The sequence below is a fragment of the Ascaphus truei genome, chromosome 5 (assembly GCF_040206685.1).
Source record: "Ascaphus truei isolate aAscTru1 chromosome 5, aAscTru1.hap1, whole genome shotgun sequence".
Taxonomy (NCBI): domain Eukaryota; kingdom Metazoa; phylum Chordata; class Amphibia; order Anura; family Ascaphidae; genus Ascaphus; species Ascaphus truei.
The window spans coordinates 267,011,719-267,155,897 of NC_134487.1; the positions used below are offsets into that span (position 1 = coordinate 267,011,719).

At 43.9% G+C, this 144,179-nt stretch overlaps 1 protein-coding gene across 2 annotated transcripts; it reads right to left on the reverse strand.

Annotated features, from left to right (window-relative positions):
- Nucleotides 1-50,214: 50,214 nt before the first annotated feature.
- LOC142495908 (START domain-containing protein 10-like) lies at nt 50,215-109,361 on the reverse strand. 2 transcript variants are annotated; one of them, XM_075602015.1, is made up of 6 exons: nt 108,703-109,361; nt 63,353-63,500; nt 57,571-57,674; nt 55,756-55,873; nt 53,006-53,058; nt 50,215-52,703 (listed from the first exon to the last, which is right to left on the reverse strand). In XM_075602015.1, the coding sequence occupies exons 1-6, from the start codon at nt 108,847-108,849 to the stop codon at nt 52,473-52,475; spliced, it is 801 nt and encodes a 266-aa protein (XP_075458130.1). In that variant the 5' UTR covers nt 108,850-109,361; the 3' UTR covers nt 50,215-52,472. The 2 variants fall into 2 exon arrangements, with proteins under 2 accessions (XP_075458130.1, XP_075458131.1); XM_075602016.1 differs by lacking the exon at nt 108,703-109,361 and adding an exon at nt 106,852-107,019.
- Between the last annotated feature and the right edge of the window lie 34,818 nt (nt 109,362-144,179).

A 144,179-nucleotide genomic window follows, 5' to 3' on the forward strand; every position in this document is an offset into this window, starting at 1 on the left:
TACTTTATATGTTTTGTCAATTGGATGTAGCATTGGGCACCCCTAAAGCTTTTGTTGTAAACGTTGTAATATCTCTTTATTTCTTTTTTGTTATCAATGCTTTATGCACTTCCAAGAATGGCAACTCTTAACACTCAGAGGGAGGGATATCTCTTAGTTGTTTAACTGTTCTGAGACCTGGGCCCCCCTCTTTCTCTTTGTTTGAGATACCCTTCTTTATTATCCCAGTAACACTAGTCTTGTTGGGACTCTTAGTGGGTCCTGTACAAGTGACCCCACTACCTTTTGTCAGTGCGGGAACCTCCACTTCCCTGCCACCGGAGAGGACTGTTGATGCAGATCAGAGGTTAGAGCCAATCCGCTGGCACCCCAGAGTTCTCGTTACTGAAGCCCCCTGTGGCATGCTGTTTGCATACTTCAAAGCTTATTGTGGACTCCCTTAATCTTCTTCTGGGATCCTGACTCATAGGGTACTGTCCCTATCTACAACATAATAAACACGGGCCTGGTCTGTGCTATTTCTTTATAAATATTACTTATCCACTATCCCAGAGACTCCTCTACTCTTGTCCTCCTCTAACCTAACCTTCTCGAACTTTCCCCTCCCCTTATATACTCTCTGTGATGTCATGGTACCATGACAACACAGGGTGGGGCGTAGTATACACTAACCATACTAATAACTGTTTAGAGGGGGTGTTACACGTACAAATAATAATATACTAATAAAATGAAAAGCATTATTTCATGTAGGGAAATGGAACCCATTTTGTTCTGTCCCCAAATATTTAAAAACTGGCAGCAGATATGTTTACAGTACCGTATCATACTAAGGAAATATAAAAATCATTGTAAATATTGTAAAATAGAGTTTAATTTTCAGGAGCCTGATCTTTGGACAAGGAACAGTCTGTTCGCACAGATGCTGCTCCTTGGTTAAAACAGGGTAACATCTAGGGGTGGTTGCTGCTATTTGGTGGTTTCTGGTGACGCCTTTTTTATTTTGTTGTTTGGACAGTTCGGCAGTTAGAATGGTCGGTTGTGGAAGCATAAGGTAAGCAGGCGGTTGACAAGCTTGTGGGTGGCAGTTGGTAGCCTATATAAGGATAACAGCGGCAGCTGCGGAGTTATTATTTAAATTTACCTTCATCGCCATCGCCCTCCCTCACCCCTTTGTTTTAATTAGGAATATTTTGTATTTATATTTTAACAATTATTTTTAGTTTTGTTCATATTTATGGGGTACAAAAAGTAAGAAGGGGATGGGTTGGGGGGGTTAGGTGGATTCATAAATAATAAAAAAGGGGAGGGGTATGGGGCTACGGGGGACACACAAGTAGCTTTACATTTATCACAACTGGTACACTATATCAGGGGTGCACAACCTGGGGGGCACAAGATTTTCTGGGGAGGCGCAGCGCTTACAGAGGCCCCAGGATCTTCCCCACAAAATTTAAATAAAATGTCGGGGGAATGCGCGAGACCTATGTAACTCTCTCTTACCTGCTCTCAGCGACAATGTGTCGTCAAATAGCAACTCGTCGCCATGGCAACACGATGTCACGTGACGTCAAATGACGCCGGTAAGAAGGTAAAAGGGTGCGAGGAGAGGGGAAGAGCAGGCAGGGGGGTGCAAAGAAAAAAGTTTGCGCACCCCTGCCTACATTATGACATTATCATTGCATTTAGGAGTATTTTGTTAATATGAAGGTTTTAATATTACGTTGCATTTAAGATTGTTAAAATGTTTAATTGTGTTAAAATCTGTTATATTTTTCATATTTGTAGACATAAAAATATGTTTTTATAGTGTGATGCCCACACCACGTTGCCAGCTCTTTTATCCCAATTTAAGGCCGGAAACACTGTATTTTCTATGCAGGGGTTTATTTACAGGGATTAAATCATATACCAACAGGCCCACGGTCCCTTTAAGAAAACCCAAATGATCAAATAAACTCCTATTTCTTTTAGGGAAAGCCATCTACACCGTAGCTTTCGCCCTCACTAACTGCATGGCTAGCTAAGCTGGTTCCGAAGCCAAAACATGCCCTGGCATATGCAACAATTTACACAGACTTTGCACACGGCAATAACAAAGAGTTTTTCATTATCTGTTTGCAAGTCCTCTGGAGCAGATGTCCCTGCTTCAGCACAGGCTTTGTCGTCCTTTCCTTCTTAGGGGAATTCGGCCCCACATGAGCTCAGAGCAATTCTCCTCTGTAGGTTCCTCTGTAACCAGCTTCCGCAGCTGGGAAGCACTTCTATCTCCCCACTTCTGTGGGGATAACAGTCTCTCGCTGTGCATGGCAGCTTTCAGTCTTTTAAAACACTTCCTCATTCAAAATTCATGAGTAATCAGGTGTTCAGCCTTCTCAATTAGGCAGCAGGTGCTGCTGGCTACTCTAGGGGATTACCTCTCTGAGAGATGGAAAGGTCCCTTAAGCACTGTTCCAGCACCTAGAGGACAGTATCACTATATATATATATGACAAGATAATTAGTGTGTACCCCTAAAACACCTCTAAATTGCATGTGTGGGTGCTATAGCAAGTAATAATACTCCTGAAAGGTGCTGCTTAATGTCTGAGGTCCCACAGAAGATCATCACATGGGAAATACAGAGAAAACAGTGACATAAGCGCAAACAACAAAGTTATTCAAAATAAACTGACTAAATAAATATGGGTAATGAAAATGGAGTATTAAAGAGTCCTGTTTGGTCGAAACTAGAGGTGAAAGTCCACAATAGTAGGAAAGGGTGCTAGGGAAAATTGGATCTGGAAATAAAAGCAAAATATGAAGAAGTACTGTAAAAATAATTTACTATGCAAAACTCCCCTTCTACTCTCGGTCACGCGGCTACGCTCGGTCACGCGGCCGCAAGCACAGCTACACAGAGGCGCGGCCACACGGAGCCCTGACATTATGCTCAGCCCTACAAACATGGACCCCGCTGAGGTGGAGCGCACTATAAATGCCCATACTAATCTCTTCACCAGGTTAGAGACTTATTTGGAACAAGCTGATAGGCGAATGGATACGTTACAGCAAAGCCTTCAGTCGCTTACTGTTCAAGTTCGAGCTCTCAGTCGGCAACCTTCACCCGTGGCTTCCACAGCTTTCGCAACCGCCTTTCCAGCACCTCCGTTTGCTTTGGAACCTCGTATTCCGGCTCCCAAACACTATGCCAGGGATCCCCAAGGATGTAGGGGCTTCCTTAACCAATGCCTCATCCAATTTTGACTCTCGCCCTCTCGTTTTGTCTCTTCTGTCTCCAGGGTCGGCTATATCGTGGCTCTTCTCATCGACGAGGCGCTGGCATGGGCTTCTCCCATCTGGGAACAACAAGGCCCTCTCACACAGGACATCGATCTCTTCGTCGCCGAATTCTGAAGAGTCTTCGATACCCCTGCACGGCAATTAACGGCAGCATCTTTTCTTCATCACATAACCCAGGGAGATCGACCCGTCGCCCGGTATGCTGTGGAGTTCCGCACACTTGCTGCTGAGACGGGATGGAATAACGAAGCACTATCTTCAGCGTTTTGGCAAGGTCTGTCTGAATCCCTAAAGGATGAGCTCGCAGCGCGGGAACGTCCCACTGACCTAGAGGATTTGATCAGTCTGTGTGTTCGAGTGGACCAACGTCTACAGGAGCGGAGAAATTAACGTTTTCGTTACCGTCAACGGGTTTCAAGGCATCTTGCTCCATCGTTCATGGCTCCTACACCCCCTTCCGTGGACGTCCCGGAACCTATGCAGTTGGGAGGTAACAAGCTGTCTGCTGCTGAAAAACAACGTCGGCGCAATGCCGGTCTCTGCATGTACTGTGGCAATTCCGGTCACATATTACCCCAGTGTCCCCACAAGCCGGGAAACGCCAACTCCCAATGAAATCCCGGAGAGTTTCATTGGGAATACTTACACTTTCTCCCATCTTCAAAGACGTACTTCCCACCAGGAAAATGTTGCCAATAACACTGACTGGAGAGGGATTTCACACTCAAGCACGGGCGTTCCTTGATTCCGGTACCGCAGGCAATTTCATCGATGAGACTTTTGCTAGACGGAACAATATTCCATTTATCAGTAAGAAGACCCCAGTAGGTCTGGAGGCTATTGACGGTCGACCTCTACAGCCGGCATTCATCACGCTACAGACGGTGCCTCTTCTACTGCAGTTCGTCGACGTCCATACGGAGATCATTACTCTCGATGTTATCCAGACTCCCTCTGTTGAGCTGATTTTGGGTCTTCTTTGGCTTCAACTCCATAAGCCTCGCATCGACTGGATTAATCGGGAACCTATCCAGTGGAGTGCTCCTTATGCCAAGACATGTGCCAGGATTTTCCAGAAGATTGGTGGGTTGACTACCCTGCCAGAGAAGGTCGATTCCCTACCTTCTGTGTATTGGGAATTCCGTGATGTGTTCGACAAAGCACGTTCCGAGGTTCTACCTCTTCACCGTTCGTTCGACTGTCCTATTGACTTACTACCTCTCTTCCAAGAGGACGATCCTATCCTCTCTCTCTCCCAGACACTAAAGCCATGAACACTTACATTGCAGAGAATTTAGAGAGGGGTTTCATCCGAAAGTCTTCTTCTCCAGTCTGGGCAGGCTTCTTTTTTGTCAAAAAGAAGGACGGTTCTCTTCGTCCATGCATAGACTACCGGGGTTTGAATAACATCACACGCAAGAACCGCTACCCACTGCCCTTGATACCGGAACTCTTCGACCGTCTCCAGGGAGCAACTATCTTTTCTAAATTGGATTTAAGAGGTGCCTACAATTTAGTAAGGATACGTGAGGGGGACGAGTGGAAGACTGCCTTTAACACCCATGACGGCCACTATGAATACCTGGTCATGCCGTTCGGTCTGTGCAATGCACCAGCATTTTTCCAGGATTTCGTCAATGAGATTTTTCGGGACATTCTGAACACATTTCTTATCGTTTACTTAGATGACATCCTAATCTTTTCTAAATCTCCTCAAGAACACGTCAAACACGTTCAACAAGTACTGTTACGCCTCCGGGAGAACCATCACTTTGCGAAATTGGAGAAATGTCAGTTCCATCTCAAGTCGGTGGCTTTTTTGGGATACGTTATCTCTGACTCCGGATTCAATATGGATCCAGAGAAACTTAAGGCTATCTTGGACTGGCCTCGTCCGACCACTCTCAAAGCCGTGCAACGCTTTCTAGGTTTTGCAAATTATTATCGACGCTTCATTCGCAATTTTTCTTCTACGGTATCTCCCATAACTGATCTCACTAAGAAGGGTGCGGGTCCTTCATCATGGTCTGAGACCGCCATACGGGCATTTAATCTGTTGAAAAAGGCTTTTGTGTCTGCCCCTATCCTCACCCACCCAGATCCTAAACTTCCATTTACCTTGGAGGTAGATGCCTCGGACATCGGGGCTGGGGCTGTATTATCCCAAAGGACCTCTCCTTTAGCCAAACTACACCCATGTGCCTTCTTCTCGAAGAAATTTTCGTCCGCAGAACGGAATTACGATGTCGGGAACCGGGAGCTTTTGGCGATCAAGTTGGCATTAGAAGAGTGGAGACATTTCTTAGAGGGTACGGAGACACCTATAACCATACTCACAGACCATAAAAACCTTCTCTACTTAGAAGGGGCACGTCGTTTGAGCTCTCGACAAGCCCGCTGGGCACTATTTTTTTTCACGATTCAATTTTCTTATCTCCTTTATTCCTGGCTCCAAAAATCTCAAGGAGGACGCCCTGTCTCGACAGTTCCTGGCAGAGGACAAGTCTGAAGAACAGCTAGAGACGATTATTCCCTCTAGATGTATCCTGTCTGCCAACTCCTTTGATATTTTGGGTAAAATTCGATTGAACAATTACAAGTTTCGAGGGGGCTCAAGGTTCCTGAGGGAAGACTCTACACGGCACCCCAACACCGCAAAAGGGTTCTCGAGTGGTGCCATTCCCCTAAATCAGCAGGACATCCAGGGATACGGAAAACCAACGACCTTGTGGCCAGAGAGGGCTAACGACATGGCCAGAGAGGGCTAAGGATGTGGAGGAGTTTGTTAAAGCATGTGGCACGTGCGCCCGCAACAAAGTACCTCGGGTCAAACCAGCAGGCCTTCTTCTTCCCTTACCCATTCCAGATCGTCCCTGGAACCATATTTCTATGGACTTCATTGTAGAGCTCCCAGACTCCAAAGGAAAGAATACGATGCTTGTGGTCATTGTTCGTTTTTCCAAACAGACTCACCTTGTTCCCTTGAGGGGCCTTCCAAATTCCTCCAGGCTTGCGGATGTTTTCATCCAGGAGATTTTTCGTCTTCACGGAGTGTCTTCAACCATCGTCTCTGATCGTGGGTCCCAATTTGTGTCAAGATTTTGGCGAGCCTTTTCCCGTAAAATGGGTATTTCACTTCAATTCTCCTTGGGATACCACCCACAGACCAATGGGCAGACGGAGAGGGCCAACCAAAACCTGGAACAATACCTTCGGTGTTTCATAACCGATAAAAACAGGATGATTGGGTGGATCTGCTTCCTTGGGCTGAGTTTGCTCTTAACTCCCTTCGCATTGACTGCACTCAAGAATCTCCCTTCTTTATAAATAGTGGTTTTCATCCTTCCCGCCTACCCTTCTCCCCTCTATCCTCAGGAGTACCAGCGGTTGACAAGCGCATCTCCAAGCTTAAAGACTTATGGACGAGGATTCAGGAGAACTTAAAGGTGGCTACAGGGAGACAGAAACTCCAGGCAGATCGCCTTTGACGCCTGGTTCCGGAATTCGTCCCAGGAGACAGGGTTTGGCTTTCTTCCAGGAATATCCGACTAAAGGTTCCTACCATGAAGCTAGCACCTAAGTTCCTCAGTCCCTTTCCTGTGGTCAGGAGGATTAATCCTGTGGCTTATCGCCTACGCCTTCCACCCTCGATGAAGATTCCGTCAGTCTTTCATATATCGTTGCTTAAACCAGCATTCCAGAGTCCTCGCTTTTCTAAGACCACGTCTCCTCCACTTCCTCTTCTGATCCAAGGTCAACAGGAGTACGAGGTTCAGGCTATCCTGGATTCTAGGATTTCCAGACGTGGACTACAATACCTGGTCCACTGGAGGGGATTTGGACCAGAGGAACGTTCCTGGATTACCCACCGGGATCTCCACGCACCTCGACTCATCCAGGCTTTCCATCGTAAGAATCCCTCCAAGCCATCTTATGGACGCCCGGAGGTCGCCCCTGAAGGGGGGAGTACTGTAAGGGTCTGGGAGTCACGCCACCCTCGGCGTGCTCCTCACTTACCGGCAGCTCCGACGGGTCCTCCTGCGGCACACAGGCAGCCTCTCTCTGGAACGCCGATCACTACTCCACGTGGGCGCGCGCGCACGCCAAAACTCCCCTTCTACTCTCGGTCACGCGGCTACGCTCGGTCATGCGGCTGCAAGCACAGCTACACAGAGGCGCGGCCACACGGAGCCGCACCAACCCCTTGAAGGCACAGCACCTCAAACCATTGCTGCAATCCAATGCAGTCTGACTACTGGGCTTTATGGCTCCTCCCCTGGGACTCATGCTGGACCTATCCCTGCCGTAGCCTGGCCCTTCCACACACCTCTACCTTGCTGCGCTGCTATTGGATCCGCTCTCCTATATATACCTAACAGTGTCACTGACTCATTGGCTGAGCATAGAACCAGTTGTTCTCATCACTCCCTGCCTCCCTAGTCCTGTCTTGTCCTGTTTTGTTTTTGCAGTCCTCCTCGTGTACCGAACCGGCTTCCGCTACGTCTAACCGCACCTCTGGCATCCCGAACTCGGCATACGGCTAAACGTCTCTCCGCACCTCTGGAATCCCAATCCTGGCAAACGGTAAAAGATTACGTCCTTATCTCTACCCCGGACTTTGCATACAGCACCCTCTACCATCCGTACCTCTCCTGCCCTGATCCGGACTCCCAGACTACTCTACTCTCAAGACGTGCCATCATGGCTGTGGGTGGCGTTATATCCTATCCCACCTCAGCACCGTGGTCCCGTCTCGTTTGTGGTGAGCACGCCCTGACAGTCGGGGGGCAAGATGGTGTTTGCGTGCTGGAGTGGAGACCTTATAGCTGAGTCTGTGGTTGTAGATATTCAACCTTCTCTGTGTCAGTATTCGGTCTTCACAGAACTCATCAGGGAATGCAACATTAACCCTATCATTTTGCTTCAAAAAGCTTCCTCAGGGGTGACATATATATATATAATAATTTTTTTCAAGTCGTTGGTTGTCACAACTTTATTTCATAGTTTGTTACGTTTAAGGTGTCTGGGAAGCAGAGTAATATTTGGTATGACTGTCATATATCGTTAGCTGGGAGATATGATCAAAGGCCTGTGGAAGATCGGAGTGGAAGCGCTGAACAGAGCGCAGGGAGAACACCGACACCGCAGCTCTACCTGAACGAGATTTGGGATGACCTTAATGCGTCCCAAGGAGATTCATTCACTTACGTATGTGAGTGTAATGTGTGAGTTTTAATCTTTTTCTATTCAAGTAAATGCGTTTTACATTATGGATTCTCTTGTTCTTTGATTTCTAAGCAATTCTAAGGACCTTCCCCGTACGGAGGACAAAGGTGACGTCATCCATCTGAGAAAGGTTTGAATCTACCTTCATCGAGTCCCTGAGATTTTTCACGCCTAAAAACTTTGTCTTGGATATCCTTTACAGAGTCTTGTGAAGTCTGAATCTATGGAGCTGCGTTCTATCAAAGGGATGTAAAGTATTTCTCTAATATTTAGCCCATTGTAGAAGTGTGAAGGAGTTTTCGCTTAATTGTTCTTTTTGCCATATATCATTGGTTACCTTATGGCCTGAAGACTATGATTGGTTTATGTTACGGTCATTTAAATGGAGCTGATTTCTCCAGCACAAGGAAGATGTCTTTAGAGCATTTTAATAAGAGCTACATAGAGATTACTGAAAATATTTTGACACTAGTACCTGTGCTGTTTGCCTTGTATCTTGGTAGCTGCATTCACACTCAAACTCATCATTGGACTCCTCTCTATTTACAGAAAGCAGTACTGGTACCATTAGCACAGATGGGAGCTTGTTTTATTTAAGAGCAAATCATTACTGATGCTTATGTCTGAGGAAGTCCATCTGCTACATTTTATGTCAATATCTGTTCCACAAGTGCTACAATTATTACAGTTTAGAACGCTACAAATTCAATCTGCTCATTTTTTCAATGTTCGTAATATTATTGAGACCCTTCTTTTTATAGTGTCTAAAATTAAGTGCAATGAGGTTCATTACTGATTCTTCTGGATCCTGCCTCTTCTTGGGCAGGCACCCCTTCTATGAAGAAACCAAAGGGTTTCAGTGCACTTGTCTGACCACACATGATAAATCAAAGATGGGTGCTTTCTGACTAGGGTTGCCAGGTGGCTTCTCCAAAAATACTGGACGCAATGGTGAAAGGTTTGACGCCCTCCACACGCAGGCGCACACGTGCACACCTCTCTGCTCTTTCCTCCTTGTGACGATGGAGGGGATTTGGCCCGGGATTAAAGGGGTTGCACCCCATTTGGCCACCCCTGACCGCACCGGGAGACAAGGGGTTACCTGGGCTGAGGTCCAGAAATGTGATGTAACCCTTGTTATGACATGTAAATGTATGTTCCCCTGTTCCATTGTAATGTCTGTGTTAATCAGTGTCTGCATCACATACACACTAGAATCCATCCGGGAGCACAAGGGTTAATAGTTCTTTAATGATTATAGCCCTTTGTGTAGTTTTCCCGCCTTTTCAGGCACCATTTTGCAGGTCCCCCATTGGCCGCCATTAGGGCTCAATGCATATCAATAGGAATTTGTGCTGTTTTAGTCCTGTTTCCTGTAGTGACCAGCAGGTGGCGTCCGAGAGGGAGAGCGGCGGTTTCCCATTGAAAGTCAATGGGCTCATTGACTTCAATGGAGATGCCTCGAGGTAACCTAGTTGGCTGCCGTCCAGACCGCAAACCGCAAAGCGGATACAATGTCCTTCAAAAGAGCTAAAATCACTGGGTCAAGTTCAACGTCAATTAGCGGGGGAATAAACAGTTCTAGGGCACCTAGGGGTAGAATTCTTTTTGCCCCTAGTTCCTAGGCGTCCCCCCACTCGACCACCACCGGGTCCCCGAATCCTGGACCCCCGATAAAGGTCGAACCAGATAGAGCGGGTCGCGCCATAGGCTTCAACGGCGGCGGCAGAAACAGCTCAGAAAAATGACTAAGTGTAAAATGTTGATATGTGTAAGTCCATATCTCCGGTTCTGGAATGCCCAGAGGGATGGGATTTGGGTGACATGTAGCCAAGATTCCGGCTTTAATGCATGCCCATTTCCAGCCCCCTCAGACCCACCAGACGGAGTATGGACCCCTTGAAGTTCGGGAGTTTTCCCATAGACTTCAATGGCAGAAAACCCCATTGACTTCAATGGCGGCGATTTACCATTGAAAGTCTATGGCGGAGCTGCCCGTTGTTTTCAATGGGGATTTAGTGAAAAGCTGAGATTTCTTTTTCAATGGAGATTTTTGTATTAAAATGATTTAATGTGCATTTGTGTAACTCCGGTTTCTTAGGTCGTAGCAAGTCGCTTTTTGGACCATATGGTGTCCCAGTTCTGGCAATGCGAACTGGGAAGTTTGGACCTGCTAAACCTAACGGAACCGGATATTTTAATACGTTTATGTTTTATGCTTAATAGTGTATCTTAAGGTATGGACAAAGACCAAGAGGAAATTCTTTTGGGCCATAAGGTAGCAGATGGCCCTGGGGACGCCGCTATGTCTAGGATTTAAGTGCTGTTCAAAGTGTTATATCACCCTCACTGTTTATCCGAAGCCCAAACCAGGGCAGGTCTTAAGTGTTCCAGTTAACACCTTTCAACAAAGGTTTTCCTGCCAGAACTCCAAATGGTAGACTGGCTGGCATTCCTGATGTAAATGTGGGCTTCAGAAATGAGACCCCCAGAGTTCTACTGCGCATGTGCCAACTAGCAGGGGGGCATGGGTCAGAATGCTTTCCCACGTTAGTGAGTGGCTGGAGGTAATTGTAAACCAATCCCCTGTGCTTAAGGTTAAGAATAGAAGGAGAAAGGTTTATAAACTGCTGTCCACCCATATATCTTTTGTCTTCGTTTGCTGATATGGTTACCTGATACCACCTGAATGGTTTCCTGATTGCTGAGAGAAACGCTATGCACTGTCTTCCTGCCCGAGGTCTTTTCATGCTTTTGGGTGTCTTTATGACTATGAAGAGTGCTGTATGAACTGCCAGTCCAGCTGTGACTGCTTCATCATTTTCCTTTTACGTAAGTGTCTATATTTTGCTTGTTAGTTGTACATATTTGCTGTGTTCACCTTTATCAAGGAATAAATTATATTTATCATATCTAAGTCTCGTCCCAGTTCAAACCCAGGTATATATATATTTATATATAGTTTTGGTGTCAATTACAGCCTGTCGCAAGCTCTCGTGACACTCCTCTCATTGGCCCCACCCCCAGGCTCCTGACACCTCCCCTGATTGGCTGCTGCTCGTTAGTGCAGCCACTCTGGATGGAGGAACCTGCCCAGCCCCCCTAGCATCATCCTGCTCTCTCCCTGCTCTGATAAATCCCGTGGCCCCTAGCCTGTAGGGTTGCCAGGTGACTTCTCCAAAAATACTGGACACAATGGTGAAAGGTGCAACGCACTCGAGACACACACATACACCCCTCACCTCTCTCCACTCCATGCTGTTTCCTTCTCTCCTTGGCACCAACCCCAGGCTCCTGACACCTCCTCCTGATTGGCTTCCAGTTGGGCTTCCTGTACACACAACATCCTGTCACACCTATTTTTTACCATCTCCCAAAGATCCATAAGACCCTGACGCATCCGCCGGGTAGGCCGATTGTGTCAGGCATTGGATCTTTGGGAGATGGCTTATCACGTTATGTTGAATCATTTTTGCAGCCTCTAGTGCTAAGTCTACCCTCCTTTATCAAGGACTCAAGAGACCTCATTGAGGATTTGAAATCTATACAATGGAACCATAAGTGTATATGGGTAACGATGGATGTGCAATCCCTGTACACCATCATTAGCCATAGACAAGGCATAGAGGCTGCTCAACACTTTTTGAATGAATCTGATCTCTCCCCTGCACTGTGTGTTTTCCTTATCGAATCTATTACCTTTTTACTCACACACAATTATTTTTGTTATGATGCACAATTTTACTTACAGCTTATAGGCACAGCTATGGGCACGTCATTTGCACCTTCGTACGCGAATCTTTTCATGGGACTATGGGAATCACTCTTCATTTATGGTGATCAAAATATGTATAGGAATCACATCATCTTTTATAGACGCTATATAGATGATCTTATTTTTGTTTGGGAGGGTGATGCACATACTCTGGATACTTTTATCCAGTCTTTAAATATTAATGATTATAATTTACACTTCACATATGATCACAGTATTCACCACATTTGTTATTTAGACCTTATGATTTATATTGATATGGAGGGAGAGATTCAGACCGATGTGTACAGGAAGCCAAACTCGAGGAACACTTATTTGATGGCCAGCAACAATCATGCTGCACCACTAAAGAGGGGCATACCCAAGGGACAATTAATGCGCTTAAAAAGATTGTGCTCCACGGAAGAGAATTTTGAAGTACAGTCTAAAAAACTTGTTGCAAGATTTGTGGAGAGAGGATATAAAGAAAAAGAGCTTTTAGACACTCTAAATCTGGTTAAAACCATGAAGAGAGAGGATCTACTCTCCGCAAATGCTGGCAGAAAGAATCAGTGGGGTAAGGAAGGCGGTACACCATTACCACTCTTCATTACTCAGCAGAGTAAACAATCACACATTATTAGATCAATAGTGGAGAAACACTGGGACACGCTCAAACTAGACCAAGATCTTAAATCAATCACTGAGAAAGGACCAAAAATAGTCTTCCGCAAAGCTAAATCCGTGGCAGCGTATCTATCACCGAGTCTGTTTTCATCAAAGGTTTCCGATGGTATACGAAACATACCTAAAGGTTTCTACAAATGCAGCCGGTGTAATATCTGCCAATACTCAAATGCATTGAAAGAGATTAAATGTAACACACCTAAGGGAACCAAAAAAATACAGACATTTATCAACTGTAATACCAGTCACGTGGTGTATATGATCACGTGTAGGTGCAACATGATTTATATCGGACGCACAACAAGAGCTCTAAAGCTCAGAATCCAAGAGCACGTGCGGCTTATAAAGAAAAATGACACGTTGCACCCCGTTCCAAGACACTTTAATATGTGCCCTAAGGGTGGACTTGAGGGGTTCTCCTTTTCAGGCCTGGAACACGTACCAGTGGCAAAGAGGGGAGGGGACAGACTAAAACAGTTGAATAAAAGAGAAATGATGTGGATCTACTGTATGAATAGTCTCCACCCCTCTGGATTAAATGTAGACTGGGAACTAGTCCATTTCCTGTAAATGACAGTTAAGGGTGGAAAGAGTTGAGAGTGAGGAACCGATAAAAACAAAACCAGATATTAATAATTATAATTATAAATATAACCCCAATAGGAATTAGAAGTATGACATGACATACACTATTTCTTATGCATTTAAGAGGGTATTATATAAGCAAAAATGTAACAAAAATATAAAAGTAGAATTATGTAGCGTCAAGTAATGTAATAGGTATTCTTCTATAAACCCTATATGCAATTAAATGTAGCTCCTCACCTCTAAAATAATAAAACAACAAATCTCCACTCTACAGTCTCTGTTAAGAGCATTATTATCTGTAATCAGTTATAATAATGTAGGAGGGTCTGTTGTCCACAATGGTTTTTAATAACTTTTCTTATCAGTCTTTTTCATTTTTTTCATGTATTTGCTTATTTTTCTATAATATGTTTTTCTTTTTTGTCTTGTACTTATGATTATATCTGTTTAAAATATCTTTATTTTGTTTCAATCAACAGTCTTGATGATTTGATTTTATTTTATTTTATTAGTGTCTTTCTCTGTTATGGGGACGTCTTTTATAATGGATTCTTTGCAAGTATCCTATATTGTTTTAAACTTATGTATTCTCCTTGTATCATATTCCTGTAGAAACCAGACTCCAACGTTATATGCCTATGTAGGTACCATCATAGCTGTTTATATATTGCCAAAACAACTTGTAGTTAGAACCAAGTTGAAATTGAGGACTTTTAGTTATGCCTCTTCATTATTATATATTTTTTTAACCCCCTGAGTGCTGTAATTATACATCACTACGTATATGAGGCAATAACACATAAGCTATGGGACTGCAATAATGCAATGACTCAACATGTGAAGCCATACATGGGCAACACCCTCCACCTGCTTCAATTAAACAATTAGGGCTATAAATGAGGAGTCTGGCAGACACAAGGAATACTCTTTGATAAAGTTCCGTTGGGAACGAAACGCGTCAGAGGACGGTGTACATGTAATTTTAATGGCGCTTTAGCCACAATAAAGCCTTTTTCTATGTTTTTGCACATGCCCTAGCCAGAGTGTCTTTTTTGCAGTGCTCGTATCCCCCCCCTCTTTTTTTTTATTTAAAGGTGCAGCTGCTCCTAATACCAACCTGAACTAAATGGTATTGATATATTTCATAGGTTAAATCTTGGTCATCTCTTCTGTTATAGAACTACTAGCGGAACTTTTCTTTCCCAAGCAAAGTATTGACTCCCCCCTTTCTTTTCTATCAGAAGCAATCATGATGCATTAGCAAAGCCGCCGAGAGGGGGGGGGGGGCGCTGAGCCAAGAGGGGCTGGTGTCCCATGCCCGCTGGCTGGGGAGGGCCCGTCCGGCACTGCAAATTTGTCCCAACAACTGGCCAGGCTCTGCTGCCGGTCGCGCCTGGGCCCCAGCTCTCAGTTGCCTGTAAGCTTCTTCCTTTCTGTATCCCAGGCTGCCAAGCTTCCACTGCCGGCGTGCGATGGGGCTCTCTGATGTCTGCGCGCCGGAAGTAAGCTTGACCCAGCTTCTGACGTGCCACGCTCTGACGTCAGATAGCCTCGTCGCTCGCCGGCAGTGGAAGCTCGGCGGCGTGGGACAGAGAAAGGAAGAGGCTTACAGGCAGCTGAGAGCCGCGCCCGGCCGCGACAGGCAGCAGGGCCTGGCCAGAGGTCGGGGCAAATTTGCAGCGCCGGCCAGGCCTCCCAAAGACACCGGGCCCGGCCAGACCCAACGTAAGTCTGTGTTTTTATATGTATTGGGGGTATTTTTATATGTATTGGGGAGGTTGGGGGTATTTTTATAGGTATTGGAGAGGTTGGGGGTATTTCTATAGGTATTGGGGGGCTTGTTGTATTTTTATATGTATAGGGGGGCTTGAGGTATTTTAACATGTATTGGGGAGCTTGGGGGAATGCTCCTATGTATTGGGGTCTTGGGGGAATTTTTATATGTATTGGGGGTATTTTTATATGTATTGGGGGGCTTGTGGGTATTTCTATATGTATTGGAGTGCTTGTGGGTGTTTTTATATGTATTGTGGGGGTTGGGGGTATTGTTATATGTTTTGGAGGGGGCTGGGGGGTATTTATATATGTATTTGGCGGCTTGGGGGTATTTTTATATGGGTTGGGGTATTTTTTATATGTATTGGGGAGGGATGTTGTTTTATATGTATTTTTGTTTAATGCATTAGTGTTTTTTTAGATGTATTGAGGTATTGGGGTATTTTTTTAGATGCATTGGGGTATTTATTTAGATGTATATATATATATATATATATATATATATATATAAAAATATACATCTAAATAAATACCCCAATGAATCTAAAAAAATACCCCAATATATATATATGTAGAGGTATCAGTACCGTGTTAGCCGAGCTTCAATAATCAAAAAATAAATAGATGATACCGTTCTGTGGCTAACGAAATGCTTTTATTTGTGCGAGCTTTCGAGATACACTGATCTCTTCTTCCGTCGAACGAAGCAAGCAAAGGGTATACTTAAAAACAGTGTCTCTTGGAATGTTATCTGTGCTTGTCCTTCCCCCGGTGTAGATGAGATTTATGGCTAGAGGTGTTAAGTGGTTCCTGAAAGTAAGTGATGTAAGAGTGTGTGTGTGTATCTGTGTGAATATAAATGAATGGAGAGCCCACAGTGTATACAGTGCTTTAAAAAAGGGGTGTGTGGAGTGGGAGTTAATATAAATGGTGTGGGTAGGTGTGGAAATGTGAGAGATGGTAGCATAACTAAAAGTGTGTGGGTGGAATAGGGACCACATAGTATCCACACACACTTTTAGCCACAGAACGGTATCATCTATTTATTCTTTGATTTTATATATATATATAATACGTATATATATATTATATATATATATATATATATATATACGGTACTGATACCTCTACATATATATATGTATATATATATATATATATATATATATATATATATATAAAATGATAAGTCCCTCTATAATGCACTTGATGTCTGTAACGAAAGTACCTGTCCTCGCTCCTCCTGTACCCATGTTCCTATCCGCAGTGCCTCCCCGAATCTTTCTCCTCCTCTTGACATTCCAGAACCAATGCAACTAGGAAGTCACCAGCTCCGTGCTCCTGAGAAACAACGCCGGAGGAGTGGAGGTCTCTGTCTCTACTGCAGGTTACCTGGGCATCTCGTACTGCACTGTCCCACAAAGCCAGGAAACGCCAACTCCCAATGAGGTATGAGGGGATCTCATTAGGTACTATTCTTTCTGCCCCTTACAGTAAAGAAACTCTACCAACGGATCATGCTCCCTGTTACTCTTGAGGGTCCTGATTTTCTCGCTCACACTTCCGCCTTCATTGATTCCGGGTTTGGTGGAAATTTCATGGACCAACATTTTGCCATGAGAAATAAAATACCCCTGGTAAAAAAATAGGTGCCTGTCGGGTTGGAAGCCATCGACGGACGTCCTCTTCAGCCGGCCTTCATCGCCTTAGAGACTATCCCTCTTTCTCTTTCTATGCCAGATGATCACAAGGAGAGTATAAGTCTGGATGTGATTCACTCACCTTCGGTACAGGTAATTTTGGGTAATTTTGGCTCCAACAACACAATCCTCAATTAGATTGGACAGACAAGAAACCCATCCTGTGGGGTCCCCTATGTACCGGTTCCTGCATTGCTCCTGTTCAACATATCTGTGGGGTAGATACTCCTAAGCCAGACAAGCCCATTCTTCCTGAGATTTACTCGTAATTCTTAGATGTATTTGATAATGTCCGTTCTGAAGTTCTTCCTCCTCACCGTCCCTTTGAAGATTGGCAATTGTCTTGAATGTTTTCCACTTTTGAATAATCGTCCTCACTGTAGAATGATGGACTATAAATTGTTTGGAAATGGCCTTATAACCCTTCCCAGATTGATGGGCAGCAACAATTGCTTCTCAAAGATCATTGCTGATGTCTTTCCTCCTTGGCATTGTGTTAACACACACCTGAATGCTCCAGACCTGCAAACGGCTAAAACTTCGGCTTTTATAGAGGTGGTCACACTTGCTGATGACCAATTAATCAAGGGCATTTGATTAGCAGCACATGTCTGCTACTTAGCATGTTAATTCCTATGGAAGCAGTAAGGATGTACTTAGTTTTTCACACATAGCTTCTCCATTTTGGCTTTATTTTTGTTAAATAAATCATGATACGGTGTAAAATGTCATGTGTTGTTGTTCATCTGAGGTTGTATTTACCTAATTTTAAGACCTGCTAAGGAACAGATGATTGTTATTATGTCCTGATATGTAAAACCATAGAATTCAAAGAGGGTGTACTTTCTTTTTCACACCACTGTGTATATATATATATACGTATATATAATGACGCTCAGTCCCAGCGTCGGATCTTTTGCCCAGATCAAAGGCAGGAAACACTGTACTTTCTAAGCAGTGGTTTATTTACAGGGTACAAAGCAGGTACAGGGTTAACTCATAACCATTCCGAGGGCAAACTGCAGCCACATGTCAAAGTTCATGGCATCTGTAGCACTTTATATACCATCCAAAATTAGGTCGGTGTTTTGTCTCCAGTCTACTGGGAACAACAAGACCAGAGTCCCTCCTAGGTGCTGTGGGACTTCCTACTCATTTACGCAAGTCAATGAGACCTTGGGGATTCCTATTCAGTTGAACAGTCTAATCAGACCTCCTGGAGCGCAGGAAGCGAGAACCGGAGCACCCATCTGGACTTGAACTCTTGGACATCTCTTAGGCAGTCAAGTAACATTCGACTAAAGCGACCAACTGTTTGGCGTCTTTGGGGTCACTCTGGCTCACCCACTTCTGGATGGTGCGGGGGAGACCCCTCAGGAACCGGTCTATAATGACTCTTTCGACAACTGCAACGATGGAACATACCTCAGGCTGGAGCCACTTCCTTGCAGAGTGTATAAGGTTATAGAGTTGAGAGCGGGGTGTCTTCTCGATATCATAACGCCAGGAATGGAACCATTGGGCCCGATCCGCGAGGGTGACCCCTAACCGTGCCACAATCTCCGCCTTCAGGGTGTCACATTCTTTAGCTTGCTCGAGCTCTAAGTCATAATAGGCTTGTTGTGAGTCACCCACCAGGAAGGGAGCAATTATTCCAGCCCACTCCTCAGCTGGCCACCCTTCGCGTACTGCGGTGCGCTCGATGATTGACAGGTACGCCTCAACGTCATCGTCCATCGTCATTTTCTGAATGAGGTGCGTTTTTACGTGGTGAGCGATCTGTGGGGCCACTCTAGGCTGGGCGGTAATTTTCTCTCCCAACACTCGGAGCTCCTGGTGCAGACAAAGTTGCGCATGGTTTTGCTCTTCTTTTAGCGTCTGATGTAGGGACAGCGCCATCTGCTGTACTAACGCCGCCGTACTTTCAGTTTGTGACCTTGTCATCTGTAGTAAACTCTCATTATAGGATTTTGACATCTTCTCTTTGGTCCTAGCATATATTATTCTACAACCTTGCTACCTCTTTGCCCAGCCACCTGAATCCAGCCTCTGAGTCAAGGTAACCCATGCACAGTAGCCATACATAAAATACCAATGTTATATCCCTACAAACCGGGCAGAGAGGTTACTTAATGCACAGCGCACTGGATTTGTTTATGTGATTCATCTTTTACAAAATGTATTTTGGTGTGAAAGCACCTTTAAAAAAGCAATACCCCTCAGAAGTCTAAGTATATGAGTTTAAACTCATATAATGTTAACATCTTGCCCACTGAGCACGTCCTGTTCTTTTTTTTAAATGTTTTTATAGGTTTAAAAAAAACATGATTTTCTTAATCTCTAGCTTCTCAGGTTAAACATTAGCCTGCACTGGACTCTGGAGAAAGCCTTATTGTAACCTCTGTGACACTTAATATTTCAAATATTTCTTATATCTCCTGAAAGAAGCACCAGATTCGAAGAAAACAAAATGGCAATCAGTGTGGACTGCTGCTTTAAAGGAGCACTCTTGTGGAAGCAAGTCGTCTCTGTCAGGGCTGCTGACAGCTTTCCTGGGGCCTCGGACTAGAGTTTCATCCGTGCCCCCCCCCTGTTGGTGTCCTTGAAAGACTGCCCCCTCTTTATCTGACACCCTCCATCTATTTCTCCCTCTTCTCACTCACACCCTTCTCCCAGTTCCACTCCCCCTCTCATCCTTCCCTTCCCCCATGTATTTCTCCCCCCTGCCCACACTCAATAACCTCCCTCCCCTCCAACACTCACCCTCTCCTCTTTACACTCACTAACCCCTCTCCCCTCCTCACACACTTGCCTCTTCCCCTCACACTCACTAACCTCTTCCCAATACTCCCAATATACAGACACGCACACAATAACCACACTCCCCAATACACACACAATAATCCCCCTCCACAAAAACACACACACACACCCAATAACCCCTTCCACCCTCACCACCTCCTTCCACCCTCACCACCAATCAAAACACAAAATAAACCCCCACCCCCAATACACACACACAATAATCCCCCCAATACACACACATACACAGAGACACACAATAAACCCACCCACACCTCTGAAACACACACATTAACCCCCCCCCCACCCACCCCCAATACACAGGAGCGTTGGACTCCGGTGGCACACCGATTCTGGTGGTGGAAGTTGGGCTCGACTTCCTTGCAGGTCCAACTTCCAGCGCTCACTGGGGTGTGTGCCGAGATGGGGCTTCCAGTGAAGGCCATTATGCAGCTAAGGAGATCTTTGGCTGGAGTCAACTTCCAGCGCTAGCCGGAACCCCCAAAGCCACTGGCAGGGCCGCCGACAGCTTTCCTGGGCCCCAGGATTAGAGTTTCCACGGGGGTCCCCCCTTTTCTCACACATCCCTCTATTTCTCGTCCCCTTCTCCCACTCCCCATCTTATCTTCTCCCTCCCCCCATGTATTTCTCCCCCTCCCCTCCTCACACTCACCTCCCTCCCCTCCTCACATTCACTAGCCTCCCACTCCCAATATACAAACACACACACACAATATCCTCCTCCCTCAATACACACACATAATAACCACCCCTTTCCGCAATACAGACACAGACAATAACCTCCCCTGTCCACCAATCTAGATAGCCACAATAACCCCCCACTCCAAACAAACACACACACACACACACACACACACACACACACACACACACACACACACACACACACACACACACACACACACACACACATTAACCCCCACCCCCCCAAAACACACAATAACCCCTCCACCCTAATACACACACACACAAAATAACCCTCTTCACCCCACATGCACACACAGAATAACCCCCCTCCCCAATACACACACAATAATTCCCCCCACCCCCGAAACACACATAATAACCCCACCCCCAGTACACAAATACGCACTCCCTTGGTGGGGTGGCCTGTGGTGCCACACCGATTCTGCTGACAGCAGTTGGGCTCGACTTCCGTGCTGGCACAACTTCCAGCGCTCACTGGGGTGTGTGCAGGGATGGGGCTTCCAGCGAAACCCGGGCTGCAGCTCGAGAGAGCTGGGGCCCTGCAGTAAGATGTGGATGTTGGGCCCGATTTCTGGCCAGGCCCAACTTCCAGCACTCCCCGGGGCATGTGCAGGGATGGGGCTTCCAGTGAAAGCTGGGCTGCAGCTCGAGAGAGAGCTGGAGCCTTGCAGCCAGACACGGATGTCGGGCCCAACTTCCAGCACCAGCCGTCCGGACCCCCTGCTGCAGCCGCCGGGCCCGGCTCTCCCCCCGTGTCGGCAGCCCGGGTCTACGGAGCTGAAATTAATGCGGTTCATCTCTGCAGATCCCCTGCTTCAATCCTATTAAATAAAGAAAGGAAATGCCACCTGGAGTGTTGCTTTATGTGTTGCAATAAAAGTTGGAATAAAGTGAGAATTCTCAGCCATGCATAAACATAGAAATGTAGAAAATCCCAGAGATTTTGTGCACATACATCTGCCAACTGTATTCTCATTTGCATCAAAACTAAGGAATTATTTTGGGGAGAAAGCACTTTTTTTTGTAGAAGTAACATAAGTAAAAAACGTAATATAGGGATTTTACAGCGCTTTGGAATAGTGCTTAAATGCAGATTGGGATGCTTGAAAATTGGAATTACTGTATTTATTATAGTTCAGATGTAAATAATTTGGTCTTTGCTTATCGTTCTGCTACCTTTCACTCTAAAAAAATATCGCCGTCAACATATATCAGAAAATAATTAGATCATGGTTAAGGCAGCATCTGTGTTAATTTCAGCTCCAGGGACCCATTGTATCAAGAGATACGTACCTCCGTAGCGGTATGACATCATGGCTTCCTATTGGCCTGCGAGACGTGGGTGATTTAAACACCGCCATTATGTTCAACACACAATTTCTCTACATAGATACCGGCAACCCCTACGGGAGGTAAGTATCTCTGGAAACAGGGCTGAAACTAACATAGTACAGCTCTTGAGAAAAAACAATAATTGAAAACTGTATTGCTGCTGTAAGGCTAATTAGGTTTTATATCAATGTAAAAAGTGCATCAACAATCCCAAATTTGCAGCTGCAACAGATGAGGTATAAGGGCTGTTATATAGTGGCCGCGTGCGCTACGCTGTGCGCACAGCACTTTTAATTGGCTGAGGTTCGTCAGCCCTTCTATACAATGGCCACGTGCGCGCATGGCAGTGAGCGGGTATCCGGCCGACAGCGAGGAAGACGGGGAAAATAATCTTTTCGCGCAGCTACCGGCGCTGAAATGTATGTACTGTATGTGTGTATGTATTCATGTGTATGTATGTATATATGTGTGTGTATGTGTGGATGTATGTGTGTGTCTGAACATGTCTGCACAATGTTAATAAATATTTTATTTTTATGAAAGTGTTTTTTTTTTAAATAAATAATAAATTACACATACATACACATGAAGAATGGTGTGATATTAACTAGACACAAGAAAGCCAAACCTGAAACTTATAAAGAGATATAGTATGAGATCTCTTCACATATTTTGAAATACAAACATATCTTGCACGCTATTTTTACATGTATATCTAAAACCAGAGAGACGCCATATTGTCTCTTTATAATTATCTGGTACATATGAAGCTAAAAAGGGAAAATGGTTTTATTAAAAGAAATATATCGTGCCAAAATGTATGACCATTAAGAGATAAAATTCTGGGATGAAGTTCAAGGATATCAGAAGAAAGAGATAATTGGAAAAACAGGATATTGCCAGGTATCAAGAAAGGTTAAACAGGTTAAGAAATAATGAGGATGAGACACAGTAGGAATGTATGACACAATTTGATGAGGAACACCTGGAAAAGTAACACTTTTGGGAAAAACAAGTACTTATTTAGCTTTATCGGAAATCCGATAATAGGGTATAAAGATGTGGACTTGTGGGAGGAGACTTCAGAATTATTAAGAGTTGTCAGAATTATCAGACTCGTGTTAGGATTTACAACGGCTTATAATTGAATAATTCTCCATCCATAACCTGTGCTAAGGATGCCTGTATAATTTGACGCTGTGATGCTGTGCTCTGAACTTGTCTCTGAATAAATCTGGGAGAGAATTCGCTCCGTGTTCTTATTGATTAAGGTTGCTACACCTTAGATACCAGAACCTCTACAAAGAAGGATCTTCAACACACACAAACACACAGTACCTTCTCACAGCTCACAGCTCAGCATACACACGGCCGCACACTCTATAGAACAGCCCTAAAACAGTTTTTTGTTAAACAACTGGGTCTTTTTAAGAGTTCTTGAAAAACAATGTTTTCCATCAACGTTTCTCCAAAACAGTGAACTAAAAGAGGATTTCACAGTGGCCATGGATGCTGGCAAGGAAAGGGGAAGGCAATTTGTACAAATTTGAGAAAGTGGAACTGCTCGTTTAACTTGAAACGGCTTTTTGTTGAATTTAGTGTGCGACCGGTTGAGTGCCTAACTAGGAGATAAGGCTGAATTATCCGATCTGACACAGCAGAGAACAAACAGGCCGATCTAATTCATGAAAGAGAAAGATAAGAATCCAAAACAGTGGCACTAAAACAATGTCCAGTTTCAGATAACGTCCAAGTAAAATGTACGGAACAGCAGCAATGAAAACAGATTAAATCACTTGCAGCAATGAAAACAGATTAAATCACTTGCAGCAATGAAAACAGATTAAATCACTTGCAGCAATGAAAACAGATTAAATCACTTGGTATTTAAAAGTAGAAAAGTTGCTTTATTATTCACCGATCCACACATTGCTCAACCTCTGGAATTTGTTGAATGTACCCACAATTTGTATTTTTTATTTGCTGCACATTGTACGTTAGAGGGTTTTTGTCAGTCTTTTTCTCACCATAACTTATTTTGTGTCTGGTTATACCCAGTCAGCTTGAAATTTAGTGGGGTTCGTGCTTGGGGAGAGTGTGGGCTCTCTTACCTGCTACGGCATTTCCGTATCTCAGTGACATCGCAGCGTCATATGGCTTCATGGCATGTTATTAGCCCCATTAACACATTAAATAACGTTGGTTTATCTCCTTAACCGTTGTTTTCAATAGTACTACAGTTACAAAATGCCGCAGCTGAACGCAATAGGGCCTATGCTCGTATCTCTGAAGTTGTTATTGCCAAACCATGCAGTTTGGCATGTTCAGAAGTCATGGAATGCAGAACCACCTTTGCTGAGCACCGGGTGACAAGTTTCATGTTTCCGTGAGTCTGCCACGCAACAGTATCAGAAGTCATGGAATGCAGAACCACCTTTGCTGAGCACCGGGTGTCAAGTTTCATGTTTCCGTGAGTCTGCCACGCAACAGTATCAGAAGTCATGGAATGACATGCGAGAAAAAACCTTATTCTCTATTGCAAATCACATCTTCTAAACCGCGTCTATAAAAAGTAAAATACTGCAAGATTTAACAACCAAAATGCCTGGATCAGGCACCCAAAAAAACCCCAACACAGATTGTAAGTTGTACGGGGCAGGGACTGTGTCTGCAAAAAAAAGGTCTCTATGAAGCGCTACATAAAACTAGCAGCGCTATACAAGAACAACAAAAAAAAAGTAAGGTAAGGTTCAGGGAGAAGTGCTCCGCTGGACTAGGCCAGATATCCCCTCAGGTCCCAGCAAGACCCCGACCACAAATAGCTTGTGTGCTGTAGGGAAGGCCCCCAGATAGGGACGCTCCCCATAGCACATTAATGTCAGAATTAGCACATCCGTGACGGATGCCACGCGGTGTGTGCGGCCTGTGGTCTGGGACCAGACCACAGGCAACTATAGACATTAAAGGGACATCCTCCAGCTGAAGCTCCCTCCAAAGGCGGACGGACGCCTGTGGACAAGCGCGAGAGAGGATCAAGCAGACTGCGTGAGACCACGTTGCGATTCGGCGGATCCATCAGCCAAGTCGGCCTGGTCTGGCCTGCAAGTGCACCAAAATGAAAAGAAAAACTGCCATGCGCTCCAGAGTATAGGAAAAGAATATATATAAAAAATGTGGGGTCCCACAATTGGAGAAGGGGCTCAAATGGAGGGAGTAAGCAATGAATATCCACAGAGTCCAAACCAAGGAGGTGGGGTGGGGAAGAAAAACAATTAAATTCCTCCAATCCCCACTTAAAACACCCTCTGCTGTCCTCCTTAGGACTAAATGATGGGCAAAGTGCAGCTGGCTTGACAGAAACCGAAATAAACTATGTGGCTAGAGCTGCAGAAGAAAAAACACACCATCTGCTAGTACTCACATATGCCACATAGAACTGTGCTGCGTGCTGGAATGGCTCTCCCTTCATGAAATCTCCCCTTTCAGTAACGGGCTGGGCTGATCTGTCTCACAAACGCACCGCACCGGGCTCTTGCTGCCATCCTCCCCCACGCACAGATGCTCCACAGGGAACTCCCTCTGTCAGCCAGAAAAGCTCTTGCTTGTGAGCTACACCTGCACACTGCATTCACTGCTCCACAGCACTCCACACCAGGGTTCCTGCTGCTGATCTCCCACAGCATCAGGTCATGCGGCACATCTGCACACCTGTGGTATAGGCACCTCCCTCCCCCCTGTAAGGGTGCCTCCAGAGGCCAAAGCCAAATCGAATAGAAAAAACAGTCTCCAGGCTACTCCCAAGCCAAACAGGATCCCAACTGAATGAATAATAAACGCTGGTCTCAAAAAATTGAATGAAGTGAAAAAAGAATTTATTGCAACATAGGTGAACAATAAAAAGACCTCCTACGCGAGAGGCGCATGCGCGATGGTGAGGGGAATAGCTGCCTAATCTAGTAGCTCCTACCCTCGCCAAAGCAAGATTCAAAAAAAGGCAATTCAAACGCACAGTGCATATTTCAAATTCTCTGCTACCGACGTCGGAACCCACAGAGATGGCCCCGCCATCCACAAAAAAGAAGAATACGGGAGATCTCCGGCGATATTTAAGCCGATCCACATCCAGAGACGGGAGAGCAGAAATGGCGCCCAGCTCAGCACCAGGATCGGGGTCGGACCGCGAGGAGGACCGGGAGGAGACGCCAGAACAGCGGCCCGTACGGCGCTGTGATTTTGACCGGCTATATAACGACATGAAGTCGTTATTTAGAGCCGAAATACAGGAACTCCGACAGGAGGTACAGGGCCTGGGAGCAAGAACTGGGGCCCTGGAGGACAAAATGGTGGCGGTCTCCTCAGCGGTCAAAAAATCCGAAAAACGTTCCTCCCACCTGCAAAGCCAAATTACAGAGCTGGCCGAGCGCCAGGAGGACCCAGAGAACCGGGACCGACGGAGTAACATCCGTGTCCGCAGCATACCCGAGGACATAGGGGAAATAGAAGAGTTCCTCACAAGATGGATGGCGACACTGCTCCCTGACACCCCAGTGGCAGAATTAATGCTGGATAGATGCCATAGAGCCTTAAGGAACAAGCCGCTGGCGAATGCACAACCGAGGGATGTGATTGCTCGGTTGCATTACTTCCGCGCCAGGCAGGCAATCTTCACAAAACCACGTGGGGAAGAAGCCTGTAAGTTTGAGGGGGTCTCTATACAACTCTTTCAAGATCTGTCCCCTCTGACCCTGGCCAGACGCCTGAAGCTACAACCTATCACCCGCCTCCTCAGAGACAGAGTGATCCGATATCGGTGGACCTTTCCGTTTGGACTGCTAGTCATCAGGAACGGAAAGGCCACCTCAATGAAAAACCCAGAGGAGGGGGATGAATTCCTGCGCAGGCTGGGGGTAACAACTGGAGAAGCCAGGAGCCCACGGAAAGAGGCAGAACCGGACAATGAGTGGCAACAGGCCGGCACATCCCGGAAGACCCGAGCTACCACTGAGCAGGAGAAGGAGTGAATAAAGTTCTGCCAAAATAAAATGTACACTATTATTCTGTTTGTTTGCCTACAAGTTATGGCACGAAGTTTGGTTTAACAAGGCCGCTAGCACCTAGGAGTACCGAGCAGCAGAAGAGGACTTCACACTGCCACAGCACCACCTACACAATGAGGGACATTCACACGCTGCCCCAAGGTTTCAAGCCAAGCCTGGAAAAAAAAAGAAACCTACCTGCAATCCTAGTGATACTGGCTGCCCCGCAACCCGGAAGAGGCGCGTGACACGCACCCAAGGAAGATGGCGGCATCGTAACTCGTGGCGGGATGAGAGCTGCACGGCCGGAAGAAGAAGAGCCCAGCGCGGGAAGACGTCCGCTCCCATCGACATCCGGCTGCTAAAGACCAAAGACCGGAAGGACGTCACCGGATATGGCCATCTTGGTAGAGGCGACCGGTTGGGGGAAAAAGAGAGCCACGTCATTCGGAAGCGCCAGAACCGCGACAAGAACCGGAAAGACAGCTACCCCGGACAAATCGCAGGGTCATAAGACCCACACATAGCCCGGGCAGGCAGCGACAGCACACCAGGGGAGGTAGGGAGAGGGAGAGTACCCAGCGAAGGTAGGTTAGGTCCCAATAGTACCACACAGAGGGCACCAGATGCGGAAGCAGCCAAAGGGGCGCGTGAACACATAGACACACGCACCAGAAGGAAGAGTCCCAGCAACAGAACGCGTAGAGGGAGGGGAGTACAATACCCACAGGCCCATGTAGGTAACAAGAAATAGAGAGATCCTACAGAGGGCAGGAGCATAGCAATAGGAAGAGTGCCCCACACAGATAAGTTACACTCACAACAAAGCTGCCTGCGGTCCTTGGGATGCTGAACGGTCGCATTGGCTACGAAGGTTTGCCATAAACTATGTTTAAAAACGGTGGGGGGGGGGGTGGTTGCCCCTTGCCGTCGGCATGAGTCTCCTCATGGATACTTGGGGGTTAGACCCCAAGGGACCCATGAAAGACCCCGGTGGGCCGGTGAAAACGGGTCAAGCTCAGCCTGACATAGTCAGAGGTGGGCCCCCCCGAACCGGAACCCCACAAGGGGCAGTTCAGGCGTCCAGGGGGACTCGGTCCCCTGATGTCGCCGAAAGTTACCAAGGTTTATTTGTTGTCCCCCCCATGTCCCCAATGTGTGTACCCCAATGTTTCTCCCCTATACAGATGAGCAATATACAAAGCAGTTCACTGAACCATACGCTGAAGCACAACATGACCCGGATAGAAAGAGGTAACGCAGCATTCGATACTGAAAACATCAATGGGTAAGGATTTCACTATCTTATCGCACAACATAAAAGGTTTTAATAGCCCCCTAAAAAGGAAAATAGCATTTACTGACTACCGACGACAGGACCCCGACATAATACTACTCCAAGAGACCCACTTCTCAAAGACCAGTTCCCCTAAGTTTCTGGATACCAGATATATAACATGGCTCTCTGCATCAGCCAATATAAAAAAGAGAGGGGTAGCAACCTTGTTACACAACCGCCTGGCGTTTAACACAACTCTAACAAAAAAAGACAAGAACGGGCGCTTCTTAATAATAGTAGGCGAGGTGGGTGGACAACCCCTCACAATAGCCAATGTCTACGCTCCCATCGAAGGGGCCGATACCTTCTTTACAAAATTCTTTACAACTCTACATCGAGTGGCGCAGGGCGGGGTAATACTAGGTGGGGATTTCATCCTCACTTTAGATCCAAAAGCCGACAGGTGTACGCCCAGAATACCGAAACACACACAAAGCAGAGCAACCTGGACCCAAGGTCTCAGGACAAACAGACTGGTAGATATCTGGCGGGAACAACACCCGGGAGAGAAGGAGTACACATTCTATTCACATCCACATGACAGATACAGCAGGATAGACTACCTCTTTGTGTCCAATAGAATGGTTTCGCAGATCTCCCATACGGGCATCCATGATATTTCATGGTCAGATCATGCACCCATCGAGCTGCGGTGCACAGATTTCAGACTAGACAGACCAGGAGCGACATGGAAGCTTAACGAATCTCTGCTAAAAATCCCCGAAATTGAAACGGCAATAAGGGATAAAATCAGGGTCTATTTTGAGGAGAATGTCGGTAGCGTGACATCTCAATCCACCCTATGGGAGGCCCATAAGGCGACTCTCCGCGGAGAGCTCATAGGGATAGCAAGTAGGCGGAAAAAAGCAAGGGAAAATAAAATTAAGGTTCTCCAATCAGAGTTAACAGCCCTCTCTGCCCTACACAAAAATGACAAACAAGCGCAGACCTTACAGGCCTGGCGCGACACTAAAACAAAACTAAATTTATTGATGTCCTCCCAAGCGGAGAAGGAGCTGACCTGGTCTAGGCGACGATACTATGAGAAAGCGAACAAGCCAGATACCCCACTTGCCAATAAACTCAAAAATTGTAACCGTAATTTCCATATTCAAGCCATTCGAACCAAGAAAGGTGACCTTACTTCTGATTCCAAACAAATTGTAGAGGCATTTAAAAATTACTATGAGACCCTGTATGATGGGGCGAAGGTCTCCCATTGTGAGAGCACTCATAGGCAGTTGAAGACATTTCTAACTGAGGCAAAACTACCCAGCCTGAGCAGATTGGAAAGGGAGGCATTACAGGAAGACTTCTCAGGTGAGGAAATATCAGAGGTAATAAAAGCACTAAAGCCGTCCAAAGCCCCAGGCCCGGATGGCTTCTCTAACCTGTACTATAAAAAATTCAGAAAAACACTAGTGCCTCACCTGGTCCGATTATTTAACTCATTCTTAGATGGTGCCCCTATCCCTGGCCAAATGCTCCAAGCGTCTATAACAGTGATCCCCAAACCAGGAAAGGACCCAGCGGATTGCAAAAGCTACCGGCCGATATCTCTCATCAATTCAGACACCAAAATCTTCTCCAAATTGCTAGCTAACCGTCTGAATTTAGTCATGCCGAAGCTGGTCCATCCCGATCAAGTAGGGTTCATATGCGGGAGGCAAGCTACAGACAATACCAGACGGATAATAGATTTAATTGATTTGGCACATAGAAAACACATCCCGTCTATGGCATTGAGTTTGGACGCTGAAAAGGCCTTCGACCGCATCGATTGGCCCTATCTCACAGAGACGCTGAGAGTGTTCGGCATAGGGGGGAGAATGTTGGGAGCTATTCTGGCTCTTTACAGGGAACCGATGGCGAAGGTCAGACACCAGGGCTTCCCGTCGGATGATTTTCCCATAAAGAGCGGCACCAGACAGGGATGCCCCCTGTCCCCACTCATTTTTGCATTATGTATAGAACCCCTAGCGGCACACATCCGCAACTCCCCCGATATAACAGGTATACAGATTAATGATCAGTCACACAAAGTGGCCCTGTATGCAGATGACATTATACTAATGTTATCCAAACCCCTTACCTCTCTGCCAAATGTCTTCAGTTTGCTAGACAATTTTAATAAGATTTCGGGATTCAAAATCAATCAGACAAAATCAGAAGCACTAAATATCAACCTGCCAAAGGTCACAGAAAAATTGATTGAACTGAATTTTAATTTCAAATGGCAAGCCTCCTCCATTAAATATTTAGGTATCTATATAACCAAAAACTACGACGCCCTCTACAAAGCCAACTACCCCAGGCTAATTAGGACTCTGAAGGAGGATCTACGGATCTGGTCAGGCCACACAATTTCGTGGATCGGCAGGATCCAGTGCCTTAAGATGAATCTCCTCCCCCGAATTTTGTATCTGTTTCAGACCCTTCCGATACAAGTGATCAGAGACGACATCCTCCGTTGACAGTCCTCTATGGTGAAATTCGTCTGGGGTAATAAAAAACCACGTATAAAAAATAGCATCCTCACAAGGCCAACAGTTAGAGGAGGTTTGGGGGTACCTTGCTTGATATCGTACTTCATAGCGGCACAATTAACCCAAATTATTCAGTGGCACATGCAGCCTAGCCTGCGAAGGTGGGTTGAGTTGGAAAAGGCTTGCTGTGACACCGTAGAGATACAGGATCTAATTTGGCTACCCAAAAAAATAAATCAGACCTTAAGTGAACCGCTGGCCGCAGTGAAGTGCTCGTTGGCTACTTGGGAGAACACCAAACACAAGTGTGCCCTGACAACCCAGCACACACTTATGACCCCGATTACGGGGAACCCTGATTTCGCTCAGGGTATGTTACGCAAGAACCTAGCGGTCTGGAAAGCAAAAGGTATTACTAGGCTACTACACCTGGAGAGACACCAAGCCATCAAAACATTTGAACAAATTCGATCAGAAACAGAGATGCCCAATTCCGAATTTTTTAGATACCTCCAGGTGCGAGCATTTTATATGAAAATTCCCAAACGCCCCAAGCGCACAAATTTTGAGCAGCTGTGTTCCAGAGGCACGGACACATCGGGACTCACTTCTCGGATATACAGAGAGGTGGTCTGCCCTGGACAGGACGTTGACACTAAACTTAACTATAGAATTAAATGGGAAACAGACTTAGGGGAGACGCTAAAAGACAAAGACTGGTCCACAATAGTACTGGCAGCAGCGAAAAGCTCTATATGCACCACCTTGAAGGAGAATGCATATAAAGTCCTAATGAGGTGGTATCTCACCCCAACACGATTAGCAAAGTTCGTCAAAGGTTACCCACCATTGTGCCCAAACAATGTGGGGAACAGGCAGACTTGTTTCACATGCTGTGGAGTTGCCCAAAAGTGGCTCCTCTATGGGAGGAAATCCAGGATTGGCTAACGAGTATTCTCGGACGACCGGTCCCCCTGGACCCTTGGCTGTTCCTGCTGGGCAGGCGCACTCGGGGAATAGGCAGACCGGCGCAAAAACTGATTGCACACTTTGCAACAGCCATGAGGTGCGAACTCGCAGCTTTGTGGAAGCTCCCAGACTTACCCACAATTACAAAAATTCGGAACAGAATCTGATATATCTGCCGGATGGAACAGTTGACGAGTCTGGTCAACGACACCGGCACAAATTTCTTTAAAATTTTGACCAAGTGGCTAGACCACTCGGACATCCCGGGGGTGAATACCACCACCATCATGCCATAATATAACTAGATGCATTCTCCTATGAGGAACCAGTACAGACAGCGCATAAAAGGGGAACAGGTAGGGCAGACGGTAAGTAGAACGTCCACGGGTACAAGCTGCTCCTTTGAGAATAGACAAGAGTAGATTCGGTGAACAAAGAGAAGACAATGAGCTCGCCGCCCCCCCTCCCCCCCTTTTTTTCTGTGTCCGTCTGGTTTGTTAGGTCCGTGAGTGAGTCTACCCGGTATGTCTGTGTCAAAACGGAGGACGGTGGAAAAGAGAAAAATTGGGTTATGGTACAATAAAGAAAGATAGCGGGTTGGTAGACACTGTATGCAATGTACTGTAATCCAATAATAAAACCTTTTTGTGGAAAAAAAAAAAAAAAAAGACCTCCTACGCATTTCAACCAACTAGTGGTCTTTGTCAAAGAGTGGCAAACTGAGGTAGACAAAGCACTATAAATAAGTGCATAAACAATTAAAAATCACAAACAGCTGAAACCGGTTTTATAATCCAGGAGGCAATTACACATAGTAACGCCCCCAAACTTTAAAAAAACATAATCATAAAAGGAAGCATATAGACATTGAGAACCTAAACACATAAATCATTAGATTTGTATAAGTGGACACCATACCAATTGATTCAAATTCTATATATGGTTTGTGATTTTTAATTGTTTATGCACTTATTTATAATGCTTTGTCTATCTCAGTTTGCCACTCCTTGACAAAGACCACTAGTTGGTTGAAACGCGTAGGAGGTATTTTTATTGTTCACCTATGTTGCAATAAATTCTTTTTTCACTTCATTCAATTTTTTGAGACCAGCGTTTATTATTAATTCAGTTGGGATCCTGTTTGGCTTAGGAGTGCCCTGGAGACTGTTTTTTCCATTCTGCAGGTGCACCAACCTGGGTGGGCCTGACCTTGTGGACACCGGGGTGGTTAGTACTTTGGGGGTTCCACCGGGGTGGCGTATGGTGTGGGTATAGCCTTGTGGGGCCGTGCCTGGTATTGTGTTGAACTGTTATACTGTGTTACACTGTGTGTGTATTTACTGGCTATATTGGTTCCTGCGAGGGGTTATCCTGCTGCGCAAAATCCCTACCAGGTGGAGGCGCTGTAAACAGAGGACTGAGACCACCAGGCTACCAGCGGCGGAGGCCTAGCCCTCCTGTAAGCCACACAGGTAATGAGCAGCACACGTAGTTCCTTTAGACACGGGGAAAAGGGGGCTACACTTATAATAGTGTTGCCAGGTGTCCAGTAGTGAACTGGCCTGTCCTGTATTTGCACTCTGTCCAGAAACAAATTAGAGGTAATACTGGACATGTATGTGGAAAAGAAGTTATATCAGTGGCGCTCAACACTGTAATGATCAAAGCAATTCTAATAGATATTATAAAATATATATTATAAAATATACAACCAGAGCCACGGAAATCGCCCGTCCGATTGGATGCTCCACGTGGTAAGGGTAAACATGTAAATATACACATTTCCCACAGCTCACAGCTCACAGCTCACAGCTTCGGAAGGGTACAGCAGTGGTTCTTTGAGGTCCCCACTACTCGGGTGTGAGTGCTGTACCCTTCCGAAGCTGTGAGCTGTGAGCTGTGAGCTGTGGGAAAGCACATGCTGGCATAGGAATATCCAACATTTCAGCATTGCTGTGTTTGGTGCACGTGGTGCGGGCAGACCAGGAAGTATCTCTGTGTGTGGTCCTGGAGCTTCTGCAGTGCTGGGAGAGGACTGAGGCAGACGCAGCTAGCTGTAAAAACCTGTCCCTGCCCATAAGAGACTCCTCGTCTGAGCCCAGGTTTTAACAACAGCAGCAGCAGCAGCTATCCATAAGAGGGGATACTCTTTGAATTATCCATTGCCTGATTACATCCTGTTTTCGGTAAGCAGGTACCCCCACCCGAGTTGGAGAATCTTGCCTGAACCTAATATATGTTTTTATGTACTATTTTATGTGTAATAAGTGTATTTTATGATATTAATGATATGCCATATTAAATGCCATTGTGAGTAGTTACCTGTTGTTCTCAGCGTTTGTTAAGTGTTGTTTGTTTATGTATGTGTATGTTTTACAGTATTATGCTATGATTTGATTTCTTTGTATATTTACATGTTTACCCTTACCACGTGGAGCATCCAATCGGACGGGCGATTTCCGTGGCTCTGGTTGTATATTTTATAATATATATTTTATAATATCTATTAGAATTGCTTTGATCATTACAGTGTTGAGCGCCACTGATATAACTTCTTTTCCACTTCTATAGCCTGACTAGGGGTCAGGGTTATATCACCGGCTGCCAGCTCACTGTGGGATATAGCGCTACCTATTTGTTTTTTCTACTGGACATGTATGTATTACTTCTCTGGACATAGTGACCTGACCGGCTTGGGGGGCCACAGAATTTCCCTGAGCAGGGCTATTGCTAGAGGGCTGGGTAGCTTCCTCCATCCTGATTGTCTGCTGCTGGGTAATACAGCCAACCAGGAAGAGGCGTCAGGAGCCTGGGGGTGGAGCCAAGGACAGAAGGAAAGAGCATGGCGTGGAGAGGGGTGTGTGTGTATGGCTCGAGCCTGTGTATGTGTGTGTGCTTCTCGAGTGCGTCGCACCTTTTACCATTGTGTCCAGTATTTTTGGAGAAGCCACCTTGCAACCCTAGTCAGGAAGGAGGCGTGGGCAGGACACGGAGAAAAACACACACAGAGACACACACACCACACACAGAGAGGGACACACACACACCACTCAGAGAAAGACACACACACACTCTGACTGACCCCCTTACACTCTGACTGACACACGCTGACTGACACACACACACTGACTGACACACACACACACTGACTGACACACACAAGGAATTCAGTTACTATCAATATAGAAGTGCAAATCGCTAAAACGCGTTCTAATTCAAACTTCTTTGCGTTTTGGTACTGAAATTGTATTTTGATTTTTAATTAAAAACATCACCATCACAAATACAATTTCTGTGACAAAACAGTGACAAAAGACAAAGCAGATTCATTTAAAATGCGCGTGATCGGCACACACACAATTTTTTGCTCGTATGGGTGCTCTCCCCATAATGTATCGGAAATTACAAGACAGCAATTAGGAAAAGAACAATCACAAATATTTAAAAAAAAATGTAATATTAAGTAAATATTTTACGCACTGCTTTTGTTAAAGATGATTTAGTGTCTCAGACCTTCCTGCTCTCCCCATAATGTATTGGAATTACAATAAAGTGAAAGTAGACCTGCCAAGTCTCCGATGTTTTAATTTATGGAGAACCATAATTTTTTAGCATCAATGATCTCGATGGAGTCAGTTTTTTGGTCCAGATCCCATAAATCAAACTTAGTTTCATCCCGTAAGTTGACATCTTAGTGAGGACAGTCCATCATGTTATACCATCTGTACCACTGTAAACGTCTTTATTAATTAAAAAGTGTCATGCAATACATTGGTGGTTTCATTTGTCTTTATTTGATATAAAGTTGAGTTATCAGTTTTAATTTAGCTTACAGGATCAGCTAAAGATGCATCCACTCAGCAAAATAAATAGCAGTAGTAATAAAGTGAAAACATTAGCCTTTTAATGTTTTTTTCCCCATCATTCAAAATGTTTAACATCTTTGTAAATCTTTGCAGCAATTAAGAAAAGAACAATCACAAATATAAAAAAAATGTAATATTAAGTAAATATTTTACACACTGCTTTTGTTAAAGATGATTTAGTGTGTCAGACCTGGCTGAGAAAATAATGCGTTAACAATTTAAATACTTCAGGTAGCCTGGCAGAAGCTTCAATGCATGCTGCGAGCATGTGCCAACTTTGCCCCTAAGCCGCTTAGCATATCTAGCCAGGTCTACTTCCCTGTCGTAAATCAGTGGTGAGATTGACAGTCTTACCCCAGAGTAAAACTTGTCCCCCAAATGACGTTTAAAAACTGTTTTTACATATCTAAATGTACTCCTAACTTCAGTTCTGTAGCCACGCCACTGGCCTTCTATGCCCCCCTTGTCAAGAAATGCTCTAAGGCTCGGCCCCCTGTGTAGATAACTGTGCTATATTTCACACCCAATGCTCCAGACATGTCCATAGCTGTCTCTACTAGCCATATACACTAGGCCTCAAAATAGGTGTTAACATACCACAAACCCACTCTTTGTACTTTTCACACACAACTCCAATCAAGCCCTTTCAGCTTCCTATGCAAATGGGGTTCTTAGCCATGCTCAATGATTTCCTCTGACCTTACTTCAAACCTATAAATCTTGGGGGATAGCTAAAACCTATTTTCTTTTCCCCCTTATTCAGAAAACATTGCTACCATAATTCATACAGTTAACACATGATATGATTCTTGCCACCTTATCCCTGGTGGGGACACATACAGACAATTCTAACACATTACAGGCTTGCAGCCCGCAGTTGGCTGCGGAGCTGACACTCTACGCTTTAACACAAAATGTAACCCCTACAACTCTCTCCACCTTATCCCTGGTGAGAGAGTTACGGAACCCCTTACTGGGTCCTGGGATTCGGGCATATCCCGGGACCTGGAATGTAACCCAGTTCCCTGCCCAGTTTTACTGCCCTGGTTTGTGCTGAAGCAGGGGGATTTTGCGGTGAGCTGCAACCTGCGTTCCAGGGAGGATTTTAGCCGGGGGTCTGTGTTCTTCATGTCCTCAGGAATCTGGGGAGATTCCTGAGTGCATGTTTCGGGGTAACACGCAACATGGGCCCCCGTCTACCCAAACACACACTGACAATAGTTTACCGTAAAATCATCCCTGGCTCTCACGCCTGGCACATCCCCGCTGGCTGGCACTCCTGGAACAGTAAAACCACATACATCTTTATTATACCAACAGTTATATACCACAATTGGGTTGAAGAGCTGACACTCACAATTCCCCACGGGCACATTTTAGGACTGCAGTCAGCCGTGGCCCGCAGCACTGACACTCCACAGTCACATTTTATGACTCAGGGCCCCCCCAGCTGGGCATAATGCTTTAATTGGTGGCCTGGGGACCCTTTCATCGCCACAGGCGGAAAATGTAATATGCTGTGTGCACTGTGACATTTGGCCATTACTACGTATGTTGTGTTTTGATACCTGCTGGTAACAGGAGGGCTGAGTCGTCCGCCAATGGTAGTGGGGACACAGGACCTGGCTTCTGGGGTTTATACCCTACGTATTAATTAGCAGTGCAGCACCTCCATCTGCCTTAGGCTCCAGGAACTGAAGATGATCTCCCACGGTAGAACCGATTACCTCTCCCCCTAGTAAGATCACACACCAGGCCGGAGGTATATGCAAACAGAAATGGTTTATTATCTCTTCTGTACAGCACAGTATATGGCAGGGTTCTGCCCAATGCAGTAACTATCAGCTACCCACTGAAGGATGGTCCCTGGACCGTCACTACAGGCCCAGGGCACCCACAGCCATGCTAGCTCTTCCTGCCTTCCTAGCACAGGCAGAGGTATGGTCCACACTCACTCTCCCCGGTAGGGAAGAGGACTGGAGAAGGCCCAATAATCAGCCTTTCTAAGTGTGACCTGCCTTCCTCAAGTGGGGGAAGGCACTACTGAATTTGGGGTGTCCCTGTGCTTATGTACCGCCAGGAGGAGGGCACCAGGCCTGATGTCACCGCCTCCCGCTGTCACTCAAATGTAGCTCCACGTAGGGGGAAAACCCCATATCAATTACTGGCAACCTGATTGTACCAGGGTTTACTGCCAGTACAAGGGCAGAATAGTAGCCATAGATGGCATGGCTACAGGTGATATACAGTGAATGGTGCTCCTCAGTGTACAATAAAAAAAAAGGATAGGTACTGAAGGACAGCAGACACACACAAAATCAGGAATCACCAGCATTTACAAAACTAAAAAAGATTTAATGAGTTACATGATAAAAAAAAAATGAAACAACAAACAAAAACGGACAAAAATCTTTTTTGTCAGTTTTTGTTTGTTGTCTCGTTTTTTTTTATCATGTAACTCATTAAATCTTTTTTAGTTTTGTAAATGCTGGTGAGTTCTGATTTTTTGTGTGTCTTTTGTCCTACCAATCCTTTTTGTTCTTGTTCATGCTTATCTGTGATTGGAGTGACGCACACAGGCAGTACTGGTTCAGTTCTTGCCTCACAATGCTGATCCAGCGTTGCGCCCATCGAGGGGGAGACAGTGCCAACTAGGAGGCAGCTCAGCCCCACACCTAATACCGCATTGGACATAGGGTAAGATCCTACAGTCTGGGTTACGCTGTGAGAGTAATATATTTGCTCTCTCTCAGTACTGTAACTGGCGATTTGGTCTTATAATTCCCTCATTGTCTTTTTGGTTTTCTCCCTCCTTGACTACATGGGCTATTTATTCAGCAACAGAACCCACAAGTATTTATGTTTCGGTGTTCTGTCACAGCTTCATCAGGACTCACTGCATATAGTTCTATACACTACTGTAAGTGACTTAAATAGTACCACACCAATACCCTGCTCCAACGTCTCCTTCTCACCATGTACTCCTGATCATCACTGCAACCTCATCCCCATTACACCTCTCCTTTCCCTACCCTTTTCCTGTGCCCTATGGAACGCACGATCTGTCTGCAACAAACTCTGTTCGGTTCCAAATTTCTCGACCTTCTAATCATTACAGGAATGTGGCAGGAATCCTTTAGGGGCGATAACCCATATCACTTACAGAAGTCACGTGCTGGCAGGTGTGCAGTTCGTGAAATACATTATGTAACATGTCTTCCTTTAATTGTTACAAAACAGTAGCAATATACAGTAGTAACACTATTAGAGCAGGAATTACTTGAGGCCTGCAGATGTACCCGCTAAAGGAATTGGGGGCTCCTTTCAGCAGGTCGGCAGCTGGCAGAGAGAAGGGCAATATAGGTTTGCGGATCGGGTCCTACACATTTAGGTCACCTGCAGGTGGCCCCTTAACTCACGAGCCCAAGACAGCAGTACCGGATGTACCCCCCCTGTTGGCAGACATGCATTCAGTTGCTTTAATTGGTCATTTAATGGCAGAAATCTATAAGACTACATGGTGACAAGTCACAGATAAGTAATTGCCATCACCTTGCATGTCTACACATCCAGGAGGTTATCCTCCAACGTGATGGTTCTGATAATACGACTCTAGTAATTACTGAGGTAAGAGTTGTGAAGTCTTGTTTTCTGATTACAATAATTATGTTTTTCCAAGACAAAAGGCTATTCAGATCCACAAATTAGACTCATCTTTGGGGTGCACTGTGTGTGTGGGTCTCACATTTTCTCCTCATTAGTGATGGGAAATGGGTCAAAGTCAGGCCTGCAAACCTTTTTATTAACTTTTTGTTTGTTCGAACCTTTTGTTCTTTCCTCAGGGATTCCTGTGATGAAGCATAGGCGAAACGCATAGGGTTGATGCCTTTTTGCAGAGGAGAGAACTGATAGTCAGGAGCAGGTACCCAGAGTGATGACACACAACTCGGAAGTGCGGGCAAACACATGGATGTGAGGACTGAGAGGGAGAGACACTGAAGTGGCGTCCCTAAATTCCATGGACTCCTGTATACTGCCTCTTGTATATAAGGCTAATTTATATGCTGATGATCACCAGAGGAGAACGTGAGTGTCTCTTCTGTTTTTCTTAAGATATTTAATAGAATAGTATTACCCTATTTTCTGCTCTATCCTCTTTTTCCTTTATGCGCTGATGGGGATCGTGGATTGAGGAGCCAGAAGAAAAGATCATTAGTGGAACACAATTTGAGAAAGACTACTAACAAGAAAAAGTCTTGTGAGTGTATATCTCACCTTTTATTTATTTAGCATGATGGGGCTCCCCAAGAACTGCTCCCCTCTGCACAGGATGACCACAAAAGAAATCCCATAGATATGCACTCAACTAAATTATAATATAGAGTAGTTAGAATTGTTATGCAAACCATATGGGTCACCAGGAGGTTAAAAACACAAAACAAAAAATTATTTATTTAATACTATGCAAATATAAACTTATCTATTTGAATACACCTAAATTATTTATAATTATTATCTATTTATATATAAAATCATCTAAAACGTTATCCACAAAGAGCAGCTGCGGAGCAGGTCAAACAGAACACAAAAGGGTATTTTTCAAATTACTTATCTGTGATCAACATAAGTATAAGTATCGCGGCCTCATTAGTAATCATGGGCCCACAGATATACAGTTGAAGTATTGTAGGTCTATATGTGTTCACCACAAATGATCAGGTGCCCGTATGTGTGGACTTCAATAAGCCTGTATATAACCAGTTCCACTCATACAGTTGACAATGGGCTTAAAGGAGCCCTAGACCTATTGCATAGCTTCACTGTCTATATGCAAACTATAATCCCATAGTATAACACTCCTCAGAGATGGGTTATAGTACTCCTCAAATGTGCATATATATTCGCAGTGCGCTAAATATCACCCGTTCTGTTGGTATAGCATATAAGCTACAGGATTGATCCCTCCTGCTCCGTCTCGCGCTCAGGAAAAGAAACCGGCTGACGTCATCTGTTGCTATACCAACAGAACGGGTGATATTTAGCGCACTGCGGATATATATGCACATTTGAGGAGTACTATAACCCATCTCTGAGGAGTGTTATACTATGGGATTATAGTTTGCATATAGACAGTGAAGCTATGCAATAGGTCTAGGGCTCCTTTAAGCCCATTGTCAACTGTATGAGTGGAACTGGTTATATACAGGCTTATTGAAGTCCACACATACGGGCACCTGATCATTTGTGGTGAACACATATAGACCTACAATACTTCAACTGTATATCTGTGGGCCCATGATTACTAATGAGGCCGCGATACTTATACTTATGTTGATCACAGATAAGTAATTTGAAAAATACCCTTTTGTGTTCTGTTTGACCTGCTCCGCAGCTGCTCTTTGTGGATAACGTTTTAGATGATTTTATATATAAATAGATAATAATTATAAATAATTTAGGTGTATTCAAATAGATAAGTTTATATTTGCATAGTATTAAATAAATAATTTTTTGTTTTGTGTTTTTAACCTCCTGGTGACCCATATGGTTTGCATAACAATTCTAACTACTCTATATTATAATTTAGTTGAGTGCATATCTATGGGATTTCTTTAGTGGTCATCTTGGACCATTCCTATATACAATATGTTTCTATATCCCATGCACCACTTTTTATCTATATGATCTGATTATTAAGGTTGAGCAGTGATCTCCACCCCCTATACCCCTCTGCACAGGACCAGCGTGCTAAGGGTTAACATGTGCTTCTACTTTGTGGAACGTCAACCCCACCACGGGAATGTTAATGAGCCAAGAGGACACAAAGATCTTTTTGTTCACAGCTGCAGCAGATTCAATCTCAACCACCCCAGTGTACATCTGTGTTGCCCCAAAGGTGATATGTTCGGTGATGTTAAAGCTGCTCTATTTCAATCTGAAACTCATAAGCCCTTTATCCCCTGTACCCAATTTTCCAACTCTATCTGTGCATGAAATGTCTGTGAATTCACTGTATAACCCTGTTCTTCTAATGTAACCATGTATTTTTTTATAACTCTGTGCCCAGGACATACTTGAAAACGAGAGGTAACTCTCAATGTATTATTTCCTGGTAAAACATTTTATAAATAAATAAATACATTATTTTTCCTTTGTCGCATATCAACATACTACATCAGGAGTGGACAACTCCAGTCCTCAAGGGTCACCAACAGGTCATGTTTTCAGAATATCCCTGCTTCAGCACAGGTGGCTCAGTCAGTGATCAAATATAATGACTGAGGCAGGGATATCCTTAAATCCTGACCTGTTGGTGGCCCTTGAGAACTGGAGTTTACCACCCCAGTACTACACTATATTTTTTCCCCTTCTCATCTCCCCCTCCCCCCCCAATGATTTTATTCAATTTTTAAATATTACCTGTAGGTATTTTTAGTGCCCTTTTCATAACCCTTAGCTTCTAACCATTAATACTTGGGAGGAGCAAACAAGATTCATAGTTCTCATTTCTTCAAACTTAGTATAAAGTTTGTAAAATTTGAATACAGGTCTGTTTTGTTATTTTTTAGTTATCAACTAACAAAGTTAAGCTCATTCTCTTCTACTAACAACTTTATTTCATATAGGGCTTCTCTCCCAATGGGATTCAAAGTGCGTCGGAATCACAATAAAGTTCACAGTGACCCATGCTATACACAGAACCTTACAGGCAGAGCCCCTGCACTGATGAGCATTCAATCTATGTGTGGTGCCTGTGGCACTAAGAGATGAAGTGATGTGCCCAGTCACAAGTTGATGGATTTGAACCAGGGTGCCCTACTTCAAAGTCAGCGTTATTGTTTTCAGTATCAGCGCCTTTACTCACTCAGCCACTCTTTTAGCCCTGAAGCCTTTGGTCTTGAATTGCATCTTTATACAGCTTTAGTTGTAAAATGAAGTCTAGGGTTTAATTGATTTCTCCATGCGTGGTCTGTTGTCTCCACTCGGCCTACAGTATATCCTTTCTGGAGAAGTGGCTTCCAAGACAGAGACATCAAAAGTCAAACAGCTCCAAGCTGCAAGGTCATTTAAGGTTCAATCCCTTTGATGTCCATGTTATTTTAGTGAATACTGCGAATTTCTGATCAGAGTGGAAAAAAATCATCATATCTCTGCTTATTCCAAAATAAAACAAAAAAAACAGAAATCCCTGTAGTGAATGCAACCCTACAGGGCGCAGTCATCTTTGCCTATCATTGTCTTTTCTCTCTTTGTCCCTTTCCATGCAGATGAAAAAAGGGAAATTGCAGGAAGTTTACACTGTACAGAACTGGCAATTATGACCTTTTCCATAACATATACTAAATTCCCGTAGCTCATTAAATATCCCCTGGTTTACAGATCTGGATTCAACTGAGGGGCTTAGTGAAATATATCAGTCATTACATATCATTTATGTCGTTTGCTGTACATCAGATCTAACCCATTTCCTCCTTTTTCCTCTTTTCCCTTTACCAGCAACAAAAAAAAAAGAGCACTTGAAACAACATAATTCGGGCTTATAACAGTTGATTATACATTATTTATTTTCTAACTAAACGCTTTCATTTGCTGATTTTTCTTTGTTTTGAATTCAAACGGAATTGTCTTCCCTTAAAAGTCTAATCGAAAAACCAATCTGTATATTTAAATCTGGTAATTATAAATTGTTTGGTATTAATAAAGTAAATACTCATCTTCAATCAACTACTTTAATTAAGATTTTTTTAGGGATATGCGGAGGTCTTCATTATTGATAGCTCTCCATGATCTGTAGCCGCCCTTTGTCATGCTATCACATTATGCTCTGTGTTGCTAGCAGTGCCTCACGGTTCTACAATGCACCTTCGGATATGCTTATCACCTATGTGTTGTACCTCGATCCTCTACCACCACACCTTCAGGGGGATGTACATGGGAACAATGCTTGGTCGCAACCTCTGGGCTTTCTCGCTTGCTGACCCGCTGTGTATTGTAGCTACTTTTTCACGCCTCCTCTCAGCTATCCATTACCCAGATTTGTTGAAGTGCATCTTCAAATAAAAGATCTTTAAAAATGTATCTTTTATTAAGAGCAAATTAAAAATGCCTACACCGTTCAAGCACATTAAACTCTTAATTAGATAATATAAATGCTTATAAGGTGCATCAGTAACCCAAAAAGGAACCCCTTCAATCATCTGATAACAATAATGTACAAATGGGGTATCCTGCACTTCTTTTCAAGAAGAGATGAAACATGGAAGTATCGATACATTTTATTTACTTTAAATGACATTCAAAATGCATACAGCTGCATATAGCGTATAGACACGAAAATAATGGACCAGATACGTAAGAGAAAAAAAATGAATTCGGACCATTACATCGAAAGGAATACTAAAAGTTCCAATAGAGTTGTCCAGAGAATTGTCTACAGACATACTGTGTATGGGGGAACATTAGTGTGTAAACAAGTGGGGGTAGGAAAAAAGTGGGGTTAGAAAAAGGGCCATAGCATCTACAATAGGAGGTAATAATTATAAACCAAAGTCAGTGAATAGGGTGTTAACATTTCGGGGTATGACACCCTACTGTATCTTCTGGCCTGTTCCAACGCTACAAAACAAAATGTGGTACTTCCCTTAGAATGTTTAGATCCTCGAAGATTCCAAAGTAATGTTGTTGTGTCCTGATCATCTTAAAATGCGTCCTGTTCAGTCAATAATCGGACATGGATTACAGACTGAACAGGACACATTTTATGATGATGGGCGGGGGAACTGGTGAGAAGGTGTGGCCAAGGGTTCTTTGCTCGAGAAGACAGACATCGAATCCGTCTTTCGTTTGCTGCCTGTCCATCCGGACTGTTTTTATTTACTGGCGGGAGTTTGGGAGGAGTTTTTTGTTCACCTTTGCCTGCCAATGGTTTGTTAAATGTGTTTTTATTTCAAACTAGTCAGTTGTTTTTTTAGGGGTGGGGGGGAGGGCGGGGGTATTTAGCTGTAGGTTAGCTTTTGCTTCAGCTGGGATTAAGAAGCCGCATAATTTAATTAGGGTGACTAAAGCCTTATGGGAGGATTTGGTGGTGTGACATGTTTTTCTTGAGAGATTCAATGGGAGGACCTTATGGCTGGAGCTGGAGGTGTCATTCAGCGATTGGGAACTTTTTATGGATGCATCTGGATTTTGAGGTTTTGGGGACATTTTTCACAGTTGTTGGTGTGCGAAGAGCTGGCTGCAAATTTGGGTGGAGGAAGGTTTTGTCTGTAATTTGATATTTTGGGATTTCCTTTGGTGTTGTTCTGGGTTTGGTGGAGTCCAGGAAAATTTTAGGGGGTAAAATTGCCCAGCTTTTAGCAGAGGGAAGTGTTTAGATTACACATGGTAAGGATAGATCAGTGATCCAGTTTAAATAAGGGGAAAGGGAAGAGGCGTTGCTGGGCTGTGATAATGCAGCTGGTCTGGTGAAGTCCTTCCAGGTTGGATGGTCGTGTATTATACATTTGCTGCTAGGCTGGTGCGGAGGTGTGTTCTTGGGCATCACAGGTGGATCATCACGTGTGAGTGTAATCTGATGCTACCATTTGGACAGGTTATTTTAATAAGCGCTGTGGCCATTTTACCCTTAATTTTGGAATCTGTGTCTTATTGGTAGTTGGAGAGTGGTCTCAGTACCGAGGGGTTAACTCAAGACCTCCTGCCATCATGTTACATTTGAATGGAACTTAATTTGCCAATTTATCCCTGCTGTAAAGTGATATCACCAAGTAGAGTCTGCCCCCAGCTTTAATCTTTAATGTATTACTCCATGCACTTTCACCCTCTGAATTTCTCACTCATTGGAAGTCAGTTTCACATTTTCTTACACTCCATCTGCCTGATTATGAGTGGCACTATGTGATGATTGCCATTAATACACACTGATTTGACCTAGGACCCACAGTCTTCATCATTTGGATCCAGTGCCTTTGAAAGTATTTTAGTCTGGTTACACTCATGCTTGTGCCATGACTTACAGCCGATTGTACTTCTTCTATACAATGTCCCATATGTATGTTGTACTCTTTGTTCAGCACCATCCTAGCTAGTATTGCACAGCTGTTCAGTTATCTTATGCTGAACAGCACTTCCTTTTTCCTCTCCAGTTCAGAGTCTCAGGAAGATGGACGTCAGGACTCAATCACAGACAGGAAATCAATGCGTTACGCGGTGGATTCAGAAATGCACTCAAAGCTTTCTGAAATCTGAACATATAAATTTCATGTCATCTATGTATCAGACACCAATGAATATGCTGCATTGCATGACTGAGTATCACGATACATTTCTAGCCTTTATACGGATGCAGGCGTTATTCCTGTTAATGCGTTTATCTCTTAACTAACATATTCATTGTTTTTTGTATTGGGACAGAATGCAGGCATTACCATTTATTTTGATGGTGTCAACTTCATGTGTGCTTTAAATAATGTGTTAGCATTAAAACGCATTGTGTCAACAGGAGTAACAACCTTCTATTGAAGGCAAACCCAGAGACTTGGTGAAATGAAATTTTTTACATTTATTTATATATTTATTTCTCGCAGCACCAGCACCCTCTGCAAGATCCAGTCAGCATGGCTCTGCGACTTCAAATAGTGCGCATTGCCATGACGTGACATCACGGCGCCCTGCGGTGCCCTGACAATGGGGTGCCAGATGGTATCACGTGACGCTGTGACATCACATAACGTCCCGTTGTCATGGCAAGATGACACCGCATGTTGCCACGTAGCATCCAGTTGTCATTGCAACGCTTAGCCATGCTGAATGGATTTGCAGAGGTAGACATGGGAGATGCCGATGCTGCCGCCCGGGGATTTTTCAGGTAAACCCGGAGTGGTGGCAACCCTGGTAACACCACCTGCTACAGCTGTACACATCTGGTCCTCAAAAAGGTTCCTAAAATCCCTGCTACTTAAAATGCATATTATTTTTATGGTTTGTACAATGATTCGTACCTTTAAATTGTGTGCAATAACACAATAGAGATTTTCCTTGCAAAATACTTGTATTACTTTCAAATTGTTTTTCCTTTTTTTTTTTTATACATACCTGAAATGAGGACTGGAACTGGAGCCTAAGCAGAATTTTAGAATGAAGACTATAGAAGTTCTATAAATATCCATATGACTTATTTAACATTACCTTGTAGTGGGAGGTCACGATCCCTTCCCATCCATTCCACCATCCAAAAATTGTCCACCAGCACTTCTGTTGCGCCAATTAGGAACATCGTCATCACAAGACGATTAGGACACCAATGTTCCATGAACATGGTGTCTTTATTAACTGGTAGCAATTTACAATTAAGAAATGTCACCAGTGAACCACAGGAAAGAGATGGAATTTGGATTGATAGCCCTTTCCAAACCTTCCTGTGAAAAACACTTCTATCCTTACTTGTAACCTCATTTCTATTGAGTGAGGTACTGAATGCAATTTCTACAGGCACCTAATAGCATGCATGTGTACACACACCATTTTCTAATATAGGTGCTTCTTATAAATCAGGCAGGTTTTATATTTGCACAGTTAAGATGGTCTGTAATAGAAAAATTAACTCTGTTCCGTTTTAACTAAACTATATTGAAAAACTCAATGCTACTGATCCTACAGAAGGTCAGTCCAACAAGTGATTCATGGGCTGGATGAAGACATGTGTTTGCATTTAATCCAGGCTCTGACACTGCTGATGAGAAAGAAGGTAGGAAAGGAAATTAGGGCAAGTGATGTACACAAATATATGTCAAAACTAACTGGGACCAAGAAGACTCAAGAGTGACAAGAGGGGTAGAAAATAGGCCCAGACTTCTCTTACTCATCTCAGTTGCAAAGCTTTAGCATAGTTTACCTCCAATTTAAATGAATGGGAATTAAAAAGGTGTTTAAAAGCTTAGCACACTTTAGTGAATAGGGGTCTTTGTTTCCCAGAGCAGTACCTATAGCAGGTTTAAAAGATATTTCCTTCAATTTCTGGAATTAAAATGACTGCCATAGCCGGCGATCCAAAGAATAGCATTGTATGGTCTTGGGCCTGGCTGCTGCCGGGGGCCCAGCCGAGATCAGGCCCAACATCAGGTCCAATGTTGGCTGCTGGGCTCCAGCTCTCCCACACTGCAGCCTGGCCTTCACCAAACCCCACTCCTCTGTAATAGGAAAAGTATTACACTACTGTACGTGGGTCCGCACCATTAATCCCTAAAAATCCATGGTACTCCCATTAGGGGGGGGGGGGGGGAGAGAGGGCTACATTTCTAATATGGACCCCTATAAAACTTATACATACTGTATTACACAGCTTTTCTGCACAGCCTGGGTTAAAGAAGTGCATAGCCAGTAAACCTGCTCACAGGCAGCTATTCCAACCTTTTGGGACCCAGTGTGAGGCTGGTTCTACTGGCTTTGCAATGTGAAGTTGGGATAGGATTCAACAACACATTAAAAGAAGTTATGGTGGGTAAAAAAAAAAAAAAAAGGTGTGACAAACACCCACCATACAGTGAAACTTCGATTAAAAAAAATAAGTAAAAAATCTTGGTAAAATGGTTAGTGTCACTAGAAACTTTTAGTTTGAATGTTCCATCTAACTTTATTTTAACTTTTGAGGTACTACTAAGATAGTAGCAAATTTAATAGGATGAATGTAATGGATTAAAAAAATTGAATAAAAAGTATTTGAAAATAAATATTTAACCAAAACATTTGTATGGTAATTGTTTTTTTTTTTTTTAAATCACAAACACCCGCTTTACAAAGTTCCATAATTAGTCAAACAGGTAAAGATAAGCAACAAATCTGCTTTAATTCAGTGCTGCCGATCAGAAGCGATTTATATTCATTTTCCCCCATATAGACTGTTACTTTAAGGGCAATTGATTTTAAAGAAGCCAAACTACACTAAATTGTCATTGTTTTTACCCTGCCATGCTGAATTGCTCATTTGAAAAAAAAATCTGCTGTTAAATGTAATTTTTTGCAAGTCTGTTTCAAAGCGAGGAGTCCAAATAATCTCACTTCCAACTAACCCACATTTTTAAGTGGAACTGGGAATTTCAAGAGGCTGGGTGTAAGGATCCGCGCTGCAGGGATAACCGCGTCCAGCACCTCCTTACCTTTTTCACAGGCCATTCAGGCTCCCCTTCGGCGTTCCCCGCTGATGTTCCCGCGTCTTCCCTACGGGCATGCGCGGACCCAAGCCGCCAGTAGTTGGCGCCTGACTCCGCCGATGCGGCGCGCTCCTTGCGTGTCTCCGCCCCTGCCCCATCAGCTCCGCCTCCCAGGTTCCTCTTCCTTACCTGACCCTTCCCCTGTCTGTCCCTCTGCTCCTCCCCTTCTTCTGTCTACTCCCAAACTCTCCGGTACACCTCTCCCATTCTCCGCCTCCTCGGACGCGGCGCACATACCTTACACGCCTCTTACCCATCAGCTTTGCCTCTCAGGTCCTCCTGCCCCTTCCCTTGTCCGTCCCTCCGCTCCTCCCCTTACTCTGACCACTCCCCAAAGCCTCTAGTAATTCTCCTCTATCTGGGTCTTACCTAGGTCACTCCTCTGTTGCCTGGCCTCTCTTGTCTTTTCAGTGCTTGCTCCTGTCCCTGGAAATTCTGCTGACCTCCCTGGATTTGACCTTTTGCTTTGGACTCTACTACGCTGCTCTCTGGAACCCTTTGGACTTTCTACGCTGCAGACTTCAACAACCCTTGGACACGGCACACGGACAATCTACTACGCTGCTCTCTCCACTCCACGACCCAGGCTTACGGACAATCGATTACGCTGCCCTCTTCAACCCATGACCCTTGGCATACGAACTTTACCCTTCTACGCCGGAGCTGTCAAGTACGGTATCATTTACATTCTAGTTACCCGGACCACCTACGCTACTTCCATACTCCGGCCGTGCCCCCGTTTACTGTTAGGTGTGTGGTTTTACTCCTTTCCACCTCAGTCCCGGGGTCTCGTCTGTTTGTGAGCAGGCCGAGCGTTACAATGGGCTACTTTAAAATTAGCTTTACAGTACATGTATGTGTCTAGTTTTCATTTGAGTAATTTTCCATGCAATTACTGTACTGCTACTTTCCTGTATTAATGCTATTTAAGATGTGCACACATTTTGTTTGGGGAAGTAGCTGAGAGCAGCAGAAGGATGAGCTTCCTCTGGCAGGTTTAAATATACTTGTCTATTTTTAAAATCGGCTTTTAAAAATAAACGCAGGCAAAAATAAGTTGGTGGTCTCCGTAGCACTACCTGTGAGATGCAGCTGGATCTGTATATAGATACCTAGTTACTGTAGTGAAAGGAAATCACCACTACAGATTGTGAAGTTATTACACCATGGTTGTAAATTAAAAATAAAAATGAATAAGTGATAAATGATGCCCAGTGATGCGTAATTTAGTATGCGTCAATTGGTTCAATGGCGCCACGTCAAATGACGCAGCAGCTTGACATGGAGCATAGAGGTAATGGTTGCAATACTGTTGCCTACATCTGAAGAACTTTGCACTGTTGACACACAAAACTTAACATTGTTCAGTTGCAAAGGATTCTGGGCACAATGAAGCCAACCAGAACTTGGAAACAAAAACACAAGACAGGCGGATTGGTTTCACACATTTTATTGCTCACGAAAAGAAAATGAACACACCAAAATGATGAAAAACAGACTAATCTGGAATTATACAAACAGCAAATTAAACCCCATATCCCAATCTAAAGATGCAAGTCTCTGGTATACAGAATGTCAAGTGGATAGACCATTTTCAAACATTATTGCTGTATTTTCAAGCTCAGTGCAGCAACCTTCACATTTCCTTCCGCATATAAACCTGCATTTCGTAAGGATTTAAAATATCTTGTACACTTTCCGCACCCGAAAGTCCTGTGAGAAAGCATAACAAAAACAGCCCCAACACACGGATCCTTGCCATTTCTGCCATAATGATTTTGTCAGTTTCTCTTTTACACAGCCTACAAAAGGTATCTTTGCTCACAGAAAGTGAGATTGGTAGAAGAGGGGAATCCGTAATATTTTAACCGAGTAAGTAAAACTAAAGACCAGTTGAAATGTATGTAGTCACACAGTTTATTGCTTTGTTACAGCATGTTAAAGCAATAATTCCCTTTTAAAAAGAGAAAGGGGGGTGGGAGATCCCCTGGGACTGAACCTTAATCCCCTTCTCCCAAGATACTTACCAGTGGCGTTACCAGTACTACATCCTGGTTTTGTAAGGATGGGGGGTTAAATTAGGATGACTAGATTTGTCTCTGCAAAAACTGGGACAAATGTCACCACCTGCGCAAAGAGCGCTTGCCAGTCACTCATGCGTCATTGGATCTTCCCAGTCATGCATGAGCGACCGGCAAACGCATGGTCGGCAAGTGCCAACCGAGCATGCACACGAGCATCCGCCAAGTGCCGATTCGCATGCTTGGCCAATGGGATAGATATATATATATATATATATATATATATATATATATATATATACACACAGCATACCAAAAAGTCGGGGCAGAACCCTAAAAACCAGGAACATCTGATCACCTTGGGTTAAATGGCCGCCCAAGAGAGGATGTTGCTGCTCATCGGCCTGCAGTTAGGTGGCCATTTTGTTTCCCCTGGAGGGAGATTTAAACCCACTAACTTCACTAGTATCTCAGGAACCAAGTTGGCTCCAGGGGGTCCTCAAGTTCTCAGCCTGTAAAAAAAAATAAAATGGGATGGGGGTTGCTGCTTTAAGTTTCTGGGGGTAGTCTAAATTCTGTTACTGGCATTTCTAGCAGCAATAAAGTTCCTGTGTAAGTAGTACCATGACTATTCACACTTGTGAGAAAAATACACCTATAATGCTGCAGATGTTCAGTCCGAGACTAGCAACTACTACTGAACAGACAATAGATCTTTAAAGCAACCAGTTATTAAAGATCGTGTCTATGCGCTCTTCCCTGCAACATGCTGAATTATCTATGGTACTGCCGAAACAAGATAACCAACTTGCCAGACTTTTCTATGCCCGAGTGTATAACAAAGGGGTTTGTTAAGGGAGCCCTTGCTGTATTGATGGTACAAACAGTCATGTTAGGTTGTACAGGAAACCTTACTACGGTGCATGATACACAAAGCAGACTGACATGTGGAAACCAAACCCTTCAATAGAAGTTCATGTCCAATAAATATTCTGCAAAAATAGATTGAGTACTGTATGTAAAAGTTTGTGTTTTCTCTGCATGTCTACCAAAGAACCACAACGTTCAATTTTAACCGTCTACATGTTACAAAAAGGCTGATACAAAGAAAAATTGGGGTTAAAAAATAAATAAATATGTAAGTGTCACAATCTCCCTAGGACCCCAAATAGAAAGTTAAAGCAGAAGATCCACCTGCTTGTGAATAATAACCCAAGTTAGTACTATGTTTCTAGGCACTTATCTCAATCTTTACAAGAATCTGGTCAACCATGCTTTCTAGGGTATACAGATAAGTGGGCTAAAAAGTTGTATTCTGTGTGTCTAACATATTACATAACAGGAGACATCCAGTTGGTGATGGCTCCTACCATTTCAGCCCATTTATTTACAAACACCAATGACTCCAATGAGTACTATAAGACAACACTGGAGAATTAATTCATTCTCACGTTTGACTACCTCCCGGTTCGTAAATCCTACTTTGTCAGGCAGGTGGCACGTCTGCTTAAATGAGCATTATTAAGGTTTGGATAGTACTGAGAAAGTGGAAGGTCGGGGAGGACACAGGTGGCAGAGCAAATGGGAAGATCTGGACTAAAATGGGTAGCATAACAGAGTGAAGAAGGTGTGGAAGGTGCATTAATCGAGCATCAGAGTCTACAGCATCCATTAAGACTCCTTAGAAAAACCATCTTCTTCATCACTGATGTGTGTTTTCTCTTCCGACACTCCACTCTCATCAATATTTTCCAGCTCATCAGCTCGCTGAATCGTCAAGTCTGCCAAGTTCACATTAGGTAGTGTATTTTGCTCTGGGTATACCCAGGGCTTGAAATCTGGGTTATGCTTCCGTTTCCATTCAGGATACTTCAGTCCAGCCTTATATATTTTCTTCATGGCCTGTAAACATTCAATAGAAATCACATGAAAAGCAGTGATATCTGTGGAGGCATGTTAAAAGTCCTTGCTATTTGTTACTCTAAAATGAAAACGGCAAATAGGAAATCCTACAGCAAATGCTGAACTAGGGCACATCATTCCAATCATGCAAGCTAGAGAATACAAATGGTCTTTATCGAAATACAATGCAGTGGGTTTGTTAAGGAGAAAATACATGCACATCTCTGGGGTTACGGTCATGTTACTTAGACTAGATAATGGATTTGCAAACAACTATCCATCAGAAATGGCATCTTGCATACCTTGGGGGCCACCAATTGTGAAACTTTGTTCACCACCCACTTTGGTAACGAACCTAAAGCAAATTTTAAAAAAAATGTTAGGTAATCTGCAACATTGGCTCAGTGGAAATAAAGTACTGTACAGGAAGAAAAACACATTGCTGTAAACCATATTTTTTTTTATGTTGTCTAAAACCTTTATCAACCCTATACATTAGCCAGTCATTGTAGCACAAATCCATGTTAATTGATCGTTTATCAGTTCCTACCATAAATCCATCAACCTGAAATATACATTATTAGCTCATATATCCCATTATATTATAATATCATAGCACATAGGAGTCATAATATTACTAGCAATAAAGTGGAGTGAAATAAAAATGAGAAAGGTTCATTCCTTACAAGCACACACATTACTGTACATACAGTATGAGCGCTACCCTACATAGGGGAATGTTTATCCACTACCATAGGAGGAGCAGTAAGGGTGTTCACATTGTATGTATGCAAGTAGCAAATCCTTAAACAATAAAAACCCTTTGAGGAAAGTCCTTTCCAACTGGATGCTTGTTCAATTTGGACATTTTATTCAAGTACATGATATGGCTATTCTAGCAGTTCAATTTCCTCCTCTGCATTACGCACATCAACTTTGATAGAGTAACACACTTCTACAATTTGTCACAGCCCTGATTAGACCTCGGGACTGTAGAGATGGACATAGGAGAGAAACTGGTATGAAGACTAAGAAAATCTGTATTGCTTCCATAATTCAAACCCCTAGTGCCTATTAAATATTTTGTGAATTAGTCTTCTCTATGGCACTGAAAACTTCCCTGACAAGGAGAAGAATAATTCACAGCATATTGAATAGGCCCAGTACGATGGAATAGAGGCATATGGATGGTACAGATTTCAGTTTCAACATGACAAACTGTTCATAATTATCCTGCTATATTTATTGACGTACTTGCCGACTCTGTGAAGGAGGCTGTATAAATCCTCAACGTAACCCACCCCCACAAAAAACAAAAAACAAAAAAAAAACCCAACACATTTTTACCTGGAAAGACTTTCTCAAGGGAAAATTAAAAAAATAGTCAAAATAACTGAAAATGTGCACAAGTACACTTGTTAAAATGTTTTTTTTTTTACTGCCTGCACACTATTGCTCTGCTGAAACATTAAACATGAGAATTGTTAATCCAGGAATACACAAATCACTTGGTAAAACAACAGTACCACCCAATGGTTAAATCCCATCATTGCCACCATTCAATTTGACAGTGACAGATAGGAAATTCTACATACAGACACGTTGCCAGAAGGCGTGGTCCACAAAAACTTCAGCGGCATCTTTCCCCTTGAAGCCAGAAATAAGATAATGTAATTTCTGTCACAGTCCTGTACCTTCAGATCCCATTCTTTAGACCTTGACAGATGTGAATGCATTTTGACAGGCCAAATATCAGTAACGATTATGCTAAGAAAACAATGATTAACAGCCAGGGCTCATCAACTAGCTTTCCAAAAGGGTCTGGATCAGAAGGCCACAAGCTTACTATAATATTTAAACATTTTTGTACGCATTTAGAACATGTTTACCATATACATTTATAACTAAAATTGCAAGTGAGTTTCAGTATTAAAAACTATACTTGTAATTTCAGATCAGTTGCTTAAAAATTCAAGGGAGAGAAAGTCCAAGGTCCACATCAATATCCTTCATGGGCCAGATTTGGACAGCAAGTTGAGGAGCCCTGACGTACAGGTTAAGGCCTCGGTCCCAGTGTCTACTGCTGCGCTTGCTATGGTGTACGCTGCAGGAATAAATTCCGCCCCTCAATGGGGCTGTTCCCAGTAGCTGCCTCTGCGATCGCTACACACGCGCAATGTGCTACCAGATTTTCTGCCGACAAGAATTTTGAGTTTTTTTGTAGCAACGAAGCGCTGGCCACATCACAGCGGTGGTTCAGCCAATGAGGGCGAACCAGCCACGTGACATCATGGTCGCACCCCCGCCTCTCCCCCTGCAGCTGACCCACAGATCGCAGCTTTCACTTGTGCACGTGCAGCCAAGACACCAGGCGTGCGTGTAGTAGTCAGGACTGGGGCCATAGCCTTAAAACCTTAAAGCTTTAACTGTAACCCTTTGATGGTGACAGCTGCAGCTATACCATAAATCAGACTGACTTAATTGTATAGGGTAGATTAATCAAGCTTTGATGTGGGGTATCACACCACGATCCATTATGAAGTGCCCTTCACTTAAAAGGTAGTCAACGTTGGATCGGGTGGGAAACCCTGCAACGGAGCTTGATGAATCACGGTGTACTTTAAACTTAATTGCTGCCCCCCTTGAGGCTTTTCATCATATTCCATGTTTTTATACAAAACTGGAAGGTGCTTTTGCAAGCAATTAATCCCTTCTCAATTACATAAAGAATATAACTAAAATGACATAAAAAAAAAAAATCATAGGTTTACAGGAATATATGTTGGAGGACCAAACGCTCATTAAGATTGTAATTTCATGTCCTTACTCAAACTTTTTGTATCAAAAAGTAGTCATACAGAAAACAAAAAACAAACAAAAAAAAAAAACACACTGATCTGCAACAATTGTTTGTTACCCCTTTTAGTCTTACTGTACATTTGTGCTCTCTGGCTAGTTAGATCCCTGCATAGCACTGGCATGATGGAACACCTACTGTATCAAATCATTACAGAAAAGTATATACACACAAAAAAATACCCTGATATCTTACCTTTGGGATCCACTTGGGTTAGGTAGTAAAGTACACAGCTACTGGATCCATTGGCTTTAATCAGATATCCTGTCTGCAAGGAAACTGCCCTCACACAGTCTTTGCGAGCAGGGTGCTTCTACAAAAAGTATAGGACATCATCATGTTGCAGGGCAGTTGCAACACTCCTTAACAAAACCACTTACTGTAACTTTCCCATGGTCATTTGTTAGGCAAGTACCCAATCTTCAAATGTAATACTTAGAGCACAGTTATGACATCCATTGGGCAATACACTGGTGGTCCTTTGTGAAGTCCAGTGGACACCCTTATATTGTTGATTGGATACAATCTCCCATAGAAACATTGTTCTCATGGAGTCATCAATGGAATTGGAAGATTCAAATGCAAGTCATGACTATGCAATCTCTACAGAAGTGATCCTATAGTCTAATGGTTTCAAACCTTTTTGGGGTTAAGGAACCCTATATTTATATTCTGAAATTCTGAGGAACCCCAAACCTTCTCCAACAGCGCGTCAGAGATCTGATACATTGTAAGCAACCCCTCTAATAGCGAGTCCAAGATCAGATGCATTATTCAACTTTCTGCATTTGATACAATTCTCAAAATGACCTGAAAATTGCGAGGAACCCAAGGCTTCCTAGGATCCCCTGTTGGGAGAAAACAAACTTGCTATAGTCGGTGCTGCATACCCTCTGACTTTGCAAAGGGATAAAAAAAGGTTAATGCATTCGCACTCCATGGAGAGAGAGTTTGCAATGTTGTCAACTTAACTCCATGCCATCACGGGATTCTAGTAGAGCTCACTAAAATGCACTAGTATTGTCTACAAGAATGCTATGCGCATCTGTGACTACAGTTTGAGATTTTTACCCACTCCACATTTTCAGAGACACTTATTTCCTCCTATGGCAAGTCATTTCCCCCCACCCCACCCTCAGAGGTGAACATTTGATTGACAAAATATATTTAAAGACACAGTTTTACACTTCTTACATTTATATTTGAAGTCACTAATACATCTTTTTAATACATTCTATTTTTCTTTTTGGTTGATGTCCCAGCTCCAGTCCTCAACTACTCCAAACAGGACTGGTTTTAAGGATATCCCGGCTTCAGCACAAGTGACAATCAAAATTACTGAGCCACTGATTGAGCCACCTGTGCCGAGACTGGGATATCATTAAAACCTGACCTGTTGGGGGGTACTTAAGCAGTGGATGTAGGAAACCACTGAGTATACCCAATTGCAGTGTTTGTTTTCGGTTTAGTGAACTGAAAATGTGTTACTGCCACATGACATACAAAAATGACACTAAATGCACATGCATATACAGCTGTAGCGAGAGTTACCGTCGCCGGAGCCGCGGCTAAAAACGCTTAAGGCTGCGGCTCCGGAGACCATGTTGCACTGCTGCGATAAGCCTGTGGTGCACATACAATGACGTAATAATGGCTGCATTAGTGACTAGAACCCTTACAGCACTTTAAGTACCAATTATAAACTCTTGCTCACATGATCTTCACATATATTCTCATTCATTTGAACCTATTGGTTTCTTACTCATTCACATTTCAAAGTTCTAGCAGCCATAAAGGTCCTGTAGAATTTTAGATTTTAGTAGGTTGTGATAACTTAAACAAGCCAACATGAAAATGCTTTATAGATTAAAGAATAGCGTGCAGTTTTCAGAGCCTATAAAGGCTTTGAAAGCGCTAAACTGCTTTCTTAATTTCCAAACATTCTTTGATATAGTAGTGTCAGATTGTTAAATAATGCGCGCACACATAAAAAGGATGCACAAGTCTTACCGGGTGCTTTACCGAATAGTTGATTATCATATAATCATTGCCCAGGGGGAGCCAAGACCGCAAGGTCACAAAATCTCTGTTCTTAAGTGGACTGGGGCACTTCCCTGAAATGGAGGGAGAGAGAGAATGTTCAAGAACATGGCCAAAGCTAGATAGATATAAAAAAAAAACACACACAATATGTAGACTCACATGGCACTGTAAGAACACTGGATACAAAACAATGCTTGATGGTGGTTAATGGTACCGCAGAGTTATTTTTTAACCTCTAATCTAGCATCTGGATTTAGGAATAAAAAGGAGGAGAGATATTGATTCACTTGAGGAAAAAGTGTCACTCTTCCACCACTTGGTTCTGATGGAGGAACATTTTTTTTCAATAGTAGGTCACCAGGACTTTAGCCCCTCTTCTAAAGGTGGAACCAACCCACTGCACACCGTCCTATAATAAGGACGCTCTACAAATGGTTACTCATTCCAAGGCCTTTCCCATAACCATCTCCTTTGAGATAAAGCTTCATTCCACAGTACTGATAGATAGGCTATTTTAAAGAAGTTTCAAAGAGCCAAAATTTTGAAGACATTGTTTGTAAAACAAAATTGTCCGTTCTGTCAGCCTTTTCGACTTTTAGACAAATGTTCAAAGACTAAAAAGAACAATGTAGTGCATAATTTTTCTGAGCAACCAGCTAAACATTTTCTTTTAAAAGCAGAATTACATTACTTAATTTTATTTAAACACGACTAAAATTGATACTGCACTGCATATTTATCTATATACATGCAGGTCACCAAGCACCACCATTGTACAAAAACTAATTAAAAAAAAAAAACATCCCAATATACAGCGCAACCCCATTATAGCGTGATCCACTACAACACGGATCTGCTTATAACGCGGTCTGAGCGCGGCTCCCGATTTAGAAATATTTTTTTAAATTTTTTTTTATTAAATGCTTTATTGCTAACAGACATACATGGAGACAGACACACACAAGCACCCCTCTCCCCCGATGGCTGACCCGTGGTGTTGGATCTCCAGCACCCTGCTCCGGGTAAGTCCTGCGTGGGGGTGCCGCAGCGGCCATTTCCCCCCTGCAATCCCTTTTATAACACGGTCGCATTATGTGGACTCCAAGCACCACATTATTGCGGGGTTCAGCTGTAGATAGTGTAGTGCCAGCTCTTAATCTTTACTTTGGTTTATTCAACAAAAGACTCAGCAGACTGGCACTTAATGTAAGTGCATTAAGAACAGCAAAACTGGGCAACCGCTGTAATAAAGTTGCTCCAATAATAATTTTGGCTGTAAATATTTAAATTGGAGACGTTAAGTCAGTTCAGGACAAATTTGTGAGACTTTAACTGCCAAGTCTCAAATAAAATTATGCTTACATAACAGTTGCCTGTGTAGGTCGTACATTATGACAAGCCTGGCTTAAAAAAAACAAAAAAAAAAACACAAGTAGGCACAAATTGCATAGCCAGTATAACCCACATCACACTGATGAGACCCAAAAGGTCAAAACTGCTGTCTGTGAGTAGGTTTACTGGCAATGCACTTTTTTAACCCAGGCTTTTCTGGAAAAGCGGTGTAATGCTGCAGGCATAAGCTTATAGGTGTCCATGTTAAAATGGATTTTTGAAGCAAAAAGGTGACTGTGCTGATTTGCATGCCTTTTCCCAGAATCCCTAGCTGCAGTGGAAGTATTTTATGTTAAGAGATCATGGCGAAAGGTGGGGCTGCAGACCAGTCTGTAACGTAAATGTGCTCACAAATTATATTTGTATTTGCTCTATGCTACAGTATATGGTCTAGGGTTGTCACCTTTTTACCCATCATAACTTATTTAATGTGTGGGGGGAAAAACAACAACATTTAGTGCAGAAGCAACTGGCAGTGAAAAGTCACACCATTGGGGTTGCAGCCTATTGGTTAACAAATAGATTCAGTATTAACCTCAACGTTGTGCTACATTTTTTTAACAAGGACAGTTACGGCCTGCTTGTTCCATTTGCACCACCAGTTCCTCTTTCCACAGGTTGTGCAATGGCCTGCTACCACAGAATCCAGAATACTTATTTGTTTACGATGTATGGGTATATCTATGGCATCTCACATAAGCGCATTTATTTATCCTCTTTACCCTGCATATGCTGTTTTTTACTCATAGTATCTATAAACATTTTCAGGACAACACACACACACGTGTAATTAAATTTACGTCAATAAATATAAAGAGGAGGTAGATAAGATTAGACTCACAAACATGCAATTAAAAATAAATAAATCGCTTTATAGAAAATCAGGGTCTGTAATGTTACCAGCCGGTAATTCCTGGAGAATGAAAGGGTGTGTCACTGAAGACGTTATATTCGCTTCTGCTGTATTGGAACTTTAGGTGAACTCCATGTGCCTGCGTTCCATCAGTGGAACTGCACCATATACAGCATGCACACTGCCTAGTTCTCTGCAGTTGGTACTGTAGAGGGAGAAAGGGGGTGGCCTGGGATTAAAGGGGTTACACCCCATTTGGCCATCCCCTGACCTCACCCGGGAGTCAAAGGGTTAACTGGGCTAAGATCCAGAACGGTGATTTAACCCCTGTAATGGCATGTACATGTGTATTCCCCTGTGTTATTGTAACATCTGGTCTGCAGCACACACACACTGGGATCCATCCGGGAGCACAAGGGTTAATAGTTGTATAGTGATTATAGCCCTTTGTGTAATTTTCCCGCCTTTTCAGGCACCATTTTTCAGGTTCCCATAGGCCGCCATTAGGGCTCAATGCTTTCTAATGGTGAATCTTGCTGTGGAGTCCTGTTCCTGAGAAGACCAGCAGATGGCGTCTGAGAGGGAGAGCGGCGGTTTCCCATTGAAAGTCAATGGGCTCATTGACTTCAATGGAGAAACCCTCGAGAGAGCTTTCCAGGAACGAGTTGGCTGCCGTCCAAACCGCTTAACCGCAAAACGGATACAATTTCAATAGAAGAGCTTTGATCACTTACAAGTCAAGTTCAATAACAAGTGGCGTGTGAATAAACAGTTCTAGGGCCCCTAGGAATAAAATTCTTTCTGTCCCTAGTTCCTAGACCTCCCCCCACTCGGCCACAACCGGGTCCCCGTATTCTGGGCCTCCGATAATGGTCGAACCGAGAAGAGCGGGCCGCGCCATAGGTTCCAATGGCGGCGGCAGAAACAGCTCAGGAAAACGGCTAAGTGTCAAATGCAGAAATTTGGTATTCCATAGCTCCGGTTCCGGAGGGTCCAGAGAGTCAGGGTTTGGGGTATCTATAGCCACTGCTCCGGCATCGCTGCAGAACCATCCTTGACCCTCTGGGACCAACCCGACGGAATATGGACCCCCTTGAAAGTTCGGGATTTTTCCCATAGACTCCAATGGCGGCCAAACCCCTTTGACCGGCAACGGCGGAAAACTCCCATTGACTTCAACGGCGGCATCGCCCCGTTGAAAGTCTATGGCGGGGATTCCCATAGCCGCCAACGGCGGCGGTTTGCCATTGAAAGTCTATGGCAGCGAAGCCCGTTGTTTTCAATGGGGATTTAGTGAAAAACCGTGATTTAATTTACAGCGGAGATTTGTGTATTAAAATGTAAAACGGTTTTAAGTGTATTTGTGTATCTCCGGTTTCCCAGGTCGTAGCAGGTCACAAATTGGACCATAGGGTGTACCAGTTCCGGCATTGAGAACTGGGAAGTTTGGACCTGCTGGACCCAAAGGAACCGGATATTTTAATATGTTCATGTTTTATCCAACATACTGTATTCCAAGATATGGGTAAAACTCAGAGGAAATTCCTCTGCATACCAGGGTAGCATATGGCCAGAAAGGCGACCCAATGTCTAGGACTTGAGTATGTTTCAAAGGAGTTTGTCACCTCCACTGTTTGCATGAGGGTGGAGACTACTCAAACCAGAGCAGTCTTCAAGTGTTCCATTTCACACCTTACAGCAAAGGATTTCCTGCCAGGTACTCCATTTGGTAGACTAGCTGGCATTCCTGATATAGAGGAGGGGTTATAGAAATGGGACCCCAGAGCTCTACTGCGCATATACCAACTAGCCAGGGGCATGGGTCAAAAGGTGTTCCCACGTTCACCACTGGCTAGAGTTAATTGCAAACCAATCCACGGTACTCAATGTTAAGGATAGGGCACAAAAGGTTTATAAACTGATGTCCACCCTGTATCCTTGGTCTTCAATTTATCATCTGAATGGTACCTGATTGCGAGAGAATTGCTATACTTCATACTTCTCATTCCCCAACCCCAAAGTAAGTGTACTTCTTGTTTGTTACTGTATTATTCGTGTGTTCACCTATCCAAAGGAATAAATATACTTTATTATATCTAAGACTCGTCCCAGTTCAGACCCAGTGATAAATATATATCATCTGTTATATATATTTATGTTTGACTATACAGCCTGCCATAATCTCACCGTGACAGGCACCAGCTCCTCAAATGACATCACTCACATGTAAACAACTTGAGCCAAGTTCTGGTAACTACAACCGTACGTGTTCTGTTGCAACTTCAGCGACTCGCCCTTTCATACTCCAAGAATCACCGGCTGGTAACAGTACTAACCCGGATTCTTTAGAAGGTGATTTTTAACCATGTTTGTGAATGCAATCTTATCTACCGCTTTTTAGATTTGTTGAAGTGCATTACACTGTGGAGTGCGTGCTTGTGTTTTTTGTAGATTACCATGGGTATTTGGTTTATCTAATAAGAAGCTGCCATTCCGCCATTTTGACTACTCTAAAATATTAGACTTGTCTATGGACAAATCAGTTGCAATATATCTTGCAAGTTTGATAGAGAATCATATCCTTTTATGTTTTTGATATTCAATGAACTATATTATTGAGAACATCCATATACAGTATATATTTTCTATACACTTGTGCATGTAAATTAATTTGTTTACAATTACATGCGATAAATCGCATGTAAATACAAACTAATAATGTTAGTAGCTAATATAATGCGTGTTAACCTAAGGCCCCACTCCCAGAGTCAGCGCACCCGCACTGCAGACAGGCGGTGCGCTGACATACACAGACCACGATATGCGGTCTGTAGGGAGCGGGAGCCGGAGCGGGAGGTGGGCGGGAGTGGGAGGCTTGACAGGGAGGGGGGGCGTGGCTTGAGCGGAGGGACCCGCTACTCTTCCCCCCCCCCCCCTCCCTCCACGGACTCGGGCTGGAGCTGCTGAGGGTAACTTTAAACACACACACGCAGGCACTCATACACACACACACACACACACACACACACACACACACAGGCAGGCACTCACGCACTCATACACACACACAGACAGAGGCAGGCACTCACGCACTCGGGCACACACATACACACACATACACACACAGACAGGCACGCACGCACCCAGACACACAGACAGGCACTCACCTGCTTTCACTCCACACTCCTCCCCGCTCCCCGAAGCCTCTCCTCCTCCCGAAGCCTCCCCTCCCCATTGGCTCACAGCCACACCACGTGACGCGTCAACGCTAGGAAACACCATTCTCTTGTGTCTCCTAGCGGCTGACGCGCCACAGCGTGTAGTCAGCTGTGCCGCCAGGGGGGACCGGAACCGGCTCGCGAGGATTCCCCTGCTGGTGGGGAACTCGCGACATGGCCGCCCGCGCCAACGAGTGCAGCGGGACCGAGGCCTTACACACTATATTGGCTACCAATATTAGTTGTCACACACCCCACCCTCCCCCCCAGTGATAAAGATCCTTACAGGAGTAGTATCCCACATCTGCATTGACGGTCAGTCTTCCTATGTCATAGGTCTCAATCATGTTAGAATCCCATTTCCTGCGATAGCTTGTATCATGAAGAACATCATAGAGTGTTTCAGCAGACACATCTTTGCAGATAATACGCATCTGAAAAAGACCGTGAGAGGACAATGGAGGTTAGGTTGGCAAGGAAAAATCAATACTAGTTTAGATCTTTATATTTGGAGGTCTCGACCAATAAAGGGTTCAATCCATTATGTTTTTTTTACCAGTCCAGTATTTTTCTATGCAATCAATTTGTTGTACATATAATCTTGCTTAGAGCAACAGCTCAAATCATCAAGTTCACTATGGGCACAAAACAAACCTGAAAATCCATCCTTCACATGACCACAACTAACCGATTTAACATGAGTTGGGAAGATAAACATGGAAACCATGGCATTTATACATTTTACATACAGTATGCACACAACTTAATTTCTCATGTTTGGTTATATTAACTCTAGTTTAGAAGGATGATTAAATTAAATATTAGGGCCAAAACTATTTCACCCTAAGGGTTTAAACAGGCACAGGTCTTTCCAGTTGCTTTCTACAGGGAATATCAATGTATCTACAGTATATGATGTTGGCATTTAATGTATTTCTCTTAGCAATTCTAACTGCTTGCACCCATTTAGCAAACTCTTTGTATACATTCAAAATGTCAGTTCCTTAGTAAGCAAAAATCACTATCTACTGAATTATTTTTGCCTTAAATGTAAATATAGTAAATGTTAACACTTTACTAATATGCATGTAGCTGCTAGGCGGATTTGAAATGTTACTAAAACATAAGAGGATTCCAAAACAAACACACACCGCTGACAGTGTACGCAGCGACCTGCATAGAAATGTTCCAATGCAATGAGCCCCTGCCCCATTTTGTGTACACAACAACATTCTAGTTCCTGAGGCACAGAGGTAAAGTGACTTGCCCAAGGTCATAAGGAGCTGCCAGAGAGATTTAAAACAGGATCCTCTGATTCAAAGTGGTCCCTTGTTTTTCAAAGTCAGTACCTTCATGCACCGAGCTAAGCCTTCAGCCCAGACTGAGTGACAAAAGGTTGATTGTAATAGGGCAAGGGGGGTGAAATGGCTAAATATGTTAAAAAAACAGCCATTGCAGTGAATTAGTTGAGAGTCATGCAGTAAAAGAAAGACATTTTCCAACATGTAAATATGCTTTGCATAATAAAAAGTCTTCAGGATACATAATGTGCCACATATTTGACAAACACGACTGAAGATCTTACAGTGTGGCAAAAAAGGCAGAGATATTGAAAAACAACTGACATTTTAAGCAACAACTGTACTGATCTACTCTAGATACACACACACACACACACACACACACACACACACACACACACACACACACACACACACACACACACACACACACACACACACACACACACTTCCCAGAGTCCCTTGCTGCAGTGGAAGCACTGTGTGCTGGGGGATAATGGTGAAAGGCAGGGTTGCAGACCTGTCTAAGATATGCAAATGAGCATACAGTCATATTTCGATTTACTATATGCTTTACTGTGGAGGGGTTTTGTCACTTTTGTTTACCCACCATAACTTAACAGAGTGTGTAATACACACACACACACACACACACACACACACACACACACACACACACACACACACACACACACACACATTCAAGAGAGATTCCGATCTGATGATATTTACTCAAGAACTTATATGTATCCAAATGTCAAACAACATATAAAGCAGTTTAAAGCTGCAGTTCAGGCAATATCCTGCATGTGTGTTTTTTTTAATAAATCAGTTCTGTAGTAAGAAAAAATACTTGTAGCATTTTCTGTTTTTAAAAAAACAACTTTGAAAGACCAATTTTCTTGTATTCTATTTTAACAACCATTTACTAAGGCACTGCCCCTTCATGTCCTGTCACAAGCCCTGGCACACCCCTTTGTCAGCCCTGCCCTCCCTCTTGCACATGTCAGTGCAGGAGTGATCATGAATATTCATGAGCTTTCACTGAGTGACAGAAGCACAGGAAAAACATATCCCATATCTAAAAGGTGTTGCCAAATTTCGCCTATCAAATCATGGAGAACGAATTGACTGGCAGCTATACAGTTCTTTAGGTAATTAGAGATTGCCCATATGAAACTATTGAATTAAAAAAAAATAATTAAAAAAAAATAATTAAAAAAAAAAAAAAAAGACTGAACTGCAGCTTTAAGAATAGGGTGAATAATGCCACTCATTGTAATACTGTTATGAGCGACAGTGTAATAATTTAACAGGAACTTAACTGATAAATTGTCATGCAAATTTCTGTTAAACGATGGCCTGGTGTTTAAAAAGTAACCTCTGGAGATGCCATAATCAAGTAATGATCCAAATCATATCTTATTCGGTCAAAAAAAAAAGTCCAGAGTATACTGCAGCGCACAAGACTTTAAATAAGGGCTCGTACCCATAGAGTTCCCTGAACACCAATATCCATTAAGCACCATTCCACTGTATTGTCATTACCATATGAGTCTAGGTTTCCCATAATCTTTAAAAAAAAAAAAAAAAAACACCACGTGCTAGTACACAACATAAGTTGTGGTTTATAAATTTGACCAATTAAGCAGTAGAAGGGCGAGTGACTGTCTAAATGAGACTGACCATTGGTTAAATTTCTTTTGGGGAAAATGTGCATTCCATGTGAGTAGCCAGGCTAGTTTCCTTGGCTACTGTCAGTAAGTCCTGGTAAGAGCAGGCCTGCCAGGAGTTATCATGGGTTTTCCCCACTCGCAGTCGATTCTTGAGTGACAGGGGAGGCGGTAGGACTAGGCCAGTGTCCAATTACCTGATACCCACTTCCCTGGTACTTAAGGAGCTGCACTGCTAAATTTAGTCAGTGCCTCTACCTCATTGAGACAGGCTGCCCATAACAATTGTGCAGGGCTCTGCCAATCTGTATTCCCTACCCTAGGGGAGTGGATGGGAGACTATACCCCTTACTCCACCAGAGAGTAAGGGAAGAGCAAGGACTGCTTCAGGGCCCCTTGGCCTGGAGTGGGGGTCCAGGGTACACCCTGAGGTGAAGTCCCACGAAGTGAAGTATGCTGTTCCATCTGCCAGTGTACTAAATAAAATTATCCTGTTCAAAGATATCTTCCTGCCTGAGACTACAATCAGGGGGAGGGGAAATAAGTTCTTCTGCAGGGATTGTCCCCACATCCCTGGGGCCTGCAAGAGATGGAGGTGCCATCACCGTGAGAAAGAATCAGTTACTACCCCACAAGCCAGTCCTGTTCTCCTCCACACCACCGCAGGATGCTCAGATCTACTGTAAGCCAGCAGGTATGCAGCACACCACACCGTGTAATGGCAAAATCTCCCAAGGGGGGGGGGGGGGGGAGGGAGAGAAATACCATTACATATGTAAAGGGTGTCCCGAAGTGGTATTACCTACAGAATTAAGTTTGTGGAGGTTTATGAAGACCCAGTCTGGAAATTCTCAAGATCACAATTAGTTGAAGAACACTACCGTATCACAATAAAAAGGAGGACTTGCAGGTCTTTGGTACAAACCAAGGTACAGTAATGTGCAGATTTACACTCCGCAGTTTCAGCCGGGTTTCCATGGTTCCATTCAAGAAATCCTTCGCGGCTTCTGCTGACATGAAGATCATAAAGCCATTTTACAAGAACACGTTTAGCTACTTACTTGGGATCCAGATACATGCATTTTCTCTCTTGTTTGTGTACGGCTAAACATAGAATTGAACACCCTCCTCATTGAAAGATCCGTGGAGATGCATGGAAAGATTAAAAGGCGTTTCCCTTGATATTATATTGCTTCACGTTTCCCGTTAACTTCCAGCACAACATTCTTTTAGAACTCCGGTATTTTCATGAATTACTGCGCAGGTCTCTTGCATTCGCCAGGAGAGTCCACTTCTGGATCAACTCGATGGATTCATTTGATTCCTTACACTGACTACTAAAGGGGTTCAACTACTCAATTTGGGAATTCCCTTCTCCCTGTAGCAGAGGATGGGAGCGACTAATCCCATTATCTAACAAGTTCCTTTTCTAGTTTCAGGTCAGTAAGTCAAGTTCTGTTCTAGGGCTTTGTTTTAGTAATTAAAATAGTTTATAGATGTTTTAAGATTTAGAAAGTAAATAAGGGGGCCAGAGCATAATGAAGGGGTCATCATCTCAACTGAAGAGGTGTGATCCTAGACCAATCCTGTTCTGGTATAGCCCCCTAAGCAAACTATCCCCTGAAGTTCAGTAGAATTGTGCAAAAGTAGTCGTCTTGGCACTCAAGTTCTGGATCTTATAATTGTATTATATAATGATACTATTCATTTCTAGAGACACAGAGAAGCAAAGGATATGATTCCATAAAATGTACACAATTGTGAGGATTCACCATTCTGGCGGTTCTGTCCCCTTAACCCTCACATGTCCGTCAGGATCCAGTGGCACTCAAGGAGGGCATCTCAGCAGTGGTACTCATGCACGGCGCGCGGGCTCCATCTGTCTATGCGGTTCCCGTGTCCAGGGTGCACTCTCCTACCTGCAGCATTGACGCGCGCGCTCCCCGGCGGTCTGCGGCCTCCGTCTCTCGGTCTCGCCCCGATGTCAGAGCTACGCGGCTCAGCAGTTCCACGCGCTCCTCCTGTCTCCGCAGGTTCCACCTCCGGTCTCCGCCCCCGTACTGACGCAGGTGCCGTGGCGCGCGACCGGGTCGCCAGCATGATGCGCGGGTTACGCGCAGCGCGCTCCGGGCCCCACCTCTACCTCAATCGGCGGTGTAATAGGACGCACTTGCACGATCCAGCAGCCTATCAGAGCGGGCGCTTCTGCTTCCTGGATGTCTCCCATTGGTGGTAGGTCCTTTAAATACCTTGTCTGAACTCTCCTTCATTGCCAAGCATAACTTATGTTTGTGACGCTGTACCTCACTGCATCCTGCCCGTCTGCCTCTTACCTTGCTGCCTGACCCTGCTTGTACCTTGGACTTTGTGATACTCTCCTGCACGGACCCTGGCTTTGGCTTTACGACGACACTGCTCTCTCCAATCCTGACTCCGGCTACGTACCCCAACGATCCGCTACTCTCCACTCCTCGACCCGGCAAGTAACGCGATTACGCTGTCCTCTATAAGGCCTTGGCCATGTTTGGCGCTTGCTGGCGGAAGCGTGCTGACACGCGCTCCCGCTCAGCACTGAGCCCCTACAGCCGCAATTAGAGCGGCTTTAGTAGGGGCTCACCTGCGCTTGCGGAAGCGCAGGTCTTAGGGGAATTTAAAATTCCCCCGCTTGCCGGCGAGACAGGCCGGTCACGTGAGCGGTTCGCCCAATGAGGGCGAACCAGCTCCGTGACGTCACTGGCCCACACCCGGCCAGTGACGCGCCCACCCCTGGCCCGCCCCCTGACGCGCCTGCCCCCGGCCCGCCCCCTGACAGTCTGTCCCCTTTCTGCCCCGATCCCTGTCCCCCTTCTGCCCCGATCCATGTCTCCTGTGTGTGTGTCTGTGTCTGTGTCTGTGTGTGCGTGTGCGCATGTGTGTGTGTGTGTGCCTTTGTGCGTGTGTGTGTGTGTATATGCATGTGTGTGTGTGTATGTGTATGTGTATGTGCATGTGTATATGCATGTGTATTATATAATACACACACACACACACACACACACACACACACACACGTTCCCCAGTAACACACAAACACATAGACCACTTCAAAGTGACACAAACACACTGACAGCTACCAAGTGATACACACAAACACAGTGATACCCGCATCCCAAGCGCTTGCTGTCTCTTCTGTCAGGACAGCAAAAAGCTCCTGGTAGAGCGAGCGGCAGCAAGCGAGAGCGAGCAGCAGCACCTAAGCACTTACTATGTCCCAGGCCTAACCCTGACCCGGCTTGCAAGACTATCCTACACTCTAGACGCGCAATCCCAGTTGTGGTCGGCGTTCCTTATCAATACCTGCCTCAGCCTTGCGGTCGCGCCTCGTTTGTGGTGAGCTACGCGTTACAACAATATGAACCAGTGACCAATCTCAGAAGTTGTCTTAAATAGGGACAATTGTTTCCTTAAGGTAGTGGGAATAGTCCACCTCTCATAGCCTCATTGGGACAATCCTCACACAGCATATAAAGTACTCACTATTTTTCTCCGTAATCTGTGTATAGCGTGCAGCTGTTTGTTGAGTCCAGAGATGTCCAAAAAGCAGTGATACAGCGCAACAGCCAGAGAGCAGGGTACAAATAATAAAAAATCCATTTATTAATGTAACAGAGTAAAAAAAAAAAAAAAACCAGGGCAGAGCTCTCCTACGCGTTTTGTGCGTGATCACACTTTATCAAGGTAATAGATTATGCAGAATGGAGGATGAGGAGGTGCGGTCAATATCCCAGCATTCAGAGCTGCTGCATGACTACAGAAAAGGACCATGCAATGTCCATTTATATTGCATGATAAACACCTGGAAAGCAATTTTTTTTTAAAAAGGGCATTGTAGTTTGTAAATTTCACAACCCCAGAAATTCCCATGACAAGTGTATGAAAGTTACCAAGTCCTGTTTCTCTCCCCCCACCCCTCCCGCCCACATCTACTGTATGTCACCATGCAGGGCCGGCTGGGTATTCCGCAGGGCTCAATGCTATGGGATAGGAAGGAAGGAATCTGGCGCTACAGCCTGTCACAAACTCCAGGGCACTTCCGGGTTAGAACAAAAACTTTATTGGACCTAACGAACACACAGCTACAACACAGTCTCCCCAAGACGAAGCGCTGTTTCGAGCGTGAAACGCATTGAGGGGGAGACTGTGTTGTAGCTGTGTGTTCGTGAGGTCCAATAAAGTTTTTGTTCTAACCCGGAAGTGCCCTGGAGTTTGTGACAGGCTGGAGCACCGGATTCCTTCCTTCCTTTGCCATTTCTTCACAAGGCTGCACGCCCAGATATCGGAGATCAGAGGAGAGCAGGACCAGGTTTATGAGCCTACATAGGTAAGGTTTTTTCCTTCCCGGCTTTGACTTTATTCTGGTCCGTGTATACTCTCCAGCTCCACTCTATGTGACACTCACTGACACCCTAGGGTGCCTCTACTAAACTGCCTGAGCGCAGGACAGATTTTTTCACCTCAATGCTATGGGGCCTCTTCCCTGGTCTGGTATAACAGAACCATGGCAACACATCACCATTTGACGTCACGGCGCCATGATGGGACCCTGGAGGAGATGTTGCCGGACCAGGTAAGATTCATAGAGGCCCTGCGCTGTCCATCGACAATCATTTTAATTTTTGTGGGGAAGAGCGCGGGGCCTCTGTAAGCTCGGGGCTTGGTTCCAAAGCACCGACAGCCCGGCCATCAAGCATGCCATGTATATGTACCTTTACAAATCTCACACCATAAGAACACATAAGAACACATAAGAACACACCCCGGTGAGAGGTGACCCTGCATTAGCTGGATAGTGCATATAATGCGGGTAGATGGAAGATGTTCATAATATCACAGGCTATGTTATTAGTATGGGTGAATGCTAGTACAATGGTATGTCTGAATGCTAATAAAATCATGAGTGGTAGTCAATGCCATATTGCTTGTGTGGTTTCCATAGTTACACAGTAGATGAGGTTGAAAAAAGACTTCCGTCCATCAAGTTCAACCTATGCTAAATTTAGACAACAGATACGTTATCCTATATCTATACTTATTGATCCAGAGGAAGGCAAACAAAAAACCCCATTAAGGGGAAAAATTAATTCCTTCCTGACTCCAAGAATTGGCAATCTGATTAATCCCTGGATCAACATCCTTCCCATTTATACTTATTTGGTATATCCCGGTATACCTTTCCCATCTAAAAAGATGTCCAACCTTTTTTTGAACAAATCTATTGTATCTGCCATCACAGTTTCCATGGGTAATGAATTCCACAATTTAACTGTCCTTACTGTAAATAACCCTTTCCTTTGTTACTGGTGAAATTTCCTTTCCTCCAACCTTAAGAGATGGCCCGAGTCCTTTGTACTGCCCGTGGGATGAATAGTTCTTTTGAAAGCTCCTTGTATTGTCCCTGAATATATTTGTATATAGTTATCATATCCCCTCTTAGACGCCTCTTTTCTAATGTAAATAAATCTAATTTAACTAGCCTCTCCTCATAAGTTAGAATGTCCATCCCCTTTATTAATTTGGTGGCTCTTCTCTGCACTCTCTAGTTCCATAATGTATTTTCTTAGGATTGGTGCCCAAAATTGTACTCCATATTCAAGGTGTGGTCTTACTAATGCTTTGTAAAGGGGCATAATTATGTTTACTTCCCTTCCATCCATTGCCCGTTTGATGCAAGATAAGATCTTGTTTGCCTTTGCAGCTACTGCATGACATTGGGCACAATTGCTAAGCCTGCTGTCTACAAGCACTCCTAAATCCTTCTCTATCAAGGATTCCCCCAATATATCTCCATTTAATTTGTAAGTCGCCTTTTTATTCTTGTATCCCAAATGCATAACCTTACATTTATCTGTATTAAACCTCATCTGCCATTTACCTGCCCACGTTTCCAGTCTCTCCAAGTCCTTCTGAAGAGAAATTACATCCTGCTCTGATTCTATTACCTTACACAATTTAGTATCAGCAAAGATGGAGACTTTGCTCTCGATCCCAACCTCAAGGTCATTAATAAACAAGTTAAAAAGCAGGGGTCCCAGTACCGATCCCTGAGGTAATCCACTCACGACTTTAGCCCAACCTGAAAAAGTTCCATTTATGACAACCCTCTGTTGCCTGTCCTTTAACCAGTTTTCAATCCAGGTGCATATATTATTACTGAGTCCAACTTTCTTTATTTTGTACACCAACCTCTTGTGTGAAACCGTATCAAAAGCCTTTGCAAAATCTAAGTAGACCACATCAACTGCATTACCCTGGTCTAAATTCCTACTTGCCTCCTTAAAGAAACAAATAAGGTTAGTTTGGCAAGATCTATCCTTCATAAATCCATGCTGACTATTACTAATAATTTTGTTTTCCATTAGGTATTCCTCAATATTATCCCGTATTAAACCTTCAAGTAGTTTCCCTACTATTGAATTCAGGCTTACAGGTCTGTAATTTCCCGGTTGTGATCTAGCTCCCTTTTTAAATATAGGCACCACATCTGCTTTACGCCAATCTTGTGGTACTGAGCCTGTGAAAATGGAGTCCTTGAATATTAAATATAATGGTTTTGCTATAACTGAGCTTAACGCCTTGAGAACTCTTGGATGTATGCCATCGGGGCCAGGTACCTTATTTACTTAAATTTTTTCAAGTCGCTTATGAACTTCTTCCTCAGTTCACCAATTATTCATTAATATGGAGGTTGTGGCTTCCTCCTGCGGCACTACTATTGAACTTGATTCTTCCCTGGTAAACACAGAGGCAAAGAATTTGTTTAATACCTCAGCTTTTTCCGTATCTCCAATAATCTGCCTACCCATCTCACACTGAAAGGCTCCTATATTTCTTTTCTCATTTATTTGTTATTATGGTACTTAAAGAACTTTTTAGGGTTGACCTTACTTTCTATTGCAATCCTTTTTTCATTATCCTTTTTGCTAATTTGATTGCCCTTTTGCAATTTTTGTTACATTCCTTATAATTCTGATACGATGTCTCTGTCCCTTCTGACTTAAAGAATCTAAACGCCTTCCTCTTCTTGTCCATTTCCTCCCCTACCTGTTTATTTGGCCAAATTGGTTTTGACTTATTTCTTTTATACTTATTACCCACTTATTACTTCCAAATTTCTTGTATTATTAATGTTTCAACTCAGCAGTTTGTCAGTAGAATGGTCAAAGCCCTATTATACAGTCTATCTTCTGTTGCTATTACCCTGAAGTACTGAACCTTTAACAACTTAGGAGCGGCTGGTTAACTAATTGCATACTGTGTGGGCAGTGGGCATTATTCACTAAACTGCCAAATCGGGGCACTATCACATGGAAACGCCTATTAACTTGAACCTACAAATGTGCAAGTATAGTCAGTTACTTTAGGTTTGCTTTATATTTGCCAAATGTATAGGTAACTGATGTGCTAAATATTTGAATGTACAGTATATTAAAATCCTATTTGATAAATATATACATTGCAGATAGCAGGACTAGCATGCCCCATGCCGGTCACAATTACTGTTGTCCAAATAAGGCAGAAACTGTAAAAGACACAGAAGTAAACCTACCTGTCTGGCATGCCTCCAACTAAGCGTAGCCATATTACATTACTACAGATCTTTTCTAAGGCCATTACATTCTGTGCACAGCAATAAGCAACATTTCCATGTCGTGTTGTAAAATGAAAAAAACAGCCCATTATAAAAAAGAAAAAAAAAAAGAAAGAAAAATCAGACCAGTGACCCATTGGGTCATAAGCAGGTCAGATTTCCATTCCAATCATCTCTCCATGTGCCTTCAGCACAACAAGAATTGTCCGATCCTGTTCAGCAGTAATTGGAGACCAGTCCCTCATCTAGTAACTCATACTCATGCATGGTATCAGTTCAGAGATCAGGTGCATTATTCATGTAACCCACTCCCACCTCTGTCTGTATCCCTCTGTGCAGGAAGTGACAGCTTGCGCAATGAGTGGAATGTCACCGGTTCTTCTTTAGGACCACTTGAATATTTGATAAGCTATGGGCTCTGATGATATGTAATTAGAGACGTGCCCTTTATTTTGCCTGCGTCTCCTTTGTTTTGATTATTTTGCACTTTTATTAATGCAGCAGTTTAATCTCAGTGGGTGACCAGCTATGGAAACAGCTTGAATATCAGATGCCTGTAGAGTTCTTTGAGCATATATTACAGTCTTCCTGAGACCACTGCTTGCCCCATGGAAGGAAAGCCTTCATGTTTCTCTGTGTATGCAGGGTAGGTCACTACAGGGAGGGAAATAAAGCGCAGTAAAGGGGCTAAATCCCCTTCTGAAAGCATTCCTGTATACGTGAAGAAAGGAGTAGAGTAGGCAAGCAGAACTTAAGTTTGTTGAGAGCGTACACAGAAGTTTACAAGTAAAATTAATCTTGGTCAATAGAATTTACAAATCAATGGCCTAGCATTGTGATGCTACTGGATTCCAGCTTTTAATGTGTTGCACTATTGCACTGTAAAATCAGATATTGCCAGTTCAAACAGCCAAGAGTGCATCATCATCATGTTTCACACTGATCTCCCAAACCTACCCCTCTCCAACATAATGTAGTATATAAAATTGCAAGTCTCAAGATTCTGGATATGAAACAACTCTTGATATTTTTCAAATTAACTTTTAAAGTGAGTCGTTATCGATCCCTGAAGGCATTCACTTTAATCCAGTTAGAAGTTGCATTCCTATACCCTTTTCCAGAGACTTTCCCTCGCACCACCCTAAAAAAAAAAAAGTAACTGTTTAAAAAAAAAAAAAAAAAAAAGAACAAAAGAATACATATATTCGATATTTTTTTAATTTTAAACCAAGTTTTTATATCCTCAATTATCATAATCTGCTCAAGCTTGTTTAATTTATCAAAAACACCAGTGTTTCAACTGTAGATATTAAGATTTTGGGCCCGGACATGAAACTAAAATGCACTCTAATGACGACATACAGCAGCAGCATTTCAGAATGTTTATTGCATTGATACAGTAGCTGCATTATCCAGTTTAAAGAGCCAAGCTATGAAATATAGCAAAAACAGGAATGGGCCAAAAATGTATGCAGTGGGAACATAGAGGCAAACCATCTTTATACACCAGTAACAGGTGTTCTTTAGATACTACACACCACACTAGTAACAGGTCTGTGCTTTAGATCAGGGGCGCGCAAACTCTTGCAGTGCGCCCCCCCGTCTTACCTCCTCCGTTGGCCACCCCCATCCTTACCCCGTGCGGCGTCAAATTACCCCGCAGTTACCAGTGCAACTGTGACGTCACATGACCCCCGCAGCGTGCCATGGTCACGCGTCCTGAAGACAGCTGAATCCCGGTAAGCAGAGGTCGCGCGAGATACCCCAGCATTTAATTTAAATGCCTTGCGGAAGCGCACAGGACCTCTGCAACCGTCCAAACCCCCCCGCCCCCCAAAAAAATCTTGCGTCCCCGCCCTACCAGTTTGCACACCGTTGCTTTAGATACTAGAAGCCAGGGGTGCTCAAACTTTTGGCACTGCGCCCCCCTGTCAGCACTGCCTCAGTGTTCTCGCCCACCCCCCCCTATAGCGTCAAATGACGCCATGGGGGTCACGTGATCTGCTGCATCATTTGACATCGCATTGCTATTGTGACATGGCGGCAAATGACGCCGCGTCATCATACCAACGCGTCGTCTGAGTCAAGGTAAGAGCTACTTACAGCGGCCTCGCGCGGTCCCCGGCATTTAAATGTAGGTAAACCAATATTCACTTGGCGCTCCCGTGACAGTGTAAACCCAGATGCAAACGTATTAATTGCTGTGGCCAGTTAAGTAAAATCAGATAACAGTAAATGCGATAAAGAAATTTATACATATGGACACACACACACTAAGTTATGGTGGGTGAAAAAGGCAACAAAAAACCTCTACCGTTAGCATATAGCCAATAAAGAATATCACTTGTGCGATTCACATTTCATGTATATGGTAAACCTACCCAGCCTAGAAATATTGCAAAGCAAGTATAAACCAACCTCGCACTGATGAGACCCATTAAGGTTGAAACATGTCTGCGAGTGGTTTGACTTGCTTTGCTAGTCCCTTGCTGTGCTTAAAAGCTGTGTGAACAGCGATGCATTTACTTATATGGGCTAAAATGTGAATGGATATTCCAGGCAAAAGGGTACAGATTGTGTGCTCATTTGGATGTCATTTCCCAGAATCCCTTGCTGCGGTGGAAGCACTGTATGCTAGGTGATAATGGTTGAAAGGCAGGGTTGCAGATCCCATGTGTATGTGCTCATAAATGATATTCTTTATTGGAGAGATATAGATATTAAATAAAATAAAAAAAAACACCAGTGAAATGCTGCTCAACCTTCACTGGACCTTCCTTCGTGGTCCTCAATAGTGGATTTAGGGCGAAGTTTCAGGGAGCGCAGATAACCAATAAGTACATAAAATGAGATAAAAGAAAAGCACACAATGGTGCAATGCGGTCTGTTCCTTTCAGCTTGTATAATGAACTACATATCAGTATACACTCACATATTACTGTGAGGGCATTTATATGGTACACAGCTAAGGGTGAATCCGCCAATGGAGGTGGAGGTCCCGCGGGTGTGCAGGCTTCTGCACCAGAGCTGGTGAGGTGTAAGCCCCTTGCTTTGCCTCCTTGGCTGGCACTTCCGCGTTCCACAGCTGACGTGGTCAGCGTCCACACGTGATGACATTGACCATCGGGAATCCCTTGCTGGAACAATCGCAATCAAGACTACGCGTTTCGCAGAGTTGCTTCGTCAGGGGTCCTTGATTACGTGGCGGTGGTTAGATTCCTTAAATACTGTCTGGCAGCCAATCAGGACTAAACTCAGTATATAGCATGTCCCTCAAGATAATGGCTCCTAGCAAGACCTCTTGATAAAATATCATCGAGTATATACTAAACTTGTGGACAATAAAAATACTTTATTACATCAAAAATATGGGAGGCAGAAGAAAGATGCACCCGCTCTACCTAATGTGACCAAGGCGGTCATAGAAACAGGCCGGTGCAATAGGGCAAGAAGATAAATATCAAACACAGAGAAGAACACTGTATGGAGCAAAGACACTAACATACAAATAAGGCCCGATATATAATGCACTCAAGGTCTGTGGGAGAGAGTACTCTACTGAGTGAGTAATTGCAGTACAAAGGAGAAAGTCTGGACCAAGTAGTAAGGTAAATTGATGTTTATTAAAATACTATATTGAGAATAAACTATTTAAAATATAATGGTACCCGTCTAATGTTGTGAGTATAGGAACTGAAAGTATTCCGTGCTGATGCCCCATAGGGGGTCTGTGTTTAGCAAAATACCAAATATGTGACACCTGCACAATGATAACCGTGCAGGTGAGAAGTCCAAGTAAGACTAAAAAAATCAGCACATGAAAGACCAGAAGCACAAGTACCCAATGCCAAGTGTAACGTGGCTAAAAGGGCTGCTTCTGATACGTAATTAAATCACTGGATGGCCTGTAAATTGTAGCACTCACAAAAAGCACTGGTGTGTGATAAAATAAATGACACCTAAGATGTAATGCCTCTCAAATATATAGTATAATGTAAAAGTAATGTCAATTGAGGGCAACAAAGTAGTGTGGTGAATAACAGTGTGAGGTAAATGTGAGCCCACACAATGATTAAAGGACACACAAGTGCACACTTGCAGTGTTTGCTACAATGGTAGGTGGACAAACACATAGATGGAGTAGCTAAATTCGCTAAGTAGGCAGTAGAGAACCCCGCATAAATTAACCCTGAGCGTCAGTATCTACACACAGGGACGGGAGGTGAAAATATGAGGTCCCTACACACCAATATATGCTGACCCTGCGGGGATATAACAGTGCAGAAGGATCGTGTACTCCCCTAGACTGACCCTCAATAACATACCCCTACAGCACACGGGGGGGAGAGGGGTGGGGAGAGGAAAGAAAAGAAGGAGAGAGGACCCTCAAACAACTTATCTGAGCTTGCCCTGTGGGAACACGATCCTGTATGGCAAGCGTGGCAAGTGCGCAGCTTAGGAGGCTCCGTCGGTGTTCCGATCCGGTCTGCTAGAAACTGCTGGCATCCGTAGTGAAAGTCGCGGTACGTGACGTCATGACGCCCTCTGACGTACGTTTCGCTTTTGCTTCATCCAGAGAGGGATAGATCTTCACTCCCCCCAGTGGCCAGTATTTATAGGGCTCTGCTGGGATACCACAGACATGCTAAGGAGGTTGGAGGATCTCTCAATTGATCACGACACATTATTGTTAGGTCTGGACGTGGAGGCCCTCTATACCTGTATTCCACATGATAGAGGGCTCTCTGCCACTGCATACTTTTTACGGGGACGGGGTATCGATTTGTTTGTTCACAATGATTTTGTGATAAAACTGCTGGACTATGTCCTGACACATAATTACTTCCTGTTCGACGGCCGTCAATACCACCAGATCCAAGGTACAGTGATGGGCACAACATGTGCACCTTCATATGCTAATCTGTACCTTGACTGGTGGGAGGACTATACTCAATGGATTGACCTCTGGTGCCGCTATATAGATGATATATTCATTCTGTGGCGCGGCACCAGAGAGTCGCTCACCCAGTTCATCAGTATCCTTAATAATAATGGACTTAATTTACGGTTCACAATTGATATCCAGACTGATAGATTAAACTTTTTAGACATCACCATCATTAAAGGTAACAATAGCAACATTAACATCACATTACATCATAAAGAAACTGCCACTAACAGCCTCCTTCTGGCAGACACACATCATCCTCCCCACTTGGTTAGGAACATTCCTGTGGGACAATTTCTACGCATTCGGCAAAATTGTTCGTCTAATCTTGATTTTGAGGAGCAGGTTAAAGCAATGATGAGTCGTTTTCTCCAAAGGGGATATACTAAAGGCTGTATCAGAAAAGCCTATCTTAGAGCCAAGCGATACACACGTGCAGCTCTTTTACATGGGCCAATATGATTTTCAAAAGTCATTGGCATTTACTCCTTGAAGACTCTGATCTTAAGCCAGTGTTGAAATCCTATCCAACGCTGGTCAGTCGCAGGGCTCAGAATATAAAGGATCGGCTGGTACACAGCCATCTGGGTAGTGTAGCCAACAAAACCTGGTTGCCACAATGCCCTATGGGTACTTATAAGTGTGGTACATGCAAGGTATGCGAGTTTATAATCCCCACAAAAACATTCTCTAACTGGGATAACTCCCGCCATTATACCATCAGACATTTTCTGAATTGTAAGACATTCGGAGTCGTATATTTGGCCACGTGTGGATGCGGTAAAAAATACATGGGTAAAACCAGACGCGAATTCAGGCGACGCATCCTTGAACACATTGGTTCTATACGTAACCATCTGGAGACCCCTCTTGCACGTCATGTCAATGAGGCACATAATGGTAACACCAGCAATCTCCGCTTCTGTGGTATTGATCATGTGATCATTGGGCCCAGAAGAGGAGACTGGGATCGCATTTTACTCCAAAAGGAGAGCTGTTGGATTTATGATCTTCATACTTTAACTCCAAACGGCCGGAATGAAGGCTTCTTATTTACCCCCTTTTTGTGAGACTCCTCACAACTGGCAGTATGTTGGCAGGCATTAGCATTTTAATGTATTAGTGTTGGTTAATGTCATCTTGTACTTGGCTAAGAGGCAATATACATCAATTAGTAACCATTCTATTTTAATTACACCATTGGGTAATGGGGGCTCAGCTCCCCACTTCTTACTACCACATTGGCAGCTCTATTGACTTCACACACTCTGATAACTTTCCATTTTTTCCTAATGGGGCTTTAACTCCTCCTTTGTTCCTCCTAGCAGAGCCCTATAAATACTGGCCACTGGGGGGAGTGAAGATCTATCCCTCTCTGGATGAACCAAACGCGAAACGTACGTCAGAGGGCGTCACGACGGAGCCTCCTAAGCTGCGCACTCGCCACACAGGATTGTGTTCCCACAGGGCAAGCTCAGATAAGTTGTTTGAGGGTCCTCTCTCCTTTTCTTTCCTCTCCCCAACTCTCTCACCCCCGTGTGCTGTAAGGGTATGTTATTGAGGGTCAGTCTGGGGGAGTACACGATCCTGCTGCACTGTTATCTCCCCGCATGGTCAGCATATATTGGTGTGTAGGGACCTCATATTTTCACCTCCCGTCCCTGTGTGTAGTTACTGACGCTCAGGGTTAGTTTATGCGTGGTTCTCTACTGCCTACTTAGCGAATTTAGCTACTCCATCTATGTGTTTGTCCACCTACCATTGTGGCAAACACTGCAAGTGTGCACTAGTGTGTCTTTAATCAGTGTGTAGGCTCACATTTACCTCACACTGTTATTCACCACACTACATTGTTGCCCTCAATTGACATTACTTTTACATTATACTATATATTTCTGAGAGGCAATACATCTTAGGTGTCATTTATTTTATCACACACCAGTGCTTTTTGTGAGTGCTACGATTTACAGGCCACCCAGTGACGTCATTACCTACCAGAAGCAGCCCTTTTAGCCACGTTACACTTGGCATTGGGTACTTGTGCTTCTGGTCTTTCATGTGCTGATGTTTTTAGTCTTACTTGGACTTCTCACTTGCATGGTTATCCTTGTGCAGGTGTCACATATTTGGTATTTTGCTAAACACAGACCCCCTACAGGGCATCAGCACGGAATATTTTCAGTTCCTTTACTCACAACATTAGACTGGTACCATTATATTTTAAATAGTTTATTCTCAATAAAGTATTTTAATAAACATCAATTTACCTTACTACTTGGTCCAGACTTTCTCCTTTGTACTGCAATTACTCACTCAGTAGGGTACTCTCTCCCACAGACCTTGAGTGCATTACATATAGGGCCTTATCTGTACAGTATGTTAGTGTCTTTGCTCCATACAGTGTTCTTCTCTGTGTTTGATTTACATCAAAAATATATTTGAAAAGTACATAAAAAAATCTGCAGAATATAAACTAGTTAGTAAGATATCAATACCAAACAATAATGCATAACTAAAAGACCTATGTAATACCAGTATACAGTACAGCAATATCTTCATGTCCTGCAGTATAGCTCTATGAGAACAAAGAAGTTGTCCCAGAAGTTGTCCAGTTAATATTTAGTACACAAAAGCAGATACACGGATAAAGAATAATGGAAATATCGGTCACAAAGAGACATGAGAGAACATCAAACAAGATGGTAAGAACATGCAGGAAAAGGAGGACATCCTAAAACCACTTTACATGTTCAGTGGAGGTGATAGAGAATAAAAAAAAGTGTAATAAATAAAAAAATTAATTAAAAAAACATTTAGAGGAAGGTTGTGATATCTATGTCGATATTAAGACCATCCGGAGTCAGGGTCTTTAGTTTGAAGATCCAATAGCTTTCTCTTTGGATGAGTCTGCGTCCTCTGTCCCCTCCAGTGTTGTGCCATCCATTCACTGGCTCTATATTTAAGTCCAGCTGGATTGGCTTTGTGTATTTCAGAAAAAAGTGTTTAGGCACACTGTCTGCATCTTTTTTTTAACATTGCCAATATGCTCTAGGATACGAACCCGTATCGGCCTGCATGTTTTACCAAGATATTGCCGGCCGCAAGGGCACTCCAGAGCATAAATGACATAACTAGTTTCACATTTGGCAAACCGCTTAATTCTGAAACATTCTCCTGTACAGCTCGATTTGAAGTCTATTTTCTCCTCTGAGGCAAATGAGCACATAATGCATTTATAGAATCTAACCGGTTTAATAAGCCACCCATCTTTGATTTTGTTTTCTTTGTGGATACTTGGTGCTATTATGCCCTTTAGGTTTTGTGTTTTCTTGAAAATCACTCTGGGTCTATCCTCCATCTCACTTCCCAACACCGGGTCTCCCCTCAGAATGTGCCAATATTTGTTTATAACACCCTTAATCTCAAATCGCCTGTTGCACCTTGTTTTGAAGGCCGTTTGGGTCTCCCTATCCGTTCTTAGGAAAAGAAGAGAGTGTCCCTTTCTATGCTCTGTCTTCTTAATGGCCTGTTCGATATCTCTAGGGTTGTAGTTCCGGTCTAGGAATCTTGGTTTCAGGATTTACGCTTTATTTATTTTTTTGTTAAATAAACCTAATTTTTCATACAGTTTCTCTTTATCCGCTTCAACTGACCAAAAGGGATATTGCTGATCTATCTTGTGTGATGGCAACTTTAAGGACATAGTTATTGGCATCAACTGTTTTAAAAAAATATTCTCGTGTTAATCTTGTTTTCCTCAATGTAGATGACCAAATCCAGGAATTAACCTCATCATGGCTCCACTTACGGGTAAAATTTAGATTCAGTGAATTGCTTTTAAGATATGTTAAAAAATAAATCCAAGGTGCTGAAGTCTCCCCTCCAAATAAAAAAAAGATATCATCTATGTACCTTTTCTAAAGGACCAGGTTCGCCCCAAACGGGTTATGGGTCCAGATATGGTCGCATTCTCAAACACCCATAAATAAATTCACACAGCTTGGTGCGAACCTGGCCCCATTGCTGTGCCAAATGTTTGTAAAAAATATTAACCGTTGAACCAAAAATAGTTATGATCTAGAGTAAAAGAGATACTGTCCACTAAAAATGTTGCTTGCCTCTCCACCATATCAGGGTCACCACTTCGAGTTTTCCCGATAGATTCACAGATCTGGGTATGGCTGATTGATGTATAGATGGAAGGGACATAAGATGTAACCAAAAACATACCCCTCCTCCTATTTGGTTTCATACAAAATATCCAGGATACGCATGGTGTCCCTTAGATATGATTTGATTTCAGTCACATATTTGCGAAGGAACAGGTCGGTATAGTCGGAGAGATTCTCCGTTAAGGAGCCAATTCCGGAAATAATCAGCCTTCCCAGTGGTTTTTATGTATCTTTGGAAGAAAATAAAAAAACACAGGTAAAACAGGTTTACACCTCCAAAGATACCCGAACGCCTCCTCTGTGAGATATCCGTTCTTTTAAGTGAACATGGCGTTCCTCCATAAATGCATTGGTCGGGTCTTTCCCCAATTTCTCATAGGTGTTAAGCTCATTCAATATCCTTTTTGCTTCTTTACCATAATAGCAAGTATCCATGACCAGAACCCCACCGCCTTTGTCGGCTTGTGATCTCTCCACCTTCTCCCAGTTGTTTAAGAGCCATCCTGTCAGCCTCATTAAGATTGTTGTTAAATTATTTATTTCTCTCCTTAGTGCTGTCCTCAAACCCCTTTAATATAAGATTATAAAATGTCTGTAAATGATTCCTTTTGCTGAAGCTGGGATAAAGAGAGGTTATTTCTTTAAGTTAATGTCAATTTTCTCAGATATCTATTAGCATCAATGAAAGTTCAAAGCTGCTAGGCCCAATAGTAGGGGCAAAATTCAATCCCTTGTTGCAAGTCTCCCATTCCGTAGAATGGGAGTCCTTCACTTAAAAAAAAAAAAAAAATTGTGTTGTATGTTCTCTCCATACCTTCATTTTCCTTTCTTGGACTATGAATATACCGAGTTGATCTACTCCACGGTCTACAGTACCTTTGTGATTCTTTTCTCTTCCTCTCGATCTTTTTCTCTTTATGAGAGCGACTCGGCGTAGCCCTTCTACTTATTTCTCTTGTTCTATCCCTTCTCCATACATCCCTTCTCGGTGATGGTTCCCTATACTCCCTTGGTGTAAATGTATGATCTCTAAATGATAGTCTCCTATGGATTTTTCTTTCATACCTCACCTTGTATTTTTATTTTGTTACCCTGTTTTCTTGTGAAACCTAGTTTGCTGGGTGTAGTGAGGCTTACTCTCCTGATGTCTCAATGTATCCTTCTGTTTTTCTCTAGCTTGCTCATATACTACATCTACCTCTGTTATTCTAATCTCTTTCTTGTTGTCACTTTTACTCAGATTCCAATTTCTATATTGGCCCTTGGCATAGTCCTGCTCATCCCTTTCAAACTTTTTCTTCTTGACCTCTAATATCTGTCTCTAATTTATCCAAATTCTCCTGTAATAATTTATCAATCTTTTTGAAGTCGGATGTATGTTCCAAGGGTTCTATGACATCTTTAATGATGTAAACCTCTTCATCTATAATACCCAAGCTTTTCCTATGGTGAGCCGTGATAAGGCGCATTAGCTCAAAAGAGCAATTGTCAAGGATTCTATCCCAGGCTGTACTGAATTGCTCATTATTAAAGTCAAATGTAAGTTTTTAAACAGTCTGAGCCCTCTTGGGATTCTCCCCACAGCTAGGTATTTCTCTAGGATCATCATATCCCACTATTTTTTGTTTTTGACCAGCAATTTTTCCAGTTTGTCAAATTCACCTAGAAGGATATCCTCCTTCTCTAACATAGGTTCTTCAGTTTTAGACCGCAGAATATTTATATCCCTACTTGTCTTAAGCCTTTTAGTGAAAACACTGTGGGATTCATTTTCTTGTGCTGCCTCCACCCTCAACTCTGACACACACAAAAACCAGCCAAACAAATATAAAAAATTAAACCAACAAAAAAATGTACAAAATAATCCAAAGTGGGGGATACCGAGCAGACCACCCCGCCTGACGCCCACTGGGATGCAAACTCTGAAACCGTCCCAGTGGATTCGGCGTACGTGTACTCTGCCCGGATACGGGAGCGCACCAGTGCCCGGAACATAGCCACGATGTTTATTGGGACCTCTCTCTCTCCAGACACCGCTTCCAAGTCTTATAAATGGCTTGTTTAGTCAATGCCAGGTTGATGAGGAGATCCCTAGGCTTATTGTCCCGGGACACTGGGCACCCGAAAAAAAAAAAAAAAAAAGTGAGGGGAAAAGTGCAGCCAGAACTGCAGGAGAAGGCCCCTCAAGGTTGACAAGAGGGGCTGCAGTCTGGCGCAGCTAAAATAAATATGGTACAATGGACTCCTGCTTGCCACAGAAGGGGCAGGTGACGGGGGAGTCCGTGAAGTGGGCCGAGAAGGAGAAGGGAAAAAAAAAAAAAAAAGGCAAATTATTCAGAGTTTTAGGCAAAATTTGATTTGCGGATATTCGAATGCGAAGAGGTTGATGAAAATAAAAAGGTCTAATGGAATTATTTTTTTTGAGCCTACATGCTAAAAAAGTTAAAAGAGGTTTTCATGGTGGGAAGCGTACCAAAAATCTGCAAGACTACCAAATTCAAGGAAAGCGCAACTGTGAGTAATGTATGGGAAAGCTGTATAAATGTTATCTCCAGCATAAAAAGTTTTGCACATCTCTGCTACCTACTGTGAAGGCACAGAACCGTTTTTCTTCCTGCTCGCTCTTATTTCGAATACCCTTGTGTGCATCGCAAGCAGCTTTAAAATTCCTTTATTACGGTATAGTGTCACCTCTGCTAAGATTTTTTTCATGGATCCACTACTCTTGTTTTCAGTGTACAGGCATACCCGCATTAACGTACGCAATGGGACCGGAGCATGTATGTAAAGCGAAAATGTACTTAAAGTGAAGCACTACCTTTTCCCACTTATCGATGCATGTACTGTACTGCAATCGTTATATACATGCATAACTGATGTAAATAACACATTTGTAACAGGCTCTATAGTCTCCCTGCTTGCGCACAGCTTTGGTACAGGAAGGTAGCCGGTATTGCTGTTCAGGACGTGATGACAGGCGCATGCGTGAGCTGCCGTTTGACTATTGGGCGATATGTACTTACTCGCGAGTGTACTTAAAGTGAGTGTACTTAAAGCAGGGTATGCCTGTATATGTACTCACTTCATCTTAGTTTACACTGTATTGAAAACTTCCACACTTATTTACCCACTTTGCCAACTCCAAGTCTCAGCTCACCAAGTCCACAAACAAACAGTTCTAAGGAGTCTTACTTTTGTAACAATGCATCAAAATCACCTAGTTCATGTTACCGCCATCGGTTCATTTGGTCCTAGAAGGGAATGTATCTTTCAAAGAGGTGCACGATAATGCCACCATGTGTTTTGTGCAGCTTCTCTCATTCCCACTTCATTCCTTAAAAAAAAACTAAAAAAAGGTGGGCATGGTCACTGGTGTTTTGCTTCAAAAACTTGGTACAGAAGTTGTACATGAACCCAGTTAACAAAAAGAAAAATATATGTCCCACACATTAAAAAAAAAAACCACACACACAACCTTGTGTACTGAAGTTTTAACTTGTGGGTTTGCAAACCCCAAAAATGTGCCCATCATTTTTTTTTAATTGTAGCCATGGCTGGGGAAAGCAGTCCTACAGAATAAAACATGGTAACCCAAGAATGAGCCTCTTGGGCTTAAAAAAATAAATAAAAAAAATTGTAGTTCCAAAAGGAAACAGACATTCGCGAAGTTCGGATTGCAAACCAGCCCATATTTACTTTAAACTATTGCAATGAATGAGAAAACCATTGTCAAAAATGTTCCGTCTCCAAGTGAGAAAGCACTTTGTTGTTCCAGCACGGAGGGAACCAAATCTTGTCATCTCATTATCTTTCATGCATAATTGAGAAGAACCTGAAACGGGCCCTTTGAAGGCACAGGCTGTGTCTAACACAATGAGTCTCAGCATCTTTATATGGCAACAGGGTCCACTTTTGAGACTGCATTCTTCCCTGAATCATTAACCCTTCCAATTTGCAGTGAGTTACAGACCCTTCTGGCAGTGAATGATTTAATATAAATTAGTCAGGGCCCATTATAAATAAAAGATGAAGAAAAAAAAATCCCCAATTTTTTAAAAAAAAAATCACAAAATTTAGTTAAATCCAGTGACTGAGTTTTATAGTACCAAAAAAAAAAAAAAAAGTCTACAAATTCGGAAAATCTTTCCACGTGTCAGATATAAAAATAAATATAGTGGGTGCTGCTAAGCCACTAGAGCTTTTAAGCTTCATGCCACCACTATACCCTCACGTGTGCCTTTAGGTACCATGGAGTGTACTTGAACTGCTCAAATATTATTTCATATACTCAACGCAAATTTTTAAAATTGTGGTCCCTGCGGCTCTAAAAACGTACTGAAAGGCCTTAACTGGGACACATAGGTGAGCAATATATTGGAGATAAAGTAAAAGCTCACAAAATGTAATCTGTGATACTTTAAATGAAAATAAACTTGAATAGCTTCTACAGGCCGAGTTTCTTTAAAAAACATTTTTAAATAACCATTTCATTTAGTGCTCTTTCCCCAATGGACTCAAAGCGCTTTACAATTACGTATAATGTGCAACACAGGAATTTTTACATACACATTCCTGCACAGATGAACTTACACTGTTTTTTGGTACCCGAGGCACAGAGATAAAAGGGATTTGCCAAAGGTAACAAGGAGCCGGCACCGGGAATTGAACCAATCTCCCTTGCTTCAAAACTCTGTCATTGTTTTCAAAGTCAGGGTCTCACTGAGCCACTCCTTCAGGCTGGAATAAAGGAGTTACTAAATCCCCTCTTCTATATTTCTTTATTTAAAGTTGAATTATTTATAGTAGATTAGATATACATTGTTTTTTTGCAGGTAAAAAGGTGCCAGAACCCCAAGAAAAGACAAACATCACTGAGTATTGCTACATATACACTGTAGAAGAGCATTTTTTTTTCTTCTGTATGTAATACTGTTTCCTCATGAACACAGAAGTTACTAATGCTATATTTTACCTGTGTGGCCTAGGGTACATATATATATTTACAATATCTCGTGGTGCAACGCCTCCACCTGGGAGGGATCCCGACGGAGCGGGAGGAGCCCCTCACAGACAATAATACTCACTGGTATAAACAGAACGGTCTTTACTGAACACATGCACATATATATCCTTATACGCTATATGGATCATAAACAATACTCTCTCGTAGAAACTATAATCCTTTCCCCACCACCGTGTACCCCCACACCATGTCCAAAATACGGTTCAGGGCCCTTGGCCACTCAACTACGCAAGTGTCCCCAAGTAATACCCCCACCCTTTAGGCGTGATCCTTGCGTTCAACAGACGACCGAGAAGCCCAATGCTACATCCAACATGACAGAAATACACAGTAAATTACTTATATATTCTTTTGAAAAAGGGTCATTTAGTTTAACCCTTCGGCCAAAGCGTTGTAAGCTTGCAAGCCACGAGCTTGTGATCCTTGCGTTGCTGTACAGTGTTGGTGCACTTGTAGAACGATATCTGCCCAGGGCTCCTGTACCCGGGTTCCGCAGACTACCAAACAGATAATGGGGCAGAGTCCCTACCTAGGGCCTGTCCCTGTAGCACAACAAGCTGGTATATGGCTCAGGACATAACTGGGACTAGGGGGCTGCTGGCCTAATGCAGTGGGTCACAGACCCCTGCACTCACCACCTACCCCGAGCTCTTCCTGGTTCTGACTGCTTGCGTGGGCTCAGCGCGCAAAATGTATCAATCCCACAGAGCAGGGAGATACTGTACCCTATAGGCTCCCTTGCATCATGTGGTGCGCTCCTGAGGCTCATGGGACATGTAGTCCCTTCCAAGAGCATTCCCTGGTTGGCTAGTGCCGCGCGCGCTGTCACTGCTCATGCGCGATCACCATAATGGCCGCCGCAGGGACAACATGGTGGCGCCATGTACAGTTGGGCTGCTGCGGAGCCTCCGGAGCGCTCCCTGCTCGGCCCCCACCCTCCAGAAATGACGCCGGGTCCGCCGCTTGGCTCCGGCGACACCAGCGATCACCCCCGCAGCGGAGGTAGGGGGGGGGGGGCAGAGGAACACCACTACATGTAAAATAAATAATAATAATAGAAGGGCCTTCTATAGAGATGAGTGCACCAGTTCAGTTATATTAAACATTATCACAACCTCAACTCCAGAACTGTAGCACCAAGAACTAGCCATACACTACATCAAATAAATCATTATATATAAATATATATACCTTTACCCTGGCTGTGCTCAAAGCTGTGACCATGCAGCAAGCTTAAGCCTATAGTGAACCATGTTAAAAATGGCTTTTGAAGCAAAAAGTGGCACTGTGTGCTCATTTGCATGTCATTTCCCAGAATCCCTTGCTGCAGTGGAAGTGCTGTGTGATAATGGGGAAAGGCGGGGTTGCAGACCTGCAGATGAGCATACAGGTGTGTGTGTAAAAAAAAAAAAAAAAAAATTAATTTAAAACTGTAATATATATATATATATATATATATATATATATATATATATATATATATATATATATATATATATATATATATATATATATATATATATATATATATATATATATATATATATATATATATATATATATATATATATATATATTACAGTTTTAAATTAATTTTTTTTTTTTTTTGTAAATCTTCAAGCATGTACACGGCCAGTGCACATCAGGATCAAAATGTAAGAACCATAAAATAAAGAAAGAAAAAAAGCCTATGCTAATAAATGTTTGAACAAAGTTATTTCAATAAGTGTATACAGTATAGGCATTTGTCCAAAATCAAAACCTTTTTAATCACAGTCCTGCCACCAGTGGTCAGGATATAGATAGACACACACACACATTTATTTTTGTTTTTTTGTAATTACAAATTCTAGTTTTGGAGAACCAAACCATTACAGATTTGGGGCTACATTTCTATGTTCAGGCTATTGGGTGTAAAAGTTGACTTATTTATGTTATGCAGAAAATGTTGGAACTGAGAAAGGGTATTAAGTCAGACTCAGATTTATTAAACAAGGTCTAGCGCTAGGGTCATAGTGTTGTTGCCTAGCAACTCCTGAAGTGGAATAGTTCTGCAAACTAGTTGGGTTTTCAGGTGCCTTTACTTCTCTGTATGGAGGTTTTACGCGTGATATCACCATACCAACTTGGCCCAGGTGATATATCACAGCTAACTAGCATTGCCTTACCTAAGGAGGGGGAGCAGGAACAGCATTGGACTGGGGGTACAGACCAACACATAAAAATTGGTGACAGTCCATCAATGGGATATACATTGAATGAACTCCATTATTGAGGAGTTACTCATGAGTTGTGTATTCAACTACATTTAAAAAAATAGATGAAGTGCATGCTTGCTAATACATGAAACTCAACAGATAATACGGGGGCGCTTGAATAGCTAGAACAGAGCAGTATGATATCATGGGCATTACTGAAACATGGTTGAATGATATTCCTGACTGGGCTGTTGATAGAGGGTCATTCCCTTTTTTGGAGGGATTGAGTAAATACAGTAGAAGAGGTGGTGGAGTATGTTTTAAACAAGTCTAAACCAATGTGTCTAAATTAACAGGTGGGGGTGAAAAGGAAGGCAGGCATTATGATTCTTAAAATAGAGAAAAGAGTGCGGGGAACGCAAAATAATAATGCAATTAAAATTACATAAAAGAATATCGATGTGCTGTAATGGTCAATTGGCAAGTCTCGAATGGGATAAGGATAAGACACTAATGAAATGCACTCACACGCAGGGCCGCCAACAGCGAGGGAGAAAGGGCACTGGCGTCCCGGGCCCCCTCCGCGGCCGGGCGCCAGTTAATTAAATACATTTAAAAAAAAGTTTAAAAAAATGGCGGCGATTCTCCGCAGTCCCGGCGCATATGCGCAGGGCCCACTCCCCCCACGCTCCCCACTCTCCCCCCCCCCCCACACACGCTCCCAACGTGGGATGGAGGGGGAAGGACCAGCTCCTCGTGCGGCCCGCATCTCCCCCACATCCGCTCCCAACGTGGGACGGAGGGGGAAGGACCAGCTCCTCGTGCGGCCCGCATCTCCCCCACCTGCTCCCAACGTGGGATGGAGGGGGAAGGACCAGCTCCTCGTGCGGCCCGCATCTCCCCCACCCGCTCCCAACGTGGGACGGAGGGGGAAGGACCAGATCCTCGTGCGACCCGCATCTCCCCACCCGCTCCCAATGTGGGACGGAGGGGGAAGGACCAGCTCCTCGTCCGACCCGCATCTCCCCCACCCGCTCCCAACGTGGGACGGAGGGGAAAGGACCAGCTCCTCCTGCGGCCCGCATCCACCCACCCCCCCGCTCCCAACGTGGGATGGAGGGGGAAGTACCAGCGCCTCCTGCGGCCTGCTTTCCCACCCCCGCTTCCCCCCGCGGCCAGCTTCCCGCGCTCCCCCCGAGCCCACCTCCCGTGCCCCCACCCGTGCCCTCAAGCCCACCTCCCGTCACAGGCAGCTGCCACAGGGATATCGGGGGCAGGAGAGGAAAGCGTCCGGCAGCAAGCTGCACCCACCCGGTCAAGGTAAGTCACCCCACCCAGTCACTGTCACTCACCCAGTCACTGTCTGTCTCCTACTCACCCAGTCACTGTCACCCACCGTCTAGTGTCACTGTCTCCCACCGTCAATCACCCACCCAACCACATTCAACATTAACCCACCCATTGTCATTCTACTGTCATTCACCCACCCAAGCAGGCAGTCACATGTCTTTTGTTGAAAATATAAAAATAAACAGGTTGCTTTGTAATGTTTTTTTCTGTATCACAATAAGAAAACAGTTAAGTAAAAGTTGCGCGCTAAAAGATAGATATTTTTTCGTGGTAGGTGCGCTATGGGTTCATGGGGGGGGGGGGGAGGGGGCTGCTCCTTTCATTTGTCCCGGGCCCCATGATTTCTTTTGGCGGCCCTGCTCACATGCGAGTCAGTGTCCAAATAAATCTCTGATGTACGGATTTCCTTCTCCTCTCGGATTTCCTTCTCCTCTCGTGGTTTGTGGTGTTCTCCTCACTCTAATGCTGTTCAGCTGGGACACCCCATGGGGAGGCTTTACACAACCACTCTATTACACCAGATAGGATGACAAATACAGCCACAGCAATATGGTCAAAGTGGGGTTTATTACAATAAAAAAGAGTAAGGGCAAAAGTGCACTCACATGTGAAATAAGCGCTGTCTGGCATCCGCAGACTCTCTATCCACTGCAACTCAGTGGGCTCCTGCTTTCGCGTCCGCAAGCAGGACAGGATCACAGCAACACAGACTGACTACGGCGGCCGTCGGGAAACAAAAAAGGGCCATACCCCAAAGGGTTGCGTTCCTTTCTCCACCTAGTCCTTCCCTGCCCCCCCTTCATACTCTTCCCCTTACTAAAAAAAACAAACAAACACCAACACCAACAACATACGCTGTGGCCGTCAGCTCCGCAAGACCAGCACACATGCTTGAAACATCATGACGCCGCAACACTTAAATTTGCCCTTATGTGGGGAATATGTTGGCCCATTTATAAGTGCAGCCGACTGCTCTCCACTGGCAGCCAGTCCTTTAATTCAGGGGGGGGGGGGGAGGAGGAGGAGTGGGGAATGGATGCTGCAACATCTTTGGACAATCACAAGCCCATGTCCTTCAAATCTCCTTGCACATGCTTTCTAACTGCCATGAGGTCCACAAAACACTAGTCGTACTTCCACCATTTGTCCCAACCGTACGCCTTAGTGGTGTCATGGTACTTAAATGCAAAACGCCTCTGGGGAGCCTGCTCACCTTGCCAAGATGATGAACGCCTCCAATCAGTTCCCAAAAGTCTTGGGGGAACCGGCTTCTTTCCCTTCTCCCCCTTACTATCCCCTTCCTTAACCGCCATCTCCAACAAACCCTTAGACAAAGCAAAGTTCATATGTCCACATAATCCTCTGCCCAAATCATGTCTTTAGTGGCCTCCAGTAAATAACAGAGGGCTCGTCCGACAAATTACCCTCCTTGGAGTGTCCGTCTTCCCCCTCCCCCCCCCCCAACATGAAACTACTGAACCCTCACGCTCAGGACCACAGCTAACCCACCCTCCCACTCCAGCTTCATGAACATAGTAGACTAGGCACAAGCTGAGCCACTGCTGGTTCCACTGCTCTCCTGGCCCGAAAAATTACCGTGTGGCAGCCTGTACTTCCCATGGCAAAAACTTGCCTGAAACCTATGCTGTGGTGCAACTCTTCCCCCCACCGAGTGATGAGGGAGGGAATCTGGCCATGGGCCTGTATAGCCAGATCCAGCATCTGACTCCTTAGTCTAACCTTAATCTGCTGGGGACTCCTCTTGGGCCCCTGTCTTTCTGGGGCCTTCTTGGGCCCATGCCCTTCACACCTGTAAGGGCAAGGCCTGCTTCTCTCTGCCTCCTGGGGCCTCTCCCATGGGAACTAGTGGAGCGTTGCTCTGCCCCCCTCCCTCTTTGCCGACGCCCAACTCCAGAAGCACACAATATCTCTGGGACTAAGCCAGTCGTGGGTGGTACCACTGACTGGTCCAAAGCTCCTCCCGACTTGCACTATTGCTTCTGGGGCTGCTCCAGTGGAGCTACTTAGCCCCAATCTCCCTTCCTCTGCTACAGAGGAGATAACAGGAACTGGGAGCGAGCCCATGAGGTCAAGGAGCCATCCTTCCCGATGTTGGGCCGCCACTTCACAAGTCTTGTGAGCTCCTTCGCCCGCCGCCCCCCCCCCCAATACATTTGTCCTCTGATTAGCAGAGCTTGCCCCCTCATGTGCCAAAACACACCCTATAGTGGACCTCATTCACTGAGCATCAATAGTAGCTTTGAAAATAGTAACCCCATTTACCCAAGGCCGTGCCTATAGTGCCGTTGTTGGCGACACGGTGGGTGATGTCACCCATCGCCGTCGCCACCAGCGAAAGTTATGTTTCGCTGGGTGGCCGGGTTGCGGGACTCCGGCAATTTGATTTGTTCAAGGGCCGTTACGTGATGCGACGGCCCTTGAAAAATCAAATTTTGCTAGCTTCAGATTTTCGCGACGACTGCGTCGCTCCGTCGCATGCACTATAAGCGCACGTGGCGGCGGCAATGTATTTGTTTTCGGGCGACGTCTCGTCGCCGGCACTATGAGCGCACCCTTAGTTGCATGGTCAAAGTTTAATGAACGAGACTTGAATTCTACAAATGAGTACACTTTACAGGATGATCAAAAGTTGGTATATATTCATGTTCACACACATTGTTACTGTAAGAATTTAGATGTTCACAAGTCCAGGGTAACAAAATATTTATAACCAAATATTTGATGCAAACCAATGGGCCCTTGTTAAAGTTAAAAATGGCCCATTGAATAGACAAACATAAAAAATAAAAAAATTATATGAATAAATAAATCCCCACTCATTGAATTTGTATTGACTTGAAAGATGTACTGCTTAAAAGGTTTCAGAGATCAGAACATACGATGAAGCTTATGTGAGACATGTAAATGCACTAGAGTATTTTCTGCCTTTACTGTACCGAATGGGGTATTGCCACTTAACTGCTCAAACATTTTGAGATGAAATAGTGTGATTTACAAACGAACAAGAGTGTTGCCTTTGATTTGGAAGTACATTAGTCCTGAGTCCATTACACATTGTTCTAATGTTATCAACTTGGAAACTGACTAATCATAGTGATCACTAAGAGAAAAAAAATAAGAAAATAGATGCAAACAAAAAAATAATGAATGGGTTAAAAGGCAAACAAAGCCCGTGACAATCACAAGGGTGAAAAAAAAAATGAAAATGGCAATGGGCCAGACATATTGCACGTTGATACTACTTGATTGAATTCCAATGAATATCAAAAAGGCCGTAACAAAGTAAGATAGGGGGATGAAATCAGAAAAAAATTGTTGGAGCAATGTGGAATAGAGAGGCTTGGAAATGAAGTACATTGAATCAGTAGCGCAACCAGGCAGGGATGCAAGGGTGCATTTTCACCCCCCATAATCGATATCGTGCTTACATAGGCTCTGTACATTTCCCCACAGCAATTAACTGATTGCTAGGGGTTGGGAGAGAGCAGGGCCTCTGTAACAGAGCAGCCCTCCCCATCAAGGTCAGGGGACATTGCCATGGTAACACGTCACTATGTGAAAGTGACATGACGACAAGTCGATGGGGAGGGCAGTTAGACACTGCACACCCCAGAGATTCTGATTGGAATGTAATCTGTCTCCACAGTGTATTGCCATGTGCATGAGCTGGTGCATGGTGTTTATGGAGCGACCTATGAGAGGAGACAAGTAGTAAGTGGGGGATGGGATTATTAGGGCAGTTATGGAGAGTATGTGGCAAGCAAAGGTGCCTTGCCCTGTAAGATTTCTTAGCAAGCAGCAACGTTATCTGTTCTAGTTTTATACAGATTAAGTGGCGTGGGGGGGGGGGGCATGGCTTAGTTGGGTGAATTTATTTTAAAAAAAGAAGACTATCCAGTGATAACCTCGGCTTTAAAATATAACGTTCAGATATTTGTAATCGTAACCCCACACACACACACTTAAGATGCGCCAAGGACAGATATTCATTTGTCACTCAAATTTTAGGAGCAAGACAGTCGTAATTAGTCTTGTTACGTCCGTCATAATAGCTTTAATCTGTTGATATTACTCAAGTGTGCGAAATATTGGGGAAATTAAGGTTATGAGTGTTCATATATTGAGGCAAAACATTTTAAATCTCAAGAGGTATTTTTTTCCCCTTTCGTAAAACAGTCGACATAGCAGCCGATTCACGACAGGGGTGGGCTTATGCTGCATCAATGGGAAAAGAATGGTATACAGGGTTTGCCTGGAGTTGTGTGTGTTTTGGACCAAACACCTAAATCCTCATATTTCAACGCCTGTAACTTCTCTGGGGAAAACCCAATGGCAAATGGTAAAGTATAGGGATTTCTGTTCTAGGTTTTATCTTGTTATTTTAAGAAACGGTTTTGCATTTACTGTAATTGCATGTTCTTTTAATGATCTTTTTCTGTAATCTGAAGCACTGCATATATCTGTATCTATCTCTAAAGCAATGCTTTGGGGCTCTGAATGAACTGTTCACACTCGAGTGAGTATTTACATTTTTCGGACACATTTTGCTACAACAGATGTTTGTTGGTTAAGTGCATAGTTTTTTCTATAATAAACAGGGACCCAAGACCCTGGCAGATATACAGTATTAATTGACATTTTGCATAATTCTTGGATGGTGAAAGCGTATAGATGATTACAATTGAGTAAGGAGTTAATATTAGAGTAGCCGTGTGTATAAACGCTGATTGCAAATGTAGCCCTTGTTCCCCCGTTACTATAGGGGCTACTGGTATGCAGTTACCTTTTGGCTCACAGAAGGCCTGACCCTCTGCCACTGGGAGCCTGGGGTGATAATGTGTTCGCTTCAGTGCAGCGCCTCCACCTGAAAGGGATCCCAACTTAGCAGGATAATATTTTTTTAAACAGAAGCCACGCTCACACCACATTATAAGCCGATCTGCGTTGTAGTGGATCACGCTGTAATGGGGTTGAGCTGTATATATGTATATGTCACGAAATACAGTACACCAATGGAGTGTCCCCAAAGTACATTGGATGCCAGGAACCAATACCCTGATGTCCTTCTCCCACTTTCAGGCCCACTCAAAGTGTATGGAGTAGCGCTACCCCGTGAATTGTTGGTGCACTTGATTGAGGTACCTGCCGAGTACTCCAGTACTCGGTGCGGCCGACTTAGTGATGGGGATAAACTGATGCCACCGTCGCGAGGGCATCCACCCCTGCATCGGGTGGTCTCCGGTAGGAGGGTCCCACCTTTAGTTGTCTCTGTGCATAGGTGGTCTGGTCCCAGACCACAGGCCGCGAATCACCGTGCGGCGTCTTCACTGATGCCTATCACCAGTGGTCGACAAATCGCCAAAAAATCTACTTGCCGAACAAAAAAATATACTCGCCACCTAGTACCACACGTGTGCTGCTTGGGCCAATAGGAGCTCGCCACGATGTTAAATCCACTCGCCCGGGGCGTGCAAATGTATAGGTTTGTCGAACACTGCCTATCACTATCCGGCTACTGGAGAAATGTCCCTATCTGGGACCTTTCCCTAAAGCAGCCACAAGCTACACGTGAGTGGGTCTATTATGGGATCTAAGGGGGAGGGTGTTTCCAATGGCCTAGTCTGAGTGCCACTGAAATGCAGACCCTACCTTCCCCTTCTATGTCCTGGTTCCAACTGGCGTGTTCTTGGAAGCGCGCTAAAATGTATCTTTCTAGTTGCCGAGGTCCTGGCAGCCCTGTGGTCTTCACCCCAGGGGCTGCTAGGGCTTTTAGTTCTCCTGCGGGGCTTTGGGTGTAATAGCTCCTGCTACACTAGCTCCTGTGCATGCGCAAGCTGGAGCAAGATGGACGCCGCGACTCTGAATGTCCTCTGCGCATGTGCGAGTGCTTCTGCGCGGCCAATTCAACATGGTGGCCCCCGCTGTCGGGTGCGCCGTGAACCTCCCAGCGACCCGGTCGCCAAGCGCAACCTCCCTGCCTGGCCGCACTCTCCCGACCTGCAGCAGAGGTAAGGGGAAAGCCATGGGGAGCCCAGAGGGGGACCCGACTACACATATCTTACGTCTCGTGCACACTTGTGTGCTGTTCGTGACAGGTGGTATATAAGGAAGGATTGAGGGGAGATATTTTTAATTTGAGGGACATTTGCAAAAGGTGTCCCATATGCAGGTCACGTGTTCACAGGTGTGTGTCATACGTGACAAGGTCTATTTATAAATGCAGAGAAAAATGTAAACGTTTTAAACAAATTACCATTCCTGTCCTTGCTGTACACTCAACGGTCATTATTTAGTTTGGGATAGCTAAAAAACAAAAAACAAACAAACAAAAACTATCGAAAGAATTACATACAGTACCTACAAAACTATGCTTTTTCTGTTATCACCCAAGTGTGCACCATATCTTAGCCAACAACCTCTTCTAAAACCCATTATAAATAAAATGATGCAAACCATCGTGGTATAATATCTTATATACTGTAATTCCCCTTCCGAAAATATACAAGAAAATTAGAGGTTTTCTAATATTGACTCATTTACGGTCCAAACTGTGGTTTGCTTTGTTTGACAAGTATTATGCATTGTAACGAACTACCAAGCATCTCTGTTACTAAAACAGGTTGTGCCAATCCTGGTTTAAAGTCTTTTTCCCACTATAACATTTCACAATGCCGTAAATTATATTAAAAAAAGAAATTTAAAAAAAAATTGTCCCTATGGGCTGGAGTCATTTAGTAGTATTAATTATATACCACCTTACTAACAACACAATTAGATCAAGACACAGCGGGACAAAAAATTAAATACAAAGAGATTGTAGCTCACTGGTATGGAGCCACCTGATCAAATTCTAAACTCAGCATAATCCTGGATTTTATTAATAATCTTACTACCCTTTTAAGAAATTACATAGCTAAGGGTTTTCTGCACAAGCCACCAGTTAATCACATTCTTGTTAATTACAAAACAGCTCATTTTCTAAATCAGAAAATCTACAAGACTTGCATTCAGTAATCCTTTGGCAGGCAGCATTACAACACAGGTCTGTATATGACATATGTCTCATGGACATTTGGGCTTTTAAATGTATCCCCATTTTGAAACGGCTTGTTAGTGTGAGAAGTAATCAGCCTTTGGGGGTTAACTGTCTAGGCTCATACTGTTTAATGTCCCCTCCCCTCACATGGTACTGAGTGACAGTGGCACTTTCTGCCTGGTGATAGTGACATCACCAGTACAGTATATAGACTGGGGAGAATGTTCTGGAACTCAGGTTCCAGGAGTAACGTGAGAGAGAGAGAGAAAAATAATAATAATAATAATAATAATAATAATGATAGATAGGTTAAGAAAGATCTGTCCCTGTTTATTATGTTGTAGTTTGAACAAGAGACTACCCACAGATATGGCCAGGTGAGCACAGTTCACAGCAGAGGAGGCAAATGCCCTGCAGGAGGTCCCTGAGAGCGCCCAGGGTGTGCCAGTACAAGTTCTACAGGTAGGTCCATAGCGGCCTCAGTACCCGTCTGCCTAGAAGTGGCAGTTACAGTACACTGCAGAGATGGGAAATGGATCTCTAAACAGCATTAATTCGGCCAGGGCCCGATAAAGGGTCTCATGAAAGTGTAACAGACATCATGCAGAACGGGGACAGGTCAAGTAATCCAGATCAAGTCAAGTGTCAGTATCTCCCTAGGGGTGTTAAGCAAGGGCACCCAGGGAAGAGCTTTAAAACAGTAGAATTGATAGGAGGAAATAGACTGTATATAAATATACGTGTAATGCCTCTTTAGGATCACTACATTTACTTAGGGGGTTAAGGGCCCTAGAGGGTTAACTGTATGGGCAGTTACAGTGTAAGGCCAAGATTATAGTCCTTACTTGCGCGCGACGGACCGCATAGCCTCACGCACACCTGCAGCCCCAGCGATGTGTGAACTTGGCATCATGAGATTGGGGTGGCGTGGCGGACACGTCACAAAGCTGGTTCACCCTCATTAGCTTAACCTCTCACGTGATGCGGCCGCGCTTGAAAAGGACATTTTTGGTCTTTTCAAAAGCAGTCGCGCTCCATTGTGCGCACACTGGTGTGCGGCCACATAGGGATTAAGCCATGTGTTTGTTGCGCGCACCAGCACCATTGCAGAGAGTATAATTTCAGCCCAACAGTCCTCTCCCATCACATGATGTACAGTGACTAGGCACAAACCTAGCCACACCCACCTTCTAGAAGGTATCTTATCTGTCACTGGGTATAGGATACCAAGTAAAATCCAAAGCACTCCCCCAGTAGGCATGGTGACTAATGATGTCACTACGATATAGATATAGAGTGGGTGTAGAACATTCTAGGTTCAGATCCCAGGAGGAGACAGATGTTTCAATGTGAAACTAGGCACGTTGGCATTTACGGTCACCTTTGTTATTTTCCAGTAAGGGAAAGTGTTACTTCTAATAAGTAACCACCGAGTGGGTCGGGGGTCCTGCAGAGCTCTCCACAGGGTGATGGGTTGGGGATACTCAAGCAGGAAGGCACCCTGACAATGGGTCCTGTGGGATGGATAAAAGACAAGCAATGTGCCTCTTTGGGGATGCTGCATGGATACTCAAAAGGATGAAGTATGTTCGACTGTTCAATGTAAATAAAGAAAAAACACTGAGAAAAGTTCCTGGCACCCAACTTTCATCAGCATTTGCTTACAATACTGTCCTGCATGGGTGTCAGTACATTGAGAAAAAGGTAAAAAAAGAGAGACACTGAGCACCACCTGTACCGAATTAACACTTTTTATATGCGACCCAGCTTTTATTGGCTGGGGAAAAAGATGGTACATATGTGACTGGTAGAGAAGGAGAAAAACTGGAAGAGCACTACTGTAGGTATCAAAAAAGTAGAAAGGAGGGTGCGTATCCCATAAAAAGATTATTTATTGGTCATGGAAAAACAGGGCAATGGAGAGCCCTACCAACGTTTCACGCTTCACAGAGCGCTTTCTCAAGGTAAATTACATTATTTTATATTATTATATTATTGTAATATTAATTACATATATTATATTTGTAATTAATATTACAATAATATAATAATATAAAATAATGTAATATACCTTGAGAAAGCGCTCTGTGAAGCATGAAACGTTAGTAGGGCTCTCCATTGCCCTGTTTTTCCATGACCAATAAATAATCTTTTTATGGGATGCGCACCCTCCTTTCTACTTTTTTGATACCTACAGTAGTGCTCTTCCAGTTTTTCTCCTTCTCTACTAGCCTACCCCTTGGACGGAAGCACACCTGGGGACCCCTCACCTTTGAATTGCATGGACTGTGCAGCACTCAGAGTGAGTCAATCGCTTGCTACATGTTTTCCTGTTCAGGACTTTATTTAGACAATTGGTACGTTATAGGGTGTTATTATGCTCAATCTTCCTGGTGTTATTGTTAACAACAACGTCACTTATTAGCGAGCTTACCATCCGGGACTGCAACCCAGTACCTGTCTTCTATGAAGTTTATGTTTAGGGGTCCCCCCTACAAGTATCTGGTTATTCATTCATTCATCCTACTGTTGGGGTCTTTAGCATTACGCAGTCACATGGTCTACATATGTGGCTGCAATGCACAGCTGTGTCAGTAAAGGGTAATAAAGGCTCCTTGTTTGTACTAAGAAAGTTCCTGGCGTCCGTCATTATTACACCCGCATGCACACCCAGCCTGCGCGGTTCCAGCACCCTGATAAGTTAACAGTATGAGCACTGCCATGTAAATATTAGCGTATCTAGTGCCAGGCAAAGAGGGTAACACAAACATGGATACATGTCTCAGGATCATCCATGCTTACCAGTATGCAAATGGTGGGCTCAGACACTTATTTAAATTTTTTTTATTTAACGAGACCACTTCTAGTCCTATTTAACGGCGTTTTATGATGTTCTATTCAGGAGATCTATACACATTGCAATATTAATTGGGAGGTTAAAATGGTGCACTTCCCAGAGAAGTCTAAAGGTTATCATTGTAACCTCAGAAGCTAGAGATTAAGACTATGATGTATTGTTTTGTAAAGCAGGACATGCTTAGGGGGCAGGGTAAAGTACCAACATTATAGAAGTTAAACTCAAACAAGCATTTCTGGGGGACAGAAGCGATGGAATGAGAAGGGGAGTTGCCTCATTATGAAGAGAACCTTAAAAAGGTGTGTGTAAAAAGGTGTGTGTAAAAAGGTGTGTGTAAAAAGGTGTGTGTCATGTATTTAGCCGAATGTCCCAAGTTTCAACTAGGTGGGAAAAGGAGACAACCGAGCCTAATTTACTGGACATAAAAACTCTGTATAGAACCTGCTATACAGGTAAAGCTGGAAGTTAGGAGATACTATCCAGTTCGAAGACCCTTGGACGGTGTGGTTTTACAATGAAAACTACTGTAGCAGTCAAGTGGTGAACTGTTAAAACATGCAGTTAATGTGGACCGCACCACTTCCCATCAGTCTTATCACACTGAATCATGTTGTTCTGTTTGTGATAGAGGACCATTCCACATTTTTAGATGCATTACTCAGCAGGCAAGTTATTTTATGAAAAACTCATCAATTTAATTGGTTCACTTACAAAGAACCAATCCTCCATTAATTGCATTTCTTACTTATCGCGGTGTCCTGTGAAAAATAGGTGTTTGATTTCCAATAGGAGCAGTGCAGTTATCTTACCAAAGTATTAACTTCTTATACTCTTGGGCAACAAGCACCTCATTACGTTGTACTAACAATGGAAGAAAAAAAAATTGGAAGGGAGTCGACAGTAGATACAAGGTCTCAGAAAGAGTTATGAAAAAGATTAGGTAAAAACAACATCCAAAAGTAATCATCATTGAGAAGGTAATTAAAAAATAAATAATGCACCCTTTAATGCATGTACATCAGTGATTGTTTTGCAGAGGTTAAATTTATTAAGGTTGAGAGGAGGTGAAAATGGTTTCTTTAAGGGAAAATAATTGGCCTTTATTTTGCCTCGCATGCATTTGTTACTTAAATAGATGGAACTATGCAAAACAATACGGTGGGGACAATGGGTTTCTAATTTATAATAATGCCAGTAACATTAAAAAACAAAAAAATAAATTACATCGACACCTTTCAATAAAATGTATATGCTCTTAACCACCTCCCTCCCCCCCAGGCCCATGTAAGATGCCAGAGACCCATTTTTATTTTTCTGGAAAAATTAACTGTAATTTCCTTCTTAGGAAATAATGGGTTTGCTGCCTAATGATCCATTGTGTTCATTATGGACTCAAAATGAGAAATGAAAAAAAATAGGATGCTGAATATTATTTAGATTAGAACTGTGCTTTCTTGTGTCCTCATATTAAAAGGTTTTTGGGATCATCTGTGCTGGAGATAGAAACGTTTGAAATATCAAGTCTCAAGGAGGTTAAAATGAAGCTCTTCCCAGAGTCCATTGCAGTTTAAATGTTACCATGGTAACGCTAGTGGTTAGGAAAATCATAGATAAAAAAAACAAATAAAAAACATAGGACATGCACAGGGGGCAAGACCCGAACATGAGAAGAGTGAAACTCCTAGGTTTCTGTATAGGGAAAAACCATGGGAGATCACTGGTTTAACTGCAGTTTTAACATAAATGTTTTTTTGAACACACAGCTTATTTACTGCTGCTGCCTGACAATATGTTCCTTGCCCTTGAACAGGGATAGGAATGCATTTAGCAAACCTGCAACAATTGAGAATAAGTCAGATAAGCAGTCCGTAGGTACGGATTTGTATAATAACCAATCCTCCTGGCGTCAGCACTGAACTCGCAACCACCCCAGTGTACAACTGCGTTGCCCCAAAGGCGGACAGCCTTTGGCACAGCCAAAGGGTGTGAGCCGTTTGCTGATGAAATAGAGCAGCTTTAACAATCTGAAACTCATCATCCCTTTATCCCCTGTACCCAATTTTCCAACTCTATCTGTCCATGAAATGTCTGAATTCATTTTATAACCCTGTTCTTTTAATGTAACCATGTATTTTTTATAACTCTTTTCCAGGACATACTTGAAAACGAGAGGTAACTCTCAATGTATTACTTCCTGGTAAAACATTTTTATAAATAAAAATAAAAAACTAGGAGTGTAATATCAACAATGTACTGCTACAATGCCTACACCATTCAGTACATACAGTAGTTGAATTTAGTAACACTAGTTCCTGCCCTGATGAACTAAGAACCTAATTTGTAATACTGATGGGACAGTGAACTGTGTAAGTTCAATGCTTTGCTACTTAACAGTCTTCATTACTATATAATGCCCAATTCCTTTGCTGTCCAAGAGTATAAAGAACAATAACCTGCTAGATGAGCATACATGTCTTATAATATTTTGGAGTATTTACCAGTTCTGTTCGTAATGTACAATAGACAAATATATAAAGACTTCTCCCATGGGATAGTTAAACAACGCACCTCAAGCTATTCGTATACTCCCATAATTTACATCAGTCAAAACCACATAGACACTAAAATCAATACAGAAGTCACAAGCAGCTTCCCAGAGATAATGTGTGATGTTTTAATAGAAACAAGACACTTCTCCACTAAAACATTGCAGTGTTGAATATTAGGCAGGCATGCTCAATTGGAACCTTGCACTCTTTCCTATATACAGTGTATAGAGAGAGGGGTAATTGGATCATAAGCTCTCCGGGGTAAGACTATTTGTGCTCTTAGGCTGCGTCCATAGATGGACCAGCCGTGCTGAGGCATGCGGACGCTCCGCGCTGAGCCCCTGCATCCTCAATGAGGATGCCTTGAGAGGGGGCTCACGCGAGCGTCCGCAGGCGTGCTCAGGCTTTGGAGGTTTCAGCCGAGCACCAAGCTGTTTTTCAGCGCGCTGTCGGCTGAAAACCTCCAATCACTGCACAGCAGCATCAACGTCACGGCGCCGTGATGTCGGCGCTGTGACATTGACGTCAGTGCGTCGCGGGCGATTGGCCCAGCGACGTCACTGCCCCGCCTCCAACCACCTCCCCCCGGCTCCCTTCGCGCACGCTGGCTCGCCTGCAAGTCCGTGCAATCGCGCTGACTGAAGCAGGCGAGCCTCAGCATTAGCGCGCCTCCGCTCTCCCCACCCCTCTATGGCCCGGGCCTTATTCTTCATGCACATAGGTTTGAAGAGGCCCAAGAGGTTTCCAAGCGCTGTGCACTTTAATGTCATCTATGAACTGCACTAAAATGGTACGCGTCCTGCAACACATCTGCATGCACACCCATTGTAAAGCTCATTAAATCAAATGACTATTTTGTAAAGTATTGTCGAGATTTAGCTATAGATAGAAATAAAGTAATTTGGGACAGGAAAACAGAACCAATACGAAGTTGACAAAGTGATAATTTCATTTACCCTTAAGTCAGTTTTCAAACAAAAATTCCTAATATCACTGTCACAAGTGTATGTCACAATAGCAGTCAAGGTAGCTAGACATTTACTACTTGTTGGCATTAAACTGAAACGATTATCAAAATAAGAGAAAATCATAAGCAGGGTCCAAAATGAGCACGGAAGCTCCCTGTATACACTCTATTGCAATCTGTGGCACACTGCAGTGAGACATACAGTGTATGTGTGTGTGTAGGGAAATCAGGGGCTATCGCTCCATTTCACCCGCAGCAGTGCGCTACATGTTGCAATAACGTTGGCTACATCTGTAAATACATATTTTTATTTATGTTGGTATGTTTACGTCTTTATGGGTTGTGCTGCCCTTTGACTTTTTATCCCGTGGCTTTGCAATTTCAATTTTTGGGGGATCTTGGTTGTGGTTTCTGGTTTTAAATGGAAAAAAAAAAAAGTAAATAGGAGATAAAAATAATTAAATCTTTCAATCTTTGGTTCTGAATGTCTTAGGGCTGTTCCTGTTACATCTATTCTTTTTTTGTCTCCATTTTGCCTTGTATAACTTTCATATGTACCATGACTACTCTGTCTTGTACCAATTGCAATAATCATGTGTGTCAAATGTATATCTTGTCTGAAAATCGCTACAAATAATAATAAATAATAATCTAAAAATGGTATGCAACAGTAACCAAATTGCTATAGAGCCTATTAATGAAAACATTGCTATAAGACAGGGGTAGCCAACTCCAGTACTCCAGAGCTACTAACAAGTCAGGTTTTCAGGATATCCCCACGTCAGCACAGGTGGTTCAATGTCTCGAAGACTGAACCATCTGTGCTGAAGCAGGGATATCCTGACATGTTAGTAGCGCTGGAGGATTGGAGTTGGCTATTATTTGGCTGTAGGTTAACTAAACAAAGTGTTTTGGGGCTATTGTTTCGGACATCCATTGCAAAACATCTGGCCAAGTGTGAAACACTACTGGCCACTGAATAACCTCATAGATTAGCGACCAGTTAGTTGCCTTGTCCTTTTTCTCATTCTGCGCTCTGTATTTCCAGTTTGGGAGGCATCCGACTTGTCAAACTCTGTGCAAAACATGGAGGCAAGGAGTCGCCAAAAAAAGGCGGTTCCCAAAACGTGATATTACACTGCCCAAACCAGTTGATACTATCCTACTAAATTCAGAACATTTGGACGCCATGACAATTGGCAGTCATGGCCATGCACTGAATTGGAGGCAAGACTGAAAAAAGGTTTTACTGTGAGGAACCCGTAATTCCAGTAAACACTTACACGTATAACAGTCATAAATTAGAAAGAACAAGGCATGCATGTCTCAAAGTGTGAATGGGACACATTTTATTAGCAGTCTGCCATGAACAATTACATTGGATTTGTACCAAATGTAGAAATGATTGATCCATTGGAATAATTAAAAATAGACTACAACGTTGCAATTTGAGTACAGAAAAAATATTTATACTCTAGGCCAGTGGTTTCCAACCTTTTTTGGGTGATTAGTGCCGCAACCTTCCCCAATAGCGTGACGGAGATCAGATGCCTCGTACATTCTTCTGTATTTGGTACAATTTTCAAATGAACTGAAAATTGCATGGCTACCCTTTAGGTATGCCCTAGGAACCCTGATTGGGTGGTGCAGGTGGGGAGGTGTAGGTTGGGAAGATAAACAGTACTCTGAACTCCCGAATTTGTCTTCAACTGTTTGTCATTGGTGTTGGTCAAGACAGTCATGCTATGAAAATTTAGTCCAGGTCTGTATTTTGTATAAGAACACAGGACAAGTATGTTCAGGACGCATTTAGCATTAACAAAAAAACACGACATGGCATAAGGTGGGCAATACTGTGCCTTTTGCACATGCGCAAGAGGCTATGCATTGCCATCACCCTGCTGAACAGGTCTAAAATCAAGATTCACTAAGCCACATTGCATTTCATCACACCTCGGATCTGCCATTAAATGTTAGTCTACGCTTAATCATGGAGCGATACACAGCAGCATGGTTGTGTGTATCCTGGACTATAAGCCATATTCAATAGGAAGTCTGCTTACCTGGCAGCTCTGCTTTATTACCCTTGCCCTCTTTTATTCTTTTCTACCAGATCATTAGGACTGGTTAGGGTTGGCATGTTATGATTAGGCTGAACAATTCCCTTATTTATCTGGCTGCCAACTAAATAAGGTTGAGTAAGTCTGCTCCTTAAGTAGGGTGACCAGATGTGCCGGTTTTTAGGGCTCTGTCCCGATTTTTAATCCGTTGGCCTTGCATGTGCGACCGCTGCTTGTGCTACATTTGTCCCGGTTTTTGTTGACAAATGTAGTCACCCTATCGTTAAGAGTCGATTCTGTACGTGTCGAAGCAGTCGAGCAGGCCGTTTTTGTCCGAAATTCCCCATGGATGGGGAATTTCAGCTGAAAAACAGCCTGGTTGGCAACGTCAGCACATACAGAATCATCCCCATAGCTCGGTAAATAGCCTCTACCTACTCAATATGCTGTAAAGCTGCTTCCCTGTACTTAAGAGATCAGCTCAGACTAAACTCTTCTACAACACAAGGAAGCAGCGTCATACTACACTATATAAAGGGCTTGAGAACAGAAAGTTTGTAAAATCTGCAAGAGATGCGAATGCAGTGCTAGAACTGTACTTTACACATTGACATGTTAACCACTTATCCTTCTGAGTGATATTTCACAGGCTTACATTATTTGTTTAGCATTCAAAAAGGTTTTTGATGCAGTTCCATTATTTGGTTTAAACCCCCAGATCTCAATGGACCTTGGTATCCTCAAAATACATTTTCCAAAACAGGGGTGTGGAGTGGGGGTTGCCTTCCTCTACATACACTACAAATATAGGATAAGTATCTGTCATCTAAACAATACACTGCACACTAAACAGAGCTGCAACTTCTCTAGGGAACAATCAATTGGCAGGATAGACCTAAAACAAGCACTGACCCACCATGTCTATTGGTAGCGTGGAACAAGATAGTCACGTCGGATGGCAGTGGTTAGGGAAAATAAAGTAGTGAAGTAGTAAAAATAAATAGAACAATTGGAGTCAGAAAGTGTGTGTGTGTGTGTTACCCCGAATTTGAGCCAGAGGCTGCATAGTACTGTTCTGCACCAATGTCCCCTTCAATGCAGGCTTGTCGAGGTTTTGAAGTTTCCTATTGTAATACTGCCCCAGATTTAATCAAAGAAAGAGGTCTAGTTGAAAGCAATGTAATTCTGCACCATTTTTTTGCAGCCAGAAAACAGACATACACAAATCGACAAATGCTTGTCTAAGGAAAAAGCCTCTTTTCAAGTGTCTCCATTACACATTTAACTCTTTCCACAGTCCAGGTCACATGATCAACATGTAAAAAAAATAACAGTAAAAAGGCAGCATCATTTTTAAAAAAATCAAAAAAAATCAATGTAACCCCTTCTGCTGCCATGGGAGGACTTCAAAGCAAACATGCAGGCCTTTGGGCAGCAAAAGGGTTAAGAACAGCTTACCATGTTAAAAGTATATTTCTTGCAAGAAAACAAGAAGCATTGTCTCAAAGAATCAATAAACTGAAAGCTCTGAAACGGTGCTGACATTTTATTAGTACCCATTAAAAAAAATTCCCATTTCAAATGAAGGCCTAAAGCCCATCCTTTGTATAGCACAATTACACCTTTCTGTGCTTATGGACACAATGGTGCAGTGTTTCCTATAATACAGCAATGATGGATGTGTTCTAGGCAAATGCATCAATAGTGAGCCCCTACCATAAAACATTTACACCCAATTGACTCTCAAACATGTCTAGAATTCACTTTAAGGTATGTGATAACGTATTTACGGGGGCACGTTTGCTATGGAACTATGGATTACCTTAAACGTAAGAGTAAGTGGGAGGGTCTCACCTTGAGCTTCTTCACAGCCTTGCTGCTGTCCTGCTCCCGGCTCCACACGGTCACCCCTCCCTTGTTATACTGGCTCTGCCAGCCTTCTGCACTCTCACACTGCTCCATGAACGAGTTAAAATCTCCATCATCTGGAATATGTACCATCTCTTCACTGCTCCAAATTCCAGGCAGAACAGTTGCAGTCTAATAGGAGCAGGTGGGTTAACTCTGACTGCTTTCTCTTAATTCACTGCACCTAAAAGCTACCTTATTGTTTTTTTTGTTTTTTTTTAATTTACTGGAGAATCAATCCAAAAATGTTAGTAGGTTCTGCGTACAGCAATAAAAAGGCAGTTTATCCTTTTGAGCAAAAGAAAAGCCTATTTTGTTTCTATTTCCATTTCTTCTTATCTAGACTGTTTTCTTTTAAAAGACGCACAGTATTTAGCTCATCATTTCTCAGCTCCACCTTGTAAGTAAATTACAAGATTGGCAATATTGCTCTCTCTCTCTCTCTGTGCTGTTCCTTGTTTCTGTATTCTCAGCACTGTACTACAGGGCTCAAGTCTTGTCTTCCAGCCTCTGCTGAATTGTCTCTTGCTTCCTATGACTGAGCACTTCAGACCTATATTATTCAGAAGGTAACATCACACAGGTGTCTTGGATTTCTCACCCAGCCCATTTCTTCCACTCCCTCCTCTTTCTTCCCTAGCACCCTCCCCTCTCTTTCTCTCACATAATCTCCATCTGTTTGACTTTGCAGCAGTTACCGATTCAGCTGATCACTGGCCAAGCTCATCAGCAAGTCCATTAAATATGCCCGTAAATATCTATTGTAGGAGTAAGTGTGGATCTCAAGCTTGTTACTGTGGGAGATGCACATACTGTACTGCAGCATACACAGTATTCAAACTGGCCTGTTACAGCACTAACGCTGCAGAGGACAGGCTAGGAATTATTTTTCAAACTTCTTGTGCAATTTATCAATAAATGAAATACTATACAGGACTGAATTAACCTGTCCTAGCCTCTTAAAGCTATGTAGCCACCCAAGGACAAAATCATCCACAGAATGGTTATTGCATCATATACATGGTCTTATCACTGCAGAGCACAAGTACACACACAGCACTGTCATTCATTAAAGAGTAATTGAAACTATTGATGCAGAGAGCAGAAAAATACAGCATTGTCAATGGAGGTCATGTAAACCTCTCTATGTAGAAAGCACACAAACACTGCCTCTTTACTACAGGGCATGTCTTCTATACTATTTCTGTAAAGCACGGAATCAGCATCATAGTATGGTCAATAAATAAAAACCATACAGACATACTATACACCTACCCTGTTACTTCTCAATATGTATAAACAGCTTTATTAATGCACATAGCCTTGTTACTTGACGATATGCATTAATAGCCTTGCTAATGCACTTATACATAGTCCTGGTAACGCTGTATACAGACTATTCACATAGAAATATGCAAAGATAAGTTACTACTGCAGTATCTCACAAGTCACAATACCTTTGTTACTGCAATACAAAGGCAGAGCATTGCTACTGTATTACACATGCACAGGGTACCTGTATTAAACTAAAAAGATATGGCCAAAGTTACTGCAATAAAAACACTGTTCCTGCAATACACACAAAACATGCACTGTTAGTGTAATACACACATAGCAAGCACTGTTTCTGCAATACACACAAAACATGCACTGTTACTGTAACACACACAGCAAGCATCGTTCCTGCAATATACTCACACACATAATCATTACTGTTACTGCAATACACACATAACAAGCACTGTTACTGCAATACACATATGCAGCCAGCATCGCTACTGCAAAACATACACAAAACACTATTGTTGCAACACATACACACACACACACACACACACATACACATACACATACACACCTATTAGTGCTAGATCTAAGCACACAGTATTGTTACTGCAGGACACATACTGTACATCTGAAAGGTACATTGACTCACATTACATAACCCCCACACATGAGTCAAACACATAGAAAGCTCTGTAACTGCATTACTCTGTCACAAAGCCTTGTCATTGCCATTACAGGGGACATGCAGACAGACACCTTCTGTATCACTGCAATACAAACACACACTGTCGTATGAACGTAGCACATGCAGGCATACAATTAATGTCACTGCACAAAACATACTGTATACAATCATGTTCAGGAGGTAAACAAAGTTCTGTAAATGTAGGATGCATGCACCCACACACCTGCTTGCTGAATTACTTAATATACCTTAAAACAAGCCATCTCCACTCAAAACCATAATAACCAGTTAAAGTATTTGGATGAAAACGGCCATAGCATTTATTAATATAAACATAGTCCTTGACATCCATTAACCATCTAACATATTATCAACATATGCCAGCCAGTGGGCATGTCTCAAACCTTATCAAGCAAAAGGTTAGCGCAACCCAACCCTCAAAGCTAAAGGCGTTGCGCTACCTTTCCAAGGCCACATGTGGCCAACAAAAAGCCATCAGCTTTTAACAGCATCCAACTGGCAAGCATATCCCGCCGCTAGTGAGTCCATGATAAATCTGGAATGGACTCAACACCCACACAGAACTAACACACTCAATTCCATTTTGCAAACCCATGTTGAATAAGTCCAACCCAATATCATTCAGATGAACCCATAGCTCCTCAAAACATCTCTATTCTCTTCCTCTAAGTCCCTGTGTCTGACTATCACCCCACCTACTTGTGTACAAAACGTGATATTGCAGCGTTGACATCCTGTCTACATTTTCCCAAAGTTAACCAATCCCTTGCGCTTTACCAAAAACTCTTGGAACAATCTCTGACCAAAACAACACAATTCTGGAAAACACTGCCAAATATCTTTCTAGATCATGTCTTATTTTATTCATTAGTTCTACTGTTTTAAATTCACCCAATGTAAAACAAATGTATATATTCACCGCGCTTCTCCGTGTAAGGAGCATGCTGCTGGTGAAAAGATTGGCCATACATATGTGAAAAAACAGAAAGTTAATCCGTGCACTTCTCCCATTGGGCTAACAATAAATGGGGCAATAAATATACATAGTGAAACCTAAGTCTGTAAGACAAAGGAATCTTTTGGTGACATCCTTTTATCAAATAATGACAAGCTAACAAACGTCAAGGTAAGTCTCAGTAGCAGGTCCCTATGCTAAATGCATACAAATGTTCTGTAAAATATATCTTGAAGGGGTTAATAAACTAAGCATAAGCTGATGTAGCCAGGTTGTCCCCCTCTGCCCCGCACCCCCCCCATCCTCGTTACCTCCGCTGCTGGGGGTCACCCGACAGACCCGCCGGCACTTCTGGAGGGTGGGGGCCGAGCAGGGAGCGCTCCGGTGCTCCGGAGGATCCCGGCAGCTCCCGAGCAGGGCACCGCCATTTTGCGCGAGTTCGCGCATGCGCAGTACAGGCGGAGTTGCGGCGGCCAGCAGAAACCTTGCGCATGCGCAGTGATATAGCGTGCGAACCCTAACATACCAGGGAAGGCTCTTGGAAGGGACAACAAGTCCCATGAGCCTCGGGAGCATCCCATGTGACGCCAGTGAGCCAATAGGGCTGGAGGATTGCCCTGCAGGAGCTATGGATAAATTTCGCGGGTTTTTTTTGCAGACAGGCAGTCAGGACCAAGCAGAGCTAGGGAAGGAGGTGAGTGCAGGGGTCTGTGACCCACTGCATTAGGCCAGCAGCCCCCTAGGCCCCAGTTAGGTCCTGAGCCCCTCACAGCTTGTGGTGCTACAGGGACAGGCCCTAGTTTAGGGACCCTGCCACATTAGTATCAGTGATAGTTAGGGACCCAGCGGACGCCGCGCTCCCCGAGAAGAGGCTTGGGCTCAAGCCTACGCCCAAAGAGACAGAGACTATCTCCAGGGTGGGGTCGCCCATGGCGGGCCCTCGTGTAAGGAAGGACCGGATCGCAGACGGGATCACCAAGCGGCGGATCCTTTTCGAAGTTGATTGCTGGCCCGAGTGCATGAGCACTCGGCAGGTACCTTCATAAGTGCACCAATGTATCACAATATATATATTTTCACACATAGTGGCAGCGCTGACCACGGGACAAAGGGGTTAGACTGTGGACATGGTGTGGGGATACACGGTGGTGGGTGCAAGGTACACTCCTAGTGGAGTGAATGACATTCGGTATATGGTGTGGAGTTACCCCCTAGGGGGAGTAGTATTATCAAGATCATAGTGGTTATTGCTGATATTGATGTAAGTGTTACAGTTATTCTGCATATACAGTAAAATGGTTATATACATCTCCATGTATGTGCTTATTGTGTATGTGGGTCCTGTGTAGGCAACCTTCTACATTTCTAGAACCCTACACAGGTGGAGGCGCTGCAAACCAGAACGTTCCAGAGATTCACCCCAGGCTCTCACTAGCGGAGGCTCAGGCCTCCTGTGAGCCTGACAGGTATAATGCACCACACCTGGTAACATTAGGTTCCCCGCACATACACTCTATATGCGATTGGGTGGGGGAATACCCGTTACATTTGGAGGTGCTGCTGAGAGCAGACCTGGGGTGCCCTATTCCATATCAAATTGTCCGAATAAAACGCCATCATGTCTGTGCCGTCAAAGCAAGAAGTCAATGATTGGGCCTTAGCGCTCCGCATGTCCCCAAGACGCATGGTTGCAGTGGCGGGAGTATAAAATGACACGGACTTATTCGCAGTGCGCACACAAGTCTCGCAATAAGATATTGTCCTGGACTGACAACCACCCGGGTGGTAGACTATAAACTTGATGCTGACGGCCGGGGGACCACCTAACTCCTGGCCACCGTACGTGACATATGCTCCGAGACTGTTCCCCATGTATTAAACCTACCAGAGCCCTCCGCAGAGGACTGTCTCATGATATATCCTGACACACAGGCTCCCGAAGAACCATCCACCAGTACTGGGCCAAACACGACCCACCGGGTGTCCCGTACTCCTCACAGGGTACGTCCCCCTAAGGTCTCCTTCACCCCGAGCGGTTTAGGAGGAGTCAGCAGCTGGGCGGGGAGCCCACCCACCTCGTCTACTCCTGATAGACGTCAGGCAGTCCCACACCCATGCCTAGTGTCGGAACTGGAGCTAGTAGTCAGCCCCTTAGTGGAGGTCTTTCCGTGAATATGACAGCCTCCCAACTAGTAGAAGCTATAACCATCTCGTTTTAAAATACAGAACTACCGGAAGCTAAAAGCCTTTTCTGGAATTCTACCGACGCCTTCAGGAGAAGAAGGGATCGAAACATGGTGGGAACATACTCTCTAAGTAATAGCGGTGTGGTCGTGCTCCGAAGCCAGCAAAAGACAGAGATTGGTTGAGTGTCTCAGATCCCTAGCCTCCCAACTGGTGCGGACGCATCGTGAAATGGAAGGAGAAGTTACGGCGCAGTAACTGGTGGAAATGCTCACTCGGTCCTATACGGGAGAAGACGACGAGGATGAGCTGATGGCCCAGTTCAAGGCTCTTCGCCAAAAAGAAGGAGAGGATTTGTCTGCAAACTACAGCTGTCATTGGGGAACCTCCTGTCCAAAAACATCATTTCAGTCGCCGAAGTGGACCGGTACCAACTCAAACAGCTACTAAAGGGGTCGTTGCCTAGCCACCTCATAGCTATAGTGATGCGGGCCGCCCCGATCGCTGCTGTACCACCTAGCTACATGGAATTTTTGCATCATATCAGAAGACATGAGGTGCAGCTACATTTTCATGACTCCAAAAAGACCAAGGAACTCATCAAGAGTGACACCCCTGTCCCCTCAACCCCAAAGGGTAAGAAATCTTCCAACCGGGAGGAGGAGGTGACCCACAAGTCGCCTGCTGGGAAGGGCCGTACCTCCGAGAAACCATCTTCCACGTACGAGGGTCGCCCTGAACGCCGCAAAGTCGTTTGTTATAACTGCGGTAAGAAGGGCCACTTCTCCAGTGACTGTCCGGAGAGGGAGGATCCCCCAGAGGAAAAACCTCCCGATAGAGGAAATTGAGCTCGGTCAATGGTCTGCCGCGTACAAATTGCAGAGTCTGACACAGAAACCCATCCTGGATCCGAAGAGGCTCCTCCTGACTCCGGCCCCAGTGATGAAGCCTTACCAGGGGATGCTTACAGTCAAGTAGGCCCCTCGGCCATCATGCCTGTTGTACTGGAAGGCATATATGCCTCTGCCCTACTGGACACCGGATCCCAAGTGACCATTATATACCGCAAGTTCTATGACCAGCACCTTAAACACTGCCCCCTGCGGTCGCCGAACATATGAAGGTGAGGGGGTTAAGTAAGGAAGACTACCCCATCGATGGGATTGTAAGGGTTCAACTGGAAATACTCCAACTGAACACCAGCAAGAAACACCCCATGCATGTAGCCGCAATGGTATGCCCGGAGCCCCAAGACCAGTGCAAGTATCCGATAATCTTGGGAACAAATACTGATATAGTACAAGCTGTAATCAGAGCATACCTGAAAGAGACCAACGAGTTGCCACTGTCCAATTCGCTCCTAGATCCCGTCCTACGAGAGTAGTGCAACCAGGTATATGCCTTAGAGTGTCACAGGGATCTCTACAATCGTCAACGCGGACTGACGACCATATTACCAGGGGGAGTGCAATGTATGGCCATCTGGTGCTGTTATCGCGAGCGAGATGAGAACGATCAGCTTTTCTCTCTGGAGAGTACCCCTGAGGAAGAGGTTCAGAGAGGGTATAGGGTACTACCCGAAGTGAGAGAGTGGACGACTAAAATCCCTCTACGAACCTACGTATATGTGCAGAACATCTCCCCATTCCCAATGGACCACGATGCAGGACAAAGTCTGGGTTGCATATATCCGGTTAGCCCTGTGGAAACAATGCCCCAGTTGAACGCTGCTGCAGTGGGTGAGCGGTTAGTCGATCTGGACTTCAACTTCGGCGAGTCGACGTTGCCAACTGAGTGGAAAGAGCGGCTGACAACCAAGTTCAATAAACGACGGACTGTGTTCTCCACGAGTGAGATGGATGTGGGGTGCAGTCGCAGCGCTCAACATGCCATTAGCATGTGACGCCACTCCGTTCCGTGAACGCTCTCGTCACATCGCCCCTAGGGATGTGGACGATGTTAGGAACGTCTTGCAAGAAATGAAGACCGCTGGGATTTCGACGGAGTCTCTGAGTCCTTACGCGTCTCCCATAGTGGTGGTAAGGAAGAAGAACGGATTCGTACGACTGTGTGTCGACTATCGAACCCTGAACAATCGTATGATACCGGACCAGTACAACCTTCCTCGCATTGAAGAGATTCTGAATGCTCTGAACGGAAGCCAATGGTTCAGTGTGCTCGATTTACGATCTGGGTACTATCAGGTACCCGTGAATGCAGAGGACCAGGAGAAAACAGCCTTCGTCTGCCCCCTGGGTTTCTACCAATTTACGCGTATTCCCCAAGGTATATGTGGGGCCCCTGCTACCTTCCACCGACTGATAGAGAAGACTATCGGAGACGTGAACCCTCGGGAGTGTCTAGTCTACCTGGACGACATCATTGTCTTCGGAAGGACCCTGGAAGAGCATGAAGAGAGGCTGCTTAAAGTGATAGACCGTCTTGGGAAAGAAGGATTGAAATTGTCCCTCGACAAGTGTCGGTTCTGTCACACCTCGGTGACTTACGTGGGACACATCGTGTCTGCTCAAGGAATCGCCACCAACCCAGCCAAAGTAGAAGCGTCATGAACTGGCCTCGTCCCGAGAATGTCATGCTGCTGCGATCCTTCCTGGGTTTCTGCGGGTATTACCGTCGCTTCGTGGAAGGGTACTCCAGTCGAGCTATACCCCTGAACAATCTTTTGAAGATATACCTCGAAGATACAGGAAGGAATGCCACGTCGGCCCGTCAACCGTTTGGAGATAAATGGACACCTGAGTGTGAACAGGCCTTCCTGAAGTTGAAGAAAATCCTGACCGAAGCGCTGGTGCTTGCGTATGCTGATCCAGAACAACCATACATTCTGCATGTGGATGCCAGTCTCAATGGACTGGGTGCTGTCCTGCACCAGAAGCACCCCGAGGGCCTTCGGCCTGTAGCCTACATCAGCCGCAGTCTGACACCCAGTGAACAGAAATTCCCTATCCACAAGCTGAATTCCTGGCTCTCAAATGGGCGATCATGGAAAAGCTCCACGATTACCTCTACGTAACGTAGAGGTGTTACGTTTGAGGTAAGGACAGATAACAATCCCCTCACGTACATCAATACCTCGGCCAAATTGGATGCAGCAGGGCACCGATGGCTGGCAGCTCTAAACAATTACCAATTCTCCCTGAAGTATAAGCCGGGACCTTTGAATGTCGGGGCTGACGCCCTATCCCGACGACCAGGGCTAAGTGCTACTCCAGATGATGAGGAATGGGAAGAACTCCCAGTACCAGGGGTGCGAGCTATGTGTAGTACTGCCATCATCAACGATCAAGTGGCCTTCTCAGAATTTCGAGTTGCGGATTCCTTGGGATGCCAGTCGCAGGCTGTCCCAGCCGCCTACTGCGATCCAAAGGGGATGAACATAACTCATGACAAAGTGCTACGGTGGAAAGATCTGGTAGACTACCAACTACGAGATCCTGTAATTAGTATCATTAGGCAAGCCGTTGAAAAGAAGAATCCAGCCCTCCTGAAGCATGCTCCCAACGACTTGGTTGCCTTGCTCATGCGGGATGTGGACAAATTTGAAATTGATAACTGTTTACTCTATCGGGTGGTGCAATATCACAACCACCCGGACAGGCGACAACTTGTCCTCCCTAGGAACTTGCTATACATGGTGTTAAAGTCCCTACATGATGAGCATGTACATCTCGGTGTAGAGAAGACATTTGGGTTGGTCCGAGACCGCTTTTTCTGGCCCAAGATGCGAGAGGCCGTAGAACACCATTGTCGCCGTTGCTCTCGGTGTATACAACGCAAAACCCTACCTACCAGAGCAGCGCCCATGGGCCATCTGAAGAGTTCTGGTCCAATGGACCTGGTGTGTATGGACTTTCTGTGCATTGAGCCTGATAGCCGAGGAATATGCAATGTGCTGGTCATCACGGACCATTACACCCGGTATGCCCAGGCCTTCCCCACGAAAGACCAGAAAGCCATCACAGTGGCAAAAATACTATGGGAGAAGTACTTCGTTCACTACGGTCTTCCAAACTGCCTTCATTCAGACCAAGGTCGAGATTTTGAGAGCACTCTGATCCGAGAATTGCTCAAAATGCTGAACATTGCTAAATCACGAACGACCCCGTACCATCCTGAAAGAGATGCTCTGCCAGAACGATTTAATCGGACCTTGCTGAACATGCTCGGAATTCTAAAAGGTGCGCAGAAGACTGAATGGAGTCAACACGTGGAGGCCCTGGTTCACGCGTACAATTGTACCCGACACGAGTCAACTGGATTCTCCCCATACATCCTCATGTTCGGACGAGAGGCGAAACTGCCAGTAGATGTACGCCTTAAAGTCTCGACGGATGGGATACACAATGCTACCCATTTCAAATACGTGCAAAGACTTAAAGACAGCTTGCAACAGGCCTATCAACAGGCTGAGAAGTCTACAGCTAAGCTGAATGCTGACAATAAAAGGCGGTACGATCATAAGGTCAAATATCGGGAGCTTTGTCCTGGAGACGCTGTGTTGCTTCGAAATCTGTGAGTCCCAGGAAAACACAAATTGGCCGACCGATGGAGAGACGGTGTATATGAAATAGAATATCAGATGCCTGGCCTCCCGGTCTATCGCATCAAAGACACTGAAGGCCGGGTAAAGGTATGGCACCGTAACCATCTTCTCCCCATTCCACAAGTGGGAGATGAGGAAGCTGAAATATTGGCCACACCACTGAACGGTGAAGAAATGGGTCAAGAGACTGTACATGATCATACCAACCCTGAAACTCTGGAAGATCCTATGGAAGGACCCTCTCAAAGGGATCCTCCCAGTGCAGGGGCATCTCCCGGAGGAGCTACGGGTAAAGGGCCCAGTAGGCCAATGCCTACTAAGGTGGCTCCAGCGGGCCAGCCTTTGGATCCACAAAGTCCGTGCTTTGTGCCGAACAGAGACTGTTCAGAGACATTTCTCCCCTCAAGGGAAGAGGCTGAGCCTCAGGACTGTACTTATTACTCCTCCGAGGGAGTTGCTGAAGAACAGCTCCGAAGGAGCCAAAGAGTCAGGCACCCTCCCAATCGGGTAACCTATGATTAAGTTGGGGCCTCCCACTATGAGGCTCAGCAGTGGTCTCGTAGCAAAATACAGTCGGTAATTGTGATGCTCACAGAACTATGCAATATCGTTTAAAGTCGATTGATGTGTTAAGATTGTATTTTATGGTTGCATTTTCATTATATAACTTCTGTACATAGTTATATTCAGTTGTGTCCCAAGCGAGGACGTTGGGGTTTTTACCAGGGAAAGGATGAAGCCAGGTTGTCCACCTCTGCCCCGCGACTCCCCCCCCCTCGTTACCTCCGCTGCCGGGGGTCACCCGACAGACCCGCCGGCACTTCTGGAGGGTGGGGGCCGAGCAGGGAGCGCTCCGGTGCACCTGAGGTTCCCGGCGGCTCCCGAGCAGGGCGCCGCCATTTTGCGCGAGTTCGCGCATGCGCAGTACAGGCAGAGTTGCGGCGGCCAGCAGAGACATTGCGCATGCGCAGTGATATAGCGCGCGAACCCTAGCCTACCAGGGACAACAAGTCCCATGAGCCTCGGGAGCACTCCACGTGACGCCAGGGAGCCAATAGGGCTGGAGGATTGCCATGCAGGAGCTATGGATATATTTTGCAGGGTTTTTTTGCAGACAGGCAGTCAGGACCAAGCAGAGCTAGGGGAAGGAGGTGAGTGCAGGGGTCTGTGACCCACTGCATTAGGCCAGCAGCCCCCTAGGCCCCAGTTAGGTCCTGAGCCCCTCACAGCTTGTGGTGCTACAGGGACAGGCCCTAGGTTAGGGACCCTGCCACATTAGTATCAGTGATAGTTAGGGACCCAGCACACGCTGCGCTCCCCGAGAAGAGGCTTGGGCTCAAGCTTATGCCCAAAGAGACAGAGACTATCTCCAGGGTGGGATCGCCTCTGGCGGACCCTCGTGTAAGGAAGGACCGGATCGCAGACGGGATCACCAAGTGGCGGATCCTTTTCGAAGTTGATTGCTGGCCCGAGTGCAGGAGCGCTCGGCAGGTACCTTCATAAGTGCACCAACGTATCACAATATATATATTTTCACACATAGTGGCAGCGCTGACCACGGGACAAAGGGGTTAGACTGTGGACACGGTGTGGGGATACACAGTGGTGGGTGCAAGGTACACTCCTAGTGGAGTGAATGACATTCGGTATATGGTGTGGAGTTACCCCCTAGGGGGAGTAGTATTATCAAGATCATAGTGGTTATTGCTGATATTGATGTCAAGTGTTACAGTTATTCTGCATATACAGTAAAATGGTTATATACATCTCCATGTATGTGCATATTGTGTATGTGGGTCCTGTGTAGGCAACCTTCTACATTTCTAGAACCCTACACTGGTGGAGGCGCTGCAAACCAGAACATTCCAGAGATTCACCCCAGGCTCTCACTAGCGGAGGCTCAGGCCTCCTGTGAGCCTGACAGGTATAATGCACCACACCTGGTAACATTAGGTTCCCCGCACATACACTCTATATGCGATTGGGTGGGGGAATACCCGTTACACTTATGTAACTTAGTGCAGTTAAAAACTGGTATATATTAGTGAAGATACTTACATGTATGCAAGTTAAGTGAAAAGTGAATTTACAGGGACCTTACTGGGAGATTATATACCTTGAAAATGAGGGACTAACCTCCCACAAGCTGCTCAATAAGCAGTTACATGTGGATTGGCGAATACAGTACTCACACCCAAATAGTGGTGCCCAATGGAAGCGTGCTGCTAGGGATTTAATTCGGCCCAACAGAAAATTAAAAAAAATATATATATTCACCACGCTTCTCCGTGTAAGGAGCATGCTGCTGATGAAAAGATTGGCCATACATATGTGAAAAAACAGAAATTGAATCCTTGTGCTTCTCCCATTGGGCTAACAATAAACAGGGAATTAAATATACATAGTGAAACCTAAGCCTGTAAGAAAAAGGAGACTTTTAGTTACATCCTTTGATCAAATAATGACAAGCCTGCTAACCAACGTCAAGGCTTATGCTTAGTTTATTAAGCGCAGGGATTCACTTTCCTGTTTTTAAATTCACCCAAATCATTTCCCCCAGCATATATCACTAAAATCATGGGGCTCTTGACTAGACGTCTAATACCCATAACCTTGGGTAATAATTGAAACCAACATAAACCCCTAATGCTTCTCTATGTGAGGATCGGTCTTAGGTCCCGCCTCGTGACGTGCCCCGTGACGCCACTGGTGACGTGCCTCACGCTGACAGGATTGTGCGTAGGTGTTGTTCTACTGTTGTCAGGCAAAGGACTCAACCAGGAGTTAACTCTGACAGCAGGATAACCATCTCATCTACTTCACCTGTGGTGCTTACTCCTCCCCCTGATGATTGAGTGGGCGGATGGCAATCAGCATTCAAAGCCATACAACTCAGCGTGGATTGGTTCTGCTTTCAAGAGGCAATCATCACATCCAGCCTTGTGCCTTTCCCCTGATTGGCTTACAGTCCATTATATGCTCACCAATCCTTGCTCTTAATCGGCTGAGCATAGTAGTCCTAACCTGCGACGAAGTACTAACCACAAGTACCCAGCTTGCTGTGTCCTCCTTTGCCTTGTGCAATTCTGCTAACCTTGTCGGTTCTGTCCTGTTTGTGGCGAGCACCCGTTACAGTATGTTCAGCCTCACAAACATGGACCCCGCTGAGGTGGGTTGAGTTTTGAACATGCACGCTAACATGTTCGATAAATTAGAAAAATATCTGGACCAAAATAACGAACGTATGGAGCAACTCCAAGTGACGGTTCAATCCATCACAGATCATGCACAGCGTACCTCATTTAATTCAGTTTCCCCAGCAGCAGCTGTCCCAGAACCTAATCCAATAACCACAGCTTCAGAACCGCGACTTCCGGCACCAAATCGCTACGGTGGTGATCCTCCTTTTTCATATTAACGAACACACAATCCCAGCAAGCTCTAAGCCCAGAACACACCACATCATATACATATTTAGGTCAAAAGGAGTGCTACTGAGTGTGGACAAAAATACCCAATGCTACACTGGCGACACACTTTATTCGAGCTCGGCTAGTCCCACGAATTCGGGTATACCCGGGTGTATTGAGGTTTGTGACTGTTTTCTGCCCGAGTGCATTGAGGTATTTTCTAGGCAGGGATTGAAGCATTTTATTCCCACTGGCTGCAATACTGCACAGTATATATATATATACTGCATTACAATTCATGAATTTATGCCATCTGGTAGACACGCGAAGCATTGCAGCCTATTAAATCCTAATCATTATCATTTAACAGATCAGCCGCCCGTCAGCCAGGCATGAACCCAGGCTGGGAAGGCAAACACAACGGGGCTTGTCAGAGGTGAGGAGCGGCGCATTCCAGGTATCTGCCAGGTACAAACTGGGCATTTTCTCGAATAAAGTGTGTCGGTGCAGTACATCCAATGTGACAAAATACATAGTTAAGTTAGGACCTGCATACTGGTCATGCCGTGACGTGGCTGTAGGCTTATAACGCTTTGGCCAATTGTAAATTGTGAGTGCATTTTTTACTTAGATAAAACTATTTCTTAACCTTGGTTGATCTGCGCTATGCAAGTTTGTTCTCTCTTTTACCTGGGTATACCTTCCTGAGTAAGAAAAAACCAGGGGAGCGTTGATACCTTTAAATAGAAAAAAAGACAAACATAGTGCAAACTAGCAATATGTAAATGGAGCTCCCATGCGGGCACCACAGAATAAGGCAAATGTCAGACCAAGGTGTCACAGAAGGAACTGTATGGAGGAGATAATCTTAAGAAAGAGATGCACACGTGCAAAGTTCAAGTAAAATCACACAGTTTATCCAAAATGATAAAAGTGGAGGCTTACAAAATCCCAGTGGGAAAACAGCATTGACGTTGGTGATCGCAAGATCACATCACCGCGTCTCTGCAACAGCAAACCACCACGATACACCGCAGCCTGGAGCCGTCGCGTCACTTCCGGTCTTGGGGCCCCATGTGGCCGTTGACAAGGATTCCTTTATTAATCCGACGATCCCACTGAAACCAGACTCCACAAGGGATTTGGGAGTTCCCAGCCCTCCACCGCTGCATCTGGCACCAATTTCCGAAATTCTTCATGCTGAAATCGCGACGGGGAATCTGCTACAGAGTTTTGTTCCAGGCAACAAAGTACTAAATGTCTAAGCAAACTAATTACCGGCAGTGAATTGTCAGAAATTGTGTTAACTGCCTCTACAACTCTCAAATTGTCAGACAAGAAAGTGACCCTTTTATCCGGAAAGCAGATGCCCCAAATTTCAATTGCAACAACAATTGGAAATAGCTCAGGCAACATTAAATTCCAGGTCAAACCAAGATCTTCCCATACTGCTGGCCATTTTCCCACACACCATTCACCTTCAAGATATGCCCCAAAACCCATTGATCCTGTCGCATCTGTAAATAACTCCAAATCATTATTCCCTACTTCTTCATGTTGACATCATGACCTCCCGTTGTACCCCGCTAAGAAAGTTTTGCACACCCCTAAACCCTGTTTCACTTGATTATTCAGCTGAATAAAATCAGTTAAATACTGATGATGAGGTCCTGCATCTCAATGAAGAGATGGGCCATGATGGATGGTATAGACGATCTAGAAAACATGGAGCGAAGGCAGAATTTATGAATCCATCATGTCCCTGAGTCGGTCTCAGCAGAAGACCTCCAACCATACCTTAAGAGACTGTTCACGTCAATTGACCCCCAGTTACAAGATGGGGATCTCCTGATGGACAGAGCTCACAGAGCCCTAGAACCGAGATTCGAAGACTCAAAAAGAAGTAGGGATGTAGTCCTAAGACTCCACCAATATGTAACCAAGGAAAGGATTATAAAAGGCTGCAGAAATAACGACTCAATTGAATATAAAAATAATTCCATACAGATTTTCCAAGATCTGTCCAGGATGACAATTGAGAGGAGGAGAGGGCTTCGTCCAGTGACGGCGGTGCTTCAAGAAAAGGGTATTCATTACTGTGGGCCTTTCCGTTCCGCTTAGTGGTAAACCATTCAGGCACATGAAGAATAGGATAAATCCAGGCACACGGTCTTGTCTTTCGAAAAATGTATTCAGCAATAAAGCAACCAACATTTCAACTGCGTGGCAGTAGAAATGTTGGTTGCTTATTGCTGAATAAAGTTTTCAAAGAGAAGACCGTGTGCCTGGATTTATCCAATTCTTCATGTGAAATCTATGGGACTTTTCAAGACAATCCCTGGTATCCGTGATATCGGCAGTTGATATTCCTTTTCCTTTTTTGATGAGATGTGTGCCACATACCTTCTATACGTAACCATGGAGGCAGACAGGTCTCCCTCCGTTATTCCGAGGAATCAGCATCTTTTCTGTCGGCGCTGGGTCTGACTCCCTGGGCGGGCTCAGGGTAGCACAGAAGACATCGAGAAGATAACACGGATGACGATCGATTGGCTGAGGGTGCGGTTGCACGGAGATAAAAGATTCAAGACTGACGGTGGCTTTGAGGGTCTTTTGACAAGTCCACGGCCATCTCCTTGACCGGCGCGACACGGCAACCCAGGGAAAGATATCCCAGATGTGTAGCCACATTTGTTTTCTCTCTTCTTTCCACTTTCCTCCCTGTCTCCCTCTATACTTTTTCCAATCGATTTACAGGGTCTGTTTAATATACGGGTTGGAATCTGCTGCCTGCTTCTTGGGTGCCGGTTTGCTACAGCTGATCGGCGGACAAAACCAGTGAACACACGGAATGCCCCGGTGATGGGTGAGGGGGCCTTGGCCCAAAGACTTAGAAGGGCTGATTTATTCTTGTTTATAGATACAAAGGACACTAAGCCTCATCGAGAAACCAAGAGCAAAATTACTGCTTGAAAATGTTAATGTTAAAAGACATTGAACACTTAAAGATAAAATGTGAATCCAGGTTTTTATATTTTTAGCCGGGAAGCCTATCCCTATAAGTACATGTTAACACTAAAAGTTTTATATGTTTATTTGTTCCACGGGTTTTACGAATTTATGTCTTTTTTTAGGTTCTTTTACATTTTAATCAAGCTGTGGTGAGAGCACAATCAGGGGAGTGAGAGCAGATAGAGGCGGGTTGAGCAGATCGGTGGGAGCTCTGCATGCCCGACGTCAGGTCGCCCCCCAGTAGGGCCATATGCCCGCCAGGCCAGACCACTTAGGGTCTGGCTGTAAATTTGGGATGAGTGGCTGGTTTCACTCATCTTATTTTATAGTTTAATTTTTGTTGTTTTTGTTTTTCCCCAAGTTCCCAGAAGGGGAAAGTCCCTTCCATTTATTTTTTATCCCCATTTGTTCCCTACAACCATTAAAGTTTTCTGCTCACAACTTTGACATGAGAGAGAGAGAGAGACACGACATTGGAAATGACTAGTCAAGCACCATTGAAGTTAGTATCCCTGAATGTTAAAGGTCTTAATAGTAATGGTAAATATAGACTGGCACTAAAAGAATTTAGAAATTTGAAAGCAGATATTTTTTTTTGCAAGATACACATTTTGATACTCAGGAACCCCCAAACACCTTTAGCGGGACATACCCCATAGCATTTTATTCTTCTTTTACTAGCAAAAAAAGAGGGGTTGCGATACGGATTAAATGGGACATCCCGTTCCAGGCATTGGAGGTTAAGAGAGATCAATGGGAGGTCCCTAGTGGTCCATGGGCTTCTTTCAGGCCAACATATCACATTAGTGAATATCTATGGACCCAACGAGGGACAAATAGTTTTTTTAAGGTAAACACTGGAATCCATGGCAGATAGTTGAGAGCAACTGTTGATATTGGGAGGTGATTTTAATATGGTACCAGACCTGGATGTGGATAAGTCCACCCACCCAGAGCAATCACAGTCTGCTATACAGGGGTGCGCAAACTTCTTGCGCTGCGACCCCCCCTGCCTGTGCTTGATCGTGCCCTCCCTTAACTTCAACGAAGCGTCAAATAACGTTGCGGAGTCATATGACGTCACGTGACCCGTGACCAGTGGCGTCATTTGACGTTGCGACTCCATGGTAACAGGCGTCATTTGATGCCACGTTGCCATGGAGATGCATGGACAAGAAGCTGGTGAGTACATTTACAGAGGCCTCTGTAACCCCCACGCCCCCCGCGGACAGAGGGATTACTCCTTTTATTCACCCCCACACGATAGGTACTCCAGAATTGACAATATATTTGTATCCCCGGGTATTTTAGAGGTATTGGTCCATTCAGATATACGCCTATCACGTGGTCAGACCACACCCCGTTGGCGATCCTGTTTGATCCTCCATTCGCTAGGACAAAATATTCCATTTGAGGATGAACAACTCATTATTTAACTACCCAGAGATTAGCTCACAAATTGGAGACTCACTCAAAAATTATTTTCATATCAACAATGGCTCTGTAGAATCAACATCAATACTATGGGAGGCACATAAGGCCATGATTAGAGGACAGCTCATCTCAATACAGTAGCATCAAACAGAAAGTGAATAAAAATAGAAAGACATAATCACATAAAAAGTACCCATGGAGGACATATGATAAAATTCTGACCCAGGCAAGGGAGGAACTTAAGAGGGTGCAACTAGAGGATGTAGAGAAAGCTCTTAAACGGACCAAGCAGACGTACTATGATAAGGGAGATAAGGCGTACCGTTTATTGGCTAATAAACTTAGAGGGATAAGGTCGAAAGCATTAGTCCCTGCTACTAGATTAAAAGGGGAGAAGTAACCTATAACCCCTCAAAGACAGCAGAGGAATTTGCTAAATTTTATACGGATCTCTATGATCTCGACAACTCAACTCTGAAAGCTAAAATCCCGGACCTGGCCCAGATTGAGACCTATGTTAGAGATTGTAACCTCCCAAAACTATCAGAGGAAGACAACAAAGTTCTAAATGCAAAAATAACCTGGTTAGAGTTAGTAAAGGCGGTTAGCTCACTGGAGCCATCAAAGTCTCCAGGCCCAGATGGTTTCTCAAATTTGTACTACAAAAATGTTATAGGAATCCTAGGACTATGTTTATTAGACTTATTTAATGATTTTCTCAGTGGAAAACAAATCCCCCCACAGATGACGAAAGCCAATATAGTGGTGATCCCTAAAAAGGATAAGGGCCCTTTATGTTGTGGTAGCTACAGACCAATCTCATTGCTTAATAAGGATTTGAAAATTTATAGCAAAATCTTGACCAACAGGTTGAACCCAATACTCCCTAGATTAATCCATTATCCAGGTGGGTTTTGTGAGCGAACGCCAGGCGTCAGATAACACAAGGAAAAATATTAATATGATAGATCAGATACAGAAATCTAACACAAAAGCAATGTTGTTGAGCCTGGATGCGGAGAAGGCGTTTGATAGGATAAGATGGGATTTTTTAGACAAGACACTGGAGGCATTTGGATTCTCAGGGTTATTTTTACAGGGGGTCCGGGCCCTCTACCAGACACCATTTTGAAGATCCGGGGGTTGAAAAAAATCTGATAACAATTAAGAACAGGACTAGACAGTGGTGCCCCCTCTCTCCTCTTCTTTTTGCCTTGACAATTGAACCTCTTGCGGCAACAATCAGAGCTTCCCCAAATATACAAGGATTAATATAAAAATGAGTGTTACAAACTATCCCTTTTTACGGATGATATCATCCTCACTATAGCTAACCCATTGATATCTCTCCCGAATCTACAGTCCACTCTCCGGAGGATTGGGGAATTGTCTGGATATAAAGTTGATGTGGGAAAATCGGAAGTGCTAAATTTAATGCTAATGGAAAGGGAGGTCGATTTCCTTAAACGGGTAAAGTCGAAATGGTAGATGGTCACTGCTCCCTTGAACTGCGCCAAGCTTTAGAGTATAAAATCAGCTTTATTGAAACAAAATGCTGAACATCACAGACAGGAACACTCTGACGCATTTCATCCCGACATGGGACTTTATCAAAAAGTAGTTTTTACCCTTTGATAAAGTCCCATGTCGGGATGAAACGCGTCAGAGTGTTCCTGTCTGTGATGTTCAGCATTTTGTTTCAATAAAGCTGATTTTATACTCTAAAGCTTGGCGCAGTTCAAGGGAGCAGTGACCATCTACAATTTCGACTGCAGGGAACATGGTTGGGGTCACAAGCAGAGGTCAGAGGCAGGTGGCAGGTAGCATAGTCGAGGTCACATGCAGAGGTCGGCAACAAGGAGACAGGAACAGGACAAAAGCAACCCAGCAGTAAACACAGGAACCAAGCAAGAGTTGCAGGAACCAGTATAAACAGGCACTAACAGACAGGAAGGGGAAGTTTATATAGGCAGGCTGAGAGGTAAAGCACAGATGCTGAGGTGTCAGGTTTCAGGGTCTGGAATGTTCCTTGAGAGAGTTAACATAGCAGCAGCAGTCCCGGTGGAAAAGCATGGGTACTGCAGGCTAGAACAGGACATTACTCCCTCCTCCCAAGAGCGTTCTCCGGACGATACTTCTTAGGTTTGTCTGGATATCTCAGAGGAAGGCTATGACTAGTCATGGAGCATGGATGAAGTCTTTGGGTTCCCAGGACCTCTCCTATGGGCCATAGTCCCCCCTGTGGATCAGGTACTGTAGATTCCCTCGGTGCAACCTGGAGTTCAAAATTCTCTCCATAATGAATTCCTCTTCATTATCCACCAGGACAACATCAGGGGGAGGAAGGCTCCGTCCAGGAAATGGATTCTCCCGGAACAGTTTCAGCAGGAAAATGTGAAAAACCGGGTGTATTGTAATGGCCTCTGGGAGTTCTAATCTAAAGAACACTGGATTTATCAATGCAGAAATATGGAATGGCCCAATGTATCTTTGTCCCAATTTAATGGTTGGAACTTTCAATTGTAAATTTCTCGTTGAAAGCCAGACCTTAGCCCCAACATGAAACTCTGGGGAGGGTCAGTTGTGTTGGTCCGCTCCCTTTTTGTACCGTACTTGAGCCTCACAAAGTGTCTCTTTGAGGGTCACCAGGGCGTCTCGCAGAATTTCAAATTTCTCCGTAACTGCCGATATTGGACCCGAAGATCGAAAACGAGGAATAAAGGTAGGATCAAGTCCAAACTTTGAGAAGAATGGACTCTTTTGTGTCGATGAATGATGTGAGTTGTTGTACGAAAATTCAGCTAGAGATGACAAACAAAACACTGTAAGTATTGTTCCAAAGTCTGGTTTGTCCGTTCGGTCTGGCCATTCGATTGTGGATGATAGCCAGACGATAAATTTAACCGGATTCCTAGAGAAGAACAGAAAGTTCCTGAAAATCTTGAAGTGAATTGCACCCCTCTATCAGATATGATCTCATCTGGAGCCCTGTGAAGCCGGAATACCTCTTTCAAGATCAACTTGGCTGTCTGGTCTGCAGAAGGGAGATTCTGTGCAGCAATGAAGTGAGCCAGAGTATCATTTTTTCTAATTTATCAATAACATTTTATATCATTCTGCACTATTGATCTTTTACTTTATTCACAAATGTCACCATACACCAAGACGTACAGGGGTACAGAACGATACATCATTGCCACTGATTTGGGATATGCATAAAAGAAAAGGGAATATGTGAGTACACCCCTGCTGTATTCAAAAGACAGTCTCTACATTGCCACAAACATACTGCACTATTGTGTGTTCTTTTGTATGTAGCGCAGTTTCCACCACCCTATGGGAGATATGGCGGCTACTGAGTGTGTGGAGCGTTACCTGCGGCTCACAGGAGGCCTGAACCTCCGCTACTGGGAGCCTGGGGTGTACCTAATCTGTCTGGTGACAGCGCCTCCATCAGCACGGGATTCTACTATGTCCCAGGCCTTAGGGAAAGGCGAGCAAGGCGGTTGCCTTTGGCCATGCATCTTCGGGGGGCCCCGCGCGCTCTCCTCTCCGCCCCGGATTCAAATTCCACCTGACAGGAGAGGGGAGAGCTGGAGGAGGGAGCCGGGGAGACCCTGAACCGACACAGGACTGCACCGCAGCTCAGCCAAGGTAGGGAGGAAGGAGGGAGGTGTGTGTAGCTGGGGGAAGGGGGAGGTGTGTGTAGCTAGGGGAGGGGCGAGGTGTATGTAGCTGGGGGGATGGGAAGGTGTGTGTAGCTGGGGCAGGTCTTACCTTATGTGTAGCGGTCTTCTGCAGCATCTGTTGTTATGGCGATGAGACATGTTGCCATGACAACGCTATGTCGGTACGCTGTGACGTCATGGCAATGCACTGTGTTGCCATGACAACGTGGCATTGTTACGCCGTGATGTCATTATGCTGCAGGAGTAAGGCCCCGCTGCCGGAATGTCGCCCCCTGGGCCCCGCCAAAGTTAAGGCCGGCCCTAAATACCCAGCCCCTGGGGATATATGCACATAGAAATATATGCAGAGATTCTACAGGTGTAAGGTAGCAGTAATTGTATGTATATCTTTATTTAAATAGTGCCCACAGTGTACTCAGCCCTTTGCAAAGACAATTCAGTACAGGGAATTGTAATACAATAAGCGCAAAAAAGTCAGACAATAGGAATGGAAATCCCTGCCCCGGAGAGCTTACAATCTAAGTAATTATTCTAAGTTTCACACTATAATCATAGTTGGTCGAAAGCTAGAAAACCCCGCAGTATCAGGCGGTAATTGCAAAAGTGTTAATGAGCTCAGTGAGGTAGAAAAATATATCAATCAATCCAACACTGCAAGGTTCTGTCAACCAAAATATAAGTGTCATGATAATATTATGTAGGTAATACATTTTGTGCTTGAGAGGTTAATAAGCTACACTTGTTTGAGAAAAATACAAAATGCTGCGTTTGAAACAGGTCAGGACTGTTTCTTGGGCTGCTCTGAACTTCAAAGGGACTTACTTGGGGCAGAGGTCCATCCTGGATAGCCCACTCAAGGTGCGAACTGTTTTAATCAAGTTCTATATACATGGTCGGGGGAGGGCAGCTTCAAAGTCTCTTCCAGGGGTGGGCTTATGCCAGTGCCATGAGGAAAGAATGTATTTAAGTCTGGGCAAAGATTTTGAAAATCAGATATCAGAGGAGTATTTGAGAGCAGATACGGGATATTTAATCGTCTCTTACCAGTGACCTCTCTGGGGGAAATCTATGGCATTTGGTAAAGTACAGTACAGTATAAGTTTCCTTTTTATGTTTTTATGTTTCCTACTTTTATTTTAAGAAGCTGTTCTGCCTTTTATTGTAACTGTATGTCTTTGTAATACCTTTTCTGTAATCTAAGCACTGTATTTTTATATATATTAAAACATTTAATAAGTAATGCTTTGGGCTGTGAATGAACTGATTGCACGCTCTGGGGAGAGAAATTACGATTCGGACACATTTAGCTACAACTAATTTTGATGTGTTAAAGTGCATAGTTTTTCCTACGTGTATAATAAACAGGGACCTGGGGCCCTGGCAAATATGAATCTGATATCTTTTATCATATTTGCATACCTCAAGTGGTGGCGGTGGATAGTTATGATTTGAAATTGAGTAGGGGTTAATATTAACTCACTGGTTCCTGGAGGAGGAGAAAGGTGGGGTGGCTAGAGTAGCCATGTGTATTAACCCTGGTTGCATATCTAAGTCACGTGCTCACTTGTGTGCTGTTCGTGGCGGTGGTATATTGAGACAGATTGAGGGGAGATATAAGTCTTTTGAGGGACCTTTGCGGGGCTGAAGAGTGAGGCAGCTTGCGGGTTGTGTATTGATCCTTGATCCTGCAGAGGAGATATGGTCCATTTGACGGACCTTTGCGGAGGTGAAAAGTGGGAGTGCTTGCGAGCATTATATTAACCCTTGTCCCGTATGCAGGTAGCGTGCTAGCTGGGTGTCGTATGTGACAATAAGCATTTAGGATTGTATCCTCCCACAGGTATATATGCGTATATAAATATATTGCAGGAACGGCCTTACTTTTGGCAAGGCCCAAGGTGCCATGCAAGCAGCAATGACAATGCAACGCTGAAGAAGCCTGCTCCGCATAAGGTAAGACCCCCCCCAGCTATATATATATTCATGCACACACCTCCCCCAGCTACACACACCTCCCCCAGCTACACACACCTTGCCCCTCCCCCAGCTACACATACCTCGCCCCTCCCCCAGCTACACATACCTCACCTCTCCCCCAGCTACAGACAAACGCCCTCCCCCTCTCCCTTCCTTGGGCTGAGCTGCGGTGTGGTCATGAGCCAGTTAAGGGACTCCCCATCTCCCTCCTCCAACTCTCTCTTCTCCTGTCGGGCGGAATTTGGATCCCAAATTCAGGAGAAGAGAGAGCAGGAGTGTGGGGCTCCCAGAAGGTGCATGGCCCAAGGCAACCGCCTTGCTTGCCATGCCTTGCTTGCCATGCTTGGCCTTGCTTGCCATGCCTTAAGGCCGGCACTCTGACTATCGACCAACTATGATTCTAGTGTGCAACTTACTACAAATATTGCTACCTCACACCTGTAGAATCTCTGCATAATGGCGCCTTATGGAGTTAAAATACTAATTTTCTTTCCTTCCGCTAAGCCACACCGCCACTACTGGGCTTAACTCCTTAGCCACCGGGAAGGGGAGTGGGCGGAAGCGGGAACATACGGAACGGGCGCCCTGAGTCCCATTCCTGACTGCAGGGGCCAGCTTAAAACTGATGACAGAAATGGCTCATCCAGGCCAACAAATAAAAAATCATCTAGATAATGCAACACTGACTCATTACCCGCCTACTGTCACACTACCCATGCAGCAAATGAACTTAAAACTTTGAAGTAATAATTTGATATAGAACAGTCCTGGTGTTACCTAAAATGGTTGACATTTACTTTGTCAGTTAACGCAACTGTCATTTTAGCTCCGCCCACTTATCACAAACTGCCAATGGCAACAACTTTCCAGAACATTCTATATTAAAATCTTTCCTGCGCCAAATTATTAACCCATTCCTAACTCAGGTTATTCCTCATCAGCACCCATGATCCCCATTCCTTATTAGTACATGGGGCTCTGCTATATTACTGCAAGAAACACACATTGTCCACTAAAACACACACACAGTCCTAGCACTGCAGGAAACACAAACACTGCTCCATTGATACAGGACATACACATGGTCTCTCGTTGTTATCACTGCAGGAAATACACACAAGCCCTTATACATGTACTGCAGAAAGCTCACACACCAAGTCAAATATTGAAACAGAATTTCCCTTGGAAGTTGCTCTGTATAATTCCATCAGACCCTAAACACACAGGTTTATTTTAGCGATTTGAAGAAAAAATATCCTTGGAGGGATGTTCACAAACCTCACTCTCACGCCAATGACTTAAAAGTTCTGTAATTATCTCTAATTAGCAAGAACAGTCTATACTATTAAGCCTGCACATTATCTGTATTAGCTTGATTAGCATTCCGTTCTGTAATGGCTTTTAAAATCTTTTCAGTACTGTATGTAATACTTTAGTCACTAGCCTTTCACTCTTTGGTTTCTGTACTAGGCTGCACTGCAGAAGTTGTGTTCCCTGTCCTAATAGGCAGGTTTCTGACAATATTTTTAACATTGCTGCATGGACGGAGTAAACATTGCTGTAATGTGATTGAGTAAACCAGTAGTACAGTCTTTTTCAAGGTCATTCTCAGTAGCAGTGAATCATAAAAACTAGACTGCTTATTGCATGTGTGTTTACACCTGATGAAGGGAGGAAATGTCCATCCTGTCCCCCAAGAGGAGGTGGTCACACACCCCCCTGCATCCCCCCGGCCCCAAACAACCTTATGTGCACTTGTATCTGTACTAAAATGGGAATAACCACTGCAAACATTTTCTTTATTGTACATTTACTTGAGAATGTAACAGTGCTAAGTGATACTTAGTCAGTCTTAGGCCACATTCAAAGAATTGCAGACCCAAAAACATGGATTAGTCTATAACAGGGGTGCACAAACTTTTCCGTCTGCGCCCCCCTGCCTGCTCTCCCTCCCTGCTCACTCCCACCCCCCCCCCTTACCTGTTCTCTGGCATCTTCTGATGTCACAACTTCATGTGACGTCGCGTTGCCATGGTGACACGTGGCTAGAAGCCGTCAGAGACCAGGTAAGGGACTTACAGAAACTTCATTTAATTGAAATGCTTTGGGGGAGAGCGCAGGGCCGCTGTATGCACCGGGTTCCGCGCCCCCTCCCCCCCCAAAAATTTTTTGGCCATGCCCCCCAGTTTGTGCATCCCTGGTCTATAATGTTCAGAGTTACTGATAAACTAACACAAGCCAGTTTGGAAGGAGAAGTGTGAAATATTCATTGTTTATGTCACCCTCAGTATTCAATCCTCCAAACGTCACCCACTCCCATTACTTTCTATATCTTTGTCAGGTACATAGCCCTCAAAAAAACCCCACAGGTTTATAATCTCAGCAGGGTATAATGTCTGGTTTATTCATACTTGTGTGAGAATAGCAATGATTAAAAAAAAAAACTATATGAGCACATTCACGTCTGAGACAGGTCCACAAACCCACCATACCTCATTATCGCACAGCCTACAGTGCTTTAATTGCAGCAAACGCTTATGGGTAATGACATGCAAATGAACAATCGTAGTGTGTATTTACAAATCTCAGACGTAAATGTGCTCATATGTTTTTTTTTTTTTAATCATTGCTACACTGGCGACACACTTTATTCGAGCACGGCTAGTCCCGCGAATTCGGGTATACTCGGGTGTATTCAGGTTTCTGATATTTTTCAGCCAGAGTGCATTGCGTTATTTTCCGGCAGGAATTTAAGCTTTTTATTCCGGCTGGATACAATACTGCAATGCCGTCAAAATACACATGGTGGCGCTTGCGAGCTATTCTCTGTGAAGCCGTCCCCTATAATGAATTGTAATGCAGTATACAGTATATATATATATACAGTACTGTATAACAACAACCCCTGTAAGCCCTAACATACAGTACTGTACAGTACTGTACTGTACTGTATATGCACATACATAAATGATACTACTGTATGGGCGGCGGGGGCGAGATGTGTTTGCAGCAGAGAGAGATCCGCTGCTCTCTCTCTGCGCAAACATCCACACATTAAAAATTATTTGAAATACATTTTTATTGATAGTGTAGATGTGCAGGGGGTCTCCGGAGCTGAACCGCGTTGGTTTTAGGTCTGGGGACCCCGTGCCCCCCGAGATACAGGCCCCTTTAGGGGGTGCCGGTATCCAGCTCTGCGTTAAAAGCCCCGATCACGTGACCGCGGCCTGTAAACCAAGCAGAGCAGAGGGATACCGGCACCCCCTAAAGGGGCCTGTATCTCGGGGGGCACGGGGTCCCCAGACCTGAAACCTGTGCGCTTCTGCTCTGGAGACCCTCTGCACATGTACACTATCAATAAAACACATACAATATACAGTATAAATAAACACTCGTTCTTTACCTTAGCGTCTATGCGCTATGGTAAAGAAGCATTATTTTAATAATATTGTAAAGTGAGCAGGGGGTTCCCTGAGCCAGAAATTAATGATTAATGCTCAGGGATCCCCCCCCCCCCCTGCTCCTGATCAATATTATTAAAAATACGGAAAATGCTGCGTCATTACCATAGCGGATAGCCGCTAAGGCAATGAAGGGGTTAACCCACCGTGCCCGCTTTATTGTGTGTAGTGGGGATGGGTGAGGGGGGTATTTGGCCCTTGGTGTGAGTTTAGGACTTGCGGGAGGGGGGGGGGGTTGCGGGTGCACTTAACCCCTTCACGATCGTAGCAGTTAATACCGCTACGGTCATGAAGGGGTTAAGCCCTCCCGCTAAACCCCACCCCCCCCCCCGCAAGCCCTCCCCAACCATCGTTGGGGCGAATACCCCATTCACCCACCCTCCCGCTACCCACAATAAAAAAATACACACACACAGCAGCCGCCAAAAAATAAATAAATAAATGACAATAAATACATTTGAAATACATTTTTATTGATAGTGTAGATGTGCAGGGGGTCTCCGGAGCTGAACCGCGTTGGTTTTAGGTCTGGGGACCCCGTGCCCCCCGAGATACAGGCCCCTTTAGGGGGTGCCGGTAGCCCTCTGCTTGGTTTAAAGGTCCGATCACGTGATCGCGGCCTGTAAACCAAGCAGAGCAGAGGGATACCGGCACCCCCTAAAGGGGCCTGTATCTCGGGGGGCACGGGGTCCCCAGACCTGAAACCTGTGCGCTTCTGCTCTGGAGACCCTCTGCACATGTACACTATCAATAAAAATGTATTTCAAATGTATTTATTGTCATTTATTTATTTATTTACTGTATTTATATTTATTTATTCATTGTGCTGCTGCTGCAAGTCGTAAACTCACACCAAGGGCCAAACACCCCCCTCACCCCCAATAAAAAAAATTCACGCACAGCAGCCCCACAATTAATAAATAAATCTAAATAAATAAATAAAATCTATGTAAAACCCCCTCCCCTATTCTCGCTTTTAAAACGCCCTGCCTTCTCTCTAATCTATGTAAAAAACCCTCCCCCTATCCCCCTATTGTGTGTGTGCGTTAAGCTTCCCTGCAAGCTATGTAAAAAAACCTCCCCCTATTGTGTGTGTGTTTAAATCTGTCTGGCCTGTGTTTCTGAGTGCTGAGTGCTCTGCGTTTAAAGGTCCCGATCACGTGATCGCGGCCTGTAAACCAAGCAGAGCAGAGGGATACCGGCACCCCCTAAAGGGGCCTGTATCTCGGGGGGCACGGGGTCCCCAGACCTGAAACCTGTGCGCTTCAGCTCCGGAGACCCCCTGCACATGTACACTATCAATAAAAATGTATTTCAAATGTATTTATTGTCATTTATTTATTTATTTATTTATATTTATTTATTCATTGTGCTGCTGCTGCAAGTCGTAAACTCACACCAAGGGCCAAACACCCCCCTCACCCCCAATAAAAAAAATTCACGCACAGCAGCCCCACAATTAATAAATAAATCTAAATAAATAAATAAAGACATGAAGAGAAATAAATATATACTGTACAGTATATACTTTGTATATATATATACACTGTATATATATATATATATATATATATATATATATATATATATATATATATATATACAGTATACATATATACACTGTGTATATATATATATATATATATCATACAGCTATATATATATATATATATATATATATATATATATATATATATATACATACTGTATGTGAGTGAAAAGAGAAAAAAGTAACCCGTATGGGAGCACTCAGGTATGCAATTGATATATTTGTTTATTTATTTGACACAGTGCAAAAAGGGATGAATAAACAGTACAGGATTTAAAAACACTTAAAAAAGAGGCATGGACCCTTAAACACTAATGAACAGCACTAGGGAACGACACACACTGTCAACCCTAAACATGAAAAGGATAGTGACTCAAAAAACACTAGGGAGAATCAAAGTGAATCACAATAGGTTACTGGGTTTAAAGGCACCTACAGTATACAACGCTAAGGATAATGCACACTACACACCAAAAGGTAGACTTGTCAAAGTATAAATGACAGTCTCAAAGCATCACACATCTGCATTAGCATACAGTAATATAACCAATGCCTAAAGCACAAATCATGTGTAGGAAAGGTGGTAAGGTGGAATGAAATCCCTAGATGTGTAGAGCAATGAAGTTAATGAATAGCATACTGTACAGTATAAAACATAACATTACAATCCACACAGTACATTGCATTTACAGTACATTGTATACTGTAAATGATGCATAGCATTAAATCTATGCACCATATACAGTACTGTACATTCTGCAAATGAATGTTAACAATATAATTGCAAGCTACTCTACCAGTAAATACTGTACAAACACTTCCAAACAAGTCAACTTAACTACAGTATTTTAACCAAGCAAGTAAACCAAAATCAATATATACTGTAAGTAACAACCAGAAAAGACAATTTAAAAACAAACTAACCCTTACAATACCAAGGATTACATCTATCTAATTGTAAAAAACCTTATACATTATACACAGCAGCATTGTTTAAAAACCCCTTCCCCCCTAATGTTTGTGTTAAGCAGATTACACTGAAGGGAGAGAGATATAAAGGCCTAAAGCCCCTTCCCCCCTAATGTTTCTGTTAAGCAGATTACACTGAAGGGAGAGAGATATAAAGGCCTAAAGCCCCTTCCCCCCTAATGTTTCTGTTAAGCAGATTACACTGAAGGGAGAGAGATATACAGGCCTAAAGCCTTACCTGCATTGGTAAACCCTCCCTGCATTGGTAAACCCTCCCTGCATTGATGTCGTGTAGTGTACAGTATGTAAATGTGGGGAGGAGGGGGGCCCAATGTGCATAATGTACTGTGAGGTCTAACCACCCTCACCCCCTACCCACATACTGTACCGTTACCCCCCCCCCCCCCCATCCTGGCCATGGCCCCTCACGCACAGCAGCTCCACAATTAATAAATAAATATAAATAAATACATGAAGAGAAATAAATATATACTTTATATATAAATGTGAGTTTATAAATAAAATAAAGAATATTATTTCTAGGGGCCCTAGAACAGAAGTTCCCACGCCAATTTCGCGCTCATTGCTCTTTTTTTGCTCTTTTTTTACAATGTTGCTGGTCTTGCGGCTTTGCAGTATGCAAGCAAAAAGCGCAGTGTATGAAGTCTGGGTGAGCGCTTTCCACATTTGATGCCTACGGCACCTTCCCATTTCTACACACTTCAATACCTGCACAGTTGGTAGCGCTTTCCATCCCAGCTACCATTCTGGATATTCACCTCTCACAGGCCATTCTTGCCCGAGTCTGTCCTATCAGACAGGGGCATTAACCTGTATCCACACCACCTGGACAATTTCTCTCTGTCAGAGACTTGTGCTATTTATTTTATATATTTTTGTGTAATTATTCATGCAAATTTATGCTCATTTCATATGTGGTTTTCAACATAAAGTGGCTGCTGGGCCTGATCCTAACTCATACAGTATACAGTAGCGCTTCCCTGTTTGTTTGTTTATTGCAAGCAAAAAGCAGTTTGTAGTACTGAGTGTGAGATAAATGACTGTATTTATCAGTGTTGATCAAAGAGAGTTGATCAGAAGGATTCCCCTTATATACAGTACGTAGAATTAATAAAATTGTATTATTTTCCGATATCCGCAGTGATTCTGGTCAACCTGACAGATTTTTAGTAATACAGTATACTGTACTGCAAGACCATGTGTTGTCTACCTTTTACTACAGTATACTGTACTGTATGAATGACAATAGAGTGCTGTATACTTTATAAGGGGAATCCTTCTGATCAACTCTCTTTGATCAATACTGATAAATACAGTATCATATTTATACCCCTTTAGCACCTGTCGTTCCATCCTATGCACCCATTTACTGTACAATGGTGATTGCGGTCGTATTCACGTACTTTATGTGAGATAAATTAACCAGTTCTTTTATTGCTGAAGTCGCCACAAAATACTTTTATTTACAAATACAGTACAATACAATGGTGAAACTTTTCAAGTTAACAGCAATTCAAAATATCAACACACAATAATACATACTTTACAGTACTGTACAGTATACTGTACTAGTATATTTGGGCCTTGTCTTTGGGGGTTTATTCATGCAATTATTAGGGTGACCTGGCGTTGGAAATACTGACACAGTACAATCCTACAGCTACACCACCCACCCCCTCCCTTAGAGTTTTTAATCCCTCCCTGGCCAAGCATCAATCGTCTGGCTAATCCAATCCAAGCCATTGTTTTGTTAATCTGGCCCTGGGCTGTTCAGAACAGCCACTGCTTCTAAATTACTGAAAATATACAGGATAAATATACAGTGATGTGAAATAATCCTTTCTGTGTGTCTGAGAGTGTTGAAAGTCACCAGGTCCTCATCTAGTAGAGTACATTCTCGAATACCTTTAGAATAAAAATACAGTATATATAAATATACAGTATAAATATTGCACAGTATACTGTAATGTTAAATAACCCATCCTGTTCTTTTTCCCTTCATACTGTAACAGTATCCTCATTGTGTCTGCGGTACAGTAGTTCATTGAGAGAGGAGAGGTTTTGTGTACATCATTACTGCTGTTTATATACTGTACATTTGACTGCACAAGCAGATTTGACGAACACAAGGCCCCCCCTCCCCTCTGGTGCACCCTTTTTCCTGGAACGACAAGAAAACAAAAACTTTGTTCAGTTACTGTACTGTACTGTATGTGCGTACTGTATTATGGTAGACCTACTGTACAGTAGGTGGCTGGTGCAGCTTTCTCTGGAAAGAAAAAATGGAGCAGTTAGTAGGCAGTTACTGTAGTATGTCAAACTAGTCTACTGTACTGTATACTGGAACTACTGTAAACTCTGACTATTGGGAAAGCTAAAATCTGTGCCATACTTACCTGTATCATAGTGTACCTACTGTACAATACTACAGCACTGTACTACTTTCCTGATGCTTGTCCATTGCGCGCGATGACAATGGGCAACACAGTGGCAATATGGTCTATATATTTATTGCATCGTTCAACGGTGAGTACATCGTTCCAAAAACTCATTATGGCTGTATACAACTCGTCCTTCTTGGAGGGTTTCGCCACTTTACGGATGTGGTCCTTCAGCTGATGCCAGACCATTTCGATCGGATTGAAGTCTGGCGATCTGTGATTGGAAAGAAAGGACAATTAGTTTAAGAGATACAGTACACAGTAAAAACAGTGGGGAACATATACAGTAAATGGGACACGGTCTACTACACTTACTCCGCTGGCGTCTTCACCCAGTTGATGCCGCGCTCAAGGATATGCGCCGTCGACGCGGTGTGCTTGGGATCATTGTCCTGGTAAAAGCGATGACCATTGGGAAAGTCTTGTGTGATGTATCGCACTATCACGGGCACAATGTTGTCTTGGAAGAAATCTTTATTCATGATTCCTATAGCAAGAAAAGAAAAGTGCTCAATAGTACAGTACAGTGCATACGGTAAGGCAACACTAGTCAAGTACAGTGCATTAGGCGGCATTATATTTGAGAAATTGTACCTTCAAAGACGACAATGCATCCTGGTCCACGCCTAGAGATGGCACCCCACACATGCAGCTTCACAGGGTGTTTTGGCCGTGGCTTCAAAGTTATGCGGCCTTTTTTGTGGAACGCAAATCTTGCAAATCTCTCCAGCGACACAGTAGACTCATCAGTGAAGATGCAATCCTGGAAAGTCTCACCGCTGTCGATCCATGCCTGGGCCTGGAGCACTCTTTTGATTTTGTTTGCGTCCCGTATCATGGGGTACGCTCTGTAATGACAATGAATAAAAAATGTTAGCGTCACAGCGCAGTACAGTTTGCAAAACAACATTTTTACTTTACAGTACAGTACCTCCTGTACTGTCCACTACTAACCTCACACGTCCATATTTCCATCCAATTCTGCGTCTCATCTTCTTTATGCTGCTCTCGGATACAGTCAGATTGTGGTTTTCCTGAAGAGTGTTTTTAACCCTTAATGCGCTCCTCTCATCATTCTCCTCACTTATTCTGTCCACCAGAAGAGTAGTCTCCCTACAATGCAAAGAAATTATATTGTGTTATTAATATGCAGCAATATAAAATGTATATTGTATACTGTACATGTAATGTTGTAATATACAGTAAATATAAATATACAAAAAATGTATACTGCTGTACTATAAATATAAATAGACAAAATATACAGTATACAGTACTGTTGTAATATAATAAATATACTATATAAATACGGTATACTGTTGTTATATCATAATAAATACACATCATATACTGTATATTCCGTTGTAAGATGAATTGCAATATACCAAAAGTGTATACTGCTGCACAAAAAATATAAATTGACCACACATACAGTACACTACAGTATATACTGTTGTAATATAATAAATATACTATATAAATACGGTATACTGTTGTTATATCATAATAAATACACATCATATACTGTATATTCCGTTGTAAGATGAATTGCAATATACCAAAAGTGTATACTGCTGCACAAAAAATATAAATTGACCACACATACAGTACACTACAGTATATACTGTTGTAATATAATAAATATACTATATAAATACGGTATACTGTTGTTATATCATAATAAATACACATCATATACTGTATATTCCGTTGTAAGATGAATTGCAATATACCAAAAGTGTATACTGCTGCACAAAAAATATAAATTGACCACACATACAGTACACTACAGTATATACTGTTGTAATATAATAAATATACTATATAAATACGGTATACTGTAGATGTACACTACAGTTTTCTATATTTTTTTTTGGTTAAGTTTTATAAATACAGTATACAGTACTTACGCATTTGTTACCCTTGGTGCCTTTTTGCGGTCTCTGTTTTTTCCTTGTGCATGATAGCACACAGTGCTTGATGGCACAACGAGGCCAGAAGCAGTTAACCAGCGCTGGATATCTGCAATTCGTTGTCCGCTCGTGTACATCTCCTTCATTCTCATGCTGAGATCCTTTGAAATCTTCTTAACAGGCATTGCTGCGAGTAGAAAGAAATACAAACACAAGAATGTGTATTCGATGTTTAGTCGATGTGTATTCAATGTGCAGTGAATCCACAAAATGGATGGTGTATTTATATGTTAATGACTCACATAACAGACCACCCACTTTCAACACCTGTACCTGGCCACCATGCATAAAAGGTTGTACACGTTGCATAGCCCACCACTTGCTGATCTTTATCTGAGCCATTGTCCAGATACTGCATTGTGTCTCCCGCTTACATGGAGCAGCCCCGGTTCTATGGACGAAAGAATCATCTCACCTCTGCTGTGCCTGCCACACTGAAAAAGAGAAAGGCAGTTACCGTTCCCAAGCCAAAGGCAAAGCGACAGGCTAAGGCCAACAAAGAAAACCTTCTGCTGACCCCAAAGGCTAAGGCTTTTAAAACACGTCAGCCTTATTATGTGAAGAAGAAATACGGTACTGTGCTCGGTACGCAAGACGCATGGCAGCCAACTCACCGAATCCGCAGACCACTTGCTCCCATATGCTTCGACGACTCTGCTGTAGCTGTCCCGGAAATCTTCAGCCCGGCTTCTCCACCCCCATCTTCTCCGGTTCCATCTGAAGATGCTGCTGCCTCTGAAATCAACGGGTCACTGTCTCCTTTGCTCTTGGACGACTCTGCTTCTCTCCCGGAAATCCAGCGGTCACCTTCTCCATCCCTCTTCCACCACGCTGCAGCTTCTCCTGTACCGGGCATCCCCAGGTCACCTCTTCCACTCTCCATCGATGCCGCTTCTCTCCAGGGAACCCCCATCTCATCCTCCGTTGCACCCATCCCCCCAGATCTCCAGATGCCATGCACAAGCAGCTCGTTGGACCGGATCCTGAATGGGCTAAGTGTGGATCTCCCCGGGAATTCTAGTGTGCTGGCAAAGCTAGATCTGCTTCTGGAGTCGGTGCTACATATGGAGCAACGGCTGGATCAACGGATGCTACATATGGAGCAACGTATGGATCAACGGATGGACAAGATAGAGGCAGACATAGCGGGCATACATTATTTGCTCGGTGTTAATGCCCCTGTTTCCCCGACGCTGGAGCAGGGGGGTGACATGGATGTGATGCATGGTACCTTCGACCCCCTTCCATCACCAAGCACACCCCCTCCACCAGAAGATACAGTGTACTATGCTATTGAGGAGGACATGACAACCCCATCTAGACCACGCCAGGAGACAACCCGGCGACCACTACCGGAGGAAAGCTTCCTCCCAGACACCCTACCATTGCCCATCGCCTCAAGTACACCCGCTCCCAAAAGACTTCCTACACCCGCTCGCATACAAACAGTGCCCGACATCTCCCTGTGCGATCTGACACCGGCGCTGAGGGAGAAGTATAGGGTGAGGAGTGCTGGTATACCACACAAGTATGCCTTGATCATATTTAAACACCATGTTCCCTACACATTGTACTGCGAGTGGGTGTTCAAAGTGAACTATGATGGGAATCGCCAAAAAAATGCCCTTCCTGCCAATTTAAGGAAAAAGATTGTGGAAGAAATGCAGCGCTATTACCCTGTTACAGATCCTGTAATGAGAGGCGTTAGAGACTGCATTAATGGCGTTTTGCGCCATGCAAGGCATCGGCCATGGCTGGAAAATGGGGAGGACTTTCAGTGAGACCATACTG

Excerpts from the sequence above, each read along its gene's own strand:
- LOC142495908 (XM_075602015.1), bottom strand. The coding sequence starts at position 108,849 with ATGGTACATATTCCAGATGATGGAGATTTTAACTCGTTCATGGAGCAG. Across the intron at positions 63,501-108,702 it reads AGGCTGTGAAGAAGCTCAAG|ATGCGTATTATCTGCAAAGA; the intron begins GTGAGACCCTCC and ends GGTCTTTTTCAG. Across the intron at positions 53,059-55,755 it reads AACCCAAGTGGATCCCAAAG|GTTCGTTACCAAAGTGGGTG; the intron begins GTAAGATATCAG and ends AATTTGCTTTAG.